General features: G+C 42.1%; 2 protein-coding genes across 3 annotated transcripts in view; both read left to right on the forward strand.

Moving 5' to 3' along the window:
- Nucleotides 1-5,208, forward strand: part of amy2a (amylase alpha 2A) — a 5,942-nt gene extending 734 nt beyond the window's left edge. Inside the window, exons 2-8 of the mRNA XM_061693876.1 lie at nt 435-779; nt 981-1,211; nt 2,836-2,969; nt 3,718-3,940; nt 4,033-4,154; nt 4,287-4,412; nt 5,019-5,208. Coding sequence (XP_061549860.1) covers nt 435-779; nt 981-1,211; nt 2,836-2,969; nt 3,718-3,940; nt 4,033-4,154; nt 4,287-4,412; nt 5,019-5,208 — 1,371 coding nt within the window. The remainder of the gene's footprint in view (nt 1-434; nt 780-980; nt 1,212-2,835; nt 2,970-3,717; nt 3,941-4,032; nt 4,155-4,286; nt 4,413-5,018) is intronic.
- A 53,509-nt stretch (nt 5,209-58,717) lies between these two features.
- LOC133411637 (netrin-G1-like) lies at nt 58,718-121,315 on the forward strand. Of its 2 annotated transcripts, XM_061694225.1 has the most exons (6): nt 58,718-59,131; nt 83,588-84,231; nt 104,022-104,194; nt 111,154-111,180; nt 112,718-112,762; nt 118,768-121,315. In XM_061694225.1, exons 1-6 carry the CDS (start codon nt 58,886-58,888, stop codon nt 118,992-118,994), a joined length of 1,362 nt encoding a protein of 453 aa, XP_061550209.1. In that variant the 5' UTR covers nt 58,718-58,885; the 3' UTR covers nt 118,995-121,315. The 2 variants fall into 2 exon arrangements, with proteins under 2 accessions (XP_061550209.1, XP_061550210.1); XM_061694226.1 differs by lacking the exon at nt 112,718-112,762.
- The last annotated feature ends 7,432 nt before the right edge of the window (nt 121,316-128,747 follow it).

The following is a 128,747-nucleotide window of genomic DNA, read 5'->3' on the forward strand; positions in this document are numbered from 1 at the left end:
GTTTGTTTACTCTGTACTACTCTTGTAGTCCTACTACTTTGACAGGAAGTGACGTGCACGTGTATGTCCCTGCACGGTGGCCTTTTTGTTTTAATGAGGATTTTATTATTATTATTTAGGTTTATTTCTATTACCCAAGATGGCAGTTGTCATGAATGACCGGAGAGACAAGCTGGTGCATGAATTATATGATTGTAGGAGAAGATGGGGCCAGAGAGGGCTGATTGTTTTCACTTTTCATTTTACTAATGTTCTGTCAGATGTACAGTTTCCACAAATATGGCAAAACGTAATTTTAGGTGAAAATTGCAAAGTTCCTCTTTCACACCTTTTGAAATGTATCTCAATTACTTTCTAAAGTGTGCTCTACACTTGAAAACTGTATGCATGATTATTTATACAGTCATCTTTTTTTTCCCCGTGCGTTTACTCAGATCTCGCCTCCCAACGAACACATTGTTCTGAACAATCCCTGGAGGCCGTGGTGGCAGAGGTACCAGCCCGTGGGCTACAACCTGTGTTCCAGGTCTGGCGACGAGCGGGAGCTGCGAGACATGGTGGCGCGGTGCAACAACGTCGGGGTCAACATTTACGTGGACGCCGTCGTCAACCACATGTGCGGGGCGGCCGGCGGCGAGGGGAACCACTCGTCGTGCGGGACCTGGTTCAGCGCCAGCACCAAGAACTTCCCCGACGTCCCCTACAGCGCCTCGGACTTCAACGACCACAAATGCAGAACGGGCAGCGGTGAGATCGAAAGCTACTCGGATGCAAATCAGGTGCATAAGCTACATAAGATGAAAAGTTCCTGACTGTATTTTAAAGTCTCTATTTTTAAGTACAAATACATTCGAAATGCAAGGTATGAAATAGTATATAATGTGTCTAAATGAATGTCTATGTACCAGCTGTGAATAGGCTCAGACTAATCAAATGTAAATCACAACATGACTTTCTTTTTCTGTCATTTCCCTCTCCAGGTGCGCGACTGTCGCCTGGTGGGCCTCCTGGACCTTGCATTGGAGAAGAACTTCGTCCGGGATAAGGTGGCCGAGTTCATGAACGCACTGATCGACATGGGCGTGGCCGGGTTCCGGGTGGACGCCTGCAAGCACATGTGGCCCGGAGACCTGGCCGCCGTCTACGGCCGCCTGCACAACCTCAGCGCCGAGTGGTTCGCCGAAGGCTCCAGACCCTTCATTTTCCAGGAGGTACTCGCAGAACGTCGACTTCTGCAGTATGAGACTTCACCTTGATGGCTTTATTTGAGCTCTGAGGCTGGATTTGCACCACACGGTTCAAATGACACAATTTACGGACTCGGACATATTCAGTTGCTTATCGAGCCTTTTCCACAAGTGGACAGAGTAATATAACGACAGTACTACTGCAGCGTAAACAAGTCAGATCTGTCAATCTGTCATCAATCTGTCAGATCCGTCAAACACTCTGTCAATCGTTCATTTCGATTGGTCACAGATGCTTGTGTCTGGTCAAACACAAAAACGAAAAAAAAAAAACACCCACTGTACAATGAAATTACATTGAAAGTGGTAAGAGTGTTCAAGAGAAAGCTTGAAACATTCCCGAGAATGTCTGCGCTCCCATCACATTTGAACAGGTTCCCACAGAAACATGCGCTTTCTTCTACTTCTTTCTTTCTTTTTGGTCTTTGAAGAGTCATGGGTAGAGGTGTGCATCTCTCCAATAAAAGACGATTCACTACGTGGCTCGATACATGGAATGCGGTACGTTTCTAAGACGGTACATTTTTAAGTTGACCGAATCGATTCGGTTCGATTCACTGCGCTCACGATTCAATACGGTTCGATTCAATTAGAGTTTTCATCTTAAATCTGAATTGCTTCCACCCTTTGGACTTTAAACCTGCCGGGGCGTCGTGAATCCTGTCGAGTCCGCAATTTCTCCTTGCATTTTGACTCAAACTCACAGCGCTATTTGACGCAATTGCGACAAGTCTCGCGAGAGTTTCGAGAGAGCGGGAGAAGGTCAAAGAAGGAGATGCAGCCACGTCAGCAACATCAAACCGATTTTTCCCTTTTTGACCAGGCACGGTTCAAGCTATATCGAGTTTCATGCGATACGATTCATTGTACCGATGCACTTCCATCTTTTAAATCAAAAACGGTTTTCCAATTGAAATAATGTTTGGTTACACCTCTCGTCATGGGAGAATCTCAAAACACTGAAAGAAACCAGTATAAGAATGATCATACAGACTAAACATACCCGTAAGGAACAGAAACATTACAGAGTTTGGAGGGTGTGTTGACATTGGGGAAAGCTACACTTTCACAAATCTACCTGCAATGTAGCAAATGCATGTTCGCTTTTTTCTATGAAACGTGATTAGGAAGTAATTATCCATTTATTAATGTCAGACAGGCTATTAATACATTCTGAAGAGCTCTGTAGTTCATAATTTAAACAATTATTATGAGGATATTCTTGTCCCGGCTCAAAATGGACCCATATACTATGTGTGCATAGAGAATTCACATTATTTAAGGGTTTAATATTTGCATTAATTTTTGTTTCATAAATACGTTGTCAATGCCCGGTGTTGACAGTTGTGGAGTTGTAAACGTGCAATTGGAGCTTCAGATATGAGTCACTTGTAACGTACATGTAAATAGATATCGACATGCTGTGTAAATCCAGTCTTCGATCAAACAAGGAGTGAGCAAACATGCTGCCGCCTACCTTGCACCACCAAATGGGTCACTTTTAAAAAACTGCAGTGAAGGCTTCTGGAATGGACGATGTGGTCCAAACACTGTGTGACTGACAAATGATTTGTTCCCTGGCCCTCAGGTTATTGACCTCGGAGGCGAGCCCATCTCAGCTAGGGAGTACTCCCACCTGGGACGAGTGACTGAGTTCAAATATGGCGCCAAACTGGGAACAGTCTTTCGAAAATGGCACGGCGAGAAGTTGTGCTACACCAGGTACGCCGCAGCGAGGCATCTTGGGAAGTAAAGTTCGTACAAACAGAGGGGTCTTCGGTTTACGACAGTACCGAAATACAATGTTTTGAGATTACGATTGGCATAAGAATATGTGGTGGTGCGGCACAAGACTGCACGCTCAGTTAGTGCTGGACTAACTGTTTTTGATTGCTTTATATTTATGGCCAAGAGGCATTTTTCAAATAAATATTCATTTCATACATACAGGCGGTACTCGGTTTACGACGGTACAGCCACACGACATTTCAAGGTGACAAAGAGTCAAAGAAAACGCTGTCACGCAGCACGAGACGGTACACTCAGTATTTATTGTTTTTCATCTGATTGGTTTATGGTATTTATAGCTTAGAAGTGTTTCTCATCAAAATATTTACGATGACTTTTCTACTGTGTTAGCGTAGTTTCGTGATAGACTACAGCGTGTTCAGACTTGCGTACAAATTACGGTTACGTCGCTACCGCAGGAACGGAACTTTCTTGTGAATCTGAAGACCACCTGTATTATGCGACTGGCCATACAGGGGCATCCTCGGTTTAGGATAATCCCGACATACGTGGTTTGAGGATACCGACGCCATGCGAATAGTTTGCGCAGAGGCGTAAGAATCAGTACGCCCTGTTACTGCCATAATTACTGATTACTGATTTTTTAACACAAATATTTACCGTAATTATGACTAATAACCTCTATAACCTAGAAATATAATTAGTTTTTTTTTCTCCACAGAAATTGGGGAGAGGGGTGGGGTTTCATGCCTAACGGTAATGCCGTCGTATTTGTCGACAACCACGACAACCAGCGAGGGCACGGTGCCGGCGGAGCGTCCATCGTCACCTTCTGGGACCCGAGGCTGTACAAGATGGCCGTGGGGTACATGCTAGCCCACCCGTATGGTCTAGCCAGGGTCATGTCGAGCTTCCGCTGGAACCGCCACATTGTCGACGGAAAGGTTCTCTCTGATAAACTCCGACGATCGTTTCGCCGCCTCGCCGTTAATCTATGCGCCGATGGATTCATGTTGTGGCCTGGTCATCCTCTCAGGATAAGAACGACTGGATGGGGCCTCCGAGTCATAGCAACGGAAGCACGAAGTCTGTTCCCATCAACCCTGATCAGACCTGCGGGGATGGATGGGTGTGTGAGCACAGATGGCGACAGATCAAGTGAGGAACTCCCGGATTTTCAGCTTCTGTTGTGTTAGTTCTCCAGGATGCAGATTGTTTTTAGTCTGTTTTTGTTCTTAATAAATGAAACACATGGTATCTGATGGACTGTCTCTGTCAAACACCTTTCAGGAACATGGTCATTTTCCGCAACGTGGTCAACGGACAGCCTCATACCAACTGGTGGGACAACCAGGGTAACCAGGTTGCCTTTGGCCGCGGTAATCGTGGTTTCATCGTCTTTAACAATGACAACTGGTGAGCGTGAACGCAACTCAAATGACTAACTTACTTCACTTAATATCCATAAGTGCATGTCCAATGGGTGTCGAGAGAGGAGGACACTTGTCTTTATCGAGACAATGGTCTTAGTGAGCCACACTCTCGTCTGGCACAATTCTTTAATGTCATCGAGCCCTTTTTTTTTTTTTTAGGTATTACATGTTCATTTGCATCTTCACTATTGCCAAAGACCGTTGTATTGATGAATTATGGTCTGGGATGGGATGTGACCAAAGACATTGTGCTATCTGCCATGTTCACTGTCTTCAGTCAGGGTCTGTAGCATTTCATTTACGGCATTGAGTTTGTTGATGTCTGTTATTTTGAGTCCAGGTCTCGCAGGCATACAGTAAGATGTTAAATACTGCACACATTTTAAGTTGGTCGCTTTAATTGTGGTCCATATGGCTAATGTCCTTACTATTCGATAGTGTGTTGAAACCTGACAGAACACCGTACGCTTTCCGTATCCTGCGCTTGATTCATTTATTTTTTTGCTGCATTCATTGTCCCATATTTTCAAAGAACTCAAACAAACAATCTCTAAAACTTGAAAGAGCAGCTTCCGTCTTTCATCTTTAGGGACTTGGACGTGACCCTGAACACTGGCATGCCCGGGGGCACCTACTGTGATGTCATCTCCGGCCAAAAGGAAGGAGACAGGTGCACGGGAAGGCAGATCCACGTCGGTGACGACAGCCGGGCCCAATTCCGGATCGGCACACAAGACGAGGACCCTTTTGTGGCGATTCATGCGGAATCCAAACTGTAAATGCCTGCTACGTTGAACAAAATATTACAAGCTACAAACAAAAGTGCCATTAAAGGGGATTTGTGGTGAAAGGCTTGCCTCTGCTGTCTTCTCTTTGTTTCTGTTCTGGTGCCTTAACAACATTATCTTCCTGTTAGCAGAGGTGTTTAGTATGTTTACTGCACAGACGGGTGGTCAAGGCGGGCTGGTGCCTTTCTGAGTTCCTGTTCTTACGTGGGTCTTCTCTGGGTACCTCGGTTTCTACCCACAGTCTAAAAACATGTTTATGTGGCTGGATGTATGGCTGGGTGACAAACATACAAGGCTGAGTGAACTGTAATACGTCTGACCTTCCCCCCAAAAATGTCTCCACTCTTATGTTCTATCCCGTGGATAAGGACATCAGGTCCAAGAACACAACGGTGCAGTTGTTAATCCCCACCAGAAGGCAACCTTGTTACCACGCGGCACTGGAGAACAAAAGGTGTGTCTGATTGGATAGCTTCACAGATTCCATCGGGCAAATACGTCTAGTGGTGGCAGGGTATTAAACCCAAAAGCGATGGAGAGAGGAGAACTGTTATCAATTTTAAATCTCTTCTACTGTCAGACATCTCCTTGATCAGGCGGCTGTCCTTAATGAACCCTCGATGTTCTGCGGATGTCCTCGCTGCGCTTTTGTCGTCCACTGAGGACTTCCTGTCATCACGGTGTGGCCGCAGAGAGCTTAGCGCTGACATCAGGGGAGTAAATGGGAAGGACAGAGACCCCGCTACCAGCAACTTCATTCTTTTCCCTTCCTCTCTCTCTCTCTCTCTCTCTGTCGTTTCACGATAACACCCCCACCTTCTTTGAGCTGTGGACAGAGTGGCAGCGTCCACAGTTCAGACAGCGAAAAAGATGATGCTTGCCCAGATCATTAATCCCATTTCAGTTGTCATGGCAATGTGACCGCAGAGCAGGAGAATGAAAGAAGATATTTCATTTCATTGCCTTGAGATATCGATGTTGAAAGTGGCCTTGAGGGAAACAATCACACAGGTGTTGGATGAAGAGATACACAAGGGACACCAGGATCCTACTGGTTAATAATAGATGTCCTTCATCTGATCAGGGGTGGGTGACATGCTAAGGGGCATATCATCAGTTACGAGAAGCGAATCAGTTGTGATTCTTCATTCTTCTACCGCTCATACCGAGCAAGACACCCGTAGCCCGATACAGACGACCAACACAACTTAAAGATCTGTCACTGACAATACTGTAAAAAGTGTAGTCCCCCACCCCCCACACCCCCCACAAATCATAAGTCCCGCATGATTAATCTGATGTAGTACACGGAGTGACCAGTGAGAGGCAGCAATGTGCCACAAGGCATTCAGACTGTTGGAAAATAACGTTTTACAGTCAGTCACTATTACTTGGTCATTTTATATCCATTTTCTTCAGTCAGCTCGTTTTTTTTTCAATGGCTATTTTTCCGTTCCATGTCTTTGGTGCCGGATAGATTTTTTTTATTGTAATTGACTGTTTGGTGAGGAGATGGGTAAAAACAAAACAAAAACAAGGATTCTTATACAGTGCCGTAAATAAGTATTATCTCCCTTTTAAGATTCTGTTGTTAGATTCTATTTGTTTCCCCACTTTAATGTTTGAGATCATCAAACAAATGTAAATATCAGACAAATATAACCCATGTAAACATAAAATGTATTGTTTTAAATGGTGATTGTATTTATTCAGGTAAAGAAACTATTCAGAGTTACCTGGCCCTGTGTGAAAAAGTAAGGAAACCCTAAACCTAATAATTGGTTGGGCCACCCTTAGCGGCAACCACTGAAATCGAGCATTTTTTATGACGGATAATGAGTTTTTCACCTCTGTGGGGATATTTTCGCCAACTATTCCTTGCAGAATTGTTTTAATTCAACAACAATGGAGGGGTTTCAAGCACGAACGACCCTTTTAAGGTCACGCCACAGCATTTCAATTGGATTCAAGTATGGACTTTGACGAGGCCACTCAGAAACCCATCCATCCATCCATCCATTTTCTGAGCCGCTTCTCCTCACTAGGGTCGCGGGCGTGCTGGAGCCTATCCCAGCTGTCATCGGGCAGGAGGCGGGGTACACCCTAAACTGGTTCCCAGCCAATCGCAGGGCACAAGCAAACAAACAACCATTCAAACTCACATTCACACCAACGGGCAATTTAGAGTCTCCAATTAATGCATGTTTTTGGGATGTGGGAGGAAACCGGAGTGCCCGGAGAAAACCCACGCAGGCACGGGAAGAACATGCAAACTCCACACAGGCGGGACCGGGGATTGAAACCGGCTCCTCAGAACTGTGAGGCTGACGCTCTAACCAGTCCGCCACCGTGCCGCCCACTCAGAAACCTTCATTATTTATTTATTTTTTGAAAAAAATCAATTGCAAGAGTGCTTTGGATTGCTGCACAAGCGAAGTGCGCTTCAGCTTGAGGTAAAAAACAAATGGCTGAACATTCCCCTCAGGATTTTCTGGTAAAGAGCAGAAATTCATGGTTCCAGCAATCACAGTAAGTCGTCCAGGTCCTTAATGGGATCAGCAGCCCCAGAACATCACACTATCACCACCATGTTTGACTGTTGGCATGATGTTTTTTTCTGAAATGATGTGCTTCACATCTGCCTCGCAGTTCTGAGGACCGGGGTTCAAATCAGGCCCCGCCTGTGTGGAGTTTGCATGTTCTCCCCGTACCTGCGTGGGTTTTCTCCGAGCACTCCGGTTTCCTCCCACATCCCCAAAACATGCATGATAGGTTGATTGACAACTCTAAATTGCCCGTAGGTGTGAATGTGAGTGCGAATGGTTGTTTGTTTATATGTGCCCTGCGATTGGCTGGCGACCAGTTCAGGGTGTACCCCGCCTCTCGCCCGAAGATAGCAGGGATAGGCTCCAGGCCGCCCGCGACCCTAGTGAGGATAAGCGGAACGGAAGATGAATGAATGTGTTTCATTTACGCCAGACGCAACGGGACACACACATTTTTCCAGCACTGTAAACACCAGGCTTTAATTGGAGTTCAAATACATGGTGCAAAGGCCCTCTTGAAACGCTTTGTTGTTGTTTTTTTTGTAGGTCAAATAAATTTTGGGGGCTCTCCCGTACGCTCACTCACCAAATTTTGCAAAAGTATTTTTCAAGGGGATTAGGTTATGGAGCTCTTTTTACATGATTTAAAAAGTGAAAAGGAAGGACAACAAGACAACCTCAAATGCTGGACCATCTTCAGCTTCTAAATTATTGACCTCTTTGCCACCCACGGTCTCCCACCGCCACCAGGCACTAGCTCCACGTCGCAGTCCGGCTGCTGTAGATTCCGATTAGCCGCCGAGATGTCAAGCGTTGCTGGGCGAGCTCTTTGGCGCTGTCATCCATTGCTGATGTTCGGTGACACGGCCGTCAAGAGTGTCCCCCCTTTCCTGTTTCATATTTCATGCCACCACACCTGCCCGTCACTGCTCTCTTATATATTTATAAGAATAAAAACCGGACTACATGGAGGAAACCCACAAAGGCACGGGGAAAACATGGCAACTCCACGCAGGAAGGCCGGAAAACCAGATTTGAACCCACAGCCTCAGAACTTCGAGGTGAAGAATTTTTGTTGGTGGTGAAAGTTTGAAAATTGTACATAATAATTTGGACTTGAGGCCTTTGCACCTGCAATGCAATGTAAATAAAGACTCGAATTCTAATTCCACACAGAGTACGGCAGAGACCCCAACTCTCTTCTAGTTTGTCCCAAAATTGATCAACTGCGTTCCCCCAGAGCAAACTCCTCAGTTTGCCGAGCTGGAGCATACTTTATGTCGAGAAAAGCCCCTCCTTCACAAAACTGTACAATGGCGCTGCACTAAAAAAGTTGCTCTGCCAGTCACAGGGGGGCACTGTTGTAACAGATAGTTGCTCTTTGTGCATTCATTTCATCACCACTTCAAACTCAGCAAAGGATCATTTGAGATATAGAAATAAACTCACCAGCGGCATCTGATTCTTGACCAGTGTCTTGTCTTTAGAAGGGAAAAAAACAACAACCCACAAAGTCGCTGTTTTGCCCTCAATGAAACAAACCCTGGTTAAAAAATACACCCAAGAAAATATGTAATAAGCAGAGTTGGGTAGAGTAGCTAAATATTGTACTCGAGTAAAAGTCCTGTTGCTTTAGAATAATATGACTCAAGTAAAAGTAAAACGTAGTCCTCCAAATAATTACTTAAGAGTAAGAAAGTACTCAGTGAAAAAAAACGACTCAAGCACTGAGTAGTAACTTCTGATTTGTTTTTTTAGAGCATGAATGTAAAATAGAAAATCATAATACTGAAATAAAATATGATAGCGCAAATTCTGATATTGCTGAACAACATCACTTAATCTAAAGCATAATTAATCAAATCTTTCAAATAAAACCTTTGTAAAATAACAAATCAAGGGAAATTCAGCTCCAAGAAATGGTTTTATAACACATTGTCTCCACTTGTTAAACAGCGCAATAATGTCGGCTCACCAGGCAGAGATTACAAAAACAGGAACAAGGCTGCAGTGGGTAGAAAAAGTATACAAACCCCTGTTCAAATGCCATGTTTTCTGCGTTGTAAAAGAATTTTGACCAATAGAAATCATTTTAAAACCTTTTCCACCATTAATGTGACCGAGAATTTGTACAACTCAACTCATTTATTTTTGCATCTTTTTGAGAGGGGAGGTGAAATATAAACAACTGTAAACTGTAATATAAACAACTATAAATTTAAAAAAACAAACACTGAAAAATGAATGGACACATTTTAAGTGAATATTTGACCGTACTATTTACGACATTTTATTATAAAGAAAACTAAAGATGCAGTGTAGAAACTATAAAGAAAAACAAAACTATAGAAAAAGAAATACAATAAATGTAAAAGAATGAAAATAGACTACTTTTATTTGGTTAAAAAGAGGGTTAGGGTTACATGAGATTAGAAAGCTGCATTGTGGAAAATAAAAGAAAGTAAAAAATTATTATTATTTTTTTTAATACAAATAGCAATAAATATTTTTAAAGGAAATTTTAAAAATATTTTATTATTATTTAATTGTGAAAAAATAAAATATGTAAAATTGTAAAAAAAAAAAATTGTTTAAAATAAAGAAAATATTTTTAAAATGATAGAATGCACTGTTCACAATAAATACATGTAATATGTGAAATACAAAATAGAAATAAATACAAAAACATATTTTTTAATTAAAGTGACAAGTATCACTATTCTATATATTTAAAAATAATAATAGATGCAGTGTTGAAAATGTCCATGAAAAGAAATACAGGAAATAAGAATGTAAAAAAATGTATATATGAAAAATTCAAACTATTGCACAATTATTATTGTTAAATGCAGCCCGTCTAAAAGAGTCACTCCAAACTGAGCAAATTTTTTTTTAATACAGCTATTGTATTTTGCCAGCTCTTTTAGAAAAATATTTTAAAAAATTCAAGAAATTCACAGTTTCATATTCAAACTAAAGTAAATACAGAAGACAGCATATGTTTAATACTGCCGACACCTTTGCTGTCCTTGTGGTGGGTTTCTTCTTCTTGGCCCTCCCACTGACAGATAGCACAGCAGTACACAGAGCAACATGAAACTTGTCCTCATGCATTTATTCCTTAATGATATCCCTGCACGGCTAAATCATCTTTAATAGTCCGCATCCCGCTGAGAAAACAGTGTGTACTCCCCGAGGTGTGTGTCAGTGCATCCTAAATGTAGATGATAACGGCACACACGCACACTGGAGCATCTTTCAAAGTCAGTCAGTCGTGCCTCATTTGACGCAACGAGCAAAGGGAGACGCTCAATTTGCATCGTGATAAAACGCCATCGTCGAAATGGCGTCTTCAACAGTCCTATGGGTATGACGGTAAGCCCCAAAAAAAATCACGGTTTGGTACAATTACTGTAATTTCCCGTGTATAATGCGCACCGATGTATAATACGAACCCCCAAAGTTGACCTCAAAATTCCTCAAAAAAACCCTTCTACCAATGTATAATGCATGATTTTGCTTCTACCCAAATGATCAAAACGAAGTCTCTTTATTTTGTGAATTTTTTCAAATAATTATTCTGAAGTTAAGCACTTTATTTGAACTCGTAAGACTTTCTTTTTATGTACTTGCTCTTATTTGAAATTAACAGCCCTACTTTTATTCAGTGAATGAGAAAACACACAGTTGTGCTCATATGTTACGGTTCTTTGGTTTTAAAGGTCAGAGTGCAAATTTGTGAAAAAAAACAATTCTTTGATACCTTTAGAACCCCTTAAACTATAACTGCTATTTTGAGGTGATTACATAGCAGTTATAACAGCAGTTTAATTGATAACTATAACTCTGAATTTGTCATCTACCTTTTGAATGTAGACTCTTCCCGTCTTTGGTTATTTTCGGCTGTGAAAAAAAGTGGCGAAATTTCACGGGCCACATAAATTGACGTCTGGATTTGGGCCGTGGGCCTCGAGTTTGACACCAGCGGTCTCGAGGAACGCTTTCAATTAGTCCACCGACATACAGATGTGATTGTCATTCACATTTGGGGGCTGTAGAAAACGAGCAATCTCATCTGTTTGAGCCGCATTTATATTTCATGGGCCTAGTCGCAGTATGAGACGACCCCTCTCAGCCGCCCCCTCCCCTCGTGCCGCTGTTTTTATCGATCCCCCCCTTATTGCCGCTGCCCTCTTATTGCCGCCCACATCTCAGGTATGTTTGGACTGCACACACACGTACACGTACACACACAGCATCGAGCCTGGTCTGAAAATGCGAGTGGAAGGGAGCAGATGGCGGCATGAATAGTGCAGCAGGTCCTGTCCCTGAACCCCACCGCCGCCACCCCTCTGCCCACTCGCACACACTTTTCGCCTTCACGTGCAGCACATTACCCCAACAAACGCCCCTTTTAAGTGATGCGCTAGCATGGCAGCGTCATTACTGGATTGAAACATCAAGGTCAACGCCCGGACGGACTTTCGCAAGTCGGAGCGTGTGAAAACGTTCCCCTTGCGCCCCCCAGGGAAAATTTAATGAGAACGTGTCTCGTCACAGTTGTGGCGGAAAATAGGTTTGGTGTCGTCTTCTCGCAATTTTCCCACCTAATTCCCAGCATGTGTGCCGGCGGGGGAGGGGTCCACACGAGCACCTTAATTATACATAGCAGCCCAGGGCGACACATGAGCATCAATGTTGCATGGCTAGCGCAGGACGGACCGACCCACATCAAAATCGGTTTGGTGACCCGGCCAGACGCCGCCTTCTGCATCCGTTGTGTCACCACCTTAAAAATGATGACAAAAAGAATTCCCAAGAATGGCTGAGTGGCTGTTGTGTCCACCACAGTGTCCCTCCCAGCTTAACGTGTAAACAAATAAGTCAATTTGTCCAACAGAGAAGATAACAACCCTGTCAAATTGGAACGACTAAAAAAAAACAAAAACAAAAAAAACCCCGGCAAGTATATAAAATTAGGCTTTAGAAAGCGCTCTCAAATGCTGTGGATGCTACTTCAGCTAACACACGGGTGTCAAACCCATGGCCCGGGGGCCAGATCTGGCCCGCCACATCATTATATGTGGCCCGCGAAAGCAAATGATGTGCGTTGACTTCGTGTTTCTTGCGAAAATATCAGAATTGTAAACTGTCTTGTAATATTGTTTAGATATTGTGAGCATATTTCTTTTGTTATCAATCACCCTTTTAAAAGAAATGTAACAGTTGAAAACATTTATATAGGCTTCTGATTTCAAAAGTAGCTAGCCATCAATTTTTTTGTGTACATATAAATGTATGAGGCAAAAATTCATTTGCATGGGTTCACAGTCATAACGGCCCTCAGAAGGAAGTCATGACTGCAATGTGGCCCGTGACCAAAATTAGTTTGCCACCCCCGAGCTAGCACCTCTCTTATGCCTACACATAATTACACGTTTGAGCCACAAATATTAAATAAAAGCCTCCGGTGGCTGGAATATATATCCTACCGGGTCGTCGCGGGGCCTTTTACATGTCGCAAGGACAAGCCGCTCCAAAGTGGTCACACCAACGCGAAACACCGGTCCAAATGCTGTCTGTCACAATTGGAATGTTTGAATTTTTCTTTTTTTACCTCATTCTTCTTCCTTCTCTCTGTGACGTGTGGGCACAAATGGCAGACGACGAGGCACTCTTAAGCGGCCACGCCAACCCGAAGCCCTATTCTACTGTACATACAGACTGTGAAGTCAGCAAAACCAAAACAAACAAACAAACAAACAAAAATAATCGCCCCCACCCTGCTATTCCGCCCTTCTCTGCGGCCGACAACGGCAAACATTCAGCGTTGAAAAGATGCTTTCGAATTGGTAAATATATGGGGGAATCGGTCAATTCAAGCACAAAACCCTTTAAATTGCCACAAATGTGTCAGTATGAAAGGCCATATTTACTTCCGTAAACACACTGCGGCATGTGATGTCATGTTTTGTGCGGATGCGTGTCACTTCCTTGGTGGAGGTATTTAAAATACAGCATTCGGACGCCGTAATGTTTGCCTTTTGTCGTCACGTGTTATAAATGAATATTTTCACACCTTGGACTTACATCGCACCGTTGTCACTAACGTTACAAAATTAAGCTTTTTCAACATTGTAATGTTAACAGTGGTGAACCTGTTTACACTTGTATGACAGTAAAGAACAGTTTTACAATGGCGACCGTTTATTTTCCATTTTCCGACAGGCAATCATTATGTCAGCGCAGTCGAAGACGAGCCGAGCGTTTATCTCCCCGATATCTGCTCCAATTGCAACACTGATTGGCTCCTGGGATGATTGACAGCTGCCTGGTTGGGTCAAAGCGACCCGGCAGGCCTGATGTGCTCTGGCTTCCTTATTAAGCGGACAAAATAAGACCGTTTTCGAGTCAAGCGATCACACGGGATCAACCGCAGCACGACCACCGTCGGGGCGGGGGTGGGGGGGGGGGGGGGGGGGGGGGGGCTGTCATTGGGGGTTTCGGGATTGTCATGGTTCCACTCTATTTGTGCCTTTTAAACAATCTATTGCTGCACTTTTGCTATTCTGCCACCTTCTAGCTGGAGAGCTGTTTTTTTTTAAAATTTTATTTTATTTTAAAAGAGTAGTGGGTATGATAGGAGCGTAGCGCTCTATGATAATGGTGCGATTGAGAGCAATGGTTATTTGCATGGTGGACTGTCTGCGATGTGAGCCGCATGAAAAGGATGGGGTGGGGGGGCAGTTGGGTTCGGGGTGTAATGCAATGTAGGTTTCTTCATCTTTAATAAGCAGGTAAATTGGACCCAAACCATGACTATGAGTGTCATTTTGCAATGGAGGTCAATATCAATGGATTCAAGTTAGTCTAGTCCACTCTCAAGCAGCAAATTACTTGTTAGCGCACAGATGCTTACTTATACACTTCCAATTCCAAATTGGATTTCAAACCTTGAACGGCAATGAATGATTAGTCAAACTATATAAAGGTGAGTCTCGTCCACTCTCGGGAAGCAGCTTCACTCGTTGGTGCACATATATTGAACAGACTCCAAAGCAAAATTGGACCTTGAAACTTGAATAAAACGAAATATACGATGCAAGGAAATAGCAATGAAATCAAACGGTCACTCTTGTCCACTCTCGAGCAGCAGTTTTATTTGTTTGTGCACTTTAAGACATTGTTGTCAAGCACAAAGCACAAAAAAGTGCTCCTTGACTTCAAAACGTATCAATGAAATGCAAAAACAATCACCCTTGGTCCGCTCTCGAGCAGCGACTTCTTCTCGTTAAACGCGGACATATTTAGTAAACACAGAAAAATTCAACTTCAAAGCTTGAATAAGACTTTCATTTCTCAATGGAAATAAATATGAACGGAAGCATAACCACTCACTGTAGTCCACTCGCGTAGCAGCATTACTTGTTAGTGTGCGCATACTTAATGAACTACGCTTCAAATTGGACCTCAAACCAGTGGCGGTTCTTGGGGGGGGGGGGGTCCATGCCCCCCTAACATTGTGCTTGCCACCCCCCATGTTTGTTTTAAGCCAGTCCCAAAAATGAAAAATATACCACCCAAATTGTTTTCTGACTACACTAATTTGGCAAAATGAGTGTCACTCTGCACTCTCGAACAGCTGCTCAACACCGGATGATTTCAAAATTCCCAAGCAAAATAGCATCTTTACACCAAAATATCTGACTACTGGTGCGTTTCACAGCATAGGTCATTCGTCGTATGTCGGCCATGATCGGACCCTAAAATTAACCCTGACTCCAACAAGCAGGTATAAAACGCTATCATCTCCAAAAAAGAGAACCAGACTGGTAAGAAATCAAGAGGAAACGTCCCCTCGGCAGGATTCCCACAGCAACGCAATGCCCGCTTATCAAGCAGATGTCTTCTCTGTAACAGAAGGCCGCCCAGTGTGAGGCGGTGTGATAAAAAAATCCAAAAATCAAAAAACCTCGCGAGCGTTCATTCAAACGACTTTCTCAGCCGCCTCATGTCACGCAGCGGGAGAACGCGGAGACTGGCGTCAGTCGCCATGACGGGTGGGACAAGCGGGATAAAGTTCAACATCAAACGCGGACAAGTTACCCTTGCGGGAAGCAGCGGGCCGGTCTGTCGCGGAACCAGACAAAAAAAGAGGCCTTGTGCTTTGGGAACATGCATGGACAGCAGGACGGACATCAGCGGGGATCTGATGGGATTTTGCCGTGACCAAAGTTTGCTAGTGCAGAGAAGCTCGTACATTGACAAGTGCTTTGGTGCGCTCCATGACAACAGATGCCGCCGCGAGCCGGTCTTTCTCCCGACTCCACCGAACGTGGCTTCCTGTTTCTCGGAGAAAAGCCATGGGGGGGGGGAGAAAAAAAAAAAAACTTTGCACGCATCCTCACTACAGAGAGATTACACGTCTTAGCTGGAAGATCCCATTTAAAACCCGCAAAAACTTCGATAATAGGCAGCAAGGAGTTTAATCACTCCAATATGAATGCATTATCAAATTGCCAAATCTGAATGAATTTTCATGACCTTTAATGGTTTTTAGTCGCTGATAAAGTTTCACCAATTGCTGAAGCTGATACTGATAACAATACTTTTAATACTTAAGGTGGATGGGTCATCAAATTGCTTAATATGAATAGATTTTCACTAGCTTTAAGTGTTTGTGTGATCCGATACCAAGTAAATACAGAGACGGTATCACCAATTACTGACACCAATTAATTAATTAATTACTAAAGTACAGAAAAAGGTGGAAACAGTAAAAGAAGGAGAGTCGGGGCTTTCTTTTGGTAGCTTCTGTGCATATACTGTCACGAAAAAAAAACAGTATTCTGTGGTATCAGTTATATCTTAAACGGCTGGCAATATGGCGAACTCTGCTTTGGAAACAGCTGGCAGTGAATGAGTTAAGGTAGATGCGTCATCAAATTGCTGAATATGAATAAATGATCATGAGCTTAAAGGGTTTTTGTGATCCGAGAGCAAGTAGTAAAGCAGATGTCGGTGCTTATTATTCATCATGTATATCATGTATCATTATCTTTCGTAATACAGTTGAATGGTTGTCATACTGGCAAATCAGAATTTTCATGACCAACAAGCGATTTCACGATTTTCCTTTTGGATTATTCATGAGTTAAATCCATGGAACAAATGTGGACAAAACTAACAAACTAAAACAAAAAGTCATAAAAACGACAGCCGCAAGCCGTTTTTCTTCTGACTCCACCGAACATTTTTTTTTTTTTTTTACTTCTTGGAGAAAAAAAATGGGTTCGAAGTTAGCATTCGTTTTTACTATGGAGACTTTATTTTTACTATTACACGCTTTAGCTGTAAAAATCCCATTTAAAACCTGCAAAAACATCAATAATAGAGTCAGCGAGCAGTTTAATCATGCGAGTATTTAACATTCTGCAGACAGAAGGACGCTTGATGATGGTGACTCTGCATGCTTTATTAGCGGCATAATTGAAACTCTCACTGTGACGGCCAGAAGAAAAAAAAAAGATGAATTCTTGGTATTCCTAGGCAGCCAAGATTCTGCTGACAAATGTTTAGCATATTTAACACTCTGCGATCGATAAGTTGTCTCGATTAATTCGTCGAGGTCGACCCTGCTGCCTTGAGTTTTAGCAGATGCGACAATTGTCTTTGCTTGCTGATGAGAAGACGGCGGACAGAATCTTGGTTCAGGGTAAAGCTTTTAAAGGAGGCAACTTGGCCGTTTGGTTTCACTTTTTAAAACATTTCTCTTGTGTCTTGGGAACATTTCTGTGATGTACTTTCATCAAAATACCCCAAGGATCAAGACTTACAGCACTGAACCCACTCTAGTTTTTTAGCCTCGCTGAACTATGCATGTTTTGAGCACGTTATCCTGTCCCCCTCTACTGCAGGGCCAGTACTGAGCTATTGTTGCCATGACAACCAGGGCTAAGGGGTCGCAAAAAGAGGCAAAGAAGATAAAAGCTCATGAAGACAGTAGAAGCGTGGGTTGAATTTGACCCGGCGGCGGCAGCACTTCATCACCGAGCCGCCGAACTACATTCGCCAATTAAGAGTTGCGGATCCGTTGATGTGGTGCATGCAGTAGAAACATCTTCGCTGCAACTACCGCGTCGGCTACTTCACTGAAGAATCAAGTACGTGCCGCTTACAATAAGCTAACGCTTAATCTGTTGCATCTGACAAAGCTGCAGCTCTGCTTAACTTTTAGCTTAATAGTAGCTTGAGATGCCAATTCATGGGCAGAGAAACTCACTGTGGGGGCGGGGTTATGTAAATTAACCCACTGTTACATCACAGTCCGGCAATCACAGTTTTGGAACTCGGTAGCGAGCAAAAGATTGACGCGGTTGTTCAATTTCACATAATAAAATGTACATTTTCATAATGTCCCGTTTAAAGATGGAGTGTCATTTTTAAGGATCCGCAGACACCCAAAGTGTGTCCGTGAGGTCAACTTTCTACGCAGTATAGAGAACTGAATTGATCGCTATCACACCTCTGGTCTTCACTGATCCAGAGATTAACTTCTGCTGGTTATCTAGCGCTGGGCGATGACAAAGATGGCTTATTTTAGTCTCCGATAGGGAGACGGGAATGACGCAAGATTGCGTATCGAGTACCGTAAATAGAGGACGCGTATATCGGAATAAACAATTTATATATATTTTTTAAATAATTAAGGTGGCTGCGTGGTCAGAAATCTAAATATGAATGAATTTTCGTGACTTTTAAGTGTTTTTATGAACCCATACAAGTAGACACAGGGACAGTATCGTCGATACCACTGCAAATCGTGACACTTATTAATTGAGTTAAAAGCATCATCAAATTGCTGAATCTGTATGGAAATGTTGGCTTACACAGGAGAGACACTGGCATCGATCAATAGCAATACCGAAAACGGGTGTGGATATATTATTGAATTTTTAGTCAATAAGCAGAACACAAAGTGGATGACATTATGTCCTTTGGGGCCAAGTAGTGAACTCTCATGCATGGATGATTCATTGTTCTTATCCGCTTGTGTCCAATGGAACGCCACCAAGCGAGCAAGCGGGAATACCTTCGCCGTCCCGCTTTGAACATCTGTGTTTGTCGACTGTCAACACGCTGCCAGTTGTCCTTGTTTCCCCGCTGCCAGAGCAAAAAAAAAAAAAAACACACACACAGAAACACTGGAAACTGTGCTGGTGATTCGTTCGTTTGATTGGACTTAATCCTCCTCCGCATTCAAACAAATACTTCAATCTCGGGTACTCATGAGTAATTCTTACGTTTAGTCCCCCACCCCCCACTCCCCTTTTATTTCTATCTGAAGGCATCAAAATGCATTTTTTTTTTTTTGCCAGCTCCTTCTGTGAGAGGAGGACGCTTATCTCGCGCAACCCCTCCACCCCCACCCCGAGGGAAGCCAGCTCTACTTTTCTCCACACACACACACACACACACACACACAAGGCTGTGGATGGTGTCATTATCCGGCATCAAATCCACATCCCCCGACACCACCATCTCGGCACGACTCCGCGGTGTATTGAACATACAGGCTGACGCCTCTCCTTGCTTGGTGATAACTCAAGTCCCACGTTCCCCCTGGTGACGGTCCCCTATTTCATGGCAAACCCTTGAAGCGATTATCTAAATTTGATGCCATTCTCCGCCCACATTTGATGGCGTAGGAATTTAGCGTTGTCCATCTGTTTAGGATACTTGCTTCTGATCGGGGTTCATTTGGGAAAATTTCCTAGTAGGAGATTATCAAAGTACTTCAGAGCCCTGGAATTCGCCCTAAAATGGAAGGTTTAAAACAAAACGGCCGACTTCCTGTCAAATTGTGGGCATGGGTCCTTGACACCTCTTTGTGCATCATGTTATGATAATCACACGGTGCTCAGTAAAACTAGATTCGGGGGCTGAAATTTACTGACCACCTGAAAGTACTTCAGAGCCCCAAAATAGCTGTTTCAAATCAACATGGCCGACTTCCTGCTTAGTTTCGGCACTGCTCTTTGAGACTTTTCCGTGCATCCTATCATAGACATCTAATTTAATGTCGATCGATAAAACTTGTGTCAGAGGTTCATTTTTTAATTGAAATTTCCATGGGGTGCTACTGAGTGAGTTTTGGTGGTGTTGTGTTTGGAACCTCTAAAATAAATACATTTTACCAGGATACACAAACTTGCAAAAAACGGCAAGTTTTCAGACAATAAGGTGATTTATTCATTTCATTTTTCTGCAGCTTCAAATATATTAGAAGTGGTCGCTTGTCCTTTCAGTAATTGCAGTCATTCATTCATTTTTTATTTTTTATTTTTTTTGCCTAATGGAAGTGACTTTGGACTAATTGTGACATTATTATGCGACATTGTTCTTCATGAGGCAGTCCGGCAGTGAACTAATGGAAGAAAGAATGGGCACATTTGTCTTCTGATTTCTAAAAATGAAAATTGTTGCAGTCCCACCAGCTTAGCTCTTTCGGGACAAATCCTTTCACGTTAAATTGTTGTAGAAAAAACAAGATTTTTCATAGAAGTGGTTATCCATATAAAATAAATTCGGACAATTTTGCATATCTACAAGTTATATTTCGAAAAATGGTTACGATTGATTTATTGATTCATTGGAAAATGGCCTTAATTGGCTGACATGGAACTGTTGAGTCTCCTTTTTAATTCTGAAGTTGAAAAAGCCTTAAAGTCTGTTTATATGTAACAGTGACGTGGGTAGTTACTTTCAACAACAGGGCCAGAAAACAGAGTTTCGTGTGTTAAACTTTACACCCTGGTTCTGGCATCGTAGCATTCCATTACACACATTCTGCCTCTGACACCATCTCCGAAGCAAGACAATTGCCAGGTCGACGGTAATAGCGTGACAAAGCCGTTGAACGGAAATGCGACGCGGGCAATTGCTTTTAACACAAAAGGGCATGAGAAGAGAATGTAAAATGACATACCCTTGCCACAGTCTTACACACGGGCGCCATTCTGACGCTGAAACTACCTCCGAAGCCCACAAATTGCCAGGTGGACGGTAACGGTCAGTGATATGGGCAATTGCTTTCACCACGACAGGGCCTGAGAGGTGAGTGTCAAGTGTTTATTCCCTTACACGCATATCGCCTCTGATACTACCTCTGAAGCTGAAACATGTCCAATTTCCACAGTAATGGTGTATTGGTTGCCAGAAGAGTGTCATGGACAACTGCTTTCGACACAACGGGCGGGAGAAGTGAGTGTCAGGTGTTACACTTCACATCCCGGTCTTGTGGCAATCTCTTGCACACGTACCGCTTCCGATACCATGCCCAAAGCTGAACAATTGGCGTGTCGACTTTCTCCCCATTCGGCCTTTTTGTACAGGACAGTGACACGGGGAGCAAAAACAAAAAGCAGGGAAGGGTTGTCGCGTCCTTGACGAATACACCAAAGCTCAAAGCGATCGTCCCGTCCTCTTAATTGCGCCAGAAGCGCACCGTTTAAAATGTCACCAAAAAGAACAAATCCCCAGTCGGCAAATTTCCGCCTTCTAATTCATCTGGACCTCCGGCGGATGCAATATTATCCATCTGCTCCGCGTCCAATCGTTCCCCTTACGCCCCCAACCCCGGTGAGGAGGCGGGCGGCCACCTGCGCATTACAAGGGTGGGGGTGCTGATGATTACATTGTTGAACTGAGAGCAATGCTGCCGGTTCCGTAATCCCAGCAGTAATCAATATCTATAGCCGCTCCCCAACCCCCCCCCCCCCCCCGTCGTCTAGCGCATGTAAAATATCCCTCGGCAACACTTTGGCCACGCTTTAATTATTCTCTCAAAGTCATCAGTGGCTGGAACCAATACCGGGTCTCGACATCCCACAAATGAATCACCCTTTTTTTTGTTTGTTTTTGTTTTGGGGCGATGGGGTGGGGGGGATGTTACAACGTCAGGGTGACTGTGGCGATAAATGATCGCAGCCCAGGAAGTTTTTATAATGGCGGCCTTTAGTGAGAAATAGAAACAGACACCCAGGGAAACAACTGTGAAAATTGATATGGGGTATTAGCATCTATCATTAAATATGGTGCATTACAGATGTATAGAGCATTACATACAATATGATGGAAATATGGTAAATTAGAATTTTATAGAACTTGAAATATAATTGGACTAATTTACATTTAAGTTTTATAGAACATTCAATGTGGGAAAGCAGAGTTGTACAGAGCATTAAATGCAATTTAAATTTGGTACATTAGAGTTGTATGGAACATTAAGTAGGCAAATATGGTTCATTGGACGTGTAAGGAAAATTAAATACAATGCAAAAAACGTCCATTGCAGTTGTGTAGAACATTAAATATAATATAGGTCACAGTAGTATAGAATGTTAAATTTGGGGGGGGAAAAAAATTTGTGGCTGGTTAAAAGACTGAGTGGCTCGTAACTCTGGGAAACCAGTCGCCACAGGGGCCAGCGACCTAAGATGTTAACGTCAAGCCCTAGCTGTATGGATCATTAAATAGAGTAGAACAGTAACAGTCAATAGAGAGAAGAGAACAATAAATATGCCGTAAATGTTACATTAGTTGGAGAGAATATTAAATATGTAAATCAGGTGAAACCCAGCCTTGTTACATGACCACCAATGACGGCGACAAGACCGAGAGTCCCTTTTTGAAAAGGTCCAAACTTTTGAAAGTGATGATGGAGCAGTCGGAAGCTAAAATTAGCCGACAGCCTCCTACATATTTTATCCGTGCTCATCATGTAAAAAGATGGCGAGTGTGGGGAAGAGAGAAAGAGTGTGAGAGAGTGAAAGAAAGCGAGAGAGGTCAGCAGTCCAGCGGTTAAGTTTAGGTAAAGCACGGATGCAAGGTTTGATGGCACGCCGTAAAAGACGAACCCCAAAATGTGGTTCAGTACGATGGACGCCATCTACGGACACAGGGCGGTAAATATTGCAAGAGAGTCTTTTTCTCCCGGCGTGCGCTCTATGATTGGACTGAACCAAAAGCAATTAGTGCCGTGCAATGTATTGCTACATGGCTGCAAATAGCTGGAAAGCTATCAAGTATTTTAGCCTCGATGCCTCCTCCGACTAAACAAAATTACTTTTCTCCTGACATTCATTTATGTTGCTGCAAATATTGATCAAGGTCACAAGAAAATGATGTCTCGGGGGGGCCTCCGTGCAAGTAGGTGGACCGGGGCATTAATCAGGAAATCAATTGCGCTGTCGATTGGAGAGTCTGTGGTTAGAAAAGGACGGCGACGGGAGGGAGGGAGGGAGGGAGCCTGCTTCTTCTGTCGTCACAGAGCAATAGTACACTTTTTTGACAAGTGAATCCGTTCATTAGCCAGCATCTCTTATTTTGCTGAACGCAGGTTTCCTTCATTCCATTCATTTTGTGCCTGTTGTTTTTCATAATGATTAGCAGCTCAACGCAATTAACGCTTTTGGCAGGAACGCAATCATTCAAGGCCGAGGTTTCCAAACGTATTCTTCCGAGAGCCGCGTACCAAACAACCGATTGCAATGGCCATTTTAAAATTCTTCAACTTGAATTTATCAAACACACTGAAACCAATTCATCAAGCAATTACATATTGTTTATATACAGTGGAGACTTGAGTTAGGAGTGACCCAACATTTCCATATAACGCGGTTCCACAAGGTCTGAGGCAGTTTCATTGAGCAAAATGAAACTCGGTAGGCAGTACGATCATGGGTAAACCCCTCAAAAAAGGTTTTAGGAAGCCATGTCAGAGAAAAAAACAGGACGTAAGACATTTTGGTTTGAAACAAGTGCCAACCGCACCAAGATTTAGGACAAACAAAAACCCACCATTCACACGGCCGCTGTCAGTAGACGTTCAGACATTTCCAGAAACACAACAAAAAACGGATCACTGTCATCTTTTCAATCTTCCTCCCCAAAGACAACTTTTCTCAAGTTCCACGCATTGAGAAAGGCCCTCATTGGCAGGGGAGTCCACGCTAAAGAAGAAGAAACCAGTGTAATGGCAGCCAATCTGTCAGGCGGGATCATTATCTCCTGCAGTGAGTAGCTGGGAAATCTTCAGAAAGTATCTTACCGTCGATGCAAATGAGCTCTTGAAACGTGCATTTGCGTACTGGGAAGTTTGGGGCTGCCAATCACCGTTATGAGTCGAGCGGATCGTGATCATTTGCAGTCGCGTGCGGAAAACGGTCGTGAAGCACTTGCCAAACATGACGCTCGTTAGTTTTCAACAACTGCTCACCCAACGAGCGAGAGGCGTGCCAAGGAGTTACGGATGTCAAATGTTCATTGACAATTTTCAAGAGCAGATGTTTTTTTGTTGTTGTTGGGAAGGACAGATATTCACTTGGAACTAGACTTAGACTTTACGCAAATAGTTTCAGAGCAGAAGTGTTTATTTACTCAACTCGCAGATGGGTGGCAGGTAGCTTTTCTTTTTTTTTTTTTTTTTTTTGCTATTCATGGGGGACAGGATCTGAGCCCTGCTGTGCATCGCAAAAATCCATGATTCATAATATATGCCACAAGATTAAAACAAAGCACTTTTTTTTTCTATGAGACATGGCCACGGTTTGACTAAATGAAGCTCCTCCCCTCACTTCAACATATCTCCTTGGTCCCAAGGTGCCACATGATCGCACCAAAGCAATGTTTTATATTAGACGTGGTGTTGGCTTGATCATAAAAACAGCAAATATTGGAGGATATGGTTCCTCTTCCCCCCCCCCCAAAAAAAAAAAAACATGGACACACACAATATTGTCGAGTGACCGCATAGAGTCTACTGGAACTGTTAACGTTAAAGATGCTGTCTCCAGCAAACGCGAGATCATCTATTATGAAGGAGGCAGACGGAGTGGAGCAAATAAAGTGGCGTAGCTCTCCAGTTTATAAACATGAAGGCACACAACATTGTGGAGTGTCCACACGTCAAGAGTCGACCGGAACGATAATCGTCTTTCAAGTAAGCTCGTTGTTAATACTTCGCAAAGGAACTCATTTCGAACAGTTCTCTGTTCACATGGCTTAGTAGTTGTTGCTGTTTTGGTTAGTAACAACGTTCAAATGGGCTCAGCGTTAACTCTTTAATGTCTGTGTGTGAACAAAACTGATAATTAAATGTATTATGTATTTATTTATTTTTTTTTTTTACTAATGAGAGGCAGCTTTTTCAGGGACGGGGAGGGGGGGGGGGGATATATTCTCGGAACTCAGATCGTAATGGGAACATGCAGTATAGGGGTCCCTGGTGGAATTTATAGCTTTACTCCTTTAACAATTTTTGTTTAAACAGATTTTAGTGACAATCGGCATCTTGGGCAACTATTTCCCACCTTGGTATTTTTTTTTTTTTATGCGTATTATTTATCATCTGCTATGAAAAATCCCGTCTCTCTTGCCTTGTGGAACGTACAAAGCGTCCCTGAAGTTGACTTCTGTGTGGGAGAGAGATGCGACGAAGGAACCCTGATGTGTTTTTTTTTTTTTTTTTTCCGGCGGTGACATATTTGGAGCGCCTGAGATGAGTGATTGTTTAACTTTTTACATTTCTTTAAGCATCCATTCCACTTTTTTGCCAATAAATTGCACAAATTTAAATTACTGACAAGAGGACAGTATAATGGAATAGAGTAGAAATTCACCAGAACAGACTGCTGTGTGAGAGATTGGATAATGTTTTGAGACATGGTGAAGCAGCACGTGGCTCCTTATCCAAGGTTATTCTCTGGCGGACGATCCGTTCCAAGTAACTAACTGTAAACAATTGTATGTTTGTTATCAGGAGGTGGCTCATCTTTTATTGTTGTTGATTGTGTTGAAGAGAGAAAACTTGAATTTTATTGAATTTTAAGACCACGAGTGAATTTTGGCAGCTTGCGTCCGGTACTCTTAAAGATGTGATTACCAAACTTTGATGCTTGGCTCCTCACACATTAGATGGCCTAGGCAAGAAAGCTTCCTTATTCAGCATCACCAATCTGTCTAAGATACTTGCTTCTGAATTTCCGAGTAGGAGTTTATTAAAGTACGTAAGAACCCTGGAAATCGGCTGAAATCGAAGTAATATCCGATTAAAACAGAAATGGCCAACTTCCTGTACAATGCCGGACATTTGTCGCTGAGACTTTTTGTGTGTGTCCTATTATGATAGATATGATTTACACAATTTCATGTCAATCTGTGAAACTGTGTTTGGGGGGAATTTCACCCTTTTTTTTTTTTGGACCCTCAAAATGATCAAACTTTTATGCCACATTTGATGATGTAGGCAAGAAAGTTCACAATTTATCATTGCCCGTGTGTCTAGGATAGCTGCATCCAATCGGGGCTCATTTGGGCAAATTCCCTAGTAACTGTACTAGTTTCCTAAAGTACATCAGAGGGCTGGAAATCGCTTGAAAATGAAATGTCTGCTTCAAACCAAAATGGCCGACTTCCTGTTCGATGTTGTCTTGTCTTTAAGACGTGTCTGTGTGTCCTCTTATGATAGGCATGCCTGCCCAGTTTCATGTTTCTAAGTGATACTGGATTCGGGGGCCTGAATTCCACCCCCAAAGAAAATAAAAAAATAACCTTCTTTTCCACATTAGCAGGCATAGGCATGAAAACATAGCCATTCAATTTCACTCACCTCTTCCGATTGGGACTCATTTGGGCAAATTCCCTAGTAGGGCTTAATATGTTAATCATTAAAGTACGTCCGAGCCTGGAAAATCACCTGAAAATGTTTCAAACCAAAATGGCCGGTTTCCTCCTTGATTATGGTCATAGATCCTGGAGACTTTTTTGCGTGTCGTGTTATGATAGTTATGTTCACCCAAATTCATGTCATTTGGTGAAACTGGTGTCGGTGGCCGACTTTTTGTTCAAACTTTCCACGGAGCGCTAGTTAGGGAGTTTTGGGGGTCTGGTTCAGGACCCCTAACACACATCAATCTTTACCCGGATGAAATTGGTGATTTCTCTGTCATGTTGAGGCCTTAAAAGGCAATTCCAAGAAGGCTTTCAATGAGGTTTGCGATAGTAATGTGTTGTGTCCCTTCACAGTTTTCTAAATTCTGGAGGTCTTAAACCCAATCCCTTCAATAGTCTTGTGTGTGTAGAACTGCATAAAACATGAATTGCAGTGTCATTTTTTTTCCCAGTCTCCCATCATGTAAAAATGCCAACCCATAAAACAAACATCCAGTGTGCCTCTGCGTGTTTGTCAGTAATGAGTAATGACCACCGTGGGGAAATCGCTCTGCCTAACACGGCTCTCTTTAGACTTAAACACGCCATTACAATTCAATGGAAGCAGTGAAATGGGCGGAAAATGCGACGGGCCTGCTGGAGAACACTAACCATAGCGCACACAAGCATGTGCGAGCACCTCCATGAATAGAAAGCAATGGATTTACTGGCAACGTCCCTGGCATTTTAATCCAATGTGGAGATTAAAGACCTAATCCACCTTCATTGTCAATCATTTGACACATCCACTATCCCATGTTAGCTTTATTGAGGCCTTTGATCAGCTTAATACGGAACATTCGAGGATGGTTAATCAACTTGTCTGATGTGCATCGGAATGTCCGCTACATAAAACATTTTCAATGATCAAATTCGCCCAAAGTCAAATGTGAAACTCGACGGCAGAGAGCTTCAGAGTGAAGCGTTTTGGCTCCGTGAGTCAGAAAAACTCGTCCCCGAGGGCGAAGCGTCGACACGTTGTTGTCGAGCTGTTCCTTCAAACGGCGAGCGGCTCGTCGCAGAGCTGACGGAAAGTAACGCTTGGCAATTCGCGGATAAGCGGGTTTTCTTTCCCGCAACTTGCGTTTGCTCACGCTCATCATCATAAAACTTTTAAAGCTACTTGTTTGATGTGAATGTTTTGAGTAACATTTTAAAAGAATGCATTGGAGACAGTTACTCGCTCGTCCAAATGTAGTGTCCTCGCTTTGTTCATATTTCGAAACAATTTCAAATTTTTACTGTACGTAAAAGAGGAATATTAAAACATTCTCAATGTTAAGTTTGAGTTGGAAATGTTTACTTGAATCCATCGTAGGAATGAAAAAACAAACAAACGTAAAAAGTATGTTTGTTTTTTTACATACTTGTTCTGAAAGTGGTTCAGAAAGCTTCCAAAAAGTCCAAGCACAAGAATTTAGCTAATTATGATCAAATTGTAACCTCTTGTCTGACTTCAGATTTTGAAAGAACTTTAGAGGGGAAACCGAAATAATCTGTTGCACCTGTATACTGAAGCGTGGGAATTGCGGGTGTAACCTCTATGATATTAGTGCGATATTTGCCCGATGCTAACATCACCATACAGCAATTATACAAAAACGGAATGGAGTCATCCATATTCCGTTTCCGTTACGCGGCCATTTTTTGTTGTTGTTGTTGGCGTCCGTGCTGCTGGTCGAGAAAAGGTGAGACATCAAAGTTCTTGAGAGGATTAGTGGCAGACTATGTCAAACAAGCCAAAGAGGGAGAGGAAGAAATCACTTTGGCTAATCCGGCACTGTGATGTGGGCCACACAAAATGTGCCTTTCATCAGCAATAATTGGACATGGAGCTGCCTGCTATTGTGCCACAATCGTTTCCGTTCGCCAGCAGTGTTTTGACTTTCAAAGTGCTTCCAGACGTCCAATTTGTTGCGCTTTTCACCTCGTGGAGTTTTAGAGCTATTGATAGAATTAATATACTGTATAGTATATAACAAGCATACAGTGGATGTAAAATGTCTACAAACCTCTGTTGAAATGCCAGTTTTTTGTGAATTATATATTTTTGTTTTAACCAAGGTGCCAAGTCACAAATGATTTATCTTGGTCTCATTTGTTTAGACCGAAAAAACCTTGTATTTGAATAGCGGTGTGTAAACTTTTTCTATCCACTGCATATATGGCAGTAAGTGTCATTTCCTGTTCTATAATTAATCTTCAACATTTTAGGACTTTATGGACAACTTCGGCGTCAGGGTTGATGCATTCGGGCTTCTTGTTGTCCTGTGTCCGCTTGGCAGCAGCAGCATGGATTTTGTCGGCCATCCCCACACTGGGTTTTCGCCTGCGGCGCTTTCCACTGCCCCCCACCTCCCCCGATAAAACCCACGACTTTGCTGTCTCTCCGCCGCCGCATCTGTCATTCACTCTCTTTGTCTGTCTCACCCCCCCCCAATTCAGTGAATCCCTCAACTCAACGGAGGACCACTTCCTTTGACACACACACAAGCGTGTCTGCGTGCGTGCCTGCCTGCGACGCCGCTGACAGGATGAGGCCAAGTTTGCCCCCAAAAGTTGCGTACGTGAGAGTGAGTCAAAAGCTTATTTGGCTTTCGGCACACAACTCTCTTACGTTGTCGTGCACACAAAGTCACGAAAGTAGAGGGAAAAGTTAAGTGTAGACTTCTGACAAGGCAGAACAATAATTCAGTAATTCCCTGCTATTCGTGGGTAATTTACACTACGCTTAAAATGTTCATTGTTTAAAATGAAATATAATATATATGTTTTAAATATACCACTAACAATGATCCCAAAACAGTTAGTCCATATTCATCTCACAACATTATTCTTAATAAATGGCTTACATATGATTTGGTTTAAAAAAAAATGCACCAGGAGTGCACATGCAGCAAAGACTCTCTGTAACTTCCCCTGACAAGCCAGGCTAAACTTTACTCCTTCCCAACATACTGTACAAGGCCAGCCTCTAAATTGAGACAACCCCTTGACACCAATTCCTATTTCGACAGATTATTATTCTGTGGAACCAGCAGAAATGCTCAATTCCCGATACTGTGTCATTTTTTTGAGTGTACTGCCAACATTATTATTATTTATTTATTTATTTATTTTACCATAGCCATTGCGGTAGTCGTGTTTTTTGGGGTTTTTTTCAACTGCCGAGCTACAAAAAAAACGAACACTCATATTTTGCACTGAATACATCACCTGTTCAACCCTAAAGAAGCAGGAGATTCTTTTGTTAAAACGTTGTGTCATCTGATGATTGTGTACCATGAAAATAGTGGGAAAAAGAGAGATAACATGCCTGCTTGACTTTGCCATTTCCTTCAAGGGTACTCTGAATCCTAAACTCTTTGTCTCTGCAGACTTGACTGGGGTGCACAACACACACGCACGCACGCGCGCACACACAAAACCACAACACATTGCTTCGGCAAATGAGAAATGACAAAGGCATAAATCATTCAGGCTCTGTTGCAACACACAGTCAGTCCGCCCCGCGCTCCAGCGGTGAAGACTTCCGCCAAAAGGCTCACGTCACCGCTGACATGATAAAATATTGTCGATGTTGTTTAACCAACCACTGTACTTCCATCATTGAAGATGGATCTCAACAGCTTACGTTTTGGACCAATTTGTTCCAAACTACTGTAAAACCTCTACTGTACATGCTCTGATGTTAGTAACATTATAAGAGTAAACAAGTTAACCAGTCTAATAGTAAGTTAACTTTAGCACTAATAGTATAGCACTGATGTCATAAAACATACTTTTGCTAACTCATTGTCCTTTGTTCACAAAAGGCTGGTTGACACCATCTATGGTACAGTGTCCTATCAAGACAAAAGAATTGAAAACTAAAACAGGAAACATAAACCGACAAAAATAAAACAAGTACCAGCACAAAAAGATGATTTAAAATGCACAACACCAGTCACAGAAGATCCAAATGATGGATTGGATACAAATCTGGTCAAAATGTGAATTTCTTTCCACAAAAATTGGTCGGACAGAGTCCTATCAAGAGCATGGGATTAAAAAAAAAAAAAAAACACACACACAAAAAAAAACCCAGGAAGAAGGAACCAAATATAACCAGTAACAGCACAAACAAATCAACTAAATGCACAACGCTGAGAGTCCTGTCATAGACACAGGAATGAAAACAAAAACCGAAAAAACAAAACAAAACAGTTAATCCTTTTAAGCTGACTGAAATCCAGTCAGGTGGGCATTGTGACAGTTTGCTAATGACTTTATATTTTATCCGCAGATGCTGTTCAAAGCGCAAACTTTACGAGCTCTAATGCGTTGGTGAATAGAGCAAATGCAGTACAAGTGGTGTTGGTAAGTCGACTATGGAACCAGCACTCCAATCCCTTCACACCCCTGCGATTCAGAGGCTGCGGGGTCAGTTGGAGGAATCCCACCAAGGCCCACCAACCCCCACCTCCAAATCACATCAGAGAGGCGGGAATTCCTCAGTGGCCAACGCGCCGTAACCCGGTGCCATCCCTTCCCTTGACGGCGCGGCGGAAATGGAGGCTCGGCCGTTTGATTTGGTCTATTGAGGGCTTCAAAATAGAGTCCACCTGCCACTGCTTTTATCATGCTTCACCCCCCGCGCTTGCATGTCGCACACAACAAAGAAGTATACTGTTTTTATATACACAATATAAATAATGAATAATAATCATTGATTTTTTTTTACGGGGAGGGAAAATGATGAAAATGAAAGGCAAGGAAAGAGGAAAGACCACAGAGCAGAGGGGAGAGAGAGAAAAAACGGTCCATACTGGCTCGAACTAAAAGGGCAAGGGAACCAAAACAAGAAGTAGAACCCTACCAACATAAAGTCGCAGGTGGACTTAAAGCCACAACACCAGTCACTGAAGAGCCAAATCAAAGTCCTTGCATCACCAAACGTTGGTAAATACCAAGGTCTGACAAATTCCCACAAAGGGATCAAAATTAGGAAATAGAAATCCACCAAAATAAAACCACAGATGGATTCACATGCATGATAACGGTCACAGAAGATCTGAATCAAAGTCATTTATTCACAAAAAAAGTCGTCCATACCGACTGTAGCTGTGAGTTCTATCAAAGGAACTCAAACAGGAAGCAGTAGTCTACCAAAATAAAACCAGATAGCTACTCAAACGCCTTTAATGCACGACACCAGTCACAGTACATCCAAATGAAAGTCCTTTGCTCACAAAAAGCAACATATACGATTGCTGACACTTACTTGGAACATTTGGTAATGAGCCGCATGTTTTTTCACCAAACACATTATGATGTGATCACACTAATTTAGCTGCTTTGGGAGGGAAAATAAATAAATAATAAAAATAAAAATATATGTTTCATAAAAAGTCAGCGTGACAGCACAAGGTTCGGCTGCCACACTAATTCAATTTATTCTGCAGGCGCTCCTTAATTATGCCATCTAATTAGAGGCCATTATTAATATTAAATAGATCCCTGATGTACAATAAAATAAAGTTAACTCAGAAGTTGTTGTGAGTTTAAAATGGCTTTTGATTTACATAATTATCTCAGAGAGGTAAAATAAAATGTGCTAACAAACAACACACTGGCCCTCTGCTGATGATTTGAGCAAATAACGTACCTGAGAAGTCGCATCACATTGTGATTTTCTCTTGACAAAGAAATTGCATCACTTTTATTTTATCAACCCAGTGCCCAAAACCTTTAATAATTGGCCAGCGAGTCAAAAGTTCAAAGTCAGGTGGCTCCATTATTTTTCACAACATGAAGACAAGCAAGGACTTGAAAAGCAAATGCAGTTACTTTGTTTTAATAAACCAAGTGCCCACAATGTTTGATAATTAAATTACATTTTTCGTTACAATATGTACATGAAAAAAGACCCAACACAATCTGTGCTACTTTTTGTTTAATAAACCATTGTCAACAACCTTTGATAATCAATTAATAAACAGTTAGGGTCAAAATTGGGTGGCTAAATTATTTGCTTTAATATGAGGATAAAGACACTCAACACAAACTGCATTACTTTGTTTTAATAAATACTTGTTGACAACCTTTGATAATCAATTAATCAAGCAAGTTAATGTAAAAATTGGGTGTCTTTATAATAGAAAGCTGTGTAAACAAGGAAAGTCACTGTTACTTTGTTTTAATAAACCAAGTTCTGACTGCCTTTGACAATTAATAAAACCTGTCAGGGTCAAAATCAGGTGGCTTAATCCTGTTATAATATGAAGATGAGCAAAGACTCACAACACAATCTGCATAACTTTGTTTTAATAACCCATTGTTGACAATCGATTAATACAGTGAGTTCAACTAAAACAAATATTATTATTTTTTTTTTTAATATGACAAAAAGCAAAGACTCACAAGTCAATGGCTGCTGACTTGTTCTCATAAACCGACATCAGTGCAGGCAACCCTTGATAATTGAGTAACGAACCAAGTTAAAGTCAAAATCTAGTGGTTCAATTATTTATCATAATATGAAGATGAACAAGGACTTGTAACACAATCGCTGTTACTTAGTTTCCCTTTGACAAACAATAGCTTTACACGTGATGGAGTCTTAGAACATAAACACTGATAAACAGACTTAAGTCCACAACACGGCGGCGGTTATATGTGGGTCCATAAACGTCTAATAGCTGATCGTTAGCCGCTAATTGCTCTCCGTGACTTGCCGGCCGGGCACGCCATTTCTTTTTCTGGTTGAGGTTTCCACACTTGGCTTCCCCTCGTCAGAGCACGTTGTAAATGTTTATGAAGTCGTAGCTCACTGTGAGCGGCCACGAACGAAAAGAAAAAGTCATTAAACGAAAAAGAATCGGGTCTTGGCTCACAATATTCACCACTCCGGAGTTATTTATTTATTTATTTATTTATTTTTTACCCGCCTTCCAACCACGGATGGACACTTAGATGGATGACGTCCTGGAATCAATTATCTATCAATTGGACTGTCTTTGTCTCGCACATGCTGCAGTTACAGTTGAAGCTAATGCTAGCCGCTAAAAATAACAATTCATACTTGCGACAGTGAACATTACTATGACTGTAATCACTGTTACTGTTAGGTCACGATAATGACCACAAATTTTTGTTTCTTGTAATACCCGTCACGGGTCATGTTTGCTACCGCCAACGTTAGCAGCATGACAAATGCAAGGCGAGTTCTTCAGCCAAGAGCTGGGGATAGGTTCCACAGTTTTTCGATTTTCCCCTATACCTATGTATAATGCGCACCATTGATTTTTTATGTTGTTTTTTTTTTTTGGGGGGGGGGGGTATTATACACGAGAAATTACGGTACCTTTGAGAGGTGGGGTCTGGTGAGGTGGTGTGTGACATCGGCCAGTCCGCGTCTGAGTATCTGAGGATGATTGTGGTCATTGTGTTTGTGTTTTGCTGTTCTATAGGCGCTCAATAAACTGAAAAGTGCATCTACGACTGTGTCTCTAATTTCCCACATGCAAGGGCATTACCATAAGTAAATACAGTGGTGCCTTGAGATATGAGTTGAATTCATTCTGTGACCATGCACGTAACTCAAAACACTTATTTCAAGTCATCTTAAATCATCTTTTAAAAAAAAGCACCCTATATTATTGCACTTCATAAAAAAATACAGTAATAACAAAATAATTCAACAGTGTGACTTGTATTTTGCTTCAGTTCAACGGACATTGTGCTATTTCTTCTGGTGTGCGCACTTTGGCTACCTGGGGACAGTATAATACGGAAACACTAATATACATGGAGAAGGTCACAAGTTACTCTTCTGTTAGCCACAGTAACATTAGTCGAGGATAAAGAATATATTTCCCTGTGAGTATTAATATTAGGTCATAATATCGCAATGTATCGAACACGTGTAATTCTCTTTGTTTTGTTTGACAGTCAGCTTCAATTGGGAGTGGCAATAAACAGTTTTACGAACTCTTCACTACCTGCCAAACTGCTACTTGTTGTGAAGTGAGTTGATTACACCGCGACCATATCGGTCGTATCCGAAATTTTTGCACATAAAAAAAGATTGCTTTAAAAAAAAAAAAAAAAAAAAACATTTCAGGAGAGCGAATGAAGAATCACAATTTAGCAGGGGAAGGGTGCCGGTGAATTCGTGAATTAGCGGGACGTGACAACGCGGGGATCACTCTAAGTGCTTCCGTGCTAGATTTATGCCGGAAAAGTTGTGAAAAGTAGGCCGCCAACATTTTATTTTTATTTCTTTTTGGCCGTTGTTGAGAATGTCTAGAGTTTTCCGGAGTGTTCGTCAACAGCTTGTCATCACATATCTACTGTATTTTTCCCTCCTGAAATCTGAGGCGTTGTTTATTTATTCCACCTACAGCATCCCAACATATGCCCGTCACTTCTTCCAGACTTGTAAACACCACCCTCAAACGACTTCCTGTTGTTTTGTTTTTTTTGTTTTTGTTTTTTTCACCCCCCACCAGCCCCTCACATTCCAGCTCCTTGAAGTCACCTTTGTCATTTTGAGAATCTGCAGTGCAGGCTGCCTCTCCTTGGTGGAGTTGTTTGTTGGGCGGTGGTGGAGAAGGCTGCATTATTTATGACCAGGCAGGCCGAGCTGCAAGTGATCGGCACCGGGAAGTCGGGAGCGAGAGCCGTCGTAACCGCAGCGGAGCAATCAGAGAGCGGCCTCGCAGTGCCACTTTTCATTTCGTGTCATTAGATGTCGCTTCGTTCCCGCGTATGGTCCTGCAAATTCTCCGTAAATGCTGATGGGGGAATTGGCAGGGAATCGTGATAAATATCCCGGGTGATGAACAGGGACACCTTCATCTCTGGCCCATCGTCCCTGCGTTTTCCTTAAAAAGGTAAAATCGAGGACATGAATTGATGCCCGTCTCCAGCATATATATCCAGGGCCTTACATTACATGCAACGCGTGGTTTCCCATTATCACTCCGGACAGCATTGTTTGTGCAGGATTTACATTAATCCTGCACCAAGAGTGACGGTCTTCCGTGTGATGTTGATGCGACAGGAAATGAATAAGGCATGATGATGAAGTGTTTGGGATTTGAGGAGAGATAAGATACAGTGGTAACGCTCTTTCAGGCTTGATCATAAGGACCTGTAACGTAGATGTGTCATAATCTACCTTTTCTCCTGACATTTATTTCATGAAGACTGCCACCCTGCACAATAGAAATAAAAAGAAATACTCGAAATAAGCCACAAAAATCAAAAGGTCGAGGTACGCTCATTTAGGCATGAGCACTTGAAACATAGATTCGTTATAATCATAGAATTAAGGCCATCTTTCTTACTTTCCAGTTATTCATGATAGCCACCTTGCACATTAGAAATAAACAGAATTCCATTAAAAAAATCCACTAAATCCAATTCCAAGGTACACTCATACAGGCGTGAGAGTGTGCGCCCGCAACATAGATGTGTCATATAATCGAAGTGATCTTTCCTACTGATAATAACGTATTGTGATAATTTCCACATTGCACAATAGAAATAGACTAACACTCGAAATAAGCCACAAAGTCAAAGTTGGGGTACATATACATTAAGGCATGAGCGTCCGCAATGTAACTGCACTGTCGAAATACATTTTCAAAAAATGATATATATATGTGAAAACACATATATACATATGTCAAAGCCTGAGATACGCTCATTCAAGTCTAACTCATAATCAACGTGATCTTTCCTACTGCCTGTTAATAAGTGACACCTTGCAAAGTAAAAATAAACGGAACATCGGCTCAATATGATGCACAGTGAAATGGCCGTCTAATATTATTTGGTAGTTCTTCCCGCCTGTTGATTGTTTGAGACTTCTGTGTGATGTTGCGGCCATGGAAGAATAACACATCTTTGGGGTTTGGGGAGCAGCTCAGGGATGGATGGAAATGGGAAGGTGGAGAAATCAGCCACTTTTCTCACAATATTCCATATTTTTATTTGTGTGTGCATCTCATTGAATGAGATCACCACGGGGGCTTCGCGTTCGACGAATAAGTTTGATCCTTTCATTCCCGGAATGGAGTTCAAATCCCCCCCCAAATGGATTTGAGTGTTCCTCTGGAGGCTCTCCTGGCACTGGCCTAATTTTTCTGATCAAAAGAGTTTTTGTATGTGTGTGAGTGTGTGTGCGTGTATTCCTCGTCCTGTTTTTTTGGGATTAAATGGCTATCTTTGATGAGTCACTTAGCAAAATTACAAGATTAGCATCCCCCCCACCACCCCAGCTGCCGCTTCTTTTATCTTCTTCCACCTCCATGTGAGGCTTCATTTGATGATCAACTTCATGTCCAGATCATAAAGGCTTTGAAGCAGCATGTGGCTCCTACTGCTAACGATAGCCGTAGTTCATTTTAGCAACAGTGAACATTACTGTTTTTTTTTTTTTTTTCATGTTAGTCTCTGTTACTGTTAGTTAAAGATAATTAGCATGAATGTTAGCTGCTGCTACTGCTAGTTGCAGGTCTTTTTTTTTTTTTTTGCTAGCGCTTATGTTAGCCAAAGTGAGGTAGAGCTCGTGCGAGCCTAAATCCATTTTAGCAATCTTCTGAAGTCCTATTTCAGTGCCAGCGGTATTAATTGCTCCCGATAACGTTAGCCACATTTTATCTTAGCAACTGTGAACATTACTAATAATGTTTTTGTTGTTAGTCAGTAGTCACTGTTAAGGATAATTATTTTAAATGTTAGCTACTGGTAATGCTAGATATGGCTAATCTAGGGTTAGTGCTAGGCTAGGTCCATTTTAGCCTCAGTTAATGTAGACGACTGCTGTGCTGTTATTCTTTTGTCATTAGCTACTGCTAATGTTAATGGATAGCCAAAGTTAATCTTAGCAATATTTTGAAGTCCTGTTTCACTGCCAGCATTGTCGTAATTGCTAATGTTAGCTATAGTTCATTATAGCAACAGTGAAACTTATTAAAGTTTTAAATGTTAGCATCTGTTAAGGATATAAGGACAATTACAGTAAATGTTAGCTACGAATAACACTAGTTACAGGTCATGTTTTGCACCACTAATGTTAACCGCACTTTCATCTTAGCCACAGGTACAGCTAGTACTAGCCGAAGTTCATTTTAGCGACGTTTGGAACTCGGGTTTTTCTCCCAGCATTGTAGTAATGGTTACCACTAATGTTAGCTATAGTTCATCTTAGCAACAGTGAATATACTATTACGGTACTGTTTTTAATTGTAGTCACTGTTACTGTCACTTAAGTGTTATTAAGAATCCAACTAGTGTTCTAGCGTTAGTTAAGGATACTTTCCGTAAATGGGAGTTATACTGCTAGGTGCTAGTTACAGGTCATGTTTTGCTACAGCTAACGTTAGCCCCAGTTCATTTTGGCCACAGTTAAGGTACAGCTAGTGCTAGCTCAAGTCCATGTTAGCTGCACTTAATGTCAATGACAGCTTTTCTGTTATTTTGTTGTCGTTAGCTCATGTTTGCTACCACTAATGTTAGCCACAGTTCATCTGAGCCAAAGTTAGGTACAGCTAGAGCTTGCAGAAGTCCATTTTGGTGACTAAATTTCAAAGCTTTCGGCAGCAGTTTTAAATCTCATGACATGATTTAAGAAATGTGACAACTAATGTTCCATATTTTTTTTTAAAATAAAAGTCCCACAAAATTTCCATGACAACGGGCGCCAAAATTCTTTTATAAACAGCTTTTTATTACTTTTTCCACTGTCTCTGCAGGTCAAGGGGGTGCGCTGGCATTAAGTGTTTCCTCTACTTACTCCTGCTGATGTGTGACAGCGAGTTTAGATAATTGCTTTTTTTTTTTTTTTTTTTTTATACACCTCTTGATAAAAGTGTTTAAAAGCTTAGAAGACACCAACGGGGCGTAATAAAACAGCCAAAGTGCCAGTGTGGATTTGGGAGGGTTTGGTGAGGGGGGGAAACAAAACAAACACATGCTTACATTGCTTGTTCATGTGAGTTAATTTTACTTGTTAATAATCGTAGCTTCATAATACAGAATACAAATGAACACAGCGACTTGAAATAGAGTCCAAGTGAAAAGTACGCTCATTCGGGCATGAAAACAAAGGCCTGCAATGTGGAAGCATAATACAAAATAATTGATGCGACCTTTTCTTTTGCCACGTATTGATGATGATGAAATAAACACTGAATAAGCCACAGAGGCAAAGCTTGAGGTACACTCAGTGAGGCATGAGCACATGCTGACGCATCACATAAATGAATGTGATCTTTGCCAGTTATCAATGACAACTGCCACCTTGCACAATAGAAATACACATGACGACTCAAAAATAATCCACAAACGGGAGAATTATCCCAGTGTGAGAGCGCCTTAAGATAAGGTATGAACCAATCAGAGTATTCGGAATTCATGGTGTCTGGTGCGCAGCTCACCCTTGGGGAGTCAGTTGAAGAGTATAGCGGTGAAGCAGAGCAAAGGGGTGGCATGAATATGCACCCTTGACTGGAAAGGGGAAGACAGGTGGTTCAAGATGTAAGCCCCTTAAACCAGGCGGTGACAAGCCTCCTGCTGTTTAGCTGCCTGACGTGTGGCAGAGTATCAACCTTTGTCTTTGGTGCATCTTTGTGGGTCACTAAGTCTGTGGCTTGGAAATGAGGGTCTTTTTCGGGGGTGGCTTCACTGCCATTTTACATACTGAATTGTGGTCAAATTAAAGTTTGGCTGCTTTTGGCCAGAACATTTTAATTTCCACTTCAATTTTTATTTATAACTTTAATTCGTACTGTAATAATGTTTGCCATTTTAATGCAGCATTTACCGTCCTTTGTAGTGCATTCCTCTCTGCAGCCAAGCAGCTGCTGTGCCACACTGTGATGCTGTTGACCCTCTCCACCACACGTCTGTGAAAGCTCCTCAAGACGACGCTCCTCAGTCTGACTCGTCGCAGCTTCCGGAGGAAGTAGAGACTTTGGTGTGCATCTCCTTGGTCTTTGTCACATTGATGCAAAGATTATCTTTGCGCCAGTCCACTAGATGTTCTACCTCCTCTCTGTACTCTGACTCGTCGTTGTTTGTGATGCATCCCACTACTGCTGTGTCGTCCGCAAACTTCATTATATGACAGCTCGGGAATTTTGCAGCGCAGTCATAGGTCATTAGTGTGAACAGGAGGGGGGTCAGCACACAGCCCTGGAGGGAGCCAGTGCTGAGGGTGATGGAGAAGGAGACAGTTTTGTGGATCCTGACAATCTGGTCTGTTGATCTGGAAGCCCAGGACCCAGTTCCCCAGGGATGGGCTCAGCCCAAGACCGTTCAGCTTTTGTACTAGGACAAATGGAATGATAGCATTGAAAGCGGAGGTGAAATCCAGGAGGAGCAGGCAGACGAAGGAATTCTTGCTTTACAGGTGGGTGAGGGCTATGTGGACCACTGATGAGTTGGCATTGTCAGTGAAGCGGTTCTTCCTGTAGGTGTACTGATGAGGGTCCACAGTGACATCAATGGCGTTTTTAATCTGTGCCATGATCAGTTTCTGAAAGCACTTTATGACTACTGGAGTGAGAGCGACTGGCCAATAGTCATTCAAACCTGTCACTGTGGAGCGCTTCGGTACGGGGATGATGGAGACAGTCTTTGGGCAGGTTGCGACAAATGATAGTTGGAGCGCGGTGTTAAAATTGTCTGTCAGCACCTCGGCCAGCTGGTGGGTACAGTCTCTCAGTACCCGCCCTAGGATATTGTCAGGGCCCGCAGATTTACACAGGTTAATCCTTTGGAGGATCCTCACGTCAGAGGGCTTCAAGCTGAAAGGTCTGTCATAGGGTGGCAGTGTGAGTCTGGCATTTGGGTTGCCGTTGTTGGGATCCTCAAAGCGGGTGAAAGAAGAGTCTTTTGTACATTGTGCATCTTTGGTGTTGTCGCTAGTAATGCACTTAATGCCTTTCCAAATTCTCTGAGGGTCATTCAATGTGAAGTGACTCTGGATTTTCTGTGCATAGAAGTCTTTTGCCCTCCTAGTGCCCACAACTAGCTCTCTTCTTGCTGCCCTGAGAGCTGATGTTTCGCATGCGCTGCTGGCAGCAGCCCTAGCCTTCAGCAGAGCGCTCACCTCTGCATTCAGCCAGAGCTTCTGGTTCGGGTACAGTGTAATTATCTTGATGGTGGAGACAAAATCAGCACATTTTGAGATGAAGCCCAGAATGGATGAAGTGTATCCCTCCAGGTCCAATTCTCCTTCATGTATAGCTGCTTTCCTGAACATTTGCCAGTTTGTCCACTGAAAACAGTCTTGGAGCACAGAGGCTGCATCACTGGGCCAAACAGTGACACTCCTAACCATCGGACCATAGGCAGGTGACAGTAGGATGGATATGTGGTTGGAGTAGCCAAAGTGGTGGCACGGGAGGGCTCTGTATGCCCCGCGTATATTTGTGTACCACAGTCCATTGTGTTTATCGTCCGTATGGGTATGGTGAATTTCTGGTGAAATCTGGGGATAATGGCCCCATTTGTTGCTTTAACAAAACTGTTATACTGTAACCGAGTCATTATGATGTACCTTTATGGTCTTCAATGATTGAAAAAATAAAAACAAGGGTCAACATCATACGTACTACTGTTTGTATATTCAGCTCCAGTGTAAATCTAATACGGATTTTGTAGTTTCTCTTTGCCAGCATAAAAAGTACCCATTCAACAGCACTTATTGGATCAATCGATACTCAGAAAAATAGGAAAGTGCAAGGAAGTCAGAACTTAGCCATGACAGAAAACACATGGAACATATTCAAAGCCTGGTGACCATTTTCAACATATTAAAGAAAGTAGAATGTTTTCGTGCGCTGGTGGCTTACAGTAAAAGTGTTGCGGGTGATGGCTATCGCAACGAAGCAACAAGGCTCAGCTGAGCGAAAGGACGGAAGGAGCGGGGGGTGGGGGTTGTGTGTGTGTGCTAAGTGTTATGCGGAGGCAGGCGTTGACCTCGCGGCTCACGAATTGGCTCCAGATGGGAAGTGGCAAGCGGGAGAAGCGTAAGGGAAATGGTATTGACAAGCTTGGCCCGGACAGGCCTCGAGCAATGCCATTAGCCCGTGTTTCCAGTCACTGGGAAGCGTCTGAGATTTCACTTCACCTCCAGGACGTGTCGAGTGCAGATAAAAGAAACATTATAAAATAGATTTTTTTAAAATAATAACACAAATAAAAAAATTTTAAAAAATAAAATAAATTGGTTGGCATCATGGTCTAATTTTAATGAAACAAATGCATGTTACCTTTAACTCAAACTATTTGTAGATTAGCTTTAATTCATGCACTTTTACTTTTGCTCACACAGTAACTTTTACTTTAATTCAGAACGTTTATACCTTTACTTAAACTTGTATTGCTTGTATACCTTTACCTAAACTCACCTTGTTTGTACCTTTATCTTAGCTCATACCACCTGTAACTTTAATTCTTACTCTTTGTACTTTTATTTTGAGTCATACCGTGTGCACCTTTCGTTTAACTGACATTTTACTTGAATTCATATTGTTGTACATTTACTTGAACTCACGCCACTTATACCTTTACTTTAATTCTAACTGTCTTTAATTCATACTGCTTGTACCTTTACCTTAATCCATAATATTTGTGTGTGTGTGTGTTTGCTGGAGGCAAAATTTCAGTGCAAACTGTTTAATAGTTAGAATATTATAGGTTGTGATTGTGGTATACTTTCTTTGAATGTTTAGGGCGAGGGCGGGGAAGCTTTCCCCCCCCATAAGTATGTGATTAACAAACATGAAACACATTCTCACCTCATGCACTTAGCTTGTGTTGAGGCACTTGTCTGCCACCTCCTGCAGTAACATGTTGGCTTGTTAGCATGTGCACGCACGTGTGTTTGCTGTGTGACTCCATAAGCCGGCAGAGTCGAGGGACTTGTCAAAAGGCGCTTGGCCTGCTTTCCTTGGCGAGGAAGAAGACCACCTCTCCCTCAACCCAAACGTGGGAAAAGCTTCCAGGCAACGTCAAATCAAACAATAAGAGTGGGATCTCCACTCGCTGATGCAGTCGACTGATAATGAGTCATTGACCATACAATTCACTCAATAGGAAACCATAAAATGTACAATACCGTATCATCCTCGGTGATACAAGACGATTCACTCCAATTTTGATGCAATACGATTCACTTCAATTACGATGTAATACATTGTGATTTACTCCATTTACGATACGATAAAACACGACGCACTCCAATCACGTTATGATGCGATACAATACGATTCATGGTGATTATGATACGACAGGATACAATTCACTCCAATTACGACATGCAAATCAATGAAATTTCGATGCAATTTAACATGATGTGTTGTAATAAAATACAATAAAATAAAACACAATGAACTCCAATTGCGTTGCAATACGATACGCTGTTATTCTCTCCTATTACGTTATGATATTCTAAATACGATGCAAGACGATTTACTCCATTTACAATACAATACAATAGAATGATGGTATTATAAAGATTACCACCAATTACGATATGATGTAATACGATTCACTCCAATTATGAAGTGATACAAAACAATTTAATCCAATTACGACATGATCCAATTGCGATATGATTCACTTCAACTACGATGCATTCGTTTCAAATATTACGAGCTACGATTCACTTCAATTACAATGTGATGATACAATTATGATTCACCAATGTTACAATGCGATACAATAAGATTCACTCCAATTACGAGGTGTTACAAAATGACTCACTCAAATTACGATGCTACAGTATTCACTCCAATTCCAATGCTATAGGATATGATTGACTCCAATTTCGACGGGATACGATATGTTGCAGTCTAACTATGATGCGTTCAATCCGCGTCTAATATGGCACAATTAACTTCAATTACGATTAATTATGATTTTTTTTTCAAAGCTGTTCATAGCATCACAGACAATTCTGATGTTGCATCAATGCAGTGTTGTTTTGCGCTACCCCCCTCCTCCCCACCCACACACACACACACACACACACCCTTGATCCCGATGATTCCCACCTCTACGAATCAACTAAACTTTACACTCACAGTCGATCACGTCACTTATCAATCCTCATTTGATTGTGAGCACGGGGGGGACAAAGGATTACATATGCAGCCTCACCTCGTCCGAGCGGCTGATGGATTTTGCAGACGCAGCCCACTCTCCCTCCTTGGGCTTGGCTAAACGAATTAGGGAGGCCTGAGTAGGTTCGGGTTTTTACCTCGGAGCACTATGAAGCGCATTACCTCGAGCCGTTGAAAGCCTAAATACCTGCCGGACCCCTGCAATAGAGCGGCCGCCATCAGGAGCCCGCACAGGAGAGGGAAGTGGCAGATGACGGCAAAATCGATGAATTGATTGAGTAGACAACCGGCACGAGGATTGAGTTGCACGGCTTGGATAAAAATAAAGTGTGCATTATGATTTTGAATGAGTAAAAAAAAAAAATGATGTTTGGTCTTTTCACTTTGGTGTTTCACTTTGCCGACAACGCGCATGTACGCTACTTTTTTTTTAATTTACGCTTTGCCATTCCGAGTGTGTCGTATATGTGTGCTGTGTTGATTTACTGCCCGTCTCCCAGTAAGTGCACAGGGAAAAAAACATCCCTACGCTTTAGTGTTCACGATGATACTTTAGATATTATCTCCACCTGTCAGCTACCTCAAGTGACATAAGCCCTTACTGCCCTCTACAATGGATGTATCCACCTTTTTTCCACCCTAATATAAGCGCCACAGACATGGAGAGGGGGTAACAAATCATTCCGCCTGTATTTTTTATATATATATCTATATCTATCTATATATATATATATATATATATATATATATAGAGAGAGAGAGAGAGAGAGAGAGAGAGAGAGAGAGAGAGAGAGAGAGAGATTTTGGGGCGGAACTAATGTAGGAAGTTTAAAACCTGAAATGCATATGAAAACAGACACGAAATGGGGGGGCCAAGTATTTCCGCCAGTATTCATATGACTAAGGGGGGCGTGGCAAGTATTTCTTCCCTTACTCCACCTTTGAACATACGAACAGAGCCACGGCAAAGGCCAGTGTAAATGATAATTCCCAGACTGCCGGACAAAGGTATGAAATTTAACACCTTAAAACTGGACATGAAATGGGGCAACCAACTATTTCTGCTAGTATCTGCCTTCGAAGATAATAACAGAGCCAGGACGACACCTGTGTAAAGGATGAATGCACGGAAGCATGACTAAGGTATGAAGTTTCACACTTTGAAAATGGAAAACCTACTAAAATCAGCGGAGACGTCACCGCGACTGCCAGTCAGGCGACTCAAGAGACCAAAATATTGCTTGCGCTCTCACCAGCGTGACATCTTGCTGAGACCAATTCACCCGGAAGGCTCCGCAATGTCTCCTCAGTCTCCTTGCTCACCATCAGGTCTCAGAGATGTCGTGGAGACATCTTCGCAGTTGCGGGCAGAATTAGTTTCTGCGACGTCTCCGAGACCTGCTACAGAGTTGAAAAAAAATCTCCAAAAGCTCTCAGATGAAATCGAACAAGTTAAAATTTAACACGACTCCCTGGCGACCCACCTAGTCTCCAGGAGACATCACAGCGAAGTCTCCGCAACCACTCGAGTCGCCATAAGGTTGCCAGCTGGTCTCCAGGCCAGGGAGATAGGCCCTTGAGGTATGACGATGACAAAGCAGGGACGCTAGTGTAAATTATGAATGCCCGGATTGCGGACAAGAGTGAGAGGTTTAACACCTAACGCTCACTTCTCCCTCCCTGCTGTGTTAAGAGCAGACACAGAATAGTGGGACCAAGTATTTCCACCTTTGAAGATAGCAACACAGCCAAGATGACGCCGGTGTTAGGTGTTGGGTAAGATTAACACCTTACACTCACTTCTCTTGCCCTGTTGTGATGAAAACAGACACGGCATGGGGGATACCAAGTTTGCTGTGAAATGATGGACAGTGCTGTAACAGCTCCGATAAGACCAGGCCAAACATTTAGACTCTCGGGTTGCTTATCTACCGCAAGTGTTGCCACGCACGGATGCTAATGTTGTTCTGTGTCAGGATCCAGATAGGAAGACAGCAGCTCAGATAGGAAGAAAAACTAGCGAAACTGGAGATCAGCACCAGGCTAACGGTATGTTTTGTACATGTGCAAGTACATGTATTTGTGATCATTGTTAAATACAATTAATTTCTGTTTCTGAATGTTACAATTATGAAACACCATCCCTCGAGCATTTTAGATTTTTCATCACGGACAAAACTAATGTTGTTGCCGGACAGCAACAACAAGGAAGGGGAAAGTGAGTGTCAGGATGTTACATTATATGCACGCACACACGCTTTTCCACCTTTGTTACAGCTCTGATACAGTACAAAACCTGGTGTCGGAGAAGTGTAGGGTCCACTCATAAAAGGAAGGGGAATAAAATACAATGTTCTGTGTATAAAGTCGTATTAGAAGATTTGGATCTTGACAAACTAAAGGGCTATTTGCTGTGATGGGTGTTACTGAAGCTCGTCATCCACACACCATGTACACAAAATGTGAGACCAGTTAATGAATGATGAGTTGAAATACATTAGAAGTTAAGGTAGCAGTCTAGTTCTTCGTTCAGTGCTCCTTGTTAAACAGCACAGCCGTCAGAAAAGAGCCATATCAAAGCAGTTTGTTGACAAAAAGCCAGCAAGCCAATGGGGACAAGGAAAAAAAAACAGGGAGTTAAAAACCCAGCAAAATAAAGCCAGTAACAGCACAAACAGATGGACTCCAATGCAAGAAATCAGTCGTAGGAGAACCAAATCAATGTCCTTTGTTTACAAAAATCTGGCTCTGGCTGAGTGTCATATCAAGGGAGGATAAACAGGAAGTTGAAACCCACCACAATAAAAGCCGTAGCAGAACAAACAGATGGACTCAAAACGCAGGAGATTAGTTACTGAAGATCCAAAACAATGTTATTTGTTCACAAAAAGATGGCTGCGGTTGAGAGTCCTATCAGGAGAACATAAAAAGGAAGTAGGAACCTACAAAAATAACAGCAGTGACAGCACAAAGACATGGACTCAAATGTGTAACACCAGTCACAAAAGAGCCAAATCCAAATCACTTTGTTCACAAAAAACTGCTCAATATCAGCCCCATCTGACAATCCTATCAAGGGGAACAAAAACAGCAAGTAGAAACCTACCCAAGAAAAAAGCAGTGACAGCACAAACAGATGGCAACAAATGAAGAACCAATCCAAGTCCATTGTTCACAAAAAGTTGGTGAAAACAGACAAAGTCCAATCAACTGCATGGGAACTAAAACAGGAAATACAATTCTACCAAAATAAAATTACAGATGGGTTTCAATGCAGGACACCAGTCACTGACGACCAAAAAACCAAAGCCCTCTGTTCACAAAAAGCTAGTGGAAACCGGCAGAAAACAGTAGACGTGAGATTGAGTGTTTTGAGGTGCAATTGGAGGGATGATGTCAGGTCTTTTCATGTCTATAATCCCCGCCTGTGAAATTACTACAGGGAAGGAGTGAGCCGGTCACGGCGGATATCGAAAACAAAAGTTAATGCTTGCAACAGGATTTGCGGCAGACTTTCTGTCATCTCGTCACCTCGCCTTTGGCATCAGATGCTAGAAATGCGGGTTACCGCTACGAGATGCCAATGGAAGAGATGAATGTAGGACTCTGATGCTGGTTAATGTATTCTAGCAATCTCTTTATAGCGTCCATGTTGTTCAGCTTTAGGCATTTGACTACATTTCCTTAATTGATTCAATTGATTCATATTCATTCATAGTTATATTTTTACCAGTATGGGAGAATTTCTCTGAATGCTACAGTATGGACTAGCTTTTTGTGAACAAAGTAGTGATTTTGATCTTTGGTGACAGAAGGCATGCATTTGAGTTTACTCATTGTGCTGTTACTGGATTTATTTTGTAAAACTTTTCTACATCCTGTTTATGTGCCCTAAATGGGAGCCAATATCAACCAGCTTTTTGTGAACAAGTAACTTTGATTTGGATCTTCTGTTACCGGTTTCATATATTGGAGTCCATCTGTTTTTGCCGTTACTGGTTTCATTTTTTTATAGGTTTTCTCCTCCCTGTTTTTATTCCCGTTCTCAGTGGCGTGGATCAGACTCAGATGGAGACGGTAATGACTGCCGCTTTTTGAACAAAGGCATTTGACTTGGATCTTTTGTGACCAGCAATGTACAGTTGCGCCCATCTGTTTTATGCTGTTACTGTTTTATTTTGGGCTGTTTTTGTTGCCTTGATTGAGCTGTCAGACAGAACAGGTATTGATCGTTTTTTGTAAACAAACATATTTAATCTTCTGTGACAGCTATTATGGATTTGAGACCATTTGTTTGTGCTGTGAGTGGTTTTATTATGGTAAGTTTTGAACTTCCTTTTTATGTTCCCCGAGAGAACGCTCAACCGGAGCCACTATTAATACATTTTGGTGACCAAGGGATGATTTGGAACGTCTGTGACGAAAGTCATGCATTTGACTCCATCTGTTTCTGCTGTTGCTTTTATTGTGTAACTTTCCTCTTTTTGTATCGTGTAGATTTTTTCTAAGAGTCTCTCTGCGCATAGGTTCAAGCGACACGAGCGAGCAGAGTCATGCGTGAGTCTCCGCGGAGGGCGTCTCCAGGAGAAAGGAGTTAATGGAAATGTCAAAAGCAGCAGTCGCTCCAAGCCCAAGCACTTTTTCTCAGAGGAGACTCGTATCGTCATTCAAGCAGTATTCCCGAACCTCAGCGCCAAAACACAACAACAAAAATGAAAAATGTTCATTGTTTCTTGTTTTGGTAAGGTGGACAAGTCTTTCACTGCATTTGAATTGGCTACAAATCAATCAAGAGAGTAAAGCGTTTGGAACATGATCAGCTCACTCTCATTGTGTGAGGTGTGATGGCAGCCCAAAATAAGCATTATGATGAAATATAAACATCATTTTTTATTTAAATACAAATACAATAGATCTTTTCATGCTTCTTGACCAGAATTTTGATTCAGATCCTACTGGATCGTTGCTGTGCATTTAAGTGCATTTATTTGTACTGGTATTATTATTTTATTTTTTGTTTTTGTTGCCATGTGTCTAAATAATGTTGAAAAAGTACCTTGCAACTGATACATGAAACAAACATCAATAAACCATTACAATTAGTTCCTAAACATACTTTAAATATCTAAGATATAGCATAGGCATGCATCACAGCAAACAAAAGAACTACATTGCTGAAGCAAATGCTAAGCTAAGCTAAGGTTTCTAATTTGGTTTCAGGTCATCTCATTCACAGGCCAAATGGTATGTTTTCAGACCTTTTTTCAGACCCCCTTAAATGTTTCACTTTGTTATATTGCAGCCATTTGTTAAAATCATTTAAGTTCATTTTTCTCCCGCATTAATGTACACACAGCACCCCATATTGACAAGGGGGGAAAAAACATAATTGTTGAAATTTTTGCTGATTTATTAAAAAAAGAAAAACTGAAATATCACACTGCCATAAGTATTCAGACCATTTGCTGTGACACTCATATTTAACTCGGGTGCTGTCCATTTCTTCTGATCATCCTTGAGATGGTTCTACACCTTCATTGGAGTCCAGCTGTGTTTGAGTATACTGACTGGACTTGATTAGGAAAGCCACACACCTTACAGCTCACAGTGCATGTCAGAGCAAATGAGAATCATGAGGTCAAAGGAACTGCCTGAAGAGCTCAGAGACAGAATTGTGGCAAGGCACAGATCTGGCCAAGGTTACAAAAAAAGATTCGGCTGCACTTAAGGTTCCCAAGAGCGCAGTGGCCTCCATAATCCTGAAATGAAAGACGTTTGGGACGATCAGAATCCTACTTAGAGCTGGCCGGCCAGTCAAATTGAGCAATTGGGGGAGAAGAGCCTTGGTGAGAGAGGTAAAGAAGAACCCAAAGATCACTGTGGCTGAGCTCCAGAGATGCAGTCGGGAGAGGGGAGAACGTTCTAGATAGTTCTAGAAAGTCAAGCATCACTGCAGCCCTCCACCAGTCGGGGCTTTATGGCAGAGTGGCCCGATCGGAAGCCTCTCCTCAGTGCAAGATGCATGAAAGCCCGCATGGAGTTTGCTAAAAAAAAACACCTGAAATACTCCAGAATGGTGAGAAATAAGATTCGCTGGTCTGATGAGACCAAGATAGGAATTGTTGGCCTTAATTCTAAGTGGCATATGTGGAGAAAACTGGGTACTGCTCATCACCTGTCCAATACAGTCCCAACAGTGAAGCATGGCGGTGGCAGCATCATGCTGTCGGGGTGTTTTTCAGCTGCAGGGACAGGGAGACCGGTTGCAATCGAAGGACAGATGAATGCGGCCAAGTACAGGGATATCCTGGACGAAAACCTTCTCTGGAGTGCTCCCAACCTCAGACTGGGCCGAAGGTTCACCTTTAAAAAAAGACAATGACCCTAAGCACACAGCTAAAATACCAAAGGAGTGGCTTCAGAACAACGCCGTGACTGTTTTTGAATGGCCCAGCCAGAGCCCTGACTTAAACCCAATCGAGCATCTCTGGAAATAACTGAAAATGGCTGCCCACTAACATTCACCATCAAACCTGACAGAACTGGAGAGGATCTGCGAGGAGGAATGGCAGATGAGCCCCAAATCCAGGTGCGAAAAACTTGTTGCATCATTCCCAAAAAGACTCATGGCTGTATTAGCACGAAAGGGTGCTTCTACTAAATACTGAGCAAAGGGTCTGAATACTTATGGCTATGTGATGGGGTGCTGTGTGTACATTAATGTGGACAAAAATGAACTTAAATGATTTTAGCAAATGGCTGCAATATAAAAAAGAGTGAACAATTTAAGAGGGTCTGAATACTTTCCGTACCCACTGTGTGTGTGTGTGTGTGTGTGTGTGTGTATATATATATATATATATATATATATATATATGCATAAATAGAATCACTGATGCATTTTGAGCCTTTAATTTGGTTCTCGTCCGCACTCTCACGCGTCTATGCAGACATCACATGCATGTGACACCCAATCACTGCTGGGTGACCTTCAGGCTTTTTAGGCAGAGAGAGACCGGCACCCCACCTACCGACCCCCTCACACACACTGTGGCATTATTGGCGACCTGTCAATGCGCTGCTTTGGCGCCCGGCGGAAGAAGAAGAAGAAGAAAAAGAGGAGAAGGAGGAGGCGGTGAAGCATCCATGACTCCTCGCCGGGGGAGTGGGGGGGGGGGGGGGTAAAGCAGCCCACCCACCCAGCCAGCATTGAGTGCTGCACCCCGGCAGTGCGCGCTGCAACGCGCTGATTATACCCGTTCGGACCCGGATTATTTGTTCACACGCCGCACCTCCATACTAATGGAAGGTAAGATATTTGTTGCGTGTATTTACATCCTGAACTTTTTGTCAACATTCGTGCAGTTAAATGCATTTTTTTTTTTTTTTTTTTGAAGGCTTGAGTGTAAAGAACCTTCGCCTCGTTAACTTTAACGACTCGGCTGCACGGAGGAGCGAAAACGGCGGAGATACGTGCGTAATTACGCTATAAAAGCATCTTTTAAAATGTCTCTTTTATGAGTTTATTTAAGTTTCAAATTCATTTTTTTGCATTAAAAAAACCGGTAGAGGTTGCCTTTAGGACCCGGCGGAGACAAAAATGTTTTTTATTTTTTTAAAAAGCCTGCTTTATAAATTCTGAACCTCCGATTGAACATCTCGTTCTCTTCTGCTTCGAACCTGTTTTCAGCTCCAACAAAATTGATGGACTTTGACATTGAATGTGTTTGTTTTTTGTCGTGTGACGCCGATGCAAGCGGCAGCAGCCTTGCCGCCCAAATTGCCTCCTCGTCGGCTTGCATTTCCCCACCAGCCACGCGCGGCATGTATCATGGAAATGTGTTCAAAGTTGCAAAAAAAAAAAAAAAAAAGAGAGAGAAGCCTCGCGGCTGCGTATAACTTGTTGAACGTGAGTAGCTCCCCCACGCTATGGCTTGTGTGCTTCCCAAAGATGCTGGTGTTTTATGAGGGGAGAATTAATGAAGGAGATTAAGACGTGAATGGAACTGAACGTTGGCAGAGGTTGTGTCTAACGAGGGTGGGGAACCTTTATATCCCCTTCCATTATCATTTGCCATTTCAGTTTTGTCTGATAATCACATGTCTGATAATCTTTGGAAATGTATAGGGGTCTGACCCCCCCCCCCCAAAAAAAGTAGTGTCCCCTGGACAGTTAGAAAGTAAGTTAGCCCCCCCATACCAGTGTCACCAAATTGGGTGCATGGATATGTCTAACACAGGATGCAAGAAAAAAATCTCAAGGACCCATGCTCGAAATCCACCCGAAATTTGACCATTTTGGCTTTGAGCAGCCATTTTGGTGCAAATTTTGAACGTTCTCACTTACTTTGAAGAACACCTACTGCGGAATTCACCCAAATGAGCTCTATTTAGACCGATTGTTATTTTGCCTATGTCATCTAATGTGGGCGGAGCATGATGTCAAAGTTTGAGGATTCTCCGTGAAAAAGACGCAGACCCAAAAAGTGAGCCCACGACACCAGTTTGACCGTTTGACATGAAACTTGGCTGGACATGTCTGTCATCAGAAGACGCATGAAAAAGTCTGAAGAGCCCATGCCCATGCTTCTTGGCAAATGGCTTTTGGATTCACGTTTGTAGTCATACTGTATAGTGTGTGTTCTTCATTGTTTATTTAGGTCCAGTGTTTCGGACAATGATAATTGATTTCGACACAAAGAGGCATTGGGAGTAATTCTCGACTCTCAAAAGTCACACAATAGTCGCGGTTGTTAATAGTACTCGGTCATGCAGCCGTTGCTGCTTGCTGCATTCAGATAATTAGATGCGCGGCGACGTCTGTGCCAACATCTATGACCGAGACAATTGCTTTCGACACGAAGGAATGTGGGCAGTAACTCTCAGCTGTTACACTTCACGAGTCGCGGCCCCAACGGTGCACGTTCACGCGCCCGTTACAGCTTGGCGCATTCAGATAATTAGACGCGCGGCGATTTTCTATACAAAGCGGGCGTGGGCAACGAGTCTCTGCTTTTACACTTCACACGTTAGTCGTGGCCCATTATTGTGCGCTTTTATGTGACAGTTGTGACTTGTCGCAATCAGATAATTGGATGCATTGCGACGTCAGAAGCAACGGAGCCGGAATATTTGTGGTGATTCGTGGCAATATCTGTGCCAAGGTCTAGGACTGTGACCATTGCTTTCGACATAAATAGTGGTAAGCAGTGAGTCTCGGCTGATAAATATCACATACTAGTAGCGGCCCCTTGCAGTGTGTGCTCCCACGACAGGCTTGGTGCATCCATATATTTAGATGCGTGGCGACATCTGCATCAGAGCCAATTGTTGAAAAAAATAGAAGGAGGGCGTAGGCAATGAGCCTTGGCTGTTAGACTTCACACGCTAGTAAATGCCTTTTACAGTGAGGCGTTCGTGTGATCATTATGGCGGTCCCCATTCAGATAATTAGATGGGTTGTGATGTCAGCAGCAACTTGTGGGGCAGAGAAAATTGTTTTCCATGCAAAAGGGCAAAGTGGGCAGTGAGTCAGTGAGTCTTAGCTGGGAAACTTTACACGCTAGTCAGGGCCCCCTTCAACGAGGCCGATGCAGTTTGGTTTTTAAAGTCGGGTCGCAGCCCTTACAGCCCTTAGGTGGCGGTCCGTCTCTGTTGCCACGTCGAAAGCCGGCAAATTTGCCCCCCCCACAATTCTGCATCGGTGCCTCACACACCGGACAGCGAGCCAGTGGAACTGCCAGCTTAGATTTCTAGTGTGAAAGAGTCTCTCCTTAGTTATTTCCTATTTGTTCTGTCTGTCTGTGCGGTTGCATGAATGTTACATGAATGCCAGCGACATGCTCTGCGGTTTTTCTTTTCTGGGGTCACTGGGGAGAAGTAGTGCATGCATAATGCAAGGTGGTCGGAGGAACCCTCACGTTGTCACCCCTTCCTTGCAAATGAAAAGCGAGCTAATGTACAGCATTTGTATTATTTTTTAGTGCTTACCTAGATCTATTTCAGCAAGGTTAGTACTCACACTAACAAGGAGACATGGAGGAGGAGGTGGCAGTGGGATGTGTTGGGGGGGGCTACAGAAGGAGAAAGACAATCACAAATGTGTGCCAGCACAGACACGCTCGTGCCTGCCAACCGATCCCGCCGCGACTCATATTGGACGATGGGGGCCGAGGGCGCTTGTTGGCTCGCGCATCCCCCGGCATCATGGCGGCGGCTGCATGGATGTGTCGATTGTTGAGGCGAGCAGTTGTTCCGTACTAAGACGAGTCATGGTCGGAAGGGCCGCACACTGGCAACGTTTGATTTGTTTTGATATTGTTTCAATTGGTGACACCGGTGTTTCAATCGTTCAGATGTATTGACTCCCGCACTCCCCCTTTAGGTGTGAAGTGGAACTATTATTTCCAGCAGCATAATAAAGGCAATACAGATTTTGATATCAAACCAAGGTAAATTTCAACTCGAAATTACAGTTAGGATACTGGCCGCAATGGCATGGTTTGCAAGTGCGTGGCTAGACACACGGCTGAGCCCTGCTCAACTGTCAACCTTCAATCAAATACGAGTTTAATGATCTGTAAAAACGGATGCCACCTCATCTAAAACCTTTCGTATGCCTAAACATTATGCCCACGTTTGATCCGTGAAATGATTTTTGCCTGAGTATACCCAATCAGGTTGTCACAGGGTTTTTCCCTGTGCTAAAGCACCTGTCATTTTTTTTTCACTCTTCCGCATTCTCTCTGCGACGTGCGTACACTCACGGCCGACAACGAGGCGCTCTAAAGCCGCGAAGGCAGTGTACTACTGGATGCATTTTTTGGGCTGTAGTCATAGCTAGCTAGCTAATGTTGCAATTGTGCAGAATAATCGCTGATGTGAACGAAGACTTCCAGTTCTTATATAGTGGGGGAGGGGCGACTAATGCCATTTTAGCCACACACCCCCAAAAATATGGAAAGCTGAAATCGTGAAAAACAGTCATGCTACATCTGTACAACTGAGTGCTACATTGTTCTCAGTCTTTGCATGGTTCCAGCAATTATGTATATATCATGTATAATGTGTTGAGTAATAAAGTCCGTATACTAATAAAATTCCCAAAAGTCCTCCCCCCCCCCCCATCTGCAGTTGAATGAATAAATGTCCCTTTTGGGTACTATTTCCAGAAACACTGTAGATGTGTTTTTGTAGGCTACCGTTCCCACATATTGCTGCTTTAATCATGGAGAACCCAATGATCAGAGGTGATGTCACTGGCATGTATTCAGTCAGAAAAAAAAAAAAAAAGAAAAGAAAAAAAGAAATCAAATGCATGTTTTTTTTTTTTTTCCTCCCCATAAATGAATCCAATAAATGCGCTCCGGTCATCCGGTGGAAGCCCGCTGACTTTGAAAACACGTCCACGCTTCCCGGGGGTAGGCCGTGTGAACCCACACACACACACGAACACACAACGGGGTGTTTCACTCACTTTAGAAAAAAACGAGTGAAAGCGACTGAGCAAGGAGGAAAGCGAGAGGAGGGAGGGCTCACGAGGTGAGGTGGTCATCTAACATCCTTCCTCTCCTTGCATACTGACAGCTGCTCTAATATTGATGACTTTTTATTATAGAATCTGACGGCATCTTTTTCACCGTCAAATGACTTTTAATGAGATTCGGCTGGCTACTCAATGTGAGAGCGTGTAAGTGGACGTGGTATGATTAATGCGACAGCTCCTCTCGCCAGTTATTTATGGTAACTGCGACCTTGCACAATAGAAATAAACAGAACAAATAGAAATAATCCATAACATGGTCAGTCAAACTTTATTTTTTAATTTAAACAGTTCGCGAACAATTCTCATATGTACACTGATAACGTTGGGGAATGGAGACTTCAGAATTTGGGATCAAGACTGCAGATTGCGGTTGGGTTTTGTTTTTTTTGTTTTTTTTTTTAAGATGAAAAAATAAATAAATAAAATTAACATACATGGTAAACATTTCACGTTTATACGCGTAAATGTAACTTCCAAAACCACATTGAGGAACGGCGATATCAGGATTTGCGACAAATGCTGATTTTTGCTGTCGTTTGTTTTTTCACAAAATTTTTAATGTTAATAATTCTTAGGAAACATTGAGCATATATATATGCATAAATAATCGTCTTATAATGGTAGTAGCAGTTATATTAATAATAATGACTTTTGTATTTATATAGCACATATACACTGATATTGAGGAACATAAAGGTCCAAATGTATGACGAAGACTGCTTTGTTTTTTTTTTTAACCATTTTTTTCCTTTACATTTTTTTCCGGTAAACATTCGTAATTAAATGTAGCATAGGTATGCATAAATATAACTTTTCTAACAATATCGAGAAACAATTCTCAGAATTTGCTTCCAAGATTGCATGTTGGTTTAATTTTTCCAAGCTGTGTTTTTTTATTTTTTTAAACATATTTAGCAAACATCTAAGATATATATGTATAAATAATGTATCTCTAATGACATTGTGGAACCAAAGTCATGAGAATTTGCAACCAAGCCTGCTTGTTTCTGTTATATTTTTTAAAAATAGCTACATACCTTGTGGACATTACCACTGTAAGTGGAATTTTACACTCATAAAAGTTAACGCTCAGTCATGAAAGTAGATCATCTCATCAATGAATCGGAACACTTTGCATAACCACTTCGATACTTGGATTGTCGCGTGCTGACGCCTGTCTTTCATCCCTCATTTCAATCTCACTCTGCCATCAATGCAATATTCCCAGAGTTAGCTCCATTTGCTGCTGCTTATTAGCTTGCCGTGTTCTCTATTAAATAAAAAATAAGATGGGAAGGGGGGGAGGGGGGGGGGGCTGCAGCCACCGCCCGCCACCCTGCTGCTGGTACTTAATTTGGCTGTCTTTGTAATGAAAGTCACGCGTTATGAAAGGCGGGTGTATGTAGGGGGTGCCTTCCCATGATGCCCCCCTTAGATCAGAGGCTGGCATTTACAACTTTTTTTTTTTTTTAAAGCTGCATATTAGCATATCGGTCGTCAACAGCTCATCGTGTTCATCACCACTTTTCACTTTATTTTTTGGATTTTAGCCGTCGTCGTGACTTTACAGCCGACCGCTGCCAGGCCCCTTTAGCGGATAGCGGTCTTCACTGATGACTTGTGATGGCTCAGCCGCCAAAAGTACAATCCGTCAAATAGACCATTTCTGTCTCACTATTTGACTTTAATATTTCCCCAAATGCCTCACGAGGCTCGGATGGCGACGAGGCAGCAGTTTGGAAAAGCAATAAGTTAAATGCAGTGACTTGGGGAGATGGAAATAAGCCCCTTTGTATGAAAATCACAGGGAGATTGGGCTTTGCGGCTCTCGGGCTCCACTCGAATTGTATACAATGATTTGGAGCCAGGTTATTACGGAGGCGTACACGTGTGAAGCCATGGAGGGCTCATATCAAATCAATTGGCTTTGTCAGATGTGACATCTTGCAGGGCTTTCATTTTTATACTTATAAATGTATATCCATAACATGTATATAATAGCTGTGTTCTGAACTGGCCCCACCAAAGTCACAGTAACAACACAAACAGATGGGCGCAAATGCATGACACCGGTCACAAAAAAAGCCAAATTAACAGTGCTTGTTTACAGAAAATTGGTCAATAGGAATAGGGAAAAAAAACAGGAAGTACAAATTTACCAAAATAAAACTAGGACCATCACAAGGAGACATCACAACACCATTTCAAACTCACTTGTTCACAAATATTTGATCAAGTCCGAATCAGGCTGTTTTCTATCAAGGCCTTGGGTACAAAAACAGGAAGTAGAAACTTACCAAAATAAAACAAGTAATAGCACAAACAGATGGACTTAAATAAATGCATGACACCCGTCACCGAAGAGCCAACTCAAACTCCCTTTTTTTTCTCCACAGAAAGCTGGTCAATACCAGCTCCTGAAGTGGGTCCTATTAAGAGAACAGGCACGAAAACAGGAAGTGGCAACCTACCAAAATAAAACCAGTAACAGTTAAAAACACCAGTTGCAAAAGATGCTAAACAAAGTCCTTTGATCAAACAGCTCAAACTGAGAGTCCAGTCAAGGCAAAAGGGAAGAAAACAGGAAAGAGAAACCCAGCAGATCCAAATCAAAACCCTTTGTTAACAAAAAGCTGTTCCAAATTACTTGCTGTAAATGGTTGAACTCCCTGAGTAGCCACCCTGATTATCATGCAATGTTCACATTTGGCATACCCCATGCAACATTATTTTTTTTTACCATCAATGGTTCAACTGGCGGCACGGTGACCGACTGGTTAGCACATCTGCCTCACAGGTCTGAGGACCGGGGTTCAAATCCCGGCCTTGGCTGTGTGGAGTTTGCATGTTCTCCCCGTGCCTGCGTGGGCTTTTTCCGGGTACTCCAGTTTCCTCCCACATCCCAAAGACACGCGTGGTAGGTTGATTGAAGACTCTAAATTGCCCATAGGTGTGAAGGTGTGCGCGAATTGTTGTTCCCTGCGATTGGTTGGCGACCAGTTCGGGGTGTACCCCGCCTCTCGCCCAAAGATAGCTGGGATAGGCTCCAGCACGCCCCCGACCCTTGTGAGGATCATGCGGTACAGACAATGGATGGATGGATGGATGGTTCACCTCACTGTATAGCCATCCTGATCATCATCTATGTTCAGATTTGACAAACACGCCACTTAATTTTTTTGCTGTAAATGTTTCAACTCACTGTATAGCCACAGTGAGCTTCATGGAATGTTCACATTTGACAAGCACACCACATACTAAGACGGTTTTTATCCTGTAAATGTTTCAACACGTGTAGCCATCCTAAGCATCACGTAACGTTCAAATAAGACAAACAAGCACACAATTTAACTTTTATTTGTGTTGCTGTGAATGGTTCCCTGTGTAGCTACATGTAAAAAACACAATGTAAAAAAAAAAAAAAAAAAAAATCTCATTTCTTTCTATCCCACAGGACGCTGCCACCTTTGTGTCCAAAGAGGAGCATAAACCGCAACATCTGACGACCTCTTTGCACGTCGCATCTGACCGCTGACCCACCCGTCCACACACTTGTTGGTCATACCTCGAGTGGCCACGTGGAGGATAATCGCAGAAAAGATGCTGTGGCGGTTGACAACACTGCGGCTCATCTAAATCGCCCTCAGACGCATTTTTGTGACTGTTTAAACAAAAGAAAGAAGATGCTCTTGAGCGTCCTGCTTGCCCTGTGCGCCATCTATGGCGGTGTGGCCTACGCCATGCAACATTACCCCGCGGCCTGGGGACACTACGACGTGTGCAAGTCGCAGATCTACACGGAGGAGGGTCTGGCGTGGGACTACATGGCCTGTCAGCCCGAAGCCACCGACATGACAAAGTACCTGCGGGTGGCCCTCGACCCGCCCAACATCACGTGCGGGGATCCGCCAGAAACCTACTGCGCTCTGGTAAGTGACGAGCTCGCCTGCTGCCCTGATCGAGACGGATGAGGACGCCGACGTGGCAGGTCAGGGGTACGCCAGGCGACGTGTTGTTTCCCGTAACGGAGATTAATGAACACGCCGAAGGCCTGAAGTGCCCACGAGCGGGTGCACACGAGTTACACAAAGCCAGGAAATACAGTGAAAATCCGCAAATTCGCCGTTCATAAATTTAGCTGTCAAGTCTACCCAACAACTACAGTATTATCCATTCATCCATCCATTTTCTTCCGCTTATCCGAGGTTGGGTCACGGGGGGAGTAGCTTTAGCAGGGACGCTCAAACTTCCCTCTCCCCAGCCACTTCATCCAGTTCTTCCGGGGGGATCTCGAGGCGTTCCGAGGCCAGCTGGGAGAAATAGTCTCTCCAGCGTGTCCTGGGTCATCCCCGGGTTCTCCTTCCGATGGGACGTGGCCGGAACACCTCACCAGGGAGGCGTCCGGGAGGCATACGAATCAGATGCCCCAGCCACCTCATCTGGCTCCTCTCAATGTGGAGGAGCAGCGGCTCGACTCGGAGCTCCTCCCGGATGACCAAACGTCTCGCCCTCTCTCTAAGGGAGGGCCCAGACACCATGCGGAGGAAACCCCCAAGATACTTGCACTCCTCCACTTGGGTCAGGATCTCATCCCTGACCTGGAGAGGGCATGCCACCCTTTTCCAAATGAGGACCATGGTCTCAGATTTGGAGGTGCTGATTTTCATCCCAGCCGCTTCACACTCGGCTGTGAACCGCACCAGTGAGAGTTGGAGATCACGGCTTGATGAAACCAACAGAACGACATCATCTGCAAAAATGACAGACGCTATACTGAGGCCACCAAACTGGACCCCCTCTACGCCTCGGCTGCGCCTAGAAATTCTGTCCATAAAAGTTATGAATAGAATCTGTGACAAAGGGCAGCCTTGGCGGAGTCCAACCCTCACCTCACCTCACGGGTTCTGATCTGGGGGGGGGCGTTTCTCCCAATCACGCCCTTCCGGGTCTCTCTGTCATTACCCACGTGAGCATTGAAGTCCCCCAGCAGAACGATGGAGTCCCCAGTTTGGCAATATCCCTCTCTGCTGTCAACCGAAATTAAAGTCACAACTACATTGCCGAGCCTTGCTATCACATATGCATCTCATAACCATACCTGAGAAACAGGTTAGGGATGCCCTGTTTATGCTATGACATGCTAGCATAGCTACAGGTGGAGGACATGATGAACATTTCTTCAAACCTCCCAAAAGAAAACCAGTCACACTTTGATAATCACTGGTTTAGACATTGTTAATGTAAAACGAAAAGTGCTTTTCTTGAAAAATGAAGACATCTGGAAGTAGTCAAAATCAAATAATTTGTAAGCCATTTATTTTTAAGGGTAATGTTGTGAGATGAGTTTGATAGAGGACGTTTGGGATCATAGTTTTGGGTATATTTAGGTTTTAAACTAATAATACAGCGGACCCACACATACTCGCGGTTTGGCACCTGCAGATTCACCCATTCACAGATATTTTTTTTCAATTCTTGTAAATTTTCTTTTATTTGTATTTGTTATTTTATTTTATTTTATTTTGGGGAGGACAACCCGCGTTTTTCATGGAAAATGCTGATTGGTGGTATATCCCCCTTATTAAATGTTTTGGGTGGTTAAAATACTTTTTTCCCCAATGCAATTGTAGCTAATGGCCATCAATTATTTGCTATTTTTCGCTATTCACAGTCTGGTGCGGTACCCATCCCCATCAATTTGCACCTGAGCTTGGTCCCTAACCGCCGCAAATAGCAAAAGTTCAGAAATAGTAGTAGTAGAAATAGTACGTCCGCAAGTCAAAATGTGGACATCATTAAACATTTACTAAATGTACACTTCCGTCACACTACGTTGGTATGCTAACATACACTGCGATAACTCGATGATAAAAGATTTTACATCTTGCCCTGTGCAATTTCTAATGAGAATTGCTAACATGCGAACAGTCAGTACGCTAACATACAATGAGTTATCAACTGGAGTAAAGTTAGGATGGTATGGATTTTCAATCTTGGCATGTACGATTTCTAATGAGAATTGATAACATGCTAAGAGTTGCTTATCGCATAAGAGTTGCATATCGCATAATCCTTAAATATTTGTTTACTATTATTACTTTGGCCCCAACAAAATGGACACTTCATCCATCCATCCATCCATTTTCTGAGCCGCTTATCCTCACTAGGGTCGCGGGAGTGCTGGAGCCTATCCCAGCTATCATCGGGCAGGAGGCGGGCTGCACCCTGAACTGGTTGCCAGCCAATCGCAGGGCACATACAAACAAACAACCATTCACACTCACAGTCACACCTACGGGCAATTTAGAGTCCCAAATTAATGCATGTTTTTGGGATGTGGGAGGAAACCGGAGTGCCCGGCGAAAACCCACGCAGGCACGGGGAGAACACGCAAACTCCACACAGGCGGGGCCGGGGATTGAACCCGGGTCCTCAGAACTGTGAGGCTGATGCTCTAACCAGCCGTCCACCGTGCCGCCAAAATGGACACAACGCTAATGGCATCACAGATAAAACACACACAAAAAAAAAAAGTGATGAAGCACTGCACTGCTACTCATTACTCGAAGCATCGCTAATAAAGTGCCTGACCTTAGAGAGTCTCATTGGTTATTAAGTGGCTATTGTCAACAGCGGAGCCACAGGTTGCATTTATCTGCTCTCCCAATCAAAGACATCAGCATCATCGTCAGGGAGCACAGAGGCGCTTAAAACACGCTCCGAGCGGAGCCGCGCTGATAGCTCCCACTTGTAAATATTTACCAATTAAAAGCGTTTAAAAAGCAGCGCGTTGGTGCTGGTGGCTCCAGATGGCGCTGAGACGTTTAATGCCACCGTCGGATAGAGAGACAGAGAGAAAAGGGACGTGCTGAGCTTTACATCAAAACAAACAGCAGACAAAAATTAAGTAGCTCCGACCTTTAGCGGAGATAGACAATGTAGCTTGTGGTGCTGCATAATGATGAAGACACAGCGGAAGTCCGTCAGAGGAACTAGAGGAGGAAGTGGAAACCTATCAAAATAAAAGCAGTAACTGCGCACACACAGATTAACTCACATGCACAACACCAGTTACAGAAGAACCAAATCACAGACCTATGTTTGCAGAAAGCTAATCGAACAGGAACAAAAATAGGAACCTACTAAAATATAAACAGATGGACTCAAATGCAGAAGACCAGTCACAAAAAATTCAAGTCAAAGTCCTTTGTTCACAAAAAGCTGGCGAATACTGGCTCAAATCTCAGTCGCAAAAACAGGAAGTATGAACCTACCAAAATAAAACCAGTAACAACATAAACAGACGCAGGAGACTAGTCACACAAAATCCAAATTGAAGTCCTTTGTTCACAAAAAGCTGCCCAATACCAGTTCTGGATGAGAGTCCTATGAAGGGGACAAGAACAAAAACAGGACTTAGGAACCTACCAAAACAAAACAGTACTAGCACAAACATATGGACTCAAATGCACAACAGCAGTCATAGACAATCCGAATCATCTTTTGTTCGCAAAAAGTTGGTCCGTCTGAGAGTCCTATTAAGCTAATAGGAACAGGAACAAAAGCAGGAAAAAGGAACCAACCACGGATGTTCCGATCCGATCATGTGATCGAAAATCGGGGTCGATCACGTGATTTTCAGCTGCGTCCTCTCCTGTGTATTAAAATAATAAATTGAGTAATCAAAAAGCAGTACACGTTTTTGATATCCTCTTTGATATGCTGATGTGCTTCTATTTGAATTCAAAAGATTTATTACAAATACCACACATACAACATTTACGCATGAACCTTTATCTCACAGGGCTGAGTGTAGGTTACTGTATGAACACATTTGTTATGAGTTCTAAAAATACATGGTATTAACCTTGCGGGGTGAGCATAGTCAGCCACATGTCCTCCCATCACCCTGAGAGAGCAGCGTCACCCATGATCGCAGCGATTCTCTCCTCGAACGGGGTGAGGCCCTCCGCGCCGGTTCTTCCGCCTTTTTTGGGCCACACTTTGGCGGTGGGCAGCTGTCCTCCGCTTCACATCCACCTTAATGTCTGACCACTTCTATTTTAGTTCAGCATGTGCACGCTATTCTGTCTCCACAGCATTGACAGCCGCACACGCGCTGTCCCATTCACTCCTCTTTCGCGTGTTGTTAACGCCGTAGGACAGCGTGCCAAAGAGGATTTTCTTGCGTGCCTTCACATCATTGAGCAACTTCACATTCAGAAAAATAATTTTTCTTCATTACCTTGCTCATTCTCCTTTTTTTCTGATCATGCAGAGATCGGCATCTCAGGTGCAGGGTTCATTTCAATATGATTCGCATATTCAAATATCGGCGTGGACAGGGAGGAGTCGGCTACTCCAACATGTGCGCTCATTTCCACGTTGATTGGAATGTACGAAGGAAATGTGCTTGGATTCATGAGTACGCAGAGTTTCATACATCTGAATATTTTTGTGAGTACCACGTTTTCTGGATTTGAGCGTACGCCATGTTTTAGGAGGAAATCCTCGAAAGTCTTTGTACATGAGGCCCCAGATGACTACAGTTCAATTGAGGTTTTGTGTCACTATCTGAAACAGATAAATATCTGGTTGAGCTAAAATTTTCTTCAATTAAAACACAACAAAGCTGAGATAATTGTTTTTGGCAATAAAGTAGAATTGCTGTTAGTAAATACCTGGAGTCACTCTCTTTAAAAACCAAAGACCAAGTCCGGAACCTTGGTGTTCTGATAGATTCCGACCTGACTTTCAACAGTCATATCAAATCAATTACTAAAACTGCCTTCTACCATCTGAAGAACATATCCAGAGTGAAGGCTTGCATGTGTCAAGCAGACCAGGAGAAGCTCATCCATGCTTTTATCTCAAGTAGACTTGACTATTGTAATGGTCTTCTGACTGGACTACCTAAAAAGAGCATTAAACAGCTGCAGCTCATTCCGCATGCTGCGGCTCGGGTTCTGACTAGAACAAAGAGGTCAGAGCATATTACTCCAATTCTGAAGTCTTTACACTGGCTTCCAGTCAGCTTTAGAATAGATTTTAAAGTTCTGCTACTGGTCTATAAATCACTCAACGGTTTAAGTCCTGAATACATGAATGAAATGCTAATGGAACATAAACCCAGTAGGGCTCTGAAATCAACAGACCTGATCAGGTCAAATAGTGGAGCACAGAGTCCAAAGCAAACATAGCGAAGCAGCATTTAGCTATTATGCTGCACACAAATGGAATAAGTTGCCAACAAAAGTGACGTCAAGTGTGCATGTTTTTAAGTCCAGGTTAAAAACTCTTCCTTTTTCCCATGCTTTTTAGAGCATTTCCACTTTTAAATGATATTTATTGTACTGTATGCTGTTTTAATTGTATTTTGATTTATTTCCTTTATATTTTTCCTCTTTTTGTTTTAAAGATTCATAAGCTGTTTTTTCTTTGTTTTTAAATGCTTTTAATCATGTAAAGCACATTGAGTTACCTTGTGTATGAAATGCGCTATATGAATAAATTTGCTGTGCTATAAATATAAAACCAGTAACATCACAGAAAGATGGACTTAAATGCAGGGGACCAGTCACAAAAGTATCCAAAGCAAAGTCCTTTGTTCACAAAAAGCTGGGCAATACCGGCTCCGACTGAGAGTTCTTTTGAGGGAACACAAGAAAAAACAGGAAGTAGGAACCTACCAGAATAAAACCAGTAACAGAAAAAACAGATAGACTCAAACGCAAAAGACCAGTCATAGAAAATCCAGTTAAGTCCTTTGTTCACAAAAAGCTGGCCAATACCAGCTCTTGGCAGAGAGTTCTTTGAGAAAACAGGAGCAAAAACAGGAAGTAGGAGCCTCCCAAAATAAAAGATGTAGCACAAACTGAAGGACACAAATTTACGACACCAGTCACAGATCTAAATCGAAGTCACTTGTTACCAAATACTTGATCTGGCTGAAAGTTGACACAGGAACAAAAATAGAAAGTAGGGACCTACCAAAATAAGAACAGTTAGAGGACAAACAGATTAATTCAAATGACACCTGTTGCAGAAGATTCAAATCAAAGTCCTTTGTTTACAAAAGGTTCCTTGGTACCGTATCAACGGAAGAAAAACAGGATGTCGAAATCTAGCAAATTTAACCCAGTAACAACAGCACAAACAGATACACCTAAATTCATGACAACAGTCACACGTTGTCCAAATCAAAAACCTTTGTTAACAAACGTTGGTCAATATCCATTCCAGAAGAGAATCCTATCAATGGGAATATCAAAATGAAACAAATAACAGCAAAAACTGACTCAAATGCATAACAGCAGTCACAGATGATCTAAATTGAAGTAATTTGTTCACAAAAAGCTGGTCAATGCCAGGTGATGAGGCCAAAACCAACATGTAAATGAGCTCTTTTCCCGTTCAGGAGTTGCTTTCCCTCCCTTAATGGCGGTTAATGTGCCGTCAGCGCATCCCGGATGGATCGTCACCCTGTCTTGTCTTCACTTCCAACAACGTTGGCTATTCGTGCGTTATTGAGTCTGGCATGGAAAGGCTGTTTAATAATGCAACAGTGCTGATCTCAAACAAATGAAGCTTTCAAACAGAACTTTTTCAATGCAAGCGGAGACTTTTCGGTGGCATTTTGTCACAAATTTTCCATCAATGGTTTAGACAAAAGAGTTAAGAATGTCTGGTTCTCCCCACCGGCTAACTGTTAAACAGGTTTATAAAAGGTGGAGATAAGATAGCATGCGAAAACATACCACTTTGTTCTCGGAAGTTTACCTCTTTTTATTTTTAGCGTAAAGAGTTTTTTGAGAAAATATATTACTTTCTTTCTGACAAATATAAATGTTGATTTTTGTAAGCTTTTTTTTGTAATTTTTTTTCATTTATACAACTTTTTTTCTAGAAGATATATACGGTAATTCTTGTAAGACTTTTTTTAAACTAAATGTGCAACTTTTTTCTTGAAAATATATCAGTTTATTTAAAAAAGAAAAATCTGGTAAGAATAAAAAAATATATATATATGCACAACTTTTATTCCCAGAAAGCTACAAATGTTTTGCTCAAATATATGCACTTTTTTTTTTTTCGTGTGTGAAAATGTTTTTTTTCGTAACTTTTTGCAAGAATTTACAACTTTTGTTCAAGAAAATAAACTCCCACAGCACCCTCCACAGGACTTCCCAAGGGACATGGTTAAATGCCTTCTTCAAGTCCACAAAGAACATGGAGACTGGTTGGGTGAACTACCATACATTATTATATATATATATTTTTTTAAATTATTATTATGTTTTTTTTAATTGATGTATCACGTGAATTTCCCCTGTGGTGATCAACAAAGGTTATCCTATCTTATCTTGTGATGAGTCTGCCAAAACCCACATAAGCGGTTCTACAGTCTACAATGACAAGCAAGAACACTCCCTGACATCGTAGAGAAGATTCAGGTTAGAGGTTGCGAATAGGGCAAATAAGGATACCACCAGCCTCTCACTTCTGGGAATCCGTCAGCGAAGGTGAACCAAGAAATGCTGGCTTTGAGCGAGAGCGCCGTCGGCCTACGCGTTTTCCGTGACGGGCGCTTCTATTCCGTCGTCGCTTGAGTCGATCTGGGTGGATCCTTGTAATGCTGCTGAACTTTATTCCGTTTTCTAAGAAAGGATGAAAGAGCGCAGGCTGCTAGTTGGACACACAATCCCTCCCGCTGAGGCTTACGGATGAAAATACAAGATGAGAGCCGCCGCTAAAATGCTGGGAGATTGCCACGTATTGTTTATCCACTTCGAGGATGGCTTTTATTTGCATTTTGCAAATCAACTCTTCACTCGGTTAGGGTTGATTGTTTTCCGCATCAACTCACCTCAGCGGGGTGAAAAGATGACTCGTGCTGATGGTGAAAAATATTTATGTGGTCGCAGATATTTATCGGCTCACTTTGATGTCTCCCCCCTCAAAAGAAAAAAGAGGCATATGTCCTCGGGGATTAAGCGGAGACCAAAATAACGTTAATCAGGTGGCCAGAGGCGGCCATCCAAATAAATGTTGATCCGTGTCTGCTGGGAGCATCAATAAGAAAATGTTTACCGCGAGGTGATACGTTGTCCACGAATGCTTTGATTTAAGCAATTTTACGCAATCAAGATTGAGAGTAAAAATAGACGACTCTAAAGGTTGACATATTTTTTTGCAAAAGTTTTTTTTTTTCTTCCCCAAAAATATTTTAAAAGAATTCTCATTACGTGAATGGCTTTTTTTTTTTTTAATTGACAACTTCATTCGTTTATTCTCTTAAGATTCTGGCTTTGTTTTCTCAAAAATATAGAACTTCATGAAAAAAAAATATTATTTTATTCTCATAAGATAAGACTTTCTAAAAAATACACGACTTTTCTGTAGAATTTATTCTTAAATTACTGAATGAATAATTCTTATTCTCCAATGCCATTTTGCCAACTTTATCATATTCTAACGTAACATTTTACCGTACCTCATCGCATCGTAATTGGAGTGAATCGTATCGTATTCTAGATGGAGTGTATCGCATCATATTGTAACATATTTTATGCCAGATGGAGTGGGAGAAATCGGATTGTATCGTAACTCATCGAAGTAGAGTGAATGGTATTGTGTCGTAATGTTTCGCATTGTAATTGGAGTGAATCTCATTGTACCGCATTGCATTGTAATTGGAGTAAGTTGGATCGGATCGTATATTGCTTCATATGTATTGTGGTCAGTGTATGGAGATATGTCTCGAAGTGATGTACTTTGTAAAGGCTCTTTCCAATGCTAACCACGCTTCCAAAAGACAAATCAAAGAGAAAAAAATAATAATAATAAAAAATCAACCCCTCCCACTGTTGTTTCTACGATGACGGGGTCACATCCTTGCTCCAGAATGTCACACTTTTAAGTGCTCGCTAAATCAGTTAGCGATGCCCCCCCTCTGACCGTTGGCGGAGGCGGGCCAAGGCGGAATTCACTCATCCGTGCATTTGTTTGGAGACGGGGAACAGTTAGAGCGTTTAGCGTGCCGTCACCCCGCCGCCCTTGACTGTGTCTTGAACCGGCGCAGCCCGGCACATCATCGCCGCACCGCTGCCCGCCGAGACACCGCGGTGACACGCGACATGTCCCCTGACGCCAACAGGGGGAGGTAAAGGGAATCGTCATTTAGGCTATCACTCGCCTGCCAGCGTTATTGTCTGCCGCCCCGCTTTTTAATTTCCCTGTGCCTTGTTTTCTGTCAAATGATGATGCATAATATCCCGGTCTCAGGTTGGGCACCGGGATGAGGTGAGCAGCTTGACAGACGGAGATATGTCGCCATTATTCGCACGTACGAGTGACAGGTTAATTCTTGGCGGGTTGTAAATACAAAGATGAATGAATTATGCATGGAGATAGCAGAGAGGGAAAAGTGATGATTGTATGTGTGTGCTTTCTGGACCGTTTAACACATATATGTCAAACTCAGGCCCAGGGGTCCAATTTGGCCCACGATGTAATTATATTTGGCCTGCAAGACCGTATCAAATGTGTATTAGAGCTGGCCCGCCAGTATATAGCACATGCGCTACTAATATTACAAATCCCAGAATGCTTTGCGAGTGTGTTGGCCCATCGGTCTAGACCGGCGAGCGCCCATTCCCTTCCTGTTGCAGTCATTAGAAACTATGCTACAAGTCTCCTCGAACAATTTTACACTTCCCCTTCCCAAAAACGGCCAAACTAAAGATGGAAAACTGTTAACTTCCAAGACAGGTGGGAGGCAGATTGTCTGTTCACTCAAGTAAAAGACAGACCTGTTTGTCATGTGCGGAGCAACGTGGCTGTAACAAAGAGGGACATACACATATTTTAATCATTCTTTTTTTTTTATTATTGTCGTTTATCAACTCGTAGGTAGGGACTATTAATAGTTTGAAGTTTGGATATTTATTGAGGGACATTCTTATTGTTTCGGGTTGTTTTGTTGTTGGCCTTTGAAAAAAGATCTACATCAAAAAGAAAGGCAGTTGGCGATAGATAAATAGAAGATGGAGAGACAGAAGAATTCATGTTATCCGTTTAAATACAAAACAAACAAATACCACTGATGTCTTTTATCGCAAATTTGATTTCTCGTGTTTATAATATTAAAGTTTGTTTATTCCAGATTCAGTGTTTAAGCAAAATTAAGTTTGTTGTCATATGATAAATCTTAACGCTACATTTCTGCAGATAAGCGAAACATGCACATCTCAGTGATTTTTCATTAAATATTGAGTTTGGCTGGCGATTGTATAACTGTATAATTGTATAACTCTAGTGAATTGTATGAGGGTTGGGCACCGAGAACCGGGACTAACGTTCTGGTTCTCCCGGAATCATTCAAATAAAAAAAAATTCGGGTCCCAGTTCCCATGCCTACAGTCCACCGACCCCGAAGAAGAGAGTGGCGAAAATGCGGAATCGCTCAAATTCAAACGATGCCCAACCATAATCGTATTGTACTGTACCTCACTCACTGCGTCATAAAGTGAATCATATAAGTGAATTGTATATAGTTGCTGGAACAAATTGTATCGCAATTGGAGTAAATTGTAATGTATCATATCTCATCATGTCGTCATAGGAACCCCCACTAGTTACTATTCAAAAAACACCCCAAAATTATTGTGTAGGGATAAACTCCAAAAAAGTATTTTTAAAAAAGCAAAAAAAGAAAAATACAAACATTCAAAAAATATATATATCTTTTTTATGAAAAAAAAAGATTCGAAAATCAGCAAATAGGTGAATCTGCGGGTGTTGAACCGCAAGTATGAAGGGGTCCACTGTATGTTGTATTGTATCGAATCGTAATTGGAGTGAATCATATCGAAAGTTGCGTGCTTGGTAGTGTATCAGATTGAATCACATCATAATTATTTTGAATCATATTGTATCATATCGCATTGTATCATCATTGGAGTGAATCGTAACATGGAGCGTTATATTCAAGTAAATTGTTTAGCATAATTCGAGTGAATCATTGTAATTGATGTGAATTGTATCGGAATTTGCGTGCATGGTATTGTATCGAATTAAATCATAACATTGTAATTGAAGTGATTGCAGTAATCGTTATTTGAGTGTGTGTTATTGTGTATTTTCTTGTATTGTATCACATCACATGGTAATTTGTATTGTATTGCATTGTAATTCAAGTGAATCATATCATAATTGCAATGAATCATATCATATTGGAGTGAATCATCAGAATTGGAGGGAATTGTATCTTAATTGGACTGGATGGTATTGTATTGCATTTTAATTTAAGTGAACTGTATCGGAATTGGAGTGGATCATATCGTAATTGCAGTGAACAGCATCGTAATTGGTGGGGATTGTATCGTAATTGGAGTGAATAATATTATGTTGCATCATATCTCAGCATAACTGGAGTGTATCGTATCGGAATTGCAGTGAATCGTGCATGTAACCACCAAGCTATATTGCAGTTGCTCTAAACACAAAAAGACATCTTCATTTTTTTTTGTTTTTACATTTGAATGACTACTTTTCAGATTTTTCGTTAACAAACTCAACATCTTTTCTTCCTCCGTAAGGCTTGAATGTTAGATCAAGCAAACAAAGAGACAAATCTTGCCTGCATTCCCCGCTGTGCGCAATTATTCAAAGGCAATCCTCTTACTTCACCATATGACTCAGACGCCTTGCTGTTTGCCGCAAAACACTCGCATCGTCTGGCGGGAAAAAGCCTGGCACGAGCGCGTCACGGCTAAATTGTGTTTCTCACACTTGGCTAATTTGACATTTCCGTGATGAGACAGACGTTCCTCGAAAGCGGCCATTATTCACACATTTCAATCACAGTGTGTTGTGATGTGATACTTTAAAAAATGAATCCTTGACCTTCTTGTTTAACTGCACAAAAGGACTTTATAACATGATTTTTTTTCCTTTTTTCATGATCGACTATGGGGAAAATGATCTTTCAGTCCATCCATTCATTTATCAGAAAAAGGTTTTCCCACAGACATCCCTATTTAAGGTTTGTAATAAAAAAAATTATTTTATTTGATCACAAAATAACTTTTCCTCGATAAACATTTGCGATGCAGTCAATAGACTTCAATAGATTGCATCCGTCCAAACAAGTTCAGCATCGCATTTTTCTTTTGTTTTTTTGCAATAGCCCTGTGTTTCCAGGGCTATTGCATACTATGTTTAACTCCAACTTGGGAATTCGCCCAAGTGAGCACCATTGTGAAGCAAATATCCTAGACAAGTTAAATTGTGACGCTTTTTTCCTACACCATCCAAATGAGGGCGGAAGTTTGATGACATAAGAAGATTCTCGTGCCATATACTGTAGGTAGCCTACGTCACGGGTTTCCGATTTTGTTGTTTTGGCGCAAAGGGAACGATGTTCAGATGAAGCATGCATTATATAAAAGTTTTTATCAACTCGTTGCAAATGTCAAAGTGCTTTCTGTCTTTTTAGTGTTGGGGGGGGGTCAAGCAGGACAGCGTTTTAGATGTTTGTATTCACTATGATGTATAAAATCCTGCAGCGCATGGAAAGGTTTGAAGGCAGAAACGGTGGCAGGATGACAGGCAACTGTTGGGAGCTCGCTCCCCCCTTCAGCCATCACGTTGTCAAGCCACATCGATCTGAGAAAGAGCAAAAAGAGTGTGTGTGTGTGTGTGTGTGAGGAGAACGGGCTTTATTGGCGTGATTTTTATATAATGCTGAATGAAAGGCTGACATTTGAGTGCTGCTTTATTCTGCACGCTGGTTGGCATTTGAAATTAATAGATGCCTCTAATAACTATGCAGATTGACATGGTGAGCTAGCACAATAGCGACGCTATTTCCCGCTCTCAATTTCATCTCTTTGATGGCGACGACCGCTACGATTTTCTGGCTTTTGTGAAAGCACTATTACCAATGAAAAGCAACGTGATTCGCGACCTAACGGGTGTCACATGTGATGGCAAAACAACTCATTTCAATGTGAAGTATTTTTCACACACATAAAAAATAAAAAATAAACGTGACTCACCCTCCTCCCGAATCTTGACAGTGGTGAACTTGTCACCTCCGTCTACATGAGCGGCACACGAACACTCGGCGCAGCTTTGGTGCTACTTAGCGTTTTGAGTCTCTGGAGACGCGACAGCTGTTCGCCGACAGCCCCGAAAGCAATGTCACGCGAGAGAAACCAGGCTTAAATTGACGGCAATACAGAATTGTTTTCACCCACGGTAATACAGTGTCATGTATTGGACGTTATCTGTGCTAATATTTCTACAAGTACTGCACACAACTCGGAAATGTTACATTAGAATGAAGAAGATTCCATGCTAGTCCAATTAGCATCGAATAGAACCACGAGACTGGATGATCAGCGGTTGCCATGGCAACAATAGACATGTACTTTTCAAATAAAAACAGAAAATAAGGCAGGACAGTCATAACACGCAAGACATTTGTTTAATGACAGCTTAATAAATGGGAGAGTTTCCTGAATAGATAATCCGATTTTTGTTATTGTCTATGCAAGAAATATTTTTCAAATGCAAACAAATCAAAAGTCAACAAGCAATTCCGGATCATACTGTTCGACCTAATTTGGTGCTTAAAAAATTCATAACTGAATTTCCTCATACTGAATGTATATCAAAAATGTTCTCCCAGTGAAATGAATTAAAATGGCATTAATCAATTTCAGTCCCCTAAAAATATGCAAATATGTAATCATGATTGTATAAAAGCATAATAAGAGAATGTAATGAAGTAAATTGCTTTAGTAAAATGCAATTACTTTACTGAAGAGTTGTATTTGTGTGTTGGATGTGTGCATTAAAGGGGCGTGGCCTAGAGAGCGGGGTAAGGAGCTGGAGTTGGGTTGGCCAGCTAGTTCAGTGTGAGTGTCTGAGCGTGAGTTGTGGCCTACAGCAGGTCCTCAGTGTTCTCATTTTGTATTTGGATCCCGTTCAATAAAAGGCTGAAAGTGAATCAGTGGCTCCGGCTCTCCTTGCCCACATGCGGGGGGGCATTACAGTACCTTAATTGCTCAATTTGTTTTCACTGGATTGGAGTGGCGGCGTATCTGAATTACTCGTAATTCAAATGTCGGTTCGCATCTCAAAGCAAAAAAAATTTTTAAAAAATGGACCAAGCAATGGCTTGCAACTGAGAAAACCTTTTTTTGCGCTTGCAAATCAAGGTACTACTTCACACTCTGCATACACTATGTTGCTGAAAGTAGCCTGTTTGAGAGGGCAGCCGTGTCTGGTGCAAGTGAGTCACTTTATACCCCATATACAGTAGTGCTGGGTCAATGGCCAGTACGAATTTGGTTTCCATGGCGGCAGCAGCTCAGAGTGTGCACAAAAGCAAGCGTCTAAAGACCATAAAAGTGTTAACTCATGGAGGCACCAATCAAAAATACTCAATGCAGCTCTGCTTACTTTTTGGCTTAGACGTTTGACATTTTCCGACAATATACAGTAGTCCGACAGGTGTTGCTTGAAAGTGGCTGTGGATCTTCGCCCAGCCTCGCTCTTTATGTCATTGGTGAAAGAACTCACTGTGGAGGGTGATTATTGTGTAAATTAGCCCAGTATACAAGAGTGGTTTGTGGCGTATGTATGGTTTAAACTACAAACACAGGCCATCATGAAAATAAATAAAAAACACAATTTAAAAAATTAGGGAGGGTGTCAACTACTCACAGTTTTTCGCTCTTTGTGGCTGGGCTTGGTCCTTATACTCCAGGAATAGTTGAATAAGGGGAGCACTGGATCAAAAACGGATGGATGGACGTGCCCTATAAATATTAGCTATTTAGTGTTTGGCCATAAACTTGATCCGGACTAGCTAGCCTCTTAGCAGGCGGCGGTTTATCGAGCGCATCACGACGGGATCTAGAGAAGAGAATTAAAGAGCCGCTCGTTAGAGCAACTTTGAAGCATCTTATTAAATCCCGACATCAGAGAGTCTAATCCTGCGCGCACGCACACACGCACGCACACACACAGACTAACACCGTGATACTCGCATACATAAAAAAGTTTGTCCATACACACAACTGTTAGTGCCGCTATGATCGTGATAAGCGGTGTTAAATGCGGCCCGCTGGGACTGTGCCACACGGGACAGATAATGAGGCCAGGTGTTAATTGACGCATAGCGCCATTTCCATTTTGTCTGCAGTCGCAGACCTCGATTTGGATTCACGGGGCAGCGGCTTATTTGGCGAGGCGTCGACTTCAAAGGCGCAGACTTGGAAGCGGTGGCGTCCTCCAAGGGACTGCCTCGGCGAGGGCTACGCTTGCGTAAAAAAAAAAAAAAAAAGGGCATCGTGCTTGATGTAAATGGAAAACATGAACATGCCGCGAGATGTGTGCGTGTTTTGTTGTTGTTGTTTTTTGATCAAATGTCAGCGCCAATAGCGAGTTACGGACGTCACCTCTGCACCCGCCACTTGATGCTTGTCTTTTCATGTTGCTTGTGTTTACAAAGTGAGGCCAAAAACTTTATTTAACATTAAGTTGGCTCTGCGTTAGCTCGACTTTATTTGGAAGATACATTCTTTGATGTATAGGACTACATCAAAGCTGGCGTCGTTTATATAATTTTGAAATCCAAAACACAAGTTGTGAGCATATCATGCCAAACATTAGTAGTATACTATTATTATTATGATTACTCAACATGTTTAGCTTCTATTTTTAGCTTTTTTGGGGACCAAATGATGATATATATTATAAAAGAAATCAATAAAAACGCTTGTACAGACTAATGTACGCTAAAGTTTGTCATGATACGCTGACATCTCGTGCTAAACGTTAGCGTACCTCATGAGACTTCAACGTTAGCGTACCTCATGAGACTTCTCTTTTCATGTGACTCTCTTTCTTTAGATTTTCGTTTGACAAAAATATTATATAATAGCATAATAATTCAAGTACATCCTTTTAAAGAGCAATTAACGAGTTTAGCTCTCACTTTAACTTGTGGCCTTCTATTCTAGCGCAGAACAATTTGGATTACATTGCGCAATCCCATTACTCTCCTGAACATGGGATGTACTCTAGATCTTTCCCTGCTGTGCCATAGTATGTGATCCTCAAACCTGCCGTACGATATAATAGTCACTAAATCTCTATGGAATTTCCGCCTAAGCCGCAACGATCCCACTATCTTGACGCCTATTCCCGTCGGATGGCTTATACAGCACCTAAAAGGATCAACGACGCCGGGAGATTGCCATACACTGGTCCTCTAAAAGGCTGATCCGTGTGGATGTCATCCATTTTGGAATCATCCTGATTTATGAAGGTGCTTTTTGGAGTGCGGGGCAAATGGAGCTCGCCCTTACAACTGATTGGGAGTTTATTGTGCAACCTGATGGCCACCTTGTGATTTCATCAAGTGTCGCGTTATCCGTTCATCATTTCTGTTGTCTGGGGATCAATTCCCGCAATGAGGGATATAAGAGAGAGTGAGAGGGACGCCATTTGTCAAAGTCCTCGTGGTGTGCGCGAGTGGCAGCAGAAGTGTGGCGGAGGTGCGGGTGCAGGTGTCATGTGGCTGGTCGGAAGGTGTCAGGCTCAGCGGGACGACGGGTTGATTAATCCAGCCTCACCTCCGCTTTCACGTCCAGTGGGAGATTTTTTCTTTTTTTCCTCTCTCTTTCTCACAGTCCCGAAGGTTCTGTGAAAACAATTCGGCTCAATTGAAAGACTCTCCTGTCGTTTTGACAGTGTGTTGGCTGGAGCTTGAAGGCTGCGGTTTCCGATGAAAGGCAGAGCCCACAAACAATCACAGTATACAGTGGGTACGGAAAGTTTTCAGACCCCCATACATTTTTCACTCTCTCTTATATTGCAGCCCTTTGTTAAAATCATTTAAGTTCATTTTTATATACACTGTAATTTATATGAAATACATTATATATCATATACAAGTTACAATATATACAAAACCAGCTGCTGGGCATTAACGGTAGCTTAAAATATGTACATGTATGAATTACAAAAAGAATAGATATCCTGATGCTCACTGCTTTTCTTGACCTGCCTCGTTAGGACTATTGGAATATCTGTGTAAATTAGCATTTATTATTTCCATTCACTCTGTGCGGTTCATTTATTTTAAGCACACACTGCCGTTCATTACCATAATTAGTTTTCATTTCATATTTGATTTTTAAACTGCTTGGCCAGCAGCCAATTAGATAAAGCTTACTAATTCCACACCCACTGACATTTTGCACAATCCCTCCCCCTCGCTAATGATCGCAACCTCATCGCAAACATCTCCGTTGCCGCGCTAGGGTAAACACAGCTGCCTTGCGATCGTGAGACTGCGGCTGGTCAAGGCTAATAACGTCTCATACTACGTGGTTCCCTTAAGGTCAAGCCAATATCACTGTAAATTTAAAGACATTTAGAGAGTGTTGAGCTGCGGATATTTTCATCCAAATGTCATGAGATCGGATGGAAATAGGTCTCGATGATGATGAGATTCGCTACGTATCTTGGTTGTTGTAGGTTACGGTTCAGTTCACATTCGGTACAGTAAGGGAACGTGATTATTCTTAAATAAGCAAAATAATAACAGCTTCAATCATTTATCATTAGGATATAAATTAACGTTCCTGTGGTGCCATTTCAAAGAGTTAACCAGTTGGACGTAGTGCCAAAAGCATGTCACTAGGCGTGACGTCGGCTAGCTAAAGGCTAGCTAAAGGCTGAGCTACGATGCATTGTTTTACAGTCGCGTTGCGAGAGCACGAGGCAGTTACACTTTCTGACGCTTCCCTAATACTGTATGTACTCTGTACCGTACAGCGAAATACAAAAACATGCATTGTTACACCCCTACATAGTACTGTCCTAATCGGCAAATGTTTTGTGTGGGGACTTGGTTTACCTCAGGACCTTTACGAACGGTACATACCAAAATAATACCTAAATACAAATACAGTGGCGCCTTGAGACCTGACCCAAGAGTTTTTAGAGATACAAGCTGTCGTTTGGTTGATTTTTTTTTTTTTTTCTTTAAATACACTTTCATATTTTTTTCAAAAATCAATACTATTGGTCCATCTAAAGTGTTAAAAATGGCTTGCTTTTCTTGATGGTCCAATGTTAATGGCTCAACAAATATGCAGGTTTCGTTTCCCGAAAAGTGATGATTTTGGAGAGGCGAGGATTCTGCTGGATGCCCGTGATATATTCGTTATCCTGTGCAAAGAACTAATATTTCTGCAGCTTACTGGGGAGCTGAGACCGTCGCCATGTACTGTATAGCCGTATGTCTGTACTATATTGTCCCCAGGTTGCCAAGGTGTACAAATCAGAAGGAGCAGCAATGTCCATTGAATTGAAGCGAATAAAATGTGGCAAAAACTGTTTCATTTCTTTACATTCTATAAATTTGTGTCATTAATATACAATACTAGTTTTTAAGAATAATTCAGGCTAAAATATTAATTCCAGGCCAATATTGGTCAGCTAATGGCTGTGATTATCCAGCACCAAATTTCTAAGAAAATTTCACATTATTAGTATAGTTACTTGAACAATTAGGTCAATATTACCACAATTTGCTGAAATGAAAAATATGGCAGCCATGTACACATTTGCTTTACATTAATACGAGAAAAATGTTAACTAAGCTCGCACTCTCCACTCCTTAGGTGCAAAAATATATTGATTGCCATGACGCGATTTGTCTTCAGTCATGTTTCGTTCGTCATTATCTTCTTTGTCATCTCCTCTATTGTCTTCTTATTTGATGTCTTAATTTTGTTCATTGTCTTCTTTTTTAGTTGTCTTCTTCATTATCGTCTTCCTCATGGTCTTCTTTGTGAGAGTTTCCATTGCAACCTTCATATTCCTCGTGGTCTTTGACTTCATTGCCATTGTCCATTTCTTGATGGCCGCCTTTGACTTCTACTTCTTTATCATACTCTACATCTTCATCTTCTTGTTATGTTTTCTTCGTGCTGTCTTCTTCGTGTCGTCTGTTGTTTTCTTTGTCGTCATCAGCTTCTGCCTTATATTTGTCTTGGCATCATCCTATTTTTATTCTTTGTCATTGTCTTCTTCTTCGTCAACTTCTTCGTCCCACACGCTAAACACAGTAGTAACGATAATTAAATAATAAAATGCTAATATTAAGCAGCTGATTTTTTTTCTTTTTTGTTGAACCCTTTTTAGACTCATTCAGTTAGTTTGAAAGCAGGATGTTTTGTGTCAAAGCATCCCAATAGAAATCCAATTGGATCATGTGATTATCATAAAATGATCGTTGGCAGCTATATTGTCAAGTCTGAAAATTATCCGTGGAAAAGTTAAGGTGATATTTCTCATCTCCAGTGCTGGTGTCGTGACTGCAGGTGAAGGATCAAGCTGAGGGGGCTTATTGTTTTCCAATAGGTGGCCCCCAGCACAGCACTAAAGCCCCCCTGAGTCGACAATGACCACAGAGACCATCGATCGGCCGGAAGGCGGTGTTTTCGTTGTTAAATAACCACCACAGGAAATCCGATGGAAGGGTCTGACCTTTTTTTCTGCGTCAGAGCCATCAGAAACAAATCCAGCGCGGTGGGCGTTTTGTAGCCCAGAGTAAATAGTGTCACTTAGTGTTGGATGGGAAAAGTGCCTCTGCTTTATTGAGCGTTATTAATGATGGAAGGGACTTCTGTGAAAGGAACGAATCCCCTGCTGATACTGAGGGGAGCTTCCTCGGATAAACTGATCGCTTCCCCGAAGGCCCCAAGTGGAGGCAGGCGGCGAGAGGATGATTATGGATTGAATTTATGACCGCTTCCCCCGTTTCTTCTGCTGAAGCGGTGATGCAAATGTGTCCCTTATTTACGCCTCGCTGTTCGGTGGGGAAATTGCTCGTCCTTAGCCGGCGACGTGTCGGTCTCAGAGAGAACAACAAATGAAAGAAGCAGGAGAAAGACCAGGGGAGAATCAGACATTCTGCAAAACCTTGAAAATATAACACACACAAAACACTACCTTTTGATCACAAGTGACAAGCTTATGGCTAGCTAGCAAGCAGACTGTGCAAGAAGCTAAGGTTGCAGTCTACATCTTTAATAAGTGCTCCTTCTTGTCAAACGCCATAAACACTGTTCACAGAAGATCCAAATCAACGTTCTTCTTTCACAAAAAGTTGGTTGAAACCAGCTATGGCTGAATGTTATCAAGCCAGGAATTGGAATTGAAAACAGGGAGGTAAAATCTGCTAATATAAAACCAGTCTCAACACAAACAGATGGACTGATGCACAACACCAGCCACTGGAGAGCTATGTAAATCAAAGTCCCTTGTTCACAAAAAGTTGGACAACAGATTCTCTGGTTGAAAGTCTCATCAGAACAGGATGGGAACAAACACAAACTAAAACCAGTAACAGCACAAACAGGTGAATGAAATGCACGACACAGGTCACAGAGAGCCAAGTCAAAGTTATTTGTGCACAAAAAGCTGGTCAATACCGACCCTGACTGAGAGTCCTATCAAGCCAGGAATGGGAGGAAAATGGAAGTAGAGATCTAAACAAACAAATAGAACCAGTAACAGCACAAGAAAATGGACTGAAAGGCACGACACAGGTCACAGAAAATTTTAATCAAGCTCATTTGTTTACAAACAGCTAGTCCGTAACTGCTTCGGCTGAGCGCCCTATCAAAGGAACCAAAACAGGAGGTAGGAACCTCACAAATAAAACCAGTAACAGCACAAATATATGGATTCAAATGCATGACACCTGTCACAAAAGAGTCAAATTAAAGTATTTTGTTGACAAAAACTTGGTTCATATCTACTGTGGCTGAGTCATATCAAGGCAAGAACTGAAGGTTAGTACCTGCTGAAATAAAACCAGTGACAGCACAAACAGATGGCATTAATTGCACCACGCACAGAAAATCCAAATCAAAGTATTTTGCTCTCAAAAAGTTGGACAATAATGGCTCTTGGTGAGAATCCAATCAAGTCAGGGATGTAACAAAAACAGAAAGTAGAAACCTACACCCCTCCACCCCCCCCCCCCCCCCCACCCCAAAAAAAGAAAGAAAAAGCAGCACAAACAAATGCATGACACCTGTTGCAGGAGATTAAAATCAAACTCCCTTGTTCACGAAAGGTTGGACAATACCGGCTACGGCTAAGGGTCCTATTGAGGGAACATTAACAACAGAACAAAACCTCCCAAAGTGAAAAAACAGCAACAACACAAACAGATTATTCTGCCTGGCTCTCATTTATCGTTCCGACATCCTCCATAACACGCTCTCTGTTTTCTGCCTCTGTGGCTTCTGTGCTGGTGCGTTGGCGTCTTGAAGAGAGAACACTTTTAGCGGCTTCCTTGGAACCCCGGTGAGCGGAAAAGGTCTCCTTTTACATTCCTCCCGCTCCCGTCTCGGCGGCGTCACCCTTATTAGCCTTCTAATTGGATTACGCCACACGGCTTTGAGTCAGCTCGGCCTGCAATCTTGCTGGTGCATCGCTTTGTTATTGACTCCCGCTGAAGAGCAAGTGGTTGATAGTGTGGGGTGGCTACAAAAGGAAATAAAAATGAAGTGAAGAGATCTATATCAGGGGTGGGGGGGGGGGGTCATATATTGAACCTACTTTGAGCAAGACATAGAGCATCAAATAAAATTCCTCTTGAGTTGAATGGAGGCAGACAAAAGCAGCAAGTGACTGAGATCAAATGTGTGATGTCACGAACTGGGAAAATAAAATTTGCACAAAAGCTCAGGCTAAAGAGACAGAAAATTCCACACAGTGTCGTTGACTGCTCACACTAAAGTCTAACACTAGCCCTTAGCAGCTAGAGCAACATAAAATTGACATTTTTTCAAGACTTCAGCAACTATCGCAAGACCTCACTAAGGCTTAGTTGTGACTGTATAACATTAGCCGCTAAATCTAGCCACTAACTTGCTGGCTGCCAACTTGGTAGCTGCTGTAACATTAGCAAATAATAGTGGAAGATAGAAACAACATTACACGAGACTTCAGACAGCACAGTCAACTGCTAAAGTTAGCTGCTAACGTTAGCCGCCTGATGGCTCGAGCAAGATAGAAATGATGTTACACAAAACTTCAGCAACTCGTGAGATTTGACTTAGTTCGCTTAGTTCTAACTGACCAGAAGTCCAGGCAGTGACATCAACTCTTAACGTTAGCTACTAGCTAACGCAGCCTGGTTAGTTGACATACATGTTCGTCTGACAGCTACAAAGGTCAAAAGACAACAACATTCAGCAACCTGAGTGAAATTCAGTCGTTAAAGGATTCTTAGGAGTATTCATTACTTTATTTTTGTTTTACTTTTATGATAGAGCAGTGAAGTTATTCTTACGATTAAGAATAATATTTCTTAAAATTCACATTAAGCGAGATATGAATGTTCATCGCTAATGCTAGTCACTAGCTAGTACATATGCGGTAAGAATGTTAAAAAGCGCGATGCCAGACATCGACTGGCCTCCCTTTCAGCTCTCTTACACTACTAAGTCGCGAGTCATCAAAGGATAAGTATTTTTACTTAGTTTTATATAGTTAGTAGTTGTAAAAAAACGTTAAAATGGCAGTTAAAGAGGAATTAAAGCCTAGAATTTTCTTGTCGATCTATTCTACGTGCCCCCGCTTGCCTAAACATGGTATTCTGATTATCGTGTTTATAGAATAATTAATCATTATTTACAATCTTCAACTTGTTTTCAACCATCTCAGTGGGCAGCCATTTTATGTTTGTATTGCCCTCTGATGTCAAGAAAATTATGTCAATGGTGCCCACCTGATATTAATGGTGCCTCGTTCGCTGATGTGGCCAATATGACGTTCACAATCCAAGCCACGTGGCCATTTGGGCACCACTGACGTCAGTTTCAGTGAACAGCAGAGGGAAATATAAACCCAAAATGGCTGCCCACTGAGATGGTTGAAAATTGTAAATAATTCTTATTCCACAAACACAATATTAATTAGAACACCATGTTTAGACTAGCGGGGGCACATAGAATATATTAATGATAAGAAATTTTTTGGGTTTCATTCCCCTTTAAGACATTGCCTGTACAGCTAATAAAGGCTTTTTTAATGCCCTTAATGTTCGTACACATTTTAAACATCATTTGAGCGCCACAAAGCATCAAATAAAATTCCTCTCAAGTTCAATATCGGGAGACAAAAGCAGTGAGTGGTTCTCTAAAATAAAAATGTAATGGCGAATCCTTATCAGTATTCTTTGCAGTCCTCCTCGCCTCCCGTGTCAATCTCGTTTTCCGAGAGAGAGAGAGCGAGCGATAAGCGTCTGGGCGTCGCTGAAATTATTGTTCTCACCTTTAGATAATTCCAACGTGGAGGGTGTCAGATGATTGCTGATTATCGAGCCGCTTTACAAGTGCATGTGAATCTCATCAGCACTTAACCTCATTGTTCCGGGGGGGACAGGGGTGAGCGGAATGTCAATGAGAGTGTGCCTTCTGATCTCACAGACACACACACACACACACACACACACACACTTGGGCACTCGATCCTACTCATAGACAAACACATCAAGAAGCTCCACACACTCTCGCACACACACGCAGACCGGGTGGATGCCTCTGGTACACACAGCAGACTGGGAGACCCATGAAAAATACATGGGGCTCTGGCGTGTTTTATAAGAAACAACTCATTTGGATTCCAATCCCATCTCGGGGCTGAAATACCACACAGGAATATCAATTACAGCAGCAATTTGGTTGGTGGTGGCGGCGGAACGATCGTATGCGGGGTTTTCGCACTGACATCTTAATGAGACGCTCTATGTATCCAGTGTGCGCGCTCTATCAAGTACACGTGGAGCTGAATGCGATAGAAATGCTTTAGTGAACACTGGCAGAGTGAAGAGAATGCTCTGTTTTTAATAGTGATAAGTGGGGAACCAAGAAAGGAAGATTTATCTCAATGCTGGAATCTGGGAAGACAGCATGAAAGTGAATAGAGTAGCGATACTATTATGATTTGCGTGGTTTTGTGTTAAGGTTAGGGTTAAGAGTTAAAATATGGTTCGGGGTTAGGGTTAGGGCTTTTACATGTGGCTATGTTAAGGTTAAGGGTTAGGGTTCCATGAACATACATGAACACACCATTTTTATTGTATTTCCAAGAGAACCCAAACGTGCTTAGGGTTAAGAGTAAGGGGTTGGGTTGGATTCGAAGGTAGGGGTTGGGTTAATGTTCAGCTTACAGTTAGGATTCCACAAACTTATATGACCGCACTACACAGGAGAAGCCTGGCTTGTGGTTAGGGTTCAATGAACTGACATGATCGCACTTTTCTGTTGTCCAAACAGGAGAACCCTTACATGTGCAACAACGAGTGCGACGCCAGCACCGAGGAGTTGGCTCATCCGCCCAAGCTGATGTTTGACTTCGAGGGTCGTAACCCCACAACCTTCTGGCAGTCCACCTCATGGAAAAAATATCCCAAGCCGCTGCAGGTCAACATCACGCTGTCGTGGAACAAGACCATCGAGCTGACCGACGACATCGTGCTCACATTTGAGTCGGGCCGACCTGAGCAGATGGTCCTGGAGAAGTCGCTGGACTACGGCCGTACGTGGACGCCCTACCAGTTCTACGCCACTGACTGTTTGGATGGCTTCACCATGGAACCAAAGACAGTCGGTGACCTCACCCAGCGTACCCTGCTGGACATCATCTGCACTGAGGACTACTCACGGGGCTACGTGTGGAAGAACGACAAGACGGTGCGCTTTGAGATCAAGGACCGCTTTGCCCTGTTCGCCGGGCCTCGCCTGCACAACATGGCCTCCTTGTACGGCCAGCTTGATACTACCAAGAACCTGAGGGACTTCTTCACCATCACCGACCTGAGGATTAGGCTGCTGAAGCCGGCCACTGGAGCCACCATGGTGGATGAGAACAACCTGTCCAGATACTTCTATGCCATCTCTGATATCAAAGTGCAGGGAAGGTAAGTTTTTTTCGTACTTTTCAATGGAGACGATGTAACCTGAATTTGTTGGAATGCGCCGTAGTCTATCACTAACTGACGCTAACTCAGTGGCAAAGTCATAATTACAGTACAGTAGAATAATAAAAAAAACACAATCTCAATATATAAAACAGTCAAACTGATCATAAAATGGAGGTATGAGGTGTTTGTTGGTTCCACGCTACATGCTAAACAGAACTCATAATGTTTTGAAATAAAGGCAAGACAGACTTCTTTCCTAAACTAAAGGAAGGAAAACTGAACTAAATTCAACTTTGACCGACTCCTCTGAAATGGATTTAGCCCCCCTTGATTGCAGGTTAAAGAGAAACAAACCTCAACCCTCCAGCCAAGTTTATCTAAAAGACTAAGAGGGTAAAACCTAAGCAGAGGCTGAACTCCTAGGGCATAAAAGACCAAAGGTTTGTACGTCCAAAAACGAGTGCAAATGAAAGCTGATCTACTAACTGGGCGCACCCAGAATTGCATTTGTCAGATGTGCAACGCGGGAGATCTATAGATAAATACATTAATTTAGCACACCCAATGTGATTTAACAAACCTAAATTACAATGACTGATTTTGCATATTTAAAAAGCGCATCTAAAAGATAGGTGCAAACCAGCAGGCAAAGCGCTGACAGTGTAGAGCGGGTAATATGAGAGGAGGCGGGGAGAATTTTACTGCTCAAGCAAGCATTTTTCAGATGCCACAAACAAAGGTTATCGCGATAAAGTCTATTTAGCATTGCAACTTTGGAACTTCTGAACGAGCTAAGGGCTGATTTGGAGCCAGTCGAATGAAGGAGTCATGCCATAACACGTATGACAGAACTGATTTCAATTCTGCGTATGGGTTTTTTCAGCGCACTTTGGCGACAGGTGCTGGCCTCTCCCACAGCAGTTTTTCTTGATGTACTGTCCCAAGTTTTAAATGCAACATTACACAGGATGGGCACATAGTGTTCATCCAATTATCACGTTAAATCAAACAAAACATGGATTTTATCTGGTTGCTGGCTTCCTCAAAATTATCAGAGCGATTTATTCTCCTTAACTCAGTAATGTTTGTTCACGTCTCCCACTAACATTTCCAATTTCATCACTTAAAACCTATTTTTGTGCATGCGAGGCTTTCCCACGCTCCATAGTGACAACCATTAGAGCTACGAAAGCAGAAAACTCTCTTTTAAATACCGCTGTCTCCACCAAATTGTTGCCAACAGCACACGCAATCTCTTATTGAGTGAATATGCAATGTAACACCCGCTATTTGGGATCTTAGTAAATGATTTCAATCTTAGTAGATCACGCGCAACACGCCCACCAACGGCACGGTCAATCTGTTAGAGTGAACACGCAATTTACTGCCCACTATTTTGGATTTCAGTAAATCTTTGTCTTTTAAATTAATGACGCAGAGCTGAGATTGCCTCGTGTGAGCCAAGAAGGGAATTTTTTAACTGAGGCTCTGTTTTATTTGACTGCTTTCAGATTCTCAACAAGTAAAAATGTACCACCAGCATGTAGTATAGTTTGTCAAGTTTAAGTAGACGCTTTTATGCTGCATCGTGTGGCACATTCGAGGAATAACAATACAGCTGGGATCTATTCCTCTGTCACTTTCAGACAAAGCTCGCCAAAGCAGGATGTTTTCAAGTCCCTCCCATTCCACGTCTGTATCTTACACACAAGTAAAAAAGGCGAAAGCTAAGATGGCCAGCGTGTAAGGGGCAGACTTCATTTGTATGTTGATATTAGAAATGAGTATTTGAATTCCATTTTGTACCATGGAGAAAATTAGTGATCAATTCATCTACTGTTTTTATGTTCTTTCTCAATGTTCTGAACTTCTGTTTCCGCACCAGTGTCGTGCATTCGTCATGCTGGCCTTTTCTAAACGGCGAACTCATACAAATGGAATCACAGCGCTTCTCCAGGTTCTTTGAAAACGCCATTCATCTACAATCAACCTCGTTCTTAACCGTGGCAGTAAACGCTTTTTTTATTTGCCTCGGTGTTAACTCCAAACACCTCGCACACCCATATAAACGATTCACTTACCTTCTGTCAACTGAGCTACGACCCCCTCTACGCTATATTACTAGCTATAAAATATACATTTACACAACATTAGAGATGCTTAATTAGGGCAAGGTAAAACACTGCTGCTGCGGGTTGCGTTTCAGGGAAACGGAAACATTGTAGGAAACGGGCCCACAAGGTGGTCATAAAGCGTTGGCAGTTGCTCTCCAAATGGGAGTGGCGCTGCCTGCCTGGCGGTTGGTTTATGTGAGGATAACTAGGCTAGTAATGACCCATCAGAGGGGCCCTTAGGTGAATTGAAACAGTTAGTCCCTAATTGCAATTCAGTTGGCAGACAAGAACCATTAGCACATTGGCAAATTGGCAGGAGACTAATGTCGTAATTAAGAGAGTTTGTGGCTGATTAAATGGTAATCACCGGGGACGTGTGAGCGGAAAGTGGGGAGGCTCCCGAGTTTGACGGGTTTTTCCAAATTTGAGCTCAGCCCATTCAATAAATGAGATGTACGCTTTGAGTTAAGAGGCATTTTATTGGAGTGAGTTACACTTGATGATGTATGAAGTTAGACACAAGTAAGTTATTACTTAGCTTTGGCACCAGAACAATCAATGAGAACTACCGTATTTTCACGACCATAAGGCGCACTTAAAAGTCTTAAATTTTCTCCAAAATGGACGGGGCGCCTTATAATGCGGCGCGCCTTAGGTGTGCACCGAGTTCCAACATCTATAAATGTTGTGATGAGCGCTCCGCTCGACTTTGTTTTTTTTAGCATTTCCTGCCGACGCTGCTCACGCAGAGGAAAAGCGGACGTGGCTGAGGATAGGGGAAGGACGTTAAAGCCACGCCCCCAGTAGGCATATAGCGCCGGGTTTTCTTTTGTTTGTTTTTTACCGCTTTACTGACTGGGAGCATTTCCGGGGTGTGCATTGTGCAAAACAACATCGGTTTGGTTAAGGAGCCCCGAGCAGCCGTGAGAGAATTCAAGATCAACGAATCCATGGTTCGCAAGTGGAGGAAGCAGGAAAACGAGCTTCGCCAAGTCAAGAAGATGAAGCTGAGTTTTCGCGGAAAAAAAAGAAAAAGAAAACGCGGAAACAAGGCGAGGTCCAACTCGGGCAATGGATTAATGAGCAAAGAATAACTCGGGGCTTGCCATCATTCCGGGAGGCTTGACGAACCGCTGGACATCGGTGTAAACGGCGTTCAAAGTGAAGTTGCGAGCGGCGTGGAAGCGATGGAGCCACACAGTTTTGACCTGAACTCGGATTGTTACTAATATAATACAAATTTTCATGTCTTGGTTTATTCCAACAAAGTAACGCCGCATAGTCATCGTCTTCATCCGTTGGAGGTACTTGTCAAAAAAGTCTTTATAAAGGGTTGAGCTACAAACTTTTATCAATACAGCCACAAGAACATTGTGTTCCCCATTCTCTCTCATCTTCAAAATAAAATTAATTGTGCAGGTGTGGCCTAAAGGATAAGTATATGTTTTGAATGACAGTTCTGTTGGCAAATAAGGATACTTGGTTCAAGCAATATAAAACACTTTTCACTTATTGTTTAGTTACACACTTCATCGGTGGAGGGGACGGCCGCGGCAGAATGAATGGGAGATGGTTGATACAACACAGCATGGCAGATGACGAGAGCTAGCCAGCTTGGAAGCCAGCTAGCAAGCTAGCTAGAAAGGATGCAGCTGTTGCCAGGCAGCAAGGATTTAGGGCACCGACAAGCGCAAAAAGAATCCAAGTTCTAAATTTGGCCACGGTACGGAATCCTGATTAGATTAAGCCATTTTAAAAAAAATATATAAACTTTTACGGAGAGAGAAGTGGCAGCCAATATGTGCCAGCGTACTCTCGTTCTGGTTCAACTGATAATTTCAAATTGTCAAATTACATTTTTCATTTGTTGGACTATGACATGTCTTTATTTTGGAATAGTATAAGGAGTAACGATTTGATTCTGATTTGGAAGTCATTCGTTACTGTCAACACAAATATAACAAATCGGGATTTAGCGGGCAAGACAGAGACCTACTAAACACTTAACTGAACATGCAAGACAAAGTTGAAAATCAATATTTTGGAGATAAAAGTTTCTTCCATCAACAATTTGTTACGTGCTACCTGTTAACCAAAACTGGTCACGTTTTGAAACAAATGTACGTTCGTAACTGTAAAAGAGCACCACATTTCCATGCTGGTTCACCGATGTTTTAGCCCACGAGGTGATCCTGGGTGGATGATGTTTGGTTTATTACCAGCTTTCCAAAACAGGAGGTCAAAGACAAACATAGTGTTGCTTGGAATCACCTTGTAGCACTCTTCAAGGCAATGTTCTACTCCCACATCACCTCCCCACAGGGACATACAGTTTAGGTTGCGTAGTTAGACACTCCATAGCCACACTCCAAAACAAATTGATGAGTTGTAAGTTGCAAGGACGTCTAGAAAGCGCAGAATAGTATCTCCCACAGATATCTTATTTTGCCTTTCAAAAGAAAAAAAAAGCTTGGATGGGTAGGGAAAACAAGTGGTTCATCCAATTCTACCCACTTCTCTGCTCCAGGGCATCAAATGCAATTTTCTTATCAAAATGTTTGCGTTGTAAATTGAAATAAAATGAACAGACTGTTTGTGTCCAGCGGTGGATCAGCAAGTCAGGAGAGAGAGGCTGATTAGACTTCGCAGCGATGTCGGCAGCCCTCTGGCTAGGGGCGAATGTGAAAGTCTTATCACAATGTGTCAGCACCTTGCAAGAATTCCTTGTATGTGCTGAAAAAACTCTCCATCAGACATGGAAGGTTTCTCAGAGCCAGGTAACCTATAGACATGGACATGAATAGAATGAATGGGCACCGACGTATTGCATAAATAGCTAGTTTTTTCGGCCATTATCTCCGAATACTTTCATTCAAAGTAGACTTTATGCAATGAATACAAAATAAGTCCCGTCTTTTTGAATGATTAAAATCTTCGTAGTAAATCTGGGCTAACAAGGGATCACAAGAGACCTCTGGCTGACTTCTGTTAAGTACACAAGGCATAGTAGATCTTCTGAAACACTGGAGTCAGCGAACTCACTGGAAATAGTGCAAGATGATTTGGTTCACTGATTTGAGGCCTGGTACACATGTAAGGATTTTCAAAACTAAAAAGCTTTTTTTATCTGCTCCAGACTCCCAAAAAATCATGCATTTAACCGTTTTGGTCTTATTGTGTGTGGTGTGCTCCGATAATTTCAACATTGAATACCAGACATATACCTGTAAAGATTCTGTTCTGCCGCCAATCTTGAAATCTTCCGTGGTCGCACGTGATCTCACAAAACCGACGAAGAAGAAACACTTCCAGATATGCGCATGTTTTGACGAGCATTTCTGAAGGTTGCAGGAGCCTTGTACAATAATGAAAGAATTTGGAACATACTTGTGGCCACCTGGGGAACCCACTTTTAGACAAAAATAATGAAATCAGGTAAGACGTTTGTTTTTACTTACGGTCATTTCCATGTTCGTCAGCCTACGGCGCTTCTTGGATTAGCTACAGTCTGTTCCACGTCACAGTTCACAGATTCATGACTCGAGAGTAGCTTTCCCACACACATAAGGAGTTTTGGTCATAAATATAGAACATGTTCATTATTTAAGATTGTCGGCCCGACCCGTTTCAAACCCTAAAATCTGGACAAATTGACTTTTAACACACCTCGAACCTAAGGACAATGTTATAGGCTAATCTTATAAAACATGATAGCCTGGCATTTGACCTCCTTGGTCAGGAAGGGCCGGACTGGAAACACTGCAGACTCAAGTGATTCAGTTAAATCGGATGACTGACTCAAGTTAGCAGACTTGTTAAATACACAGTGGACTCAAATAATCTGGTTGACAGATTGACTCCAGTTCGGGGTGACTATTCCAAAACAAAACCGATAACCACTGAGCACTTATCATATGCTACTTGAGAACGAGAACAGTCCAGTTGCAATCGATTCAATGCCCTGAAAATGAAATGACCTGTATGAATGAGAATATTCACAGGCATACTCACAAAAGTAAGGGGTATTTGGCTTTCTGTGAAATTTCAAGATGAACCTAAAATGTTCATCAAAAAACTTAAATGAAAATTTGTTTTTAAATGCACTATAACCTTTACAGGTGAACTTAATTTGACCTTCTCTAAACGTTTGAATGCACATGTCCAAGTGCTCAATATTTCAGTACTTTTTGCACAATTAGAAAACAGAAAGTTTTGCAAAAAAGTACTGAAATATTGAATAGTTGAAAAGGTTAGAGAAGGGCACCTGTGAGAGTGCATTTTTGGTTCATCCCGAAATTTCACCTTGCCTGAAAACCGAATATTCCTGACTTGTTATGAGTAGTTTATCTTATCAATTGCTTTTGAGATACTTTTATTTTATTTTTTTATGTAAAGAGACTTGGTGGACACACTGTATATATTCCCACATGCTCTTTCCACTTACGACTATCAAACTAGATCATTAAAATTGGGATATTTAATAATGCCATCATAAAAGTGCTCCCGGAAGGCATTCCAATAAAAACAGAAGAACAAATTGAGAGATGACAAAATGGAGGGACCATAGAGAACGTCTCCGTTATCATCCCTGAGTCAAGTCGTACGCAGTCGACGTGCCAATGTTTTATGTTAGCCCTTATAGAAAAGGCAGCGTGTTCTCCCTCACCTTCGCCGCCATGTGTGGCGAGGTTAGCACAGCTATTGATTGCGTGCAACAAGAGGATACACGAAAACCTTGAACTGTGCAGACTTGTCCCACCTTTCTTCGCTTATTGATCACGTCTGCCGACTAATTAAGATGCGACCGCTAGCAGACGGCCGTGCGGTTAGGGCTGCACGTGCCAAGTGGGGCTGGCCGGGGGCCTGGGAACCGTGGAGGCAGCTAATCCATAAGCTGCTAATGCACGATTGTGCTCATCCCCTTCATGTCATTCCCAACATTCTCTGTTGACCTCCTGTTTTTTTTGTTCGTCCTCAACCCTGACCCATCCTATTAAAGTGAGGTTACAAAGAAAACAGCTGTTCAATGTAAACCTTCACCGTTTGACTTGTAATGCAAGGACAGCTCACTCACACCCCAAAACTACATTATTCACGGCATTTAAGATTCTTCAAAAACAAGGGTATTCATGAAGATTTTTTTTCTATTCCATTTATTTCTTACTTTAACCTGTATAACCTTTTTTGTCTTTAATTGTAAGCAGTACAGACAATTGATGGATGGCTAGTCTTAATTAAATCTGTGAAACGTTTGGATTTTTGTGGTAGTTTTATTTTTAAGTGCATATGTTTTAAAGGTTTTCATGGTAGTTTTATTTTTACCAGCGCAACTTTTGGGGTTTTTACAGTAGTTTTATTTGATAGTATTCTGACTTAACTAGCACAGCTTCATGTTTTTTTTTTATTTTTTTAATTAAAGCGGTGCAACCTTTTTTTTTAATGGTTGTCTTCCTCTAACCACTGCAAATGTTTAGGTGTTTATGGTAGTTTCATTTTAACGTGCACAAGTTTTGGGGGGTTTATGTGGTAGAGTTATGTGCAGTTTTTATTATAACTTTATATTTTTATTCTAAACGACACAACTTTGGGTTGATTACTCTAATTAACTTGTACAACCTTTGGGTTTTTACTAGACTTTACGTCGATCTGATCGGCGTTATCGGTATTGGCCGATAATTAGCATTTTATGCTGATCGGTTGATCGGCTTTCATGTCATAAGTCACCGATCCGATCAATGACGTCATCGATCGGCTACGCACAAGACAAGTTATTTGCAGTCTGTGCACAACTGAAGTACCTCGTGGGGAACGTCATCTAAATACTTCAACACAACAAATTTGATCGGGTACATGAAGAATGTACACGAGGAGGAGCATTCCACGTTCAAGCAACGCAGCATGGGGGGGGGGGGGATTAAAAATAAATCAGATGGACTAAAACTCTGGACAACACCCGTCTATATAGCTGGGACAGTAAGAAAGTTAGCGTAAGCATGTCATTAACAGTATTTATTCAAGTAACTTAATTGCAATAATTTAATTACAGTAAGTTAGCAGCCATTATTTCTGTCATGTTGTAATGTTGATTTGACCTAAACTTATCTCAGTGGCCAATCCTTGAATGCCCCCTAGAGGTCATTGGTGTTTTAACTTTTGTCTAAAATCCTAGAGAATAATTTGAGCTGAGACGGTATACAGTACACAAGTATATACAATAAATGAACAAGTCACGTAAATAGACACATTGCTCTATCTTGTGACCGGATCGGTGATCGGTTTGCGTTTTTTTTTTTTTATTTGCTGATCGGTGATCGGCCCCAAAAATCCTGATCGTATAAAGCCTAGTTTTTAATCTAGTTTTGTTTAACCAATGCAACTTTTGGGGTTTGCACTGCTTTTACAATGTGTAAATGGTTATGTATATGGTAGTCACTTTTGAGATAAGTAGTTTCTGTAGGTGTTGCAAAAGTCGCTAACTTGACAACACTGCTTTTCTAAACTAGCTTCTCTCTGTTCAAAGACAAGTTCGTGGATGTAAGGCTTGTCAGTGAGGATGGGGTTTGAATTAGTGAAGTCACAAAAACATTCGTCCGAAGCATTAAACTCAAATGAATCACTAAAATGACCCTCCCTAGTTAGTATACATACACTTTGCAAAAAAACTGGTAAAATGGTAGCCCTAGATCTTACTAATCGAAACAGTTACTTGACCGTGATTGAAAATGAAGTCCGTGTGCAGGTCTCTGGAGCAAATGGATCCGCAGAAGGCTATAGTGAAATAGAATTACTGCCGTACGGCAAGCAAGTGATGACACACTTGCGTTCGGATAGCAAGCATTAGAGAGAGGGGGGGGGGGGCAGAGAGAGAGTGAGAAGGAGGGAGTTGAAATTCAGTCATGTTCAATCATTAAACCATAAGGCCACTCATTATTGAACAGGATGAGGCCAAATCGGAAGGCCCTGAAGTGCAAATTTTCAACGTCTATGCGTTTCTGCTGACGTTGTCTATTGGTCACATTAGCAGAGTCATTTCAACCCAAATGGAAGTTGGAAATACCGAATTTTGCCCTCCTGGGCTTTTTCGTTTTACATTGTAAGTCTGCCAAGAGGCCTATTAGATAGGAAGTGAAGTATCTCCATGTCGCTGTTGATTCACTCAACTAGTTTGCTGTCGAAAGAAGTAACTGGATTTATGCAGATCTCCTCTTCGATAGACTTCCCTCGGCAGAATGGGCTCTTTGCCCACAGCGCCATGAAGTCATATCCGTTGTGAATAATGCGGTTGACCCTTTTTTCGGTTGGCGAACTACGACTGCCGTGTATTCATAGTAAACAGCTGATTTTGAGCCTTATAAAAGATTGAGGTTTTTTTTTTTTTTTTAATTCCCTAAACAACACGAAAGATACCATATACACTGTTGTGTACCAATTTGCACAGTTTTCACACCGCATTCACAGTGTATTTGTGTAACTCGGCATCGCCTCTGTAACGTAAGAAAAATAAAAATCAGTGTGAAAACATGCATTAGAGTGAAATGTAAATGATGACAATGGAACTCGAACGGAACTGTAAGAAAAGTTACTCATCAAATATGAATTGCTACAGAGGTTTGATTCTTTCATGTAGTTTTTGTCAATCAAAAGAAATGTCATCAAACGCTTATCCCTAGTTAGCATTCCGATAGATTGGCTTTCAGGTCCTTTGAAGAACTGTGCTTGAACTTCTGTCAGAAAGTAAATTTAATTTAAAGGGAAAGCCTTTGTCTTTAGTCTATGGTCTATGGTGCGAGATTGATGTATTTAAGCTGCGACTACCAGACACCCTTACTGAGCAAGCAGCCTCCCCTGGCTCGCCTCCTCACCTATTCTCTCTCAAGCCGGTCATGGTCAGAAGCCGTAATACGTCTCCATGCTGTATAAATGCATAGTGAAGGCCTCTGGAAGAAACCTTTCCTGACATGACACTCGGAAAGGCTTGCATGTTCTGAGAAGTGATAGGGCTGACATACAGGGGAGAGGTGGGGAGGAAGGATCAAGGCGGCCGAGGAGAAACTTACGCCTTGCAGAAAGTTTGGAATAACAAACTGGAATAACTTGACAACTATTCTTTCCAGGAGTGTGGTTTTTTGACATCTTTCAAGGCTATGTCGATCTGTCATCCAGGTGTCCAAATGGTGAAATCTGATTTGAAAATATACCACAGAATGACTTATGGGTGTTTTTAGCCTCTTTCACACAGAGAGCCTGGAAAAGAGCATCTGAGACAGCTTCTTTTTTGTGTGTGTCTTTGCCTTTGACACAGAACCATCCACATTTCATGGATCACTCTTTATATGTAAACAAAAGAATTGCAGAAAATCTGAACACGTGGTATTCATCCGCCTTTGCCTCTTTCGCAACAAAGTGGGATATAGCCTAACCTACTAAAAACTCACCCATTTGCATTGTTTGTGCTCTCTCTCAAATGCCCAAAATTGCCACAAGATGCTACCAAGCCCTGTCTAAATAAGAAAGTAGTACAGTAAAGGTGTCAAGGAAATAAGTTGAAATGATACATTTCGACTGATAGACCAGCTTTGTCTGTTGGGGAGGAGCTAAGTTTAGCCTGAGTTGTTAGTAGAAGTTAAGCGAAATCTTTGCCGCATGTACAAATTATCAGCAAGCCATTTTCAAAGGGTAATGTTGTAAAATTAGTTGAAATGACGTTAAAGTGTTTTGGGGTCATAGTTGGTGGTATATTTATGGTTTAAACTCTTAATATAGGCAATTCTAAACATATTTGGCATACCAAAAAAAAATTCTATCATTAAGTTTCCATGGCGGCACGGTTGACAACTGGTTAGAGCGTCTGCCTCACAGTTCTGAGGACCGGGGTTCAAACCCCGGCCCCGCCTGTGTGGAGTTTGGATGTTCTCTCCGTGCCTGCGTGGGTCTTCTCCGGGCACTCCGGTTTCCTCCCACATCCGAAAAACATGCATGGTAGGTTAATTGATAACTCTAAATTGCCCGTAGGTGTGAATGTGAGTGTGAATGGTTGTTTGTTTGTATGTGCCCTGCGATTGGCTGGCAACCAGTTCAGTGTGTACCCCGCCTCCTGCCCGATGACAGCTGGGATAGGCTCCAGCACGCCCGCGACCCTAGTGAGGAGAAGCGGCTCAGAGAATGGATGGATGGATGGATGGATAAGTTTCCACTACTATAAATATGCAAAAGGAATTTAATTTATACACCAATTTCATTAAAATATGAAAAAGCGCTGGTGCACTTGAGGTCAAATGTGTAAAAACGTGTCTGGTTTTTGAGAGTTGGAATAGCAATGACGTTAGCTTTAATGAGCTAAAACATGCTAGGAGTCGACCGGGTCATTGCTACATGACACGGTAGGTCAGTCGTTCCCAATAAAGGCATAGACGAGCCGCATTTGAGATCTGATCCGCGCTTAAACGAGCTAACTTAAGTTGGTTGAAGTGCATATTGAATAGCAATCATCTGTTAAATGGATTGTATGTAGGAGTATCGATCAAGCGTAAACGCGACCTTGAGGCGCCGCAAAATCAACCCGACACTGCAGAACTGACATAACGGGTTCGACAATATCGCATCACACGTCCTACATTTGCAAACGCCGTTGAAATTCGTCTCGGGGGGAAAAGGGAAGACTGCAAAGTCACCTCATTATGCCGGGATGCATCACCATGAAATTGAGCGGTCCGATTACGCTTGTTTCCGTCGCACCGCGCCGTGGCCAATTTTTGTCATTCTTCCGTGTCTGATGTAATACATCTCGGGACAATTGTTTGTGTCCCACCCCCCACCCCAGCTTCTCAAATTGTTGAAGAGATATCGAGGACGGATCGCAAGTTAATTCAACGCTCTCCCAATTTTCGGCTGCATGGGAATACAAACTTAAATTTCAATGCCCGATGCTGCTCGAAATTTGTGATGTTTCAAAGGCAGGTAATATCACGCTTCAGAAAATCTGCACAATATCTTGATGAGTGAAGTTGAACGAACAAAATTATTCAGCATAAAGTTAAACCCCTGTTTATCGCTGGGATGTGTTTCAGACCCACCCGCAATAGGTGAAAATTTGTGGTATAGAGACTTTGACTTTTACTCATCCCTTTAAAAACATTTATACTCCAAAAACATTTTTAACACATTGTGAACATATTTGAACAATGTAACATGAAAACCCAAATGACTGTCAGATTGGATTCACGCCACCACTTCAGGTGACACAATTCCGATGTTTGCCAACGACACAATGCCCGTCTATATGTTGCAAAAGCAATCATTTCTTGACACCTTGTTAAGTTTTGTCTCTAAATATTTCACAGAGGTCACCTTGCCTTACCTGCGCAACTCTCCATGAAACAAGGCCGTGAGAGAGCTGGAAGGAATGCGGACATGTGCACCAGCTGAGCTAGTCAGTTTTACACTTCATTTTCAGATGTTAAATTGTTGAACATTTAAAAAGGTCATCTTTTACGTTAAGTATCATGTTTTCATACGTTTTCAATAAACCGTTTTTACATTATCCGTAAATAAGAAAATATTTATTTCTGTTATTTCTATGGAAGCAAGTTAAAGCTGGGGGCATTTGAAAGCTTGCTTGATACCAGGGGAAATAAAGCAACTCAAGCCAATTTTAGTAATATAGCGCTTATTCACAAAAGAGCCTCAAAGGACTTCACAGGCCCACAGTTCACAAAAATCAACAACATCCCCTAATCTAGACTCCCCCATCCAGGGAGGAAAAAAGTGAGAAAAGATGTGAGGAGAAAAAACAAATATACATTGACAAGGGATCACAAATGGAGGGATCCCCCTTACTGGAAGACCAGGCTGCAATGGATACCAAGTGGGCAACAATAATCAGATGATATGATGCTATACAATGTTAGTTATAACAGCATGAGAGTCCATTTCAAATGTCAAGAGTGTAATATTTCTATAGAAGGTCATCACAGGGCGGCACGGTGATCGACTGGTTAGCACATCTGCCTCACAGTTCTGAGGACCGGGGTTCAAATCCCGGCCCCGCCTGTGTGGAGTTTGCATGTTCTCCCCGTGCCTGCGTGGGTTTTCTCCGGGCACTCCGGTTTCCTTCCATATCCCAAAGACATGCATGGTAGGTAGATTGAAGACTCTAAATTAGGTGTGAATGTGTGTGCGAATGGTTGTTTGTTTGTATGTGCCCTGCGATTGGCTGGCGACCAGTTCAGGGTGTACCCCGCCTCTCGCCCGAAGATAACTGGGATAGGCTCCAGCACGCCCGCGACCCTTTTGAGGATAAAGCGATACAGAAAATGGATGGATGGATGGATGGATGGTAATCACAGGTAGGGCATTCCAATGTACTGGAGTCCGAATCGAGAATGCTCTAGAATCTGCTCACCGGAAATCCCAGAAGACAAAAAAAATAAAAGCAAATTTTGTCTTGAATAATGAATGCCATTGCCATTTGTTTTTTCTATAAGTGAAAGGGAAAAATTGAGTGAAAGGGAAAAATTGTTGGAAATTTTATTTTGGTGCTGGGGAAAAAAAGGCCATATCGCTCAGCTCTACGTCTGCCTGTAAACACAGCATCCCTTCCAAGCTCCTGCCTCCCTATCTTTATATTCATCCAAAAAGCAATGGAAGCCGTAAAACAATTAGCAACGGTAGACATTAATGTAGACAGAGGACTACTATTTCTGCGCTCCTGTGTTTTTAACAACAACAACAAACACGCCTTGCGGCACTGTTACTCAGGCGTGAATGCACAATTGCGAAAAGCGCAACATGAGAATTCGCAAAGCCCCCGAACGTGTTTGTTGCCCTACTTGTACAACGTGATCATACACTTCGCGTAGAAATGTCGACTACTGCTACCCATCCCTCCAGAGATCACTTGCTGTGATATATACATAATCTCCACGTATTTTATTTACAAACGCTGCGCTGCCTTTAATAAGCGCTAATTAAAGCCTGGAGACCGCCGGATGACTGGCAGTAAACATCGCAGCATGTGACAGGCATCTTTAGTAGGGAAAAACCTGCCCCCTCTCCCTACTGTAGTAACGCTGCTTGGTTGTGCAGACCTGCACTTGAACCTGACTTGTGAATTCTGTCAATCACGCCGGCAACAGCTACCACACACACATATATATATGTGTGTGTGTGTACTGCATGTGAGCATTTGGGATTAGCGGGGTCGCGTGTGCCAATTCCAGCAAGTATCATACATTTCTGTCGAGAGTTTCTTGGCTTATTGTAAGGAGTAGGAAGATAAATAAATGCTTTGCTTCGTTAGCTGTTGCCTGACACGAGTGCAAGTAACTCGAGAACAGTCTCTGAATAGCAGAGCGCTAACAATGAATATCACTGCTGCCCGAAGACAACCGTGTGCATGTGAACATGCACACGGTTGAAAGACGAAAGACTCTCCCTAACTTCCACGAACCGCCCCTATTAAACTGCATTGAGCGTCTCGACATAAAAAGAAAATCTTAGTCTCTCAGTCGAGATGTATCACTCTAACATACTTCCTTGACACCAATTACTACTTTCCTATTAGGCTTTTGCACCATCTCGTAGCATCATAGCAAAGAGCAGAAAAATACACAAATAGGTGAATTCATAAATGGCAAACTGCAAATAGGCAGGGTTCACTGTATACTGTATTTGAAAAAAATATACTAAAAGGAGAAAGAACAAGGCCAGACAATTATTTTCGCTTTTTGCCCCACAAAACAGTTTCCAGGTGTAGCTTAGGAAAGGGGGGAAAAAAACTGAATAGGGGAATTTGTGAATACGTGAGGGTTCACTGCATCTAAAATGAAGCAGAAATAAATTGCCAGTGAACTTTTAGCCATCTTTGTGTGGGATCTAGCAGATTGTTTCTTTACTTTTTATTGTTATTAGTTTGTGTCAATATGGCTGTATTGTTACATCAAAACCTGCCCGGTTCTTGCTAAAGACAATTTGTCAAAATTTGATGAAAATTGATAAAATAAAACAGACCTGGTATCACACCAAAGTAGAAGCAGCGTAACAATTTGATGAATTCAACTCACAAGGCAATGAATATGAGCTAAACACTGTTACTTTGCTTTAATAATAATGACATGGAATCGTAAGCACTGACAACCTTGGTTAACCAAAGTTATATTGACGTATGACAATACAGTTATGTGACGATTGGCAATACAGATTCTGATTCATGCAGGCAATCGGGTAGTTAAATTAGCTATGAGGCTTTGATTTGCACTACTTCAATGTAAAATATAATCATGAGATTTGTGTAAAATCCTAGCAGTTAGCACACGCAAACTAGCAGTGTAGCAGTTTGACGTCAAAAAAGACAGATTTAAGATCTTTTAAAATCGTGAAAATTGTGAATTTAGTTAAGGGTTGCCGATAAACCTACAGACACCCTGCCCAAATCCTGTGTAATCCTACCACTTTTTTTTGCAGGGGACAGCGGTTAATCCTCTCAATATCGCATGAAACTATGACAATATTTTCAAGCTTGCAGCCGGAGAAAGACGCTGAGAGGTTTAGAAGGATATTCACACGTCAGTAAATGAAATGCTAGATGATCATTATGCTGTTTTACTGGCAAATCTCGCCACGACCACTGAAGCGGTGTCTCCGATATCCTGGGGGTTTAGATCTCCCCCGTGTGTGTTTTTGCGGCAGGGCGCCGTGCCTGTCGCGAAGGCGGTTGCGGAGGAGCTTACAAATTTAGACTACTTTTAAGTGTCTGGTTGCAGCTGAAGTGTGCGCGAAGCGCCGCTTTTATGAGCTCGCAATTCCCACCGGAGGAGGCGGCGGCGGAGGGGTACACAGAGTTAGTCGACTGCTTCAGGGGAACATTGGGGAGCATAAAATAATAGGCAAACGCTTTGTAGCTCCTCTAAAACTATTCATTTTTCTCTAAATTGAATTTGAATAACTCGAGTATACCTCTGAGGGAAGATTGTGGATATATATATATATATATACACACATATATATATATATATATATATATATATATATACACACACACATATATATATATATATACACACATATATATATATACACACATATATATATACACATATATATATATATATATATATATATAAATACACACATATATATATATATATATATATACACACACACACTCAACATGCAGACTCTCATGGTTAGCCAATTAACAGCCAGCTGCTTACCTGAGTCAGCAACAGCCAACTACACTCTCACTCACATTATTGGCCATTAGACTTTAAACCGATTTTATCGGTATCGGCCGATATTTAGCATTTTATGCTGATCGGCTTTAATAGCCGATCATAATTCGCCGATCCGATCTCCGCAAAAGACATTTACTCCGCGTCGCCATCGTGCACAGTATATTTGAATCCAAAAGCTAGTTTATAGCTAGTTTATATCTTTTGACGTAGTATTGGAAATATCTGACAGCCAATAAAGTTATTAAAAAAAACTAAAATAAAAAAAAACATGTCGGCGGTGTGGAACAGACAACACGTCTGAGACAGACAACACGTAATGCCGGATCAGACTACAAGACAAATTTCACAATTGCACTGTCAGACTACTGCAATAAAATCTTGTATTCCGATACCACCGCATCCCGTTTTTTACGATCATTGGGCTTTATCTTGTCAACTCAAATGCGACCGGATACACCCGTTACCGACTACAAGAGTGGAGCGTGCCGACTTTGTATTATAATGAAAAAATGGGGGAAAACGTGTGTTGGTGGCCACCGGTGCTCAGGGTAGGAGAGGACTTGAGGTATGTTCCCGTACTTTGAATACGATACGGCTCGCAAGCAGGCAAGAAAACGTTATGTAGCTTAGCAAGCTAGTGCTACCACAAACGGTTGGACGTAAACATGCCGCTCACTCTTCTGTCGAATCATGCCCTCATGTTTCGGTGTGGGTGAAGTAATTTCATTAAAAATAAAGTAATTTAATTACAGTAAGTTAGCACCCATTATTTCTGTCATGCAATGTTGGTTTGACCTGACTGATAAGAATAAACGGTCTGACTAGAGCAGTGATTTCCAACCTTTATGGAGCCAAGGAACATATTTTACAATTGAAAAATCTCACGGATCACCAACAAACAAAAAAGTCACAAAAAGTGAATACATTAATTACTGTATGTACTTCCTGTCATCTAATAGAAGACCATTTAGCATTTGTTCTGTCTGTCACTATGCCTCACTGGCATAAATAGCTGAACAAAGATACATGATTTATTGTAAATATATTTTTTTGAGCAATTAAGTACACAAGTATATACAGTAAATGAACAGGTCATTTAAATAGACACATTCCTCCATCTTGTGATCGGCTCGGTGGTCGGTTATCGTTTTTTTCAACTCGCTGATCGGTGATCAGCCCCAAAAATCCTGATCGTGTAAAGCCTACCGGCCATATGAACCAAAACAATAACAAATAACACTGGTGATTTTATAGCATCATAATTCACACTGTTCAAACTGTCACTGTTGCACTTGGCTGCATCCTTTGTTTCCTAAAAGGAAGAAATACTATTGATTTACTTTCCTAAAAAGAAAATATTAATTTTTGTTTTAATGTATGTATTATTTTGTTTATTAAAGCATATTATCATTTATTGGAAAAATTACTACTAGCAGTTTTAAAAAAATTTTATGTTTCAATTTTCAATGTTACTAAATTTTATCCTATTTATGTTAAGCATTTTGTTCCCCAACTGTACCGAATGGGAACAGAACTGTAACCCTAAAACCAAGGTATGGACTAAACTGTGATTTTTTCATACCGAACTCCTAACAATCAACAAATTCCTCAGTTATTATGTCTATATATAGTGGTATCTGTAAAGCTGCACTGAATTTCAATAGTATACATCTAATGCCTTCTTAATTGTGTTTTTTTTTTTTTTTGGCGGGGGGAGGGGAATTTGGGGGAATAGCGGTTTTGGGGCTGAGAGTGGCTATAAGGTCACCTTAACCATATAAATGTATTTGTAACCAAAAGGGCTGCACTTGCTCCTGAGTGTTGTATTGGGAATAAGAAAAACTCCCGATTTTTTTTTTTTTTTTTTTTTTTTTAAATGACAGTGCTAGCGGCAAAAGCATTCAGTCACTGCAATCCCTACCCCTAAGACTCCACATTCTCTCACCGCGCCTGTCGAGGCCAGATGATCCAGATTTTGCTGGTTTTTAATTAAGTGGAAGGTCAAATGTAATCGCTCTTGACTTCAGGGAGCGACTGCTGTCTGCGTGGCAGAAGGGCAACACCCAGTCATTAATTTCATAGAGCATGGTGGTAGTGGTGGGTGGTGGGGGTTTCATTGATTAAAAAGTTATGGACTATGGGGAAATGTGTGGTATGAGGTGGGCTAAAGTCACTGCTAATGTGTTCTGGTTGTCAATACACGATCAGATCTGATATATTAAAAAAAGTGGTGTTTTATGGCATCAAATGAAACATTTTAGCACTTAATCAGGGTTTAATGTTACAAATTAATGTACAATATGGTTTGAACATAGACATTCGGAATCCGCAATCCACCCAAGAGGCTATTGAGGTGTTTGATTTAGTTATATTTTCCTTTAAAGAAATAATTGGAAATTAATCTGTTCAAGGCATCCGATTTTCATAAATAAAATTAGGTATGGTCAAATAATAATTTTAATTAATCAATAAACAAAAATTGTGCTAGAAAGTACTAAAACTAGAAAACAGTTTATTAATTGTATCGTCACCATTTCACCAGCTTCCTCATTGGCCTATGGGCACTGATACACTTGTGTAAGAGTGTGAAGGCAGGAAAAACAAAATTAATAATTGAAAAAAATTAAGAGCTAGAGAGTGTGAGAGGGAGAGAGAGACGCTCAGTAGTTAAAAAAAGAGTTAAAACGTATAATGTAATTATGACTCTCCTACTCCTTTAGCATAGGTTAGTAATACACTTCAGTGCATAATGAACATATCGGTGGCTCTAGCCAGACATCTGCAGTGCGCTGCGTATTGTTAACTCTCATTTACGGACCATCTCCTTCCCGTGCTGCAGGGTATAGTTTCCCCTTCTCCCTTCAGTGATCTATCATTAATGCGAGATGTCACCGCGAGGCCAGGAAGTCAATTAGAATGGATGTATTTCGGACCGGCGCTGTCATTTCTCCGTCTCGTGTTCACCCGCATCGCGTATCCAGCCCTCGTCTTGAATGATAGACGTCTTTGCTCTAAGCCTCTTTGTAAAAACAAAACAGCCGCTCGATGCTCTGGGGAAGGGTAGGGTATCAAATCGACTGGACGGTCACCCACCCGTAGACCCTTTCCGTAACACCGGTTGTACCCTCTTAACGTCTTGGTCAAAATAGGGAAAGACGAGCTTATCTTCAAGCTATCGCCACTCAATCAGATCCCTGTTTCAAGCTCCCTGAGCAAAGAGTGCCTTTCATTTAGCTGTCCCTGTTCTCTTTGCAGAGGCACTGACAAATGAGGCCTTGTCTTTCTTTTTTTTTTTTCTCCAAAGCAGAGAATAATCAAGCTTTGAGCCGAGTCGAACAACTCAAGCGGGATTTCAATTTAGCGCCGTCAAAACAAAGCAACTTTTTGCCATAAATTCCTCAGGCGACCGTTTTGTGTGCTGTGCTCTCTTTCTCGGTCTCAGGTGCAAGTGCAACCTGCATGCCAACAGCTGCGTGTTCGACAAGGGGAAGCTGGGCTGCGAGTGCGAACACAACACCACAGGGCCCGACTGCAGCCGCTGCAAGAGGCACTACCACGGCCGAGCCTGGAGCGTGGGCTCCTACCTCCCAATACCCAAAGGAACTGCAAATATATGTGAGTGCGTTGCCAACCTTCACCATGGATACCGTCTGGTTACAGCTAACAGCTGTTAATGGCGTCACCATGGCAATCTTTGTGGAAAGCATAACTGTCTGATTGGGGTTTCAAATCTCCGGTCTAGTTGTTGTTGTTGTGCTGAGTCATACCTAAGATCGGCCATCTAGTCATGTTCAAGTGCTCCCCTGACTTACCCCCCAGTGGGCCATGGTGACGCCAACAAGCATGTGCTGCAGGAATTCAACTCATTTCTGGGCATGAATCCTAAGGAAAGTACAAAAGTTGCTAAGTACTAACTATTTCTGAAGGATTTGTGGTGGCTTCTGCTCAAGTTTTTCAGCTAAATGTTTGATGAGTTTTGACGCCATGGAATGTATCAAATCCTTGGGAAACTCGCTGGAAAAGATATTCAAAATACTCCTGGTACAACCACATCTCCTTAACAGCAGCTTAACATAGACAAGGACTATATATTGTACCTAGTGACATTACCATGGCTACAGTATCTCATACCCTGTTCACATTGAGCTGGTGCCAGTGCTAGTTCAGGGGCTAAATTAGTGCACACATTTTTAGTCCACAAAATGGCAAGAAGTTAGTAAACCCTAATCACAAGCTACTTTAATCACAGATACATACGGTGACGTATGGACGATATATTCAAGACTTGATGTAACTCTGGACAGCAATACTACTCTGAGAACGCCTAATCTTGTCTGATCTCAGAAGCTGAACTGGGTCAGACCTGGTTAGTACTTGGATGGATGGGAGACCAACTGGGAGCTGCAGTTGCCGTAAGCTGACCGATCCTCTGGGAGCGCAAGCTCAACTCAACTGAGTAAATGTATAAATCGGGAGGGTTTGAGTCAGGAAGGGCATCCGTCCATAAAAGAGCAACTCCATATAGGGAAAAAGCAAGAAAGAAGAATAATGATGTACTGTAGCTCTGGGTGGGCTCCATGAGTACCCAGTACCAGCACTGGCACCAGCTCAGTTTATAAGGGGTATCACACCTCTTAGGCTACATCCACAACTGTAGTTTGGGACTTTATTCCTAACCAAAGTAAAACCAAACAAAAAAGACACATGGTGTGAGTATTTGGTCCCGTGGCTCGAGCGTTCACGCTGGTAGTTTAATCATCGAATCAAAAGTTGCCTAGTAAAAAGATAGGCCTGATTGGACTGTGTTTTTTGTGTATTGCGTCACGAAACTCAGATTTTCCAAATGAAAACACTTGTTGAGATATTACCCATCCATTTTCTATCGTGCTTGGTCAGGGCAAACCTGAAGCTGAAGCCTATTCTAGCTGACTTTGGGCAAGAGGTGGCGTACACCCTGGTCTGGTCGCCAGCCGTTCAGAGGACACATAAAGACAAACATCCATTCACATACACACCTGGACAATTTATAGTCTTCAATGAACTTAACATGCATGATTTTGCAAAGTGGAAGGAAGCCCGAGTACCCGAAGAAAATCCACGAGAGCACAAGTAGAACACGCAAACTCCACAAAGGGAGGATGGAGCCGAGATTGAAACCTCAGGCCTCAAAACTATGAGGAAAATGTGCTAACCACTTAGCCACCATCCATTATACCACCGTTGAGACATCCAATTTGTATTTATTTTTTGTTATCGTTGTTGTCACATTCATTTGTGAAGTTCTTCCTCTCAAAAGGGCCATTAGGCATTTTGGCCTTGTTGTGCAACCCCAAATCCAATGAAGTTGCGACGTTGTGTTAAACATAAATAAAAACAGAATACAATGATTTGCAAATCATGTTCAACCTATAATTAATTGAATACACTACAAAGACAAGATATTTCATGTTCAAACTGGTAAACGTTATTGTTTTTAGCAAATAATCATTAACTTTGAATTTTATGGCTACAACACGTTCCAAAAAAAGCTGGGACAGGGTCATGTTTACCACTGTGTTACATCACCTTTTCTTTTAACAACATTCAATAAACGTTTGGGAACTGAGGACACCAATTGTTGAAGCTTTGTAGGTGGACCCGTCTGGACTGCAGGCAGGCCAGTCTAGTACCCGCACTCTTTTACTACGAAGCCACGCTGTTGTAACACATGCAGAATGTGGTTTGGCACTGTCTTACTGAAATAAGCAGGGGTGTCCATGAAAAAGACATTGCTTGGATGGCAGCATATGTTTCTCCAAAACCTGTATGTACCTTTCAGCATTAATGGTGCCTTCACAGATGTGTAAGTTACCCATGCCATTGGCAATAACACAGCCCCATACCATCACAGATGCTGGCTTTTGAACTTTGCGTCCATAACAGTCCGGATGGTTCTTTTCCTCTTTGGCCCGGAGGACACGACGTCCACAATTTCCAAAAACAATTTGAAATGTGGACTTGTCAGACCACAGAACACTTTTCCACTTTGCATCAGTCCATCTTAGAGGAGCTCGGGCCCAGAGAAGCCAGCGGTGTTTCTGGGTGTTGTTGATAAATGGCTTTTGCTTTGCATCGTAGCGTTTCAAGTTGCATTTACAGATGTAGCGCCGAACTGTATTTGCTTACATTGGTTTTCGGAAGTGTTCCTGAGCCCATGTGGTGATATCCTTTACACATTGATGACGGCTTTTGATGCAGTGCCGCCTAGGGATCGAAGGTCACGGGCATTCAATGTTGGTTTTCGGCCTTGCCGCTTACATGCAGTGATTTCTCCAGATTCTCTGAACCTTTTGATGATATTATGAACCGTAGATTATTAAATCCCTAAATTCCTTGCAATTGTACATGGAGGAACATAGTCCTTAAACTGTTCGACTATTTTCTCACGCACTTGTTCACAAAGAGGTAAACCTCACCCCATTTTTGCTTGTGAATGACTGAGCAATTCAGGGAAGCTCCTTTTATACCCAATCATGCCACCCACCTGTTCCCAATTAGCCCGTTCACCTGTGGGATGTTCCAAACAGGTGTTTGATGAGCCCTCCTCCTCTTTTTTGCCACCTGTCCCAGCTTTTTTGGAACGTGTTGCAGACATAAAATTCAAATTTACTGATTATTTGCTGAAAACAATCAAGTTTATCAGTTAGAACATTAAATATCTTGTCTTTGTAGTGTATTCAATTAAATATAGGTTGAACATGATTTGCAAATCATTGTATTATGTTTTTATTTATGTTTAATACAACGTCCCTACTTCATTGGAATTGGGTTGTAACAATTCCCATACCTGCTATTCTGCCTGTTGAATTAATTACCATAATCTTCCATTTCATTCATTCATGAGTAATTGAACGCCAAATTCACTGTCAAGAGTCCACTTAAAATGCTGCCTATTTTTCTGCCTGTTTGCAGGCAGAAGGTGATCCTTTGCATTATCCACATTATAATCTTGGATGCGAGTTGAGTCACATTCATTAAATCCCATGCCTCCGGGGGGTGGGGGCTGTGGGGTCTCGTTGCCTCTATAAATTTAATACAGTCACTCAGGGATGCGCTGCTGGTGGACAGGCAGGCGAGGCCAGATGGTGGAAGGATCCAGCCCTCTGCTCATGTGTTCACACTGAGTCAGCCTCGCCGTCAGAACGCTCTCACGGTGACTCGAGCCGCTCCGTGATATCACCCCCGCTTGGTCGTATCGCATTTCCAATCGATCTGCGATTTTGTGCAGGAAATGCGAGTGTCTTCTCCGGCAGTTTGTTCCCGATAATATCACGTCTCTTTTGTTGTTGTACACGCAACATCATGTGACGCACCGATGGAAATCCGAGGAGATATTGCCGGATTCACCTTCCACCCGCTGCATTGTGGATTGACAGGCTGTTATTAAAAAAAAAGAACGAATGAAAGAAATGCCGACAGATGGCCGCATCTGCAGTGAACTGATGAAACCTGGGTGTAGCCGCTTCAAAAGCAATATTAGTGCTTATTTGGCAGCAGCATAAAATGCAATAATGTCACACATGGAAGTGACGAAACAATATTGCTCACCCTGGGGTGCCGAATGAATTTATCTTTGTCCTGGATTATTCCTATTCCCCATGTCTTTATCCATTAGTGTTTCCAACAGGAATATTAAACTTACAGTCCCTTGTATGAAGACAAATACGCTGAGCGTGCAGAATGTCATTAGGCTTCAATAGGACTCATCTCTCATTACGGTTTTCCTCTTTAATCACGTCCTTTCCTCGTTCGTCTTGGAGGTGGGAACACAATGAGGTCCATTCGATTCAGGTATTAGAATTTACGTGGCCCTTTAGCTTTTAAAGGGGACATTTTATGTAAAAGTGACTTTTTAATTGCTTCTTTAAAAACAGTTGGGTCTATGGAATGCCTACCCATCAATCATGTGTGAAATTAAACAAACAAGTGAATAATAAATCTTTTGTTATCTGCCTGGTTCTGAAACTGTACCTGTGAGTGAGCCCCAACCAGGAGTTTAACCAATTAGTCGACGCATTGACTGTACGACCCTGCAATAACAGTTAGAGCTTGAAGTCATTTAATCACCAATCACATGTTTTGGCATAGACAACACAGACACCCCGCTGAATTCAACAGGTGGTGTGTACGCACAGCAAACTAGAAGCGGTGCCTAAAGAGAGTGTCAATATTTTACTAAACATATAGGCTCCAGCACGCCCGAGAGCCTTGTGAGGATAAAGCGGTACAGAAAATGGATGGATGGATGGATGGAGATTTAGCAACTAGCACGTCTATCCTCAAATATAACAAAAGCACAATTGCTATGCACGCTCATTTGAAACACAAATGCCAGTCTAAATCCTAACCTCACCTGTCAATTAGCAAATTCACCAAACACCCTCCCGAAACAGAGAAAATGCAGAGAATATACTGTAGCGTCTGCTTAGATGTTGAAATGAGTACGGGTGCTGATCAATTAACAACCTCATTTTGTCAGAATGAACGGTAAATGTCGGCTGTAAATACCCCCCACCCCCAAAAAAAAAAACATCCAGCTGGTGTTTCGCTCAAACCTTCATCCCACAAACACACGCTGTCATGCTCATCCTCTTCCTTCCAGTCTCCCTACCCCCTTGATTTATTCATCCAATCACATATTACATTCAGACACCTTCGCTGCTTGACAGACAATTGGGATTTATAGAACTCCAGCAACGATCCACGAAACACGGTCAGTAGCAGGGTTGCTCCAATACATTATTACAAAGCAATCTTTCCTCCACTTCTACAATTTCCGACTGTCTGTGAGGCAGTGGAGGAGTCTGAATGTGATTGGATGAGCAAGTGTCGGAATGTGATTGAATGAGTGAGTTGGGGGGTGTAGTGATTCCACCTGGGGACGGCAGGGGAGTATATGTCTATGGCGGGAAGATCGATCTTTTTATTTGGAGGTTGAAGAAAAAACAGTTGTGCAGATACGGTAGCAGCTTGGCGTTGACTACAAAAAATCGGAAGTTGTTCAACCCTAGGCCATACACAACATTTCCCAGCCCACGACTTGGCAGATAGGCCGGACAAAGATCCAGAACCACTTTTAGGTTGATTTGTAAATTGTGTCCACCACATATACAGAGTAATTCAGAAACTTGGTTATGAAGTGCTGTCTCAGTGAGGGAAAACACAATACCTGCTGTTGGCTTAGCAGTTTGCACTTTTCACAATTTTTTTACACTCAAGGGTCCACTCAATATGCAGCCCCCTAGCTGCATCCCCGTCATCATGGTAATGACATCAGTACACATCATTGTCACAGTACATCGGCCACTTCCATGAGATATGGTCAACAAAAAAATTTGGTGCATAAGCTGCTGGAATTCTTTATTCTTGTTGTCATTTTAATAACTGTCAAAGACAGTTATTAAAATACCTGAAAAAAAATAGGTCAGGAGGAGCTTGGTCAGCATGGCGGAATGCTTTTGGGCTTCACAGGGCGATATTGTTTTCCCTCCATTTCGCTTGCTACACTTACAGTGAAGCCAGTGGTGTTTTAATAAAATGCCCTAGAAAAATAATCACTGAGGGACACAGTATTATGAGGTTTCCCCGCTGATGACATTAACATCATACACAGCCAAACACCGATAGCGTATGTAATCAGAACTGATGGTTGTTCAAGGCGAATCTTCCATGACATAAGCCACGTTTCCAGCAAGAGGTTTGGTTCAGTTCTTCACGGTTTGGATCGTACCTCTTGATCCGGCTACGTGAAAAGCATGAGACCGAATTCTCAGGGCATTGAATCGATCGTAACTGGACTGTCGTTGTCTAAGAAAATATTGCGCCTCTCATCTGATCAGGCTTCATCAGTTCAAACACCAAGGCTATAAGTAGGACAGCACTAGCCATAGTAGCAATAAAACCGAATTCTCAGGGCATTGAATCGATCGTAACTGGACTGTCGTTGTCTAAGAAAATATTGTGCCTCTCATCTGATCAGGCTTCATCAGTACAAACACCAAGGCTATAAGTAGGACAGCACTAGCCATAGTAGCAATAAAACCTGGCATTGCCAACAGTGTAAACTCTCTTTTACGGTTCTGATACTAGCTCCAGAGGCAGAAACTCGCTGGGTCGACTAACCCCCCCATTCCGTGTTACTGTTCTGTATAAATGGCACAAAGACGAGAAAAACAACAGACAAAGTAAGACAAAATTAACCATTTCTCTTGACCAATCAACGTACAGCAGCTAGCTTTGAACCGGACCACACTAATGACATCGGTAGCAGAATAAAAAATTACTGAAACGTGGGGCAGTACGGGTCAACCTTTTTGAGACCCTTTACAATGGAAACACTGACATAAGCGTACTGTTACAAACATAACCAAACCATACCTGCTTGGTGGATTTGAGGCTAGTACCTGTACTGTAGCCCTTATGAACCAAATGTACATGATTACATAGTCCCCTCTTATTACTTACTTAAACCACTTTTCAGTAAATTGATTGTGCATGTTTTCTACTGAAACATTGCTCTTGCATTCTTTTTTCAGGTATTCCCAGTAGTCACGGACCTGCACGTAAGTTGACCATTTCCTTATCAATCCGCATGACACCGCTAACATCGGCATGCGAGACTGCGCTTCCTTCCCATTTCTGTCATCTGCTCGTTATTTTTGCCGTGGTGCAAAAGTTCATCCTGTCAAGCCACTTATGGGGAATTAATTTTAATGTTCTACTTGATGAGAAGATTACAAGAGGACAGTTAACGAGCTTAGCCTCATGTTGACGCAGTGCAATACACAACTACTGGTAAGCTGGTTTCTTAATTAGCATTTTGTGGAAATTTATTTCAAACACCATTCCAGGACACTGGTCGATCTACACCAATTTTTCCAATAGAAAATAATAAAAATATAATGAATCTACTTATTGAGAGTCAAACTGTCGCCATCATAAAACATGAATTAACTGCCATCAATATCGAAAATCCACAAATAATAGACTATACAATATAAATGCAACTTCCTGCATCCCAATTTCTAACATTTTCAGAGCTGTCACATGACAGCATGTCACTATTTTGGTATAGAAATCACTGAACGCTAACTCGTTACTCCTGTAACACTATTTTTTCCCGATATATTTTTTAAATCCAGCGTCCGACATTAACAGCCAGTACGGCGCTGTGCCTTTATTATTGTCGGTAGTACCCATTTGGTGCAGCAGGACAAAAAAAAGTAACGCAAAATACACTTACTTTCCAAGAAAATTTACATCTGTTTCCGAATTCTATTACATGAGTGGTGTTTGAATTTTGAGGTTCCACTGTACAGAGGAGCCCTTGGTTTATGACAGTATTAATGTTTAAAGGTTAGGAACTGCTCTGCAATAACTTGTTTGCACACAACAAACTAGCACAAGAAGACATGCTCAGTTCCCGCTGTACTCGGTTTTACATGTGATTGTTTTATATTTGTGGACTGGAAATATTTTGCATTCAAATATTTACTGTAATTATGACTATTCTACTGCGTTAGCATAGTATAATTCAGGTTACATTGCCAGGCAACCAGGAACGGAACTCCGTCGTAACCCGAGGACCCAGCTAGATATGTATGAACAAAATACAACAAAAACTGCATTAAAACCATGCTAAGCTTTAGTGAGGTAGGTCTACAGGGTGAGTTTATCAAAAGGAGGAAAAAATACTATGCTAGCATCCCACATGTTTGGGTTGGTCTATCAGCAGGTAGTGCAAACAATCATTTCTGCCTCCCACACTACAGCACAGACTAATATTTGCCCGCAGCCAGAGAAGAAAAGTCAATTTTTTAAAGGATGTGGCTCCCAGCATGCATCACCCACCCTGCATGCTGATGCCTGAAGGTGACTCTTTTGTAGCGGGTGACGAAGCAGCCGCCACATGTAAATGTCTCCAACTTTGTCATTCATCTACGACGCATGCGGACGTCACTGATTCTACTACTCCAAATGCGCGACTGAAGTGTTCTTGATTCACGTCCATGGGAACATGCATGCTGTCCCTGTGCTTCAACTGGCATGACTTATGTGACAACCCAGTGTGACGTATAATGTTTCCCCGTCTTTATGCAGATCGAGCAAATGCGTCATCTCTTGGCGTCGCGAATCGTAACCAAGGTAGGCTTAGAGGCTTTGTAACTTCAGCATGACGAGAAAAAAACCCAAAAAAAAACGCAACACCCCCCCCTTGCCTGTAAAGACACCATTTCACGCCTTTCTCCGAGTCCAAGAGTGGAAAATTACCAGTTCGACGTCCGTGTCCCTGTTCTGTATAAATTGTACTGACTTAGAGCTATTTTCCGCTTTCGAAGGTACTATCGGATCAGGACAGTGTGGTCGACTTCGCCCAAGTATTTCCAAGTAGGGTTTCAAGACCGGTTTAAGGTTTCAAACATGGGTTAGGGTTTTAAAATAGGTTTTCAAGACTTGGTTAAGGTTTTAAACATGAGTTATGGTCACGGTTACGGTTTCAAATTAGGGTTTCTAATCCGTGTTAGGGTTTCAAGTCAAGGTTTCAAGCCAGGGGTTAAGTTTTAAGACTGGGTTAAGGTTTTAAACATGGATTAGAGTTTAATATAGGGTTTTAAACCAGGGTTAGGGTTTCAAGTCACAGTTTCAAGCCAGGGTTGGGGTTTCAAAGTAAGGTTTCATGACTGGCTTAAGGTTTTAAACATGGGTTAGGGTTTCAAATTAAGGCTTCAAATTTAAGGTAAGTTTTTAAGATTCTGTTAAGGTTTTAAACATGGGTTAGAGTTTCAAATCAGGGTTTCAAGCCATGGTTAGGGTTACAAGCTAAGGTTTCATGCCAGGGTTAGGGTTTCAAGTTAGGTTTTCAAGCCGCGCATGTTACTTTAAATGCTGGACATTCTGGCAATGGTGCGGGATCTCTGTGTGAAGGAGGCTATAACTGTCGAGGCTGTGATGCCTGGCTGGGTTCATCACGCATGAACAGCAACTCCCGCTGCTCCCGGTAAGGCACGGCCTTTTGTCACGGCAACGGACGTATGCCGCACGATGACGTTCATCCGCAACTACCTCACCTCCACAATCATGCCCTCTATTTAATTACCCACAATACTCTCCATAGGCCACCCATGTACAAGAGGGGGAAGGTAACAAAAGGAGAGACAAGACCCCCTGGGTTTGGGGTTATTATGTAGACGGGTCTGGATATACAGTATCTACTTTTAATCTTCAGGTTCACATATCCTGTGCATTGTGTGCTAAGTCACATTCGCGCCGCATGAGTTTGATTTAAAGCTAACCTTTATGCACTAGCAAACATGATGGCAGACACACCAATTGCTGGATTAGGAATAATACATGTAACTGTATAACAACTCCATATCGAAGCTAGATTGGGGTTCTCAAATGTTTTACATCCATGCTATGGTAGCACGCTCAGTATAATACAGGCAACCGAAAAAGGAATTCAGAACATTAGAGAACTTCTCCCGTGAAAAAATAAAATGGTAAACAAACAAGAAACACTGTTGTTTGTCTTTGAATGTTGTATAACGGCAGCTGTCAGGTCTAACTGCGGGGTGTGCGATTAATATTAAACGTCGGTCCTTGCAGTCGTGATAAATGGCGAAGCCTTCATCATAATATGATAACAGGAGAGGTGCAGCCAAGAGCGCAGGGTTTTGGCTTACCCTCACATCATGGCAAAAGATATCGATCCGACGTAATTGAGGCAAACAGCGTATAATTAGCAGATCCTGTATCTGAAAACTGTCTCCCTTTATTTACTACATCTATGGCATACCAACGGGGGTCATTTGAAAATATTGATGTGTTCCTCACTATTTTCTTAGTCCTAAGTAAATGTTTTATCACGAAGGATGGGCATGATGAGCCATTATTTGTTCTTAAGTAATTCCGTTAATAGTCACGACTTGAAGCAGTTGAGGTGAAATGGAGCGCATTACAAGGGGTCCTCGGTTTACGATGGAATTCTGTTCCAGCGGAGGTGATGTAACCCGTATTCAGGCAAACAAGCAAAATGCCTGTTGCCTCACAGTGGAAGCTAGCTATACGCTATCCAGTATATGCACCAAAGATGGCAAATAGACGGTGTTTAGGCTTTGTTCGTGTTTACGTGTATCGTATCATATTTGTATAAATGTTTGATATACATTTAACATTTGTCCGAAGACAGCAGCCATTAAAAAAATATTTAAAATGTCTTTTTTGCAATTTATGTTAGCTTAATTCTAACACAATGAAGGTCTTACGAAACTAGCATGGATGTTGCAGTAATTATAAACCATTCTATTTAATGATGTTACTGTATGTTAAATAAAGTACAATAATGTTGAGTACTATTTTTCTTATTAAAAACATGTTACAAAAATGTTTGTTGGCGTTTTACGGATTAAGGCATGTCAAAAGTACAGTATCTCTTTTACTGCAACTCGGGTGTCTTGCTTGTTGTCCTTTCGATCATTGTTGTGTTACTTTGGCGACTTTGCGCTGCATCGCCTGAAGGACAGATCTGTCAAAACTGTTTTACCACTAAGACTGTCACACATCTCGCAGAGGTGCGAGTTGGACAGTATGTCTCCCAGTGAGGACGAGGAAAGGACACCCCGGACGTGTTCTCACTTAGTACCAGCAATTGCAATAATACATGTCGAGCTCCTGTGTTATTCCTGGCTGCGAAAACCAAGATCTGTAGATGTATGGGAAAACGACAGGTGTTCATAAACTAAATCCTAACTGATGTAACTGTCAAAGCCAAAGCACAATGAATAGAACGGTACAAGGAAAGATTATAGTTTGGGTTTTAACAGCAGGACTCCTGTCAGGGTTGTGACTGGTTACAAGTTGTTTTTTCATGAGTTTGAAAATTTAAAAATATAAAATCAGAGCTCTACCAAAGCATGAGCAGAAAGTCTTGACTTGACAGAATTGAGTGAGTCGGTAGGTAGAATGCTGCTTCCTTTGCAAATACACCCAGCGGTTTATATATAGTCTGCCTGATCTAAAATCTATCCACGCGCACACTGATTGGGATCAAAGAGAAAATTGATCACGTTCACATCAATATGCCTTGAAGCGGCACTGCAGTAGCATTTAAGATGGGCGTGGTGATATATATAAGGTCGCATTCATCGGCCTTCCATAGTAGAAAAATATATCGAAAACTTCAATAAAAAATCTTAGGATCTTGTGTCCATCTTTGACGCGTTATTAGGATTCCCACATACAGAAGTTTCCAGTCCGGACCCGCCCTGCTCCAATATTACTGGCTCCAGGACATGCGCCGCTGCACTATGATTGGCTGCTGTATTCCGGTAGAACACGCCCTACAGCTTCCAGACGGGAAAAGAAGTATATGACTTAAGTGTGGTGGCGTTAATATGTTTCCCACTAACCCTAACCCACCCTAATCCTAACCTTGACCCATCCTAAACCACTTCAAGCCCCAACCGTAGCCGTAAACCTAACCATAACAAACTTCTTTGTTTTTATTTCATACCAATGTGATAGCCGGCACGGTGGACCACTGGTTAGCACATCTGCCTCACAGTTCTGGGGACTGGGGTTCGGATCCCGGCCCCACCTGTGGAGTTTGCAAGTTCTCTCCGTGCCTGCGTGGGTTTTCTCCGGGCGCTCCGGTTTCCTCCCACATCCCAGAAGCATGCGTGGTGGGTTGATTGAGGACTCTGGATTGCCCGTGAGTGCGAATGGTTGTTTGTTTCCATGTGCCCTGCGATTGGCTGGCAACCGGTTCAGGGTGTACCCCGCCTCCCGCCCAAAGATAGCTGGGATAGCCTCCAGCAGCCCGCGACCCTAGTGAGGATAAGAAGAAAGAAAATGGATGGATGGACAAATGTGACATGTTTGGGATGGTCATCTTGTTACATCTGCATAGCCTGCCCTTCCGGCGACACAGGAGCCAATCATGTTGCAGTGGAGCGTGTCCTGCCTAGAAACTATGTGGTAATACTAATAACGTGTCTCTGACTTGAGCTATCAAGCGATAGTTAATTTCAGTTAGCTACGGTACAGTTTGGAACGCTAAAACCTTGATCAAGAAATCATTTTGTCTTCTTCGTTTCCCATTATTGTTGTCTGTTGGCCAAGCAAAGTACCGCAGTGTGTCTTGCACGACCCAATCTCTATGGTCTTCATTTTACCTAGCGATACGAGCCGGTTCTATTCACATATTTTAGTGCTTCCTTTGTGAAGTGTCTCAAAATATCTGACCTCTACCATATGTACCATTTTTCACTATGCTTTTGTTGGGATACCAGTTACATTAGTACAGTACGGTACAGTAAAACAAAACAAAAATACGACAATAAACAATAATACTCTACATGGTAGCCTTTGGATGCTGTGATATAGCTGGGGAATTTAATAATAATATAAGTGAAGTACTTGAGTAGCCAAGTATAAAACTGCGATACAGCACACTTGTGTTGGGTGAAGCTGGATTCACTGTTTGGTCGAAAGCTAGCCGTGGAAGAAACCCAAGTCTGGTCAGGAAGAACGGTGCCATGGTAGACCGAATTGAACTTGACTATTTGTGGCATTATTACAGGCATGAATTACATCCTGTGAAATAGCGAAAACTTGGTGGAAACACAGCTTTTTGCCAGTTCTCTGTGCCAATCACTCATGTAAGGGAAGCTTTTTTATATTTACAATTGTTTGCAAAAACAGCTTCCCTCCTTGAAAAAAAAAAAATACAAATCATAAAAACACTCCTGTTATCCACCTTTTTAAATTGCTTTTGTCAGGAGCGAAATCCCCCCCACAAAATGTGATTATGCCGCGGGTGCTATCCAATTATGCGGAAATATCTGGGTAAATATTACCGCTTCCAGGATTTGCACTTCTGCCACCAGCGAGGCTGCTTGAGGATAATGGACTTATGAATTGTTTTGGTGCGGAATAGCAATCCTTATGTACTCTCATCTGTCAGTGGGGAAAAAGTCAATGCTGGAACATTTCATATTAAATGGGTACTGTACCTAAGTAGATTTTTCAGGTATCTGTACATTAATTGACTATTTATTTTTGTGACCACTTTGTACTTTTACTCACTACAGATGGCTGTACTTTCTACTCCTTACTTTGTCCATATAGGCTTTTTTAACCTTCTAGGATGACGACACAGCGTAAAAACGTAACGAGAAATCAACCGCAGTTGCGATCTTGACTTACTGATTGCGATATAAGGCCAAGGAAAAAAGGGTGCATTAACTACGACAGCAACAGATTTGGAGTTAAGGTTCCCCATCCATACACTTATTTAAGAAAATTGTTTGATGTTGTCAGCTACAAGAAGGATTTGTGGCAAATATGTTGTGTTTTGTGCCAGCCTAAAAAACACAAGTTTATGGCATGCAAAAATTCTCAATCTAATCTGAAATAAACTGTTATCAATTGTTATCATTAGCTAAATTAGTATTTTTTGGATTACTCCGTTACATTGTTACCAACGCTAAGGCAACACTTTTTGAGAATATAAAAGTCGAGCCAACACGAGCTTGCGCTTGAACTACATGCCACTTTTTTTTTTTCTTCTCAGTACGACCACTGTTAGTTAAGAAATCGGAAAACAATTTTGTGTGCAACGGTTCTTGTTGTTTTTCATTGTGCCAGTTATCCACCGTTATTTGGTATAACTGACAGTAAAAATTCATTGTTTTACATTTCACTTTTGTACCTTTAAGTCTATACTTTTTACATTTACTGAAGTACAGCAGTTGAATCAGTACTTAGTATCTGTTATTCTAAAGTACAGTGTGAGGACTTCTTACACCTCTAACCAAAAGGCAGTAGTTCGGGGGTATTAGGTGGCAAGTACCAATGTCTTCCCCACCTCCCAGCGCTGAAAATGAACACAGCAGCCCGCCTCACAATACACACGCACGGTTTGATTCATTAATTTCACCTCATGGCTGCCGTGCTTTGTTTGCTCTTTTGTTTTGCCGGGTTTATTTGTTCCCCCTAAGCCACTCTAAAACTGTCTCAACGAAAGTCCTTGTCCTGACCTCCCTCCAGAGTGACGCAAGACAAGACGAGAAAAGGCAGCTCGTGCCCCTGCGGATCCTCCTGTCGACGGTCTCCCGACTGACGCGCCCTATTTTTGTGTGTGTCCGCAGCCCGGGTGTGCGACAACGCCATGCTGCGCTGCCAGAACGGTGGCACGTGCCACCACCACCAGCGCTGCCACTGTTCCCCGGGCTTCACCGGTGTCCTGTGCGAGAGGGCCCGCTGCCAGGGCCCCGGCGAGTGTGACGATCAACTGTCGGGACGGGCCACCCGCCGCCATCCTGCCGCTCACCATTTCGCTCTCGCCTCATTGTTGCTGATTGTTTCTCTTTGCTGAGTAACCAAAACCCCTAAAAAGGACATGCACGCAACGAGGCGGACCTCTGGACAGCGTGGACCAAGTGCTCAGCAACCTGGCGACTTTTTTGTACGTCTCAGGACGCCGTCGCCGAATAGTACGCTAGATGGACTGATGAACCATCACTGCTGTCTGGTATTCTCACACAGGAAACATCTGTTATACGATGTGATTGGCCGATACTTTGTGAAAGGGGAGGGGCGAGAACTACCGTAATTTCTCATGTATAATGCGCATCTATGTATAATACGCAACCCCAAACTTGACCTCAACATTCTGGAAAACCCTTCTACCGATGTATAATGCATTTTTACAATGCATGATTTCGCTTCTACCCATATGATCAAAACATGAAGTATTATCTGTATTTTCTTCATTTTTTCAAATATTCTGAAGTTAAGCACTTTATTTGAACACGTAATACTTTCTTTTTAATTACTTGCTCTTATTTTGAAATTCACAGCCCTACTTTTATTTCGTGAATGAGAAAACACACAGTTGGGCTCATGTTTGATTACCCAGCCAGAATTTGTAAGATGGGTACAATTCTTTAACGAAAACATCAAGGGCCAGGCGAAACACATTTAGTTTTATTTGAATGGCATTCAAATTAAACTGTCAAGCATTTCAGAAAAGCATTATCATCAAACAAAACCATAAAGAAATTAATGATGGTTGTTGTTCAGTCATCAGTCATATTTTAAAAAACAATATTCCACAAATTCTGCCAGGGGATGTAAACTTATGAGCACAACTGTACATATGCAGTCATACTTAGCCCTGTCGTATTGGAATGAAAGTGTAGGCTACAACTTTTTCATGTGTGTATGTTTTTGACATTTTGCGGGAATGCGCATTATACACGAGAAATTACAGTACCTCCACACTGTACAAAGCGACACACTTTCTTAGAATTATTATAAAGAATATAGAGGTGACAACCGTGGCCATTTTCCAAGAAGTCCCGGTTACGGAAATCAGTGCAAATCTTGACAATACTAAGGTTCACTATCCCTTCCACGCTGAGCTGGTGTCAGTACCACAGAAAAAATTGTTTAAAAATTTATGGTAGCCCCTTCAGATGAGCCGTGTTAAGGGTTGACATGACTTAATAATACGAGGGGTGGTGTGTCAGAAAAGTTAGAGAACCGGTGTCACAAATGATATATTTTAAATGACGCCGATTCCTCCTATATTTGGCAAAATAAGATTCCGATAACCGATTAATCAGCTGATTGATTTAAAAAAAATATGTAATGAATAAAATAACTTCTTATTTTGGTCCCTTAACAGTTACAACAGTAAAGATATTAATTACAGGCAGAACATTTAACTGTTTTGCAATACTTGGTTCTTTAGTATTTATTAGACTTTACAATGGAGAAAAATGGGGGCAATCGACCGATTATTTTTGCTGATATTTTTTGTTTTGTTGATTGTTTTGTTTTGGTTGCATTATGTTGTAATATGTTACTGCGTTTAAAATGTATATTTTTGTAATTATTATTTTAAGTAATCCCCCTGGAATCTAACGCATTTTCCCAGCCTTCTCTGCCACGACTTCATGCACTCCTGGAAGGAGTCCTGTGGGATCCTCCGCAGCTCTTTCGTCACAGCCATCTTTATGTCATTCATGACTTCAAACGGGGTCCCCTTTGACACCCCGTTGAGCTCGGAAAAGAGGAAGAAAAAAATAGAGGCAGTTTGGGTTAATAGAGAGGTTACTCCAGCACGTCGATGTTCTTCTGGCCAGGAACTTTGAGATGCTCAGACCGTTTGTGAGCAAGCATGTTGTCATTGCGAAGCCGCCACGAGCTGTTAAGCCACATCTGCTGCCTCTTCTCCTTGTTGATCATATGGCCCACACTGATAGGAAAAACTCTTAGTTTGTAGTTTAGCTTTGAAATATAGCCTTTGTGACGCAAGTACTTGAAATTTTCTGCCGCAAAAAGGAACAAACTTACAGCAAAAACAGGATACACTCCGGCTGTTCAAAGAATACTTATCTGAGCTCGTCTTTTCTAAATTTGTAAGTCACGTTCTGTTATCTTCACTCGACACGGACAATGCTCTGACTACCATTGTCTTCGTACGTCCTAGGAATGCCCCAATCACAAACATACTCAATCCATCAGTTTTAAGCAAGGATGACGCATGCAGTTACACAAGGATATAAAGAACTATATCCATCCAACCATTTTCTTCACCGCATATCCTCACTAGGGTCACGGGCTGCTGGAGCCTATCCCAGCTATCCTCGGGCGAGAGGCGGGGTACACCCTAAACCGTTCGCCAGCCAATCGCAGGGCACATAGAAACAACCAACCATTCGCACTCACATTCACACCTCCGGGCAATTTAAAGTCTTTAATCAACCTACCCTGCATGTTTATGGGATGTGGGAGGAAACCGGAGTACCCGGAGAAAACCCACCCAGGCACGGGGAGAACATGCAAACTCCACACAGGCAGGGCCGGGATTTGAACGTCGGTCCCCAGAACTGTGAGGCAGATGTGCTAACCAGTCGTCCACCAGAACTATATTATTATATACATTTTTCACCAGCAGCCATTTGTTTTCTAGGAATATAGAACATATCGACGTTGATGGGCGGGATCCTCACATCTCCAAAATCACTACCGTATTTTTCGGACTATAAGTCACATTTTGTTTTTTTCCATAGTTTGGCCGGGGGTGCGATTTATATTCCGGAGCGACTTACATGTGATAATTCCACGTTATTTTCACACTGACAACTGCAAGAGGGCGCTCTAGGCCTGTGTATCTTTACCTGCAACTGACAATGAGTCTGACAAAAGTGACGTAGAGCGGAAGCGGCACATCGTCTCCCTCCGGTGTTGGCGGAGTTGTTTAGAAGTGAGACCGAGGATGAAGATTTCATTGGATTTAGTGATTTGGAGTGACACTGATGGTTTGGTAAACTTGTTAGCATGTTCTTTATGCTATAGTTATCTGAAGAAGTGTTAATATGTTACGTTAACATACCAGGCACGTTCTCAGTTCGTTGTTTATGCGTCATGTAACGTTAGCTGAATGTGTTACGTTAGCATACCGTACACCAATTCAGCCTGTTGTTCTCTATTCTATTTTTATTTTAAATTGCCTTTCAAGAATAAATGTCTGTTCTTGGTGTTGGATTTGATCAAATAAATTTCCCCCCAAAAATGCGACTTATACTCCAATGCAATGTTTTTTCCTTCTTTATTATGCATTTTTTGGCTGGTGCGACTTTTACTCCGGAGCGACTTATAGTCCGGAAAATACGGTACTTACCAAGAAATCAGTAAACAACGTCTTGTTCTCATTGTTTAAGTTGCTGTCATACACCAGTGAGCGCTAACATCGACACAACACTTTTATAACACTTCTCAGACAGTTGAGCATGCAAGAGTGCATAGTTTTGTTCTCAAGCTATTTATAACTCTTAAAATCAGTTAATAACAAGTAAAGAAAATTGACGATGTACGGGCAGACCAATAACAGATTTGTGAAAAAATTGGAAATTTACCATATTTGGACATGCGAGGATTCTGCCTGACAGCAACGATACGTGGTATATGTGAAAAGATATTTAAGAGCTTCTTTGTCTGAGTCTGTCTGTCATGATAAAAAACATACGGTACAAAGAAGCTCTCAAAAAAACCCTCTGTCTGAAGCACCAAAACCCATTCATCCACCGTACATAGCCGACAATTTGAATGAATACAGAGCAGACACAATATGCGTTCAAGAAAAACACTGACATAATAATATGTAACACAGATAAGTCCAGAAAAAGAGCTACAGTAAAGACCCACAAGACAGCACCACTAGAAGCACTGACATGGTTTAAAAATGAAAAGCAAAAGATAATTAGCACCTGTTCTTTGATTTTTTTTTTTTCCCACACACAGGTCCGTGGCGCAAGCTTTCAACCACCATTTTAAAGCAAGAACTCATCAAACTCCATTCGCTTTTTAAACAGAACCCCCTTTCACACTTCTTTCCCAGCAAATTGGTATAACAGTACAGACAGACGGAGCTCTGTCCGTAACGAGCGTTCACTTAACTGTTAAGGCTACACGCATTGAGATAATTCAATGTCAGCACCAGTGTCAGGGATAGCCATAATTGCTTTCGACACAAACAGGCTGTGGGCAGTGATGTGTTAAACTTCGTCGTCTGGTCACGGCTTCCAGCTATCGCTTTACACACTGGTGGCACCCCTCCTCTGTACCGCCTCTGAGAATACGTCGAAAGCCATATTATATTGGCGTCCCTCTATCCTTTTACACACAGGCAACGTTGCGCCTTTGATACTGAAGCCGGAAAGTTTGCAGGTCGACCCTCCCTTCCCATATCGGTACCTTAGACACTCACGACAGCAAGGCCGGAAAATTCGCAGCTTAGATGGCTGATGTGAAAGCAGATTGAGACGTACAGCATTACATTGGTGATATAATGACGTCACTCTGGTTTGGCTTTCTGCCTCGAGCCACTTTCACACTGCCTTTGCAGTAAATTGCTGCATCACAGGCGTAACAGTAGAGGCGGCATTTATTCGACAATTTCTTTCAACACAAAGGGGTGAAGGAAGCAAGTCTCAAATGTTGAACATCAGACTGTGGTCATGGGCTGGGAAAAAGCCATGGCTTGAATGGTGACGTATGGACGGTGTACTTAATGACATAGATCTCAATGGGTTCTCTGCCAGTGTGAAGCCAAAGGCTGATCCAAACGGAGCACTTGGTACTAGAACTAGTACCCCACCAGCACTGGCACCCGCTCAGCATGAAAGGGGTGGGACAAGTCCTTCTGATTCCAGAATCCGTTCTGAATTATCTGCTCGCGTCTCCATGCAAGACAAGATAACGCTATGGTGCACTCTCACTGGGCATTAATCATATGATATATTAATCATATGAATCTGAATCACTTTTAGATGTCCGTAATGTCCGGAGTTGTGCAGATATACACCTGGGGAAATCCTGAGGGTTGAGCGTAATATAAATAATGAAAACTAGATATGTGGACGGGATCATAGTAAAGAAATATTGCCTCTCTCTCTTTCTTACCTTTCCTCTTCCTTCACTCTTTTGCCTTTCCCTCCTTTACTTCCTGTGCTTCTGGTGACTGGTGATTTTCTCCCCCGCCTTGTTTTGCCAAATGCTGCACATGTGCTACTATGGAGGCCATCGACAAAATCTATAATGCGTTTAATTTTGCTTCGTAGTCATGTCGGAGTGCCGGGCTGGGTAAAGACGTTGTATCATACGTAAGTGTATTTAATATTTGTCCAAAAACAGATATTTTCATGAATTTGCCAAGATGTGTTGCTTGTTTTCTATTGCTACAGGCAGACGTGGACTGCTTAACGAGTTTGGTTGTATTGTTTGTTGGCTTATGTGCGCACACACAGTTCTCTTTTATAAAAAAAAAAAAAAAAAAAAAAAAAAAAACTGATTACACATTCTCAGAATACACTTCCACCAAAGGGGAAAAAGGAAAAACTATGTCTTTTGTCTTGTTGTTGAACATAGTCACATGTGTGACACACAGAAATGTGGCATTTTATTTGTCAGCGGCTAGCTAGCAAAGCTAACGTAGCAGTCTACATCTTCACTCAGTGCTCCTTTTTGTCAAATAGCACAAAAATATCACGCAAATGTACAACCCCAATTCCGATGAAGTTGGGACGTTGTGTTAAACAAATAAAAACAGAATACAAGGATTTGCAAATCATCTTCAACCTATATTTAATTGAATACAATACAAAGACAAGATATTTAATGTTCAAACTGATAAGCTTTATTGTTTTTAGCAAATTATCATTAACTTGAAATTTTATGGCTGCAACACGTTCCAAAAAAGCTGGGACAGGGTTCTTGCTTGACGTACAGCTTCAGCTGTTCAACAGTCCGGGGTCTCCGTTGTCGTATTTTACGCTTCATAATGCGCCACACATTTTCAATGGGAGACAGGTCTGGACTGCAGGCAGGCCAGTCTAGTACCCGCACTCTTTTGCTACGAAGCCACGCTGTTGTAACGCGTGCAGAATGTGGTTTGGCATTGTCTTGCTGAAAGAAGCAGGGGCGTCCGTGAAAAAGATGGATTGGATGGCAGCATATGTTTCTCCAAAAACCTGTATGTACCTTTCAGCATTAATTGTGCCTTCACAGATGTGTAAGTTACCCATGCCATTGACAGTAACACAGCCCCATACCATCACAGATGCTGGCTTTTGAACTTTGTATCCATAACAGTCCAGATGGTTCTTTTCCTCTTTGGTCCGGAGGACACGACGTCCACAATTTCCAAAAACAATTTGAAATGTGGACTCGTCGGACATACCAGGTGCTGTAAGCTACCGGGGTTCAATCCCCTGTCCCGCCTGGTTAGCACATCTGCCTCACAGTTCTGGGGACCGACGTTCAAATCCCGGCCCCGCCTGTGTGGAGTTTGCATGTTCTCCCCGTGCCTGCGTGGGTTTTCTCCCACATCCCAAAAACATGTGTGGTTGTTTAATTGAAGTCGTAGGTGTGAATGTATGTGCCCTGCGATTGGCTGGCAACCAGTTCAGGGTGTGCCCCGCCTCCTGCCCGATGATAGCTGGGATAGGCTCCAGCACGCCCGCGACCCTAGTGAGGAGAAGCGGCTCAGAAAAACGGATGGATGGATGTACTCGTCGGACCACAGAACACTTTTCCACTTTGCATCAGTCCATCTTACATGTTGCACTTACAGATGTTGCGCCGAACTGTATTTGCTTACATTGGTTTTCTGAAGTGTTCCAGAGCCCACGTGGTGATATCCTTTCCACATTGATGACGGTTTCTGATGCAGTGCCGCCTGAGGGATCGAAGGTCACGGGTATTCAATGTTGGTTTTCGGCCTTGCCGCTTACATGCAGTGATTTCTCCAGATTCTCTGAACCTTTTAATGATATTATGGACTGTAGATGATGAAACCCAATCATGGCACCCGCCTGTTCCCAATTAGCCTGTTCACCTGTGGGATGTTCCAAATAGCTGTTTGATGAGCATTCCTCTACTTTCTCAGTCTTTTTTGCCACCTGTCCCAGCTTTTTTGGAACATGTTGCAGCCGTAAAATGTCAAGTTAATGATTATTTTCTAAAAACAATAAAGTTTAGCAGTTTGAACATGAAATAGCTTGACTTTGTAGTGCATTCAATTAAATATAGGTTGAACATGATTTGCAAATCATTGTATTCTGTTTTTATTTATGTTTAACACAACGTCCCAACTTCATTGGAATTGGGCTTGTAGATACCAATGACAGAAGAGCCAAATCAAAGTCCTTTCTTCACAAAAAGCTGTTCATCACAGGCTCCGACTGAGAGTCCTATCAAGCCACCAGGAATCAGAACAACAACAAAAAAAGGAAATGGAAACCTACCAAAACAGCACAAACAGATGGACTCAAATGCACTACAACAGTCCCAGAAGAGCCAAAGCAAATTCCTTTGCACACAAAAAGCTGGACAATACAATCTCCAACTGAGAGTCCTATCAAGCCAGCAATGCGGGCAAGAAATGGAAACAGAAACCTATGAAAGTAAAACCAGTAACAGTGCAAAAAGATAGACTGAAATGCATGGGACTGGTCACAGAACAGCCAAATTAAAGTTCTCTGCTTACACAAAGCTGTTCAGTTGTTTAGAAGAGCCAAATCAAAGTCCTATATTCACAAAAAGCTGTTCAATTGTTTCGTCTGAGTGTCCTTTCAAGTGAACAAAAAAATGATAGTCCGAAGATACTAAAATAAAACCAACAACAGGACATAGAAATCCACTCAAATGCACGCTACCAGTAACAGAGGATTCAGTCTTTTGTAAAAACCCTGTCAAGCCCAGTTCGGCTGAGAGTCCGCTCAAGGGGGCACAAACAGTAAAAACATACCAAAATTATAGATGTACTCAAATGCACAACACCATTCCCAGAAGAGCCTTATCAAAGTCATTTGTTCACAAAAAGCTGGTAGATAACAGTTATGGCTGATAGTCCTATTATCAAAAATTACTTCTACCGGGTTATTGTCTTTGCACCTTTGTGATGATGTTGAAATGAAGTCTAGCGAGGTGCGCTAATGTCCAGAATTTGTGCCAAAGTTTAATATGAGCTCCAAATTTTGAGCTTCACTGTACTCAAGCATCTGGTACGGACTATGAACTTTTTGTGACCCACTTCATCCTCGCTCAGAACCGGAGGAACCTCGAGCCTAAGGCTGAAAAAAAAAAATAATAATAATAAAAAAACCTTTAAAATAAAAAAAGACCCTGAACGCGAAAGATGATTGGTCGGTGGCGAGTTTCCATCCGGGATCACATCTAATCCGCGACTCAAAATGGGAGAAGGCGAGGGAATCCGCTAGAAAGACGGAATCCTGCTGCGTGAACCTTTTTGGCACTGACGCGCTGAGGGAAAATTAGCTTTAATTCAAGGCGGGTCAATGAATAAAAATGAAGTCGTATCCCACTGGGTGGCATATTGAGTCCTGAGACCAATTTTATTTGAGAGATTAATTTCCCTCCCGAGGGTTATCACGAAACACCTTACTGTGTTAGAGTCTACTGTAAGTGCCTCTCATTAAATGATACTGTCGATGAAAGAATAGAGAATGGCTGTTTTTGGGATTGTAAAATAATTATTGTGGGAAGCCAATTTAAAAAAAAATAATAAAATGGAAAAAAAGGCAGATAAAGCCAAGCAGGATGGGATATTAATTCAACGGAGCAATTCGTGTTTCTTGAGACAGGAGCATCATTAGCACTGTTTTAATTTGAGTCGGAAAAAACTAAGTGTAGCTCCGAATAAGTAAGTCCTTGAAAAGTTCAATGTTCTGAGAACAAAGATGCACAAACGCCACCAAACTCCTTGCACTTTTGCATAAAGAAAACCGCCGCCATGTGTCCAACTTCGAAAGCATGTGTGTCCAAAAACTGAATCGGCAAACTTGCTCGTGTTCAAGTGCAGGCTGTAAGCTACATGTAGCTGACATCGTTGTAAACTCTTCGGTGATTTAACAATTAAGCTCGAGGCCTCGCCGCACAAAGTGTTCCTCGCGGAATGAGTGGTGACACCTTAGAGGCTGCGGCGGTTTTTAAGGGCCAACAATTACATTTATGACATGTTGGCGTAATGAAATCGGTCTTTTATGATACTAGATACCTCAGGCCTTTTGGGCTGAATCGCTGTTAATGTGATATTAAATGTGCGCCTCGTGCAAGTCAACAGGCCTCCAAAGCAGGCGTATTGTCAACACCGCATATCTGAACAAAAACGTTTCATGAGAATTGTATCAAATTCATAATTAAGTGTCAAATTCATAATTGATCCGACTATATTTTGAAGGTAAAATGATGACAAAGAGATTCCTTTCTGCTGTCAGATATTTCATTTCTTTATAGAAGGCTTTTTTAGCTCATCAGTGCGATAGAGATACCTCTTCCACTATGTTGATTATTTCGTGATGTTATTGATATGGTTGTTAAAACAACAGGAACGTATGAAGTGACACGATTCCAAAAGGAATACAACCATGCAGCGCATTTCCAATGAGTCATGGAATAGCATGAAAGATGATGAAAAAAAAGAACAAACACATGGGATCAGATATCATCCGATCAAAATCAGGCTTCTTTGTGGCTAAAAATTGGATACCTGCGTCAACGTGAGCCTAACGTAATCGAAAAACGGATATTATAGAAGGCA

The sequence above is a fragment of the Phycodurus eques genome, chromosome 13, assembly GCF_024500275.1.
Source record: "Phycodurus eques isolate BA_2022a chromosome 13, UOR_Pequ_1.1, whole genome shotgun sequence".
Classification (NCBI taxonomy): Eukaryota; Metazoa; Chordata; class Actinopteri; order Syngnathiformes; family Syngnathidae; genus Phycodurus; species Phycodurus eques.

Coding starts and splice junctions, on each gene's coding strand:
- LOC133411637 (XM_061694225.1), top strand. CDS start 58,886: ATGCTCTTGAGCGTCCTGCTTGCCCTGTGCGCCATCTATGGCGGTGTG. Junction 104,195..111,153: donor CAAAGGAACTGCAAATATAT/GTGAGTGCGTTG, acceptor TTCTTTTTTCAG/GTATTCCCAGTAGTCACGGA. Junction 112,763..118,767: donor CGTCGCGAATCGTAACCAAG/GTAGGCTTAGAG, acceptor GTGTGTCCGCAG/CCCGGGTGTGCGACAACGCC.